Source organism: Hypanus sabinus, unplaced genomic scaffold, assembly GCF_030144855.1.
Source record: "Hypanus sabinus isolate sHypSab1 unplaced genomic scaffold, sHypSab1.hap1 scaffold_722, whole genome shotgun sequence".
NCBI lineage: Eukaryota > Metazoa > Chordata > Chondrichthyes > Myliobatiformes > Dasyatidae > Hypanus > Hypanus sabinus.
Genome location: NW_026781573.1, coordinates 1 through 144179, shown reverse-complemented (window position 1 = coordinate 144179; position 144179 = coordinate 1). Strand labels below are relative to the sequence as shown.

Below are 144179 nucleotides of genomic sequence, written 5' to 3'. Positions count from 1 at the left end.
GCAGAGACGATTTACTAGGATGTTACCTGGATTTCAGCAATTAAGTTACAGAGAAAGGTTGAACAAGTTAGGTCTTTATTCATTGGAGCGTAGAAGGTTGAGGGGGGATTTGATCGAGGTATTTAAAATTTTGAGAGGGATAGATAGAGTTGACGTGAACAGGCTGTTTCCATTGAGAGTAGGGGAGATTTAAACTAGAGGACATGATTTGAGAGTTAGGGGGCAGAAGTTTAAGGGAAACACGAGGGGGTATTTCTTTACTCAAAGAGTGATAGCTCTGTGGAATGAGCTTCCTGTAGAAGTAGTAGAGGCCAGTTCAGTTGTGTCATTTAAGGTAAAATTGGATAGGTATATGGACAGGAAAGGAGTGGAGGGTTATGGGCTGAGTGCGGGTAGGTGGGACTAGGTGAGATTAAGAGTTCGGCACGGGCTAGGAGGGTCAAGATGGCCTGTTTCCGTGTTGTGATTGTTATATGGTTATATGGAGAGAGAGTGCGCCACTGGTCGAGGAAAGCGAGGAAACGCGCTGAAGGAACCGTGTTTCGAGGTGAGTTGTTCACCTCACTCGGAGGGAAGGGGTTGAATCACAGCCATGAGCGGGGACAGTGGGAACGGCCAATGCTCAAAACAGGAACTAGCTGGGGGTGCATCTGTTCCGGATTGAGACTCTGTATGTGTGACAAAATCCCTCCTTGTTCTCTCCTTCCTCATTCCTGCACTCCGTCTCAACTCGCATCGTTCAAATCATTTCCTTTCTCTGTCCCTGCTTCGTTTCCACATTTCCTTAGACCTCCCGGAATTCCTCCTCCATCACCGCCGCGATCTCCATCCTTCCTCTCCTCCTCTCCGCTGTCTTGTCCAATCCTGACCTCACTCACTTACCTCCGTTCACCGATCCTCTGTCTTCAATCACTTTCCAACTCTCGGCCTTCATTTCTCCGTCTCACCATCTCCGCGCTTTTTCCACCTCCATCACTCCTCCCTCCCTCCTCTCTCCCCATGCACCTTCTCTCCCTCCCTTCCCTCCAGTCTGACCATTGTCACCCACCTTTCTATCTCTCCCCGACCCCAAATCCTCCGCTCTTTTTCCCCACTATCATTATCTTCCCCCAACCAATCTCATTTCTCACGACCACCCTCTGCAACACCCCCAATCTCTCTGCTCCCCGCACGTCCTCCCCCTGCTCTCGGTTCCTCTATTCATCAGCTCTTCATCCGGCGTTGGTTGGAACCGGTCTAACCCACTTGTTAACACAGGCCTCCTCTGACAACGGATGCTTCCCCTATCTGAGCCCAAAGGCGCAGAGAATCCTCGGCAGGATGGACCGGAGCGAGAGTCACATGAATGTGAAGTTGGGCAAAACGGACTCACGGTCTCCTTCCCGAGGTGAGTGTGACAGAGAGACACGCGACAGGTCTATTCTGCAGCTTATCCCCGGTGTGTGTGATGGGACGCTGTGGAGGGAGATTCACACTGTGTCTGACCCCGGGAGTGTGTGATGGGACGGTGTGGAGGGAGATTCACTCTGTGTCTGACACCGGGTGTGTGTGAGGGGACGGAGTGGAGGGAGATTCACTCTTTGTCTGAATCCGGGGGTGTGTGATGGGACGGTGTGGAGGGAGATTCACTCTGTGTCTGAGCCCGGGAGTGTGTGATTGGACTGTGTGGAGGGAACCTCACTCTGTCTCTAACCCTCGCTGTTTTGTTCTCAGCTGAACCTGTTGTATCGTACGCGGAACTTAATTTCAAGACCCTCTCCGCGCCCCGGGTCCGGACAGATAGAGGTTAGTTTCATCTTTGTTGGTTTGACCCTGTTGAGCTGACGTGTCCAATCCTGTCGAGAGATCTCAGGGCAAACGTACAGTCATTCTAATGATTCCTTGTTTGAGCATAAGACGGAGGGAACGCGTGGGAGAGACGATGGGTGGGTGGACATTATGGAAGGGACGGTGGGGTTGGTGCCGTGAGGTGTCAGCGCCCCAGGAGCTGCGGTATAGAAGGAGAGCCGTTGGATGTTTTGAGGAGGGTGCTCTGTGGGTCGGTGAGGAGAGCGAGCATGGGATGTGCTGTAAGGAGGAAGGCGCGATGAGGAGTGAACTCTGAAGAATGGGTGTGTGGAGATGAGTGAACGCCGTGTCCGTGTGGTGAGGAGGGACACAGTGGGAGAAACGTTGAGGAGGAGGCGCTGTATAAATCCATAACTGCTCTCTCACTTTTCTTAACCCCACTCTCTTTCCCCTCTTTCCCCTTTTCTCCGCTCCCTCACCTCCTCACACCCTTTCCACTCTCCCATTCACCACTCCTCTCTCCCTGATTTCCCCACTCTCTCGCATTGTCCCCTTCTCTTCGCCCTGCCGCCTTGCCCCCTCCCTCCACTCATCCTCTATCACAGTCACCGTCTCTACGACTCTCGGTCTCCCCCTCGTGTCCTTTCCCTCTCTCCCCGCTCCCTCTCATCCTTCCCCGTCCGCCACTCCGGTTTTCCAAACTGGCTCTGTCCATAAATATGCCCCTGAAATCCCTTCATGCCCTCTCGTCCTGTCTATCCATGGCTCACGCCTTTCCCCAACGCTGTCTCCCCTCGATCTTCTCTCTTACTCAAAGTTTCTTCTCGCTTCTCCATCCGTCTCGCACTTTTCTCTTCCCCTCACTCTTTCTTCTGAATCCCCCTCTCTCGCACCTCTCCCTGCCCTCTCAGTGTTACCGACTCTCTCCCCGGTCCGTCCCACTCTCTTACCGCGAAACCCTGTTCTCCCTCCCCATTCTTTCTCTTACATCTTTCCGCCCATCGCCCCTGACGCTATATCCCCTTCTCTGTCCATCGATCTCCTCTGCTGCCCCCGAGAGCCTCTCGTCTCTCTACCCCTCTCCCTGACCCTCTCTCTCGAATTCTCACGCATTCTCTCTCCCTCACTTATCTCTCTCTCTCTCTCTCTTCTCTCACCCCTCTCCTCCCTTCCCGACACAATCCCCCATGCTCTACCGCTCTCACTCTTATCTTTTCTCTCTGTGTCTCTCAGACGGTCTGAACTCCACCTACTCAGATCTGAATTTTCGCAAAGAGAAACCCCGCATCGATCAGGTTGAAAATCGTCCCATTGCCTCGGAACCCGGCGGGTTTTCAAACACTGCACAAACAGGTCAATGTTTACTCTGATGACGTCAGACTTGAGGGATCACGTGTCATACTCGCAATTGTCCAAGTTTCTAATGCATCCGCCTCGGCCACTTTCTCTGTCCCCCACAGACTGACCACCATCTGGGTAATATAACGTTGTCACTCGGCTCCCCAATAATTACTGCCTGTGATGCATATACATGATCTGTATGAAATTGCAGTTGGAAGGGTTAGAAACATAGAAACATAGAAAACATGCGTCGCAATACAGGCACTTCGGCCCACCAAACTGACAGCACATATCCCTACCTTATAACAACCTAGGCTTTACCCATAGCCCCCTATTATTCTAAGATCCATTCAGCCATCGAGAAGACTCTTAAAATACCCTCTCGTTTCCAGCTCCACCACCGCCTCCGGCAGCCCATTGCACGAACTCACCACATGCTTCAAAAAAAAACTGAACCCTGACATCTCCTCTGTATTTACTTCCGAGCACCTTAAAACCTTGCCCTCTCTTGCTAGCCATTCCACGCAATCTCCACTCTCTGAGTAATAGACTTACTCCTAACATCTCGTCTGTACCTACTCCCCAACACCATAAAACTGTGTCCTCTTGAGGCAACCATTTCAGCCCTGGGTAAAAGACTCTTACTATCCACACGAACAATACCTGTACAAGATTTTGTACACATCTATCAGGTCACCTCTTATCCTCCGTCGCTGCAAAAAGAAAAGGCCGAGTTCACTGAACCTATTCTCATAAGGCATGTTCCCCAGCCCTGGCAACATCCTTGTAAATCTCTTCTGCACCCTTTCTATGGCTTCCAAATCCCTTCTGTAATGAGGCGTCCAGAACAGAGCACATTACTCCAACTGGGGTCTGACCAAGGTCCAGTATAGCTGCAACATTACCTCTGTGCTCTTAAACACAATTTCACGATTGATGAAGGCCAATAAACCATATGCCTTCTTAACCACAGAGTCAACCTGCGCAGCTGCCTTGAGCGTCCTATGGACTCGGACCCCAAGATTCCTCTGATCCTCCACACTGTCAAGAGTCTTATTATTAATACTATATTATCCCATCATATTTGACCTACCAAAATGAACCACCACACTAATGGGGTTGAACTCCATTTGCCACTTCTCAGCCCTGTTTTGCATCCTATCAATTTCCCGCTGCAACCTCTGACAACCCTCCACACTGTCCACAACATCTCCAAACTATTTGTCATCAGCAGACATACTAACCCATTCCTCCACTTCCTCATCCAGGGACACCAGGGACAGATCTGGCTTTACTCCATGAGGGTATGTCCCCACCAACAGAATCCAAAACGGAATACTTATTATTTGTGAGACCGGCCGCAGGGATGCTCTGCTCATTCTGTTTATCCCCCTTCCCTCCGCTCACAGTCACCCAGCTACCTGCCTCCTGACATTTCGGGGTAAATGTCTCCCTGTAACTCTTGTTTATTTCTGCCTCTGCCTCTCGAATGATCGGAAGTTTCCATGAAATTCCATCCAAATTCCATGAAAGTTACATCTTCTATCCGTGCTTGATCTCCCTTTCCCGGTCAAAACAGACCGACAACTCTCCCTGCGTTTCACGTCATCAGATACCTCCCTCCCCCTTCAATGTTCCACGCTCCCAATCTCCTCCTCTCTTTCCCTCTCTCACCACTACAGTTCATGTCCGTCTCTCCCAACCTTCCATCTCCTTGGGTTTCTACCATCCGATATATTCTTAATAGACATGTCTGTGTTTATTGCACATAACAACTGAAAAACTAGCTCCTACACAATCAAATCAGCCGGTCATCTCTCCCTGTGTCCCACATCATTATTCCCGAAGGATTTACCCAGTATTACAGAATTGGACTGTAAAAAAATTTATCCCGGGATTAAACAGAAATAAAGACGCAAACCTGGGTGTACGGTTTACCGCTCAATAGGTAATCCCGTTGACTTACGACTCCGCCAATGCCAAGTTATCTATTAAATGTATATAGTGAACTTTGGGCAACAGCCAACAGCCAAAAATATTCAGTGAGCGATTTCAAGAAGCACTTGTTACATATCAGCTGGTCTACGAATGCTGCCGGGAGGTGGACAAATTTAGAACTGCACGTCTACAGTCAGTTCCTCTTTTACCAAGACAGTGTGGGATTAAAGTGAACATTACCTCATTTTTGGTATGCAATGCTGCTAGGTTTTGTTAGCTCGCACAAGCAAGGCAGCGTCTGCAACTTATCCTGTGACCTTCGTGACCTCAGTCTTCAGCTAGTCCAGCTTGGTTAAAACATTTCTTTTTTCACATTCAGACAAATTAACTTACCATGAGAACGTAGGATTTAGGAGCAGAATTAGACCGTTTGTCTCATTTAGTCTGCTCCAGCATTTCATCGTGCCTTATCTAATTTACTTCTCAGCCTAAATCCCCTCCCCTCTTCCAGTATTCCTTCAAGCCCTGACCAATCAAGAACCTCGGCCATAAATATATACAAGAAGAGACCTTTGGCCTCCAAGGCCGCCTGCGGCAGAAATCCACAATTTCACCACAGTCTGGCTAAATAAATGTCTCCTTGTCCCCGTTCCAGAAGGACGCGCTGCTCTTCGAAGTCTTTGTCCTCTGGTCTTCAACTCCCCCGCCATAGAAAACATCCTCGCCACACCAACTCGATCAAGGCATTTATATTTTCAATAGATTTCAATGGGATCGCTCTTCTTCCTTCTAAATTCCAGTGTGTGCAGGCCTAGAGATTTCCAGCACTTCTAATATGACGCCATTTAATCATGGAATCATTTCTGTGAACCTCGTTTGAACCATCTCCACTTTGAGCACCATCTTTCTAAAATAAGAGGCCCAAAACTGTTCACAATACTCCACGTGAGGCCTCAGCAGTGCTTTATAAATACACAGCATCTCTCCTTTCCTTTTATATTCGGGTCGAAATGCTGACATGCATTTGCCCTGCTCACCACAGACTCAATCTAAGAAGGTTACATCATCGGCACAACATTGTGGGCTGAGGGGCCGGGAATGTGCTGTAGAATTTTATGTTCACCCTGTAAATTAAACGTCTGGAAACCGCGCTCAAGGACCTTAAAGTCCCCTGAAATTTATGTTTTGTTTGTGTTTTCTCTCCATTTATAAAATATTCAACCTTTTAATTTCTCACAAAGCATGCATCCTTCAACACTTCGGTACATCTGCCATTACTTTGCCCTGTCTAAGCCTTTCTGTAGCCTGTCTAATTCCTCAAAACTACCTGCCCCTCCACTTAACCTCATGTCATCTACAAACTGTGGAGCCACATTCATGGAGCTGCACACACGGACGTAAGATCCCTCTGCTCGTTGACACTGTCTTGTCTTTAATTCTGTGCTATATCTTCCTATTTGTCCGGGTTGAACTCATCTGCCATTTCTCCAACCATATCTGCAAGGGATTTCAGCAGAGCAGCAACTGATTTCGTTTCCAGGAAAAGATGAGGAAGATGCAGGTCATGTGTATTCCAAAAATGAAGAAGTTCACAATACTCAAAAAGTATTCGATTTTGGCCGAAAAGGGAACTCAAAGGTCTTGCAAAAGCTAAAGAAAGGGCTTACAAGAAAATAAAAAAAAATAGTGGGAATGTAATCATCTGTTCGGCTCGCTGCTTCATCCGGGTGATGGTCGCCCCCGGACCGAGAAAATTACGAAATCTCCTTTGAGTGGATGCTGTACTATGTTTAAAAATAGTACACAATATGAGAGTCAATGACTGAGCTATAAATTTCTATTTTGACTATATGGTTAGTAAAACAACATAAAAATAAGAAAGGGGCACGTTCTTATGAAACAGTCTAATATTCCAACGTTGGAGATCACAGTGTCGTCCATTTGTTCCCGTCGACCTCTCCCAAGCGTAGCCGACCCTCGGATCCACTCTCCTCAGACCGCTCCGTCCAGCGGTCATAGAAACATAGAAACACAGAATGCCTAGATCACAGTCCAGGCCCTTCGGCCGACAAACTGTGAGAACATGTCCTTTCCTCCGAACCATCCAGCTCTTTTCCAGAATGGACTTCTAAATTACCTCGGTTTACCAATAGCTCTCTATTTTCCTGATCTCCATGTACCTGTCCAGGAGACTGTTAAAACTGCCTGTTGTATCGGGCTGCACCATCCTGTCCGGCAGCGCATTACACGAACTCACCACTCTCTTCGAACAAAAATAAAACTACCCCTGGCAATCCGCTCTGTACTGACTTCTATGCAGCTTAAAACTGTGCCCTCTCGTGCTGTCGATTTCACCCCTGCGAAATAAAGGCTTCTGACTATTCACACGATCAATGCCTCTCATCATCTCATACACCTTATCAGGTCCTCTCTCATCCTCCGCCTCTCCAAGGAAAAATGGACGAGTTCACCAAACCCATTCTGATACGCCATGCACCCCAATCAAGTCAACATCTTTGTAAATCTCCTCTGCATCCTTTCTATCGTTTCCACATTCTTCCTGTAGTGAGACAACTAGAACTGAGCAACGTATTCCAAGTGGGGTCTTATCATTTGTAATATTGCCTTACTGCTCCAAAACCCAGCTTCACGGTTGATGAAGGCCAATGAACCGGACGCTTTCTTAAGGACAGAGACAACCTGCGCAGCAGCTTTGAGTGTCCTGTGGACTCGAACTCCAAGATGTCTCCGAGCCAACAAACTGCTGAGAATCGTTCCATCATATCTGACCTACAAAAAAGGACAACTTCTCACTTATCCTGGTTGAACACCATCTGCCACTTTTCAGACCAGTTTTGTATCCTAGGACTTTCCCGCACTAAGCCCGGACAGACCTCATTATCTCAACAAACCCAACCATGTATAGTCCGCAAACTTACGAACCCACACCTCCACATCTTCATCCAGGTAATTTATAAAATCACGAAGAGTAAGGGTCCCAGAACAGATCCCTAAGGAACTCCACTGTTCACTGGCCTCCATGCAGAATATGACCCATCTAAATCCTTCTGTGGGCAAGCCAGTTCTGCATCCAGAAAGCAAAGGCCCCTTCTGTTACCCCTTCTGCACACATACTTTCCCAATAAGCCTTCCATGGGTACGTTATCAAATTCTCCTTGAAATCACTATAAACTAGATCTACTGTGCTACCTTCATCAACATGTTCAGAGACGTCCTCAAAAAAGGACATGCCAGTTTATATTAATCATATCATGCCTCTACAAATGTTCACAAATCTTGCCTCTCAGGATCTTCTCCCTCATCGTAGCAACCACTGAAGTAAGACTCATTGTTCTATAATTTCCTGGACTATCTCTACTCTCTTTCGTGAATAAAGGAACGACATCCACAACACTCCAGTCCTGCGGAAACTCTCCCGTCCCCATTGATGATACAAACATCATCACTGGAGGCTTAGGTGTCTCCTCGCTCGGCTCGCACAGTAGCCTGGTCCTCCATTCCCCGTGACTTTTGCAACTTGATGCTTTCCAAAATCTCTTGCATTTTGCCTTTATTAATTTGTACATACTCAAGGTTTTCAGTCCGCTCTAAGTCACCCGTACAAACGCCAGAATCCTTTGCCCTAGTGAATTCTGAAGCAAAATATTCATTATGTACCTCTGCTGTCTACTCCGGTTCCATTCACACTTTTCCACTGTCATACTTGATTCGTCCTAATCTCTCACATCTTCTCCACGTGTTCTTCAAGTGCTTATCGAGTGCGCTGCGTTGCACCTGAATCCTAACCTAAAGGGGCTTCTTATGGCCCCTTCAGGCGCTCCTAATTTCTGTCTGAAGCTTCTTCCTGCTAGCTTTATAATCTTCCAAACCTCTGTCATTTACTAGTCTTTTGAACTTTTCGTAAGGCCTTCATTTTTTCTAGACATCATTTCCAACAGTCTTTGTTGACCACGGTTTCTGTAGCCTACCATCCTTTTCCCTTCTCATTGGAACATACCTATGCATAACTCCATGCAGATATCCCGTAAACACGTGCAAAATATCTCTTACAGTACACCTGATCAGAACACCTTTCAGAACACCTGAACCCAATTGGAGTAAGGTCAATTATGAGGCAGTCAGGCAGGAACGTGGAAGCTTAATTTGGAAACATATGTTCTCAGGGAAAAGTCCGGAAGAAATTTGGCAAGTGTTCAGGGGTTGTTTTTGAGGAGACAGGAAAGTTATGGAAGGGTACAGCCAACAGCCAAATAAACTCAGTGAGCGATTTCAAGAAGCACTTGTAAGATATCAGCCAGTCTACGAATGCTTCTGGTCGGTGCACAAAATTAGATCTGCACGTCTACAGTCAGGTCTTCCATTACCATGACAGAGTAACTTTGTTAACTTTCGTTAGCTCGCACAAACAGAGCAGAGTCTGCATCTTATCCTGTGGCCTTCGGGGCCCCAGTTTTCAGATAGTCAAGCTCAGCAACAGCATTTAATTTTTCCACAACAAAACAAAATAAACTAATCATAAGAACGTAAGCTGTAGGGGCAGAATTAGACCATGTAGAACATTAGAACATTGCCATATAGAAACAGGCCTTTGGGCCCTTCTTGACTATGCCGAACCATTTATTTGCCTAGCCCACGGTCCGGCACCTGGCCCGTATCCCTCCTTGCACCTCTCATCCATGTAACTGTCCAAGTTTTCAATGTTAAAAGTGAACCCGCATTTACCACATCATCTGTCCGCTCTTTCCACATTCTCACCACTCTCTGCCCCTCCCCAATATTCCCTTTAAACTTTTCCCCCTTCACCCTTAGCCCATGACCTCTTTTGTTTTTCCTCTCCTGGCCTCAGTGGAAAAAGCCTGCTTGCATTCACTTTATCAATACCCATCATAATTTTATATACCTTTATCAAATCACCCCTCATTCTCCTACGCTCCAGGGAATAAAGTCCTAACCTATTAAACCTTACACTGTAACTCAGTTTCTCAAGCCCCGGCAACATCCTTTTAAATCTTATCTGACTCTTTCAGTCTTATTGAGATCCTTCATGTAATTAGGTGACCAAAACTGCACACAATACTCCAAATTCGATCTCACCAATGTCTTATACAGGCTCACCATTACATTCCAACTCTCAACACTTTGATTTATGAAGGACAATGTAGCAAAAGCTTTCTTTACAACCCTATCTACTTGTGAAGCCAGTTTTAGTGAGTTATGTATCTGTACTTCTAGATCTCTGTAATCTACTGCACTCCTCAGTGTCCTACCATTTACCTTGTATGTTCTACCTTGGTTTGATCTTCCGAAGTGCAATACATCACACTTTTCCGCATTAATCTCCATCTGCAATTTTGAAGCCCATTCCTTCAACTGGTCCAAATCCTTCTGCAAGCGTTGAAAACATTCCTCACTGTCCACTACACCTCAAGTTTTTGTATCGTCAGCAAATTTGCTGATCCAATTTGCCACATTATCAACCAGATCATTGATATAGATAACAAAAAACAATGGACCCAGCAATAATCCCTCTGGCACACCACTAGTCACAGGCCTCCACTCGGAGCAACTATCCTCCACTACCACTCTCTGGCTTCTTCCATTGAGCCAATGTCTAATCCAATTTACTACCCCTCTTGTATACCTAGCGACTGAATCTTCCTAACTTATTTCCCATGCAGGACATTGTCAAAGGCCTTACTGAAGTCTATATACATCCACTCTCTTCCCTTCATCCACTTTCCTGGTAACGTCCTCGAAAAACTCTAATACATTGGTTAAACATGACGGAACACGCACAAAGCCATGCTGTCTTTTTTCTAATAGGTGTCTGTCTTTTCAAATACTTGAAAATCCGATCCTTATTGTTATTCAAGTTCTCCAAGGGAAGGGCACCAGGACACAAGCAGTTTGGCACCGGTGTCGTCGCAGAGCAAAGAGTTGTTAAATACCTTGCTGAAGGACACAACACGCTGCCTCAGCTGAGGCTTGAACCAGTGACCATCAGATCACTAGACCAATGGCTTATCCGCTAGGCCACGCGCCAATACTTCCACTCTTAACCCATAACCTCTGTTTTTTTTTCTCCCCTCCCCTCAGCGTAAAAAATCCTGGTTGCATGCTCTCTATCTCTACATATCATTATTTTATATATCTCTATAAAATCTCCTCTCATTCTTCTACGCTCCAGGGAATAAAGTCCAACCCTATTCAACCATTCTCGGTAACTCAGTTTCTCGAGTCCCTGCAATGTCCTTGCGAACTTTCTCTGCACCCTTTCAACCTTATAAATATATTTCCTGTAATTAGGTGACCAAAACTGCACACAATGCTCCAAATTCGGTTTCACCAATGTCTTATCCAACCTCACCATTTCGTTCCAACTCTCATACTCATTACTTCGATTTATAAAGGCCAATGTACTAAAAGGTCTCTTTACAACCCTATCCACGTGTGACGCCACTTTCAGGAAATTACTCCCAGATTTGTACTCCCAGATCCCTCTGCTCTATTGCACTCCCCAGTGTCCTACCATTTACCTTGTATGATCTAACCTTGATTTGACCTTCCGAAGTTCAATACCTCACACTTGTCCGCGGTAAATTTCATCTGCCATTCTTCAGCCCATTCCTACAACTGGTCCAAATCCCTATGCTTTGAAAACATACTTTACTGTCCACTGCATCTGTATTTGGATCATCAGCAAATCTGCTGACCCAATTTACCTCATTATCATCCAGATTATTGATAAAGATGACAAACAACAGTGGACACAGCACCGATCCGTGTGGCACACCACTAGTCACAGACCTCCACTCGGGGAAGAAATCATCCACTACCACTCTCTGGTTTCTCCCATTGAGACAATGTCGAATCCAGTTTACTACTTTACCATCGATACCTAGCAACTGAATCTTCTGAACTAACCTCCCATGTGGGACCTTGTCAAAGGCCTTATTGAAGACCATCTCTGCGGGCCATTCTCTCGCACTCTCAATCCCTCTCCACAGTACCTCTCCCACGCCCAGCTCTCGCTTCCTCTCTTTTTCAGCTGTTAACCTTGGGTTTTTGGTGTCGCTCTGTCTCACTTGTCAAAACGGGCTTACTCTGGCAACGGTTACTTCTCCTTCCTGAGCTCAGACACGCAGAGTATCCTCGACAGGATAGACGGCCGCGAAGCTTCCATGAATAAGAAATGCACAAACACAGGCTCAGGGGCACCTTCCCGAGGTGAGTGGGGCAGAAAGACGGAGGGAAGGAGTTTCCATTTGAGTCTGAGTCCGAGAGCGTGTGTTGGATTGTGCGGATGGAAACCCCCTCTGCGTTTGTCCCTGGCGGCTGGTGATAGCACAGTGGGGAGGGAGCGTCACTCTGTGTCTAAGCCCTGGACTTGTGAGACGCTGCACAGGGAGATTCACTCTGTGTTTGACTGGGTCGATGATGAGGGAGCCTCAGCCAATATCTGAACCTGATGTATCGTACGTGGAGCCTAAAGCGTAGACCCTCTCTGAGTCCCAGATCCGTAGAGATGGAGGTCAGTTTCATCGTTGTTGCCTTGACTGTGTTCATGTAATTTGTCCATTCCTGTCGAGAAACCTCAGGGCAAACTTACAGCTGACCCTAATGATTCGCTATTTGAGAATATGTTAGAGGGAACGCGCAGGACAGGCGACTTGGAGGGAGCAATATGAGTGGGTGGGGACGTCAGTGACGATGGCGTGCTTTGGGAAGGGTGGCGTGGAGCGACCGGCATAGGAGGGCATTACCGAGGCAGCATTGTGGAGTGGGATGTAGAGAGTGTAATGTGGGAGGACGGAATGTCATGGTGGGGTGGAAGGTTTACTGAGGGGGGAGAGCTGAGATGGCGAAAGGAGGGAGCGCTCTGGGATGGCAGGTGAATATGGAGTACCGTGGGAAGGGTGATGTTTAGAGAGGGCAATGAGAGATGTGGTGATGACGGAAACCCCTAAAATTTATTTTAATCCCCTGTCGTATTTTCCATCTCCTCCCCACACACTCTGCACAAACCTTATCTCTTCCCCCCTTCTCTCTCCCTTTCCCCTCACACTCATTCTTCTGTTTCCCCTCTCTTCCCCCCTCCATCCCTCTTTTCCCATCTCATCCACTCTCCCCTCCCGTCCTCATCACCCCCTCTCTTTACGCTCTATTGCCCCCATTCTGCTCTCTCTCATTCGCTCCCCTCTATCACCCACTCCCCTCTCTATCCCTCCTTGAACCTCTGTCTCTTCCCTACCCTCTCTCTCCCTGCCCTGTCTTTCACGCTATCAGTCCCACTATTCCCTGTCTCCCAGTCCCTCCCTCTTCCCCCCTCCTCTTTTTCCTCCCTCTCCCGTGATTATTCTGTCCACTCTCTAACTATCTCCCAACATCTCTCTACCTCTTTTTACCCATTCACTCTTCATTCTCTCATTGCTCTCTTTCTTAATCCTCTCTCCTCTGACACCCTCCCCCGGACTCCTACTCTGGCTCTCCCTCTGCACTCTTTACCTCACTCTTTCTCTTCTTTTAACTCTTCCATCCTCTCTGCCGCACATATCCACCCTTCTCTTTTTATTCTCTCACCCCTCTGCCTCGTTTTTCAGTCCTACTCTCTGCACTGACTACCTCACACCCCTCAACACACCACCCTCCTTCTCTGCTATGTCTCCTCGTTCTCATTCCCCAATTCTGCTCCATTTTCCCACCCATCGCCACGCTTCAGTCACCCCCTCTTAACAACTCAATCCTTCCATTTCACTCTCTCTGTCGTTGTACTCCCTGTCTCGCTTCCCTCTCTTGCCTCTCCCCCTTCATCACATTCGCTGTCCCCAACAGCCCCCTCCCCCACGTCTCTGTGATTTCTTCGCTTCCCTCTACACCTCACTGTCACCGATTCTCTATCGCGCTATCTCATACTTGTCTATCTCTCTCTCGCAGACGATGTGACCTCCACCTACACCGAGCTGAACATTCGGAAAGTCGAACCAGCAGGTCAGTGATGCAACAACGATGTCATTCTGGAGGGCTCACATGTCATAATCCCAAATGGCCAAGAGTGTAATGTATTTGTCTCCACCAATTCTCTGGCAGCTCGATCCACAGACTGGCCACCATCTTGGTAACAAACGGTTGTCAATCGTCTCACCAGTTGTATTATTTCCCCTTTCTCCTTATACCTGTGCGCTCTCGATTTTCCAAGTCTAGGGGAAATAATTATACCCATTCACTCTGTCTGTGTTCCACTCTTTATATACCCCTGAGAGGTCACCCCTGCACTACGAGGAATAAAGTCGCAATCAACTCAACCTCTTTTCCTAACTCAGTCCCTGGAGTCCCGGCAACGTCGTCGTAAGTCTCGCCAAGCACTTATTTCCAATTCTATGGCATCTTTCCAGGAACAGGACGACCAAAACTGAGCACCGTACTCCTTGTGTATCGGCGTCAGCGACGTCCTGTACAAATGCGACATGGTCACACGACTCCTGTCCGCAATAGACAATAGACAATAAACAATAGGTGCAGGAGAAGCCCTTCAGTTCTTCGAGCCAGCATCGCCATTCATTGGGATCATGGCTGATCATCCAAGTCAGTACCCCGTTCCTGCCTTCTCCTCATATCCCTTGACTCCACTATCTAACTCTTTCTTGAAAGCATGCAGAAAATTTTCCTCCAGTGCCTTCTGAGGCAGAGCATTCCATAGATCCACATCTCTATGGGTGAAGAAACTTTTTCTCAACTCATTTCTAAATGGCCTAGCCCTTAGTCTTAAACTGGACTCCACCAGCATCGGGAACATGTTTACTGCCTGTCGCGAGTCCAATCCCTTAATAATCTTATATGTTTTAATTAGATCCACTCTCATCCTTCTAAATTCCAGTGTACACAAGCCCAGTTGCTCCAATCTTTCAACATATGACAGTCCCACCTTCCAGGGAATAAGCCTCGTGAACCTACGCTGCATTCCCTCAAAAGCAAGAATGCCCTTCCTCAAATTTGGAGATCAAAACTAAACACAATACTCCAGGTGTGGTCTCACCAGGGCCCTATACAACTGCAGAAGGACCTCTTTGTCCCTGTACTCAACTCCCCTTGTTATGAAGGCCAGCATGCCATTAGCTTTCTTCACTGCCTGCTGTACCTGCATGCTTGCTGTCAGTGACTGATGTACAAGAACACCTAGATCTCGTTGTATTTCCCCTTTTCCTAACTTGGCGCCATTCAGATAGTAATCTGCCTTCTTGTTGTTGCCAGCGAAGTGGATAACCTCACATTTATCCACATTAAACTTCTTCTGCCATGTATCTGCCCATTCACCCAACCAATCTAAATCACACTGCATTCTCCTAAAATCCTCCTCATATTTCACACTGTAACCCTACTTTGTGTCATCTGCAAATTTGCGAATGTTACTTTTAATCCTTTCATCTAAATCATTAATGTATATTGCATATAGCTGCACCGAGCCTTCAGGAAACCCACTAATCACTACCTGTCGTTCTGAAAAGCACCCGTTAATCGCTACTCTTTGTTTCCTGTCTGCCATCCGATTTTCTATCCGCTTTAAAACCTACTCCCAATACCATGTGCTCTAATTTTGCCCACTATTCCCCTATGTGGGACCTCATCAAAGGCTTTCTGAAAGTCCAGCTGCACTACATCCACTGGCTGTCCTGTCCATTTTCATAGTTACATCATCAAAAAATTCCAGAAACTAATCAAGCGTGATTTCCCCTTCGTAACTCCACGGTGACTCGAATCGATACTGTGACTGCTATCCAATGAGCCGCTATTTCATATTTTATAATTGACTCCAGCACTTCCCCGCCACGGATATCAGGCTAATTTCTTGTTTACTCTCTCCCTTCTTTCTTAAAAAGTGGGATAACATTAGCTACCCTCCAATCCTCAGGATCTGATCCTGACTCTATAGAACATTGGAAAATGATTACCAATGTGTCGACAGTTTCTAAAGCCACTTCTTTAAGTACCCTGGCAGGCAGACCATCAGGCTTTCTGGATTTATCAGACTTCAGTCCCAACAGTCCACCCAAAACCATTTTCTGCCTAATGTGGATTTCCGTCAGTTACTCCGTTGCCCTTGGTCCTCTGACCACTATTACATCTGATATATTGTCTGTGTCTTTCCTAGTGAAGACAGATCCAAAGTACCTGTTCAGCTCGTCTGCCATTTCCTTATTCCCCATAATAAATTCACACGTTTCTGCCTCAAAGGGCCCAACTTTGGTCTTAAATAGTTTTTTTCTTCTTCACATGCCTAACGAAGTTTTTACTGTCCTCCTCGGTATTCTTGGCTAGCTTACCTTCCTACCTCATCTTTGCTCCCCGTATTGCCTTTTTAGTTAACTTCTGTTGCTCCTTAAAAAAGTTTCCCAATCCTCTGGCTTTCCCCTCATTTTTGCTATGTTATATTTCTTCTCTTTTATTTTTATACTGTCCTTGACTTCCCTTGTTAGACACGGTCGCCCCTCCTCCTTTAGAATATTTCTTCCTCTTTGGAATGAACTGATCCTGCACCTTCTGTATTATTTCCAGAAATACCTGCCACTGTTGTTCCACTGTCACCCCTGCTCGGGTATCCTTCCAGTCAACTTTGGCTGGTTCCTTCCTCATGGCTCCATGGTCCCCTATGTTCAACTGTAGTACTGACTACTCCCTCTCAAATTGTAGATCAGTTCTTATCATATTATGGTCACTACCTCCTAATGGCTCCTTTAACTCGAGTTCCCTTCTCAAATCCGGTTCATTACACAACACGAGATCCACAATTGCATTCTGCCTAGTAGGCTCCAGTACAATCTGCTCTAAGGGTCAATCTCGGACGCACTACACAAACTCCATGTCTTGGAGTCCAGTGCCAACCTTATTTTCCCAGTCTGCCTGCATTTTGCATTAACTTTGCGACATGCTAATTTTAGCTCTTGATTCAACTTGCAGACTATATCCCAGCTACTATTTGTGGTCGTGTTGATAACTCACATTAGGGTCTTTTTGCCCTTACAATTTCTCAGTTCTATCCATACTGACTCTACATCTCTTGATTCTATGTTACCGCTCGCAAGGGATTGAATTTCATTCCTCACCAGCAGAGCCTCTGCCCACCTGATCTGTCCTTTTGATTGGACGTATACGCTTGAATATTCATATTCCAGCCCTGGCCCTCTTGCAGCCATGTCTATGTTATTCCTACAACATCATATAATTTCCAACTGAGCTCAAGCTCAATCACTTTATTTCTTATACTTCGTGCATTCATATATAATTCTTTCCATCCATCACTTCCCTCGCTTCACACATCGATCCATATTGCAGTTGGCCATACGCTCCGAATCCTTCCTGAGCTTTCTTCCCCTTTAATTCTGTTGTTTATCTTAAGTTTTCAGTTTCACACTTTCCCTTTAACTGTATCCTTATATTTCGAGTTAGTACCCTCCACTCACCCCACTTACTAGTTTAAACGCACCCGTGTTGCAGCGGCAAACCGGCCTGCCAGAATGCTTGATACCGCCTGTTAAGCTGCAAGCCGTCCCTTTCATTCTTCTCCGTCCGCACTACCTGTTGAATTCCTCTCCTCGTTCTCTCTCCCCATTCTCTCCTATTTTCCCGTACATCGGCTTTATCTCTCACCCTATTTCCTCTCTCTGTCCATCCATCTGCTGCTCAGTCTCCACGTCTTTCTCTACTCACTTCCTCATCTTCCTCAAATGTTCTCCCTGTCAATCAATCCGCCTCACCATTCTCTACCTGTCACTTGCCCTTCTATTCGTCGCTCTCTCACATTCTCTTCCATTCCCTTGCAGATGGTCTGGACCCCACCTACTCTCAGCTGAACTTCCGCCAAAATGAACTTCACATCGCTGAGGATGATGATCCTTCTGTTGCCTCGGGACCAGGAAAAATGCCATTGACTGCTCAGGCAGGTCAGAGTTCACATTGAAGACGCCAATCTGAAGGGGTCACGTGACATACGCTCACCTGTGTTAATGCATCAGCATCGACCATTTCCTCTTGCAGTTCGTTCTGCAGACGAAGCACCGTCTGCTTAAAAAAAGAACGTGACTCTGGACCGTAGTTAAATCTCTTTCTGCTGTCACCTCAGAACTGTGCGCTCTGATCCTCGATTCTCCAAGTCTATAGAAAATGTCTGCGCATTCTCATTGCCTTGCACCACGTGATTTTATAAACCTCTGTAAAGTCACCCATGAACTCCAAGGTATAAAATCCTAACCTACCTGACTTATCTCCATAACTCAGTCCCTGGAGTCTCGGCGATATACGCATAAAGCTCCCTCTGCAATCTTTGCTGCTCAGCGGCATTTCATCTGCAGCAGGTGGACAAAAATTGAACACTATTCTCCAAGGTCAGCCTACCCTACATCCTGTACAACTGCAAAGTGACCTCTCGACTCCAAGATTTAGTGCCTTGATTGATAAAGATGCAATCTTTACTGCCCTATCTGTCATTGACCTCAATTTCTGGGAAACGTTTTCCCGTAGCCCTGGGACAATCTATTCTATAACACTCCCCAGGGTTCCTCCTCTTCACTGTAAATGTCCCATCCTGGCTTGTCTTCCTCAAATACTACAACTCTCTCACCTCTCTTTTCTTTCTCCGTCTCTTCCTCCCTTTTTCTCTTCAATCTCCGAAAGTGATATACCATCTGGGATCTTGTGACTTGACTTGTAAAAGCATTTGTAGATATTATCTGGTAATCAGTACAAACAGGTCATCCGCAATCAAATCGGTCAGTATAATCTCCCTGAGCCCCACCCCATTATACAGAGCAGCCCGACAATTTCCTTATTGAAGTTCCTATATATCATTGTCTACTACACTGCCCTCATCGTCCGTCTTGCTGCCTCTCTCCAAAGATGGAAAGCTGACAAGTTCTCTCCCTGTTCGCTTGCCTACATTCCCTAATGTCTCGGTGCAGCAGCCAGATTAATCATAGACCCCCGCCCAACCCGGTCTCCCTCCCATCGGGGGGGGGGGGAAATATCAGATCATTGAACGCCCCCCTGGGACTATCAGATGGACTCCTGACATCACGATCTACCTCGTCGTGGCCATTGCACCTTATCGTCTGCCCGCACTGCCTCTCTCTGTAACTGTGACACTTTATTCTGCATTCGGTGATTTTTTACGCTGTTCTACTCCTTTAAACAGATTTGTATCTATGGACGTAACTGGGACCTCGCCTGTCTGTGATGTTTTCCAAATGATCTGTATGAAATTGTAGAGGGGTGGGTTAGAAACATTGATACATTGAAAAAATATAGCACAATACAGGACCTTCGACCCACAAAGCTGTGTTGGACATGTTCTTACCTTAGAACTACCAAGGCTTTCCCCACAAACCTCAATTCTTCTAAGCTTCATTACCTATCTAAAAGTATCTTAAAAGACCCTATCGTGTCCGCCTCCAGCAATATTGCCGGAAGCCCATTCCACGCACTCACCACTCTCGGAGTGAAAAAACTTACCCCGACATCTCCTGTGTACCTACTCCCTGCACCTTAAAACTGTGTCCTCTCGTGGCAAGCATTTCACCCCTGGGAAAAAGACTCTGACTAATCCACACGATCAATGCCTCTCATCGTCTTATACACCTCTACCTGACCAACTCTCATCCTCCGTCGTTCCTAAGTGAAATGGCCGAGTTTACTCAACCTATGGTCATAAGGCATGCTCCCCAAACAAGGAAACATCCCAGTACATTTCCTTTGCAATCTTTCAATGACTTCCACTTTCTTCCTGTAGTGAGGTGATCAGAACTGAGCGCAGTACTCCATGTGGGGTTGGAACAATATACAGTTGAAGCATTACCTCTTGGCTGCTAATTTCAATTCCAGAGTCAACATCCGTTGCAGCTCTGAGTGTCCTATTGACTAGGACCTCAAGATATGTCTGATATGTCCGATCCTCAGCAAACTTACCAACCCATCCCTCCACTTCAAGATCCAGGTTATTTATAAAAATCACGAAGAGTAGGTGTAAAAGAACGGATCTCTGAGGCACGCCACTGGTCACCGACCTCCATGCAGTATTTGACCCGTCTACAGCCACGCATTGCCTTCAGTGAGCAAGCCAGTTCTGGATCCACAAAGCCATATCCCCTTGGATCCCATTCCTCCTTTCTTTCTCAATAAGCCTTGCATGTGGTACCTTATCAAATTCCTCGCTAAACTCAATGTATGCTACATCTCCGGCTCCACCTTCATCAATATGCTTAGTCACTTCCTCAGAAAATTCTATCAGGCTCGTAAGACACGACCAACCTTTGACAAAGTCATGCTGACTATTTCTAATCGTGTCATGCCTCTCCAAATGTACATAAATCCTGCCTCCCAGGATCTTCTGCATCAACATAGTAACCAACGTAGTAAGACTCACTGGCCTATAATTCCCTGGGCATTCCCTCCTCCATTTCCCGAATGAGGGAACTACGTCCGCAACCCTCCAATCCTCCGGAACTTCTCCGGTCCTCATGGATGATGTAACGGCCATTACCAGAGGGTCAGCAATCTCCTGCCTCGCTTCCCACAGTAGCCTGGCGTAAATTACGTTCGGTCCCGGTGACATCCAACTCCATGCTTTCCAGAGGCGTGACCACTGTTGCTTCCTCCAGGTAGGCCGTCTCTACCCAAATCCGGCAGGAATAATTATTGTTAGAAGGCACAGCGACTCGGGTAGGTCAAATGAAGAGATTGCACCCTATCAAAGAAACGATTCTAAACAGTGTTGATGAGCAGAGAATCCTGGGGTCCATGTTCACAGCTCCCTGAACGGGGCTGCACAGTTTGGTGGGAAGGTTAAGAAGTCCGATGTCATTCTTCCCTTTATTCGTCGGGGCATTGAGTACAAATGTTGCAACTTTATAAAAATCACAAGCTGGGCTGAATCAGTCGTATTGTATACAGTTCTGATCACCCATTATCGGAAGGATGTCAGGGCGTTGGGGAACCTCCGGAGAGGTTTAACAGGACTCTGCCGGGAATCGGTGGCATTTATTACAACGAGAGGTCGGACACCTGGGTCGCTTCCTCTGGAGCGGAGGAGGCTCAGGGGAGATCTGACTGATCTCTGGAATCCGTCAGACACCTGTCCGCCTTTGCCAAGTCAAGGAATTAGGACTCGGCGATGACGGCTGAATGTAGATGACATTGAGAGACGGAGGGGTGATCGTGGTAGATGAAGACAGCGCGGATTGTGGTGGGTGGGATCAACACTGGGGATCTCCGCTGAATTCACGCAGACGCTGAATGTTCTCTGTACAGGTCCACATACAGAGCAGCCGAAAGATAAAATCAGAAATAAACTGGACCGGAAGATCTGCCTTCTCTGCCTAGTTACATCCGCCCTCATCGCGATAGTGGCCGGGCTCTCGATCTATGGTGAGTCGAACGGGCTCCGGATGGAACCAGAGCGTAAACTAACAGAGTGGAATGAAGAGTTAGCGTAAAACCTCACAGAAATGCCGACACGATCCTCAACGAGACACCGACACACCCCTTAACCGTGACAATAACACGGCCTGTACCGTAACACATTCCAGTCTCATAGTGAAACGACATGCCATTCACAATAACGCCAACAATACCTTCACCGTCGCGCCGACACGCCTCTGTACGCGACACCGACACACTCCTAACCGCGACACGAACACAACCCTCACTGTCACACAGACATGACACTCAATGTAACATCGACATGCCCCTGAACCTGTTACAGATACACTCCTCAAGGCGACACCGGAATACACCTCACAGTGACACCGACACGCCCTTGAGAGTGACACTGTGTCACCACTCTCAACATGACATGATTATCAACATGAACCGTACCGCACCGTGACAATGACACAACAGTTACCGTGACCGCGTGGCACCGTGACAATGTCTCACACGTTACTGTTAAAGCTAAACGTCGTTCACATGCTCTCTCACTCTCAGTATTACAGATTCGTCAGTCTCAAATCAGCAGCGACAAAAACTACACGTTATTTTGCCAATTCCTCACCAGTAAAAGAGGTGAGGCAACAAATTACACCTACCCGTCTCGGCATCACAGGGTGGGTGTGGAGTGAGATTCATTCTGTGTCTGACCCCGGAGAGTGTGATGGGTCGGTGTGGAGGGAGATGCACTCTTTGTCTGACCTCGGGAGAGTGTGATCGGACGGTGTGGAGGGAGATTCACTCTGTCTGACACCGGGAATGTGTGATGGGACGGTGTGGAGGGAGATTCACTCTGTCTGACCCCGGGAGAGTGTCAAGGGACGGTGTGGAGCAAGATTCACTCTGTGTCTGACCCCGGGAGATTGTCTTGGGACGGTGTGGAGGGAGATTCACTCTGTGTCTGACCCAGGGAGAGAGTGATGCGACGGTGTGGAGGGAGATTATCTCTGTGTCTGTCCCGGGAGAGTGTGATCGGACGGTGTGGAGGGAGATTCACTCTGTGTCTGACCCCGGGAGAGTGTGATGGGACGGTGTGGAGTGAGATTCATTCTGTGTCTGACCCCGGAGAGTGTGATGGGTCGGTGTGGAGGGAGATGCACTCTTTGTCTGACCTCGGGAGAGTGTGATCAGACGGTGTGGAGGGAGATTCACTCTGTGTCTGACCCCGGGAGAGTGTCAAGGGACGGTGTGGAGCAAGATTCACTCTGTGTCTGACCCCGGGAGATTGTCTTGGGACGGTGTGGAGGGAGATTCACTCTGTGTCTGACCCCGGGAGAGTTTGATCGGACGGTGTGGAGGGAGATTCACTCTGTGTCTGACCCCGGGAGTGTGTGATGGGACGGTGTGGAGGGAGATTCACCCTGTGTCTGAACCCGGGAGTATGTGCTGGGACAGTGTGGAGGGAGATTCACTCTGTGTCTGACCCCGGGAGAGTGTGATGAGATAGTGTGGAGTGAGATTCACTCTGTCTGACCCCGGGAGTATGTGAAGGGGTGGTGGGGAGGGAGATGCACTCTGTGTCTGACCCCGGGAGATTGTCTTGGGACGGTGTGGAGGGAGGTTCACTCCGTGTCTGACCCCGGGAGAGTGTGATGGGACGGTTTGCAGGGAGATTCATTCTGTGTCTGACCCCCGGTGAGTGTGATGGGACAGAATGGAGGGAGATTCACTCTGTGTCTGACCCCGGGATTGTGCGAAGGAATGGTGTGGTGGGAGATTCACTGTGTCTGACCCCGGGAGTGTGTGAAGGGACGGTGTGGAGGGATATTCGTTCTGTGTCTGACCCCGGGAGTTGGTGTAGTGATGGTGCGTAGGGAGATTCACTCTGTGTCCGACCCCGGGAGAGTGTGATGGGACGGTTTGGAGTGAACGACACCTAGTGTCTGAACCCGGGTGAGCGGCGAGCTAACTTGACTGTGAGTCTGAGACTGACTGAGCGAATAGATGGCGAATCGAGAGCTTCCCTCTGAGAGTGAGATCGGGTCGTTGTGATCCCACTGACAAAGCGAGCAGCGCTCTCTGATTTCCTCCTTGTATGAGTAACCTGAGATTGCAAAGTGTGCTTCTTACACTGATTGACCATCGGTGTTTGTGATGTAATGGTGTGCAGTCTGGATTGGGTGATGGGACGATGTGCTGGTGATTCACTTTACTTGTTCCTGATTCCCAGAGCAAGCGTGTTCCCAGCACTGGATCAAAAACGAAGACCGATGCTATTTCATATCCACGTTGGAAAAATCTTACGACGAAGCAAAGAAATATTGTTCGAACATTGATGCAATGCTGCTGGAAATAAATTCAGAAGAAGAGAAGGTACGTGTCACACTGCGAGAGACGATATCCGCAACAAACACAAACTCCCGGTATCAAGCGCAGAGTGAATCTCCCTCCACCCCGGCCCATCACACACTCCCGGGGTCAGACACAGAGTGAATCTCCCTCCACCCCGTCCCATCACACACACCCGCGGTCAGACAGAGAGTGAATCTCCCTCCACCCCGTCCCATCACACACTCCCGCGGTCAGACAGAGAGTGAATCTCCCTCCACACCGTCCCATCACACACTCCCGGCGTCTGACACAGAATTAATCTCCCTCCACACGGTCCCACTACGCACTCCTTGGGTCAGACACAGTGTGAATTTCCCTCCACACCGTCCCAGCAGACACTCCCGGGGTCAGACACAGAGTGAATCTCCCTCCACACCGTCCCAGCACACGCTCCCGGTGTCAGACACAGAGTGAATCTCAATCCTCACCGTCCCATCACACACTCCCGGGGTCAGACACAGAGTGAATCTCAATCCTCACCGTCCCATCACACACTCCCGGGGTCAGACACAGAGTGATTATTCCTCTACACGGTCCCATCAAACACTCCCGGGGTCAGACACAGAGTGAATCTCCCTCCACACCGTCGCATCACACACTCCCGGGGTCAGACACAGACTGAATCTCCCTCCACACCGTCCCAGCACACACTCCCGGGGTCAGACACAGAGTGAATCTCCCTCCACACCGTCCCATCACACGCTCCCGGTGTCAGACACAGAGTGAATCTCCCTCCACACCGCCCCAGCACACGCTCCCGGTGTCAGACACAGAGTGAATCTCCCTCCACACCGTCCCATCACACACTCCCGGGGTCAGACAGAGAGTGAATCTCCCTCCACACCGTCCCAGCAGACACTCCCGGGGTCAGACAGAGAGTGAATCTCCCTCCACACCGTCCCAGCAGACACTCCGGGGTCAGACAGAGAGTGAATCTCCCTCCACACCGTCCCATCACACGCTCCCGGTGTCAGACACAGAGTGAATCTCCCTCCACACCGCCCTAGCACACGCTCCCGGTGTCAGACACAGAGTGAATCTCCCTCCACACCGTCCCATCACACACTCCCGGGGTCAGACAGAGAGTGAATCTCCCTCCACACCGTCCCAGCAGACACTCCCGGGGTCAGACAGAGAGTGAATCTCCCTCCACACCGTCCCAGCAGACACTCCCGGGGTCAGACAGAGAGTGAATCTCCCTCCACACCGTCCCATCACACACTCCCGGGGTCAGACACAGAGTCACTCTTGCTCCATACCGTCGCATCACACTCTCCCGGGGTGAGACACAGAGTGAAGTTTTCTGCATACCGTCGCTTCACATATTCCTTGTTTCAGCCACAGAGTGTACCTCCAATGCCCTATGACACGCCTACTGCATCAGACACAAATTAAATTCAACACCACAACGTCCCATCAACAAAATCCCCGCGAAGAGACATTGTGTCAATCCCCCTCCACGTCGGCCCATGACGCCCTGCCAGTGTCAGGCAGAGAGTGAAGCGCCCTCTGCTTAATACAGTCAAACAGTCCCTGGGACACATGCAGAGTGCAGCTTCCTCTGCACCTTCCCATCACACATCATCACATCTCACACTCACGGGATCTGTCACAGAGTGAATATCCCACCACACCGTCCCATCACACTCTCCCGGAGTGTGACACCGAGTGAAGGTCCCGTACAAACACGCTAGAGGAACGCAGCGGGTCGGGCAGCATCCTGGAAAGGAGCAGTCAACGTTCCGGGCCGGGAACATTCGTCAGGACTGAAGAAGGTGGGGCAGGGGACCCGTCATGAAGGTTGCGGGGGGAGGGAGGGAAATTGCCAGGTGAATAACCAATCAGAGGTAAGATCAAGTGGTAGGGGAGGGGAAGCAGGTAGGGGATAGGCAGGAGAGGTGAAGAAGTAATGTAAGGGGAAAGCACAATGGGTAGTAGAAGAAGACAGACTCATCAGGGAGGTGATTGGCAGCTGGAAGAGGAGGCAGAGTGAAAGTGCGATGGTGGAAGGGAGAGGGAGGGAATTACCAGAAGATGGAGAATTCGATGTTCATACCAAAGGGCTGGAGATTACCCAGACTGCATACCAGGTGTTGCTCCTCCATCCTGAGATTGGCCTCATCATGGCAATCAAGGAGGGCATCTATGGACACTACCGAATGGGAATGTGAAGGGGAGTTGAAGTCGGTGACAAGTGGGAGATCTTGTCTGTTGTGGCGGACGGAGCCGAGGTGCTCGACAAAGCGGTCCGCCAGTCTGTGTCGGGTCTCGCCAATGTAGGGAATGCCACACCAGGAACACCGGATGCAACAGGTGACCGGAGCAGACTCACAATTGAAGTGTTGCCTCACCTGGAAAGCCTGTTTTGGGCCTTGAATGGTGTTACGAGAGGAGGTGCTGTGACAGGTGTAGAAGCTGCGCTTGCAGGGATAAGTACCAGGTGGGAGACCTAAGGGGAGGGATGTGTGGGACAGGCAATTGCGGAGGGAGCGATCCCTCCGAAAAGCGGAAAGGGGTAAAAAGGGAAAAAATGCTTAGTGGTGGGGTCCTGTTGAAGGTGGTGGAAGTTGCGGAGGATAACATGTTGGATCCGGTGGCTGGTGGGCTGGTATGTGAGGGCAAGGGGAACATGTTTCCTGTTGTGGTGACGGGAGAATGGGGTGAGGGCCGAAGTGAGGGAAATGGAAGATATGCGGGTGAGGCCATCATTGATGACGGCAGAACGGAAACCACGGTTGTTAAAGAAAGAGGATATTTGTGATTTTCTGGAACGGAAAACTCCCTCTAGGGAGCAGTGCGGTGGAGACGGAGGAACTGGGAATGGGGAATATCATTTTTACATTTGGCAGGGTGGGAAGTGGTATAATCAAGTTAGTTATGGGAAGCGGTGGGTATATAGAAGATGCCAGTGGAGAGTCTGTATCTAGAGATTGAGACCGAAAGATTGAGAAAGGAGAGAGAGGTGTCCGAGATGGATGAAGTGAATCTGAGGCAGGGTGAAAGTTAAAGTCTAAGTCGATTAAACTGACGAGCTCTGCATGGGTGCAGGAAGCAGCACCAATGTAGTCGTCAAAGTACCGAATGAAAATTTGGGTAGCAGTACCGGTAGAGATTTGGAGCACCACATAACCCACGAAGAGCGGGCATAGCTGGGGCCCATGCGAGTGCCCATAGTTAAACCATTGGTCTGAGTAAAGTGGGAAGAGCCAACATAGAAGTGATTAAGTGTGGCAAATGTTCCGCCAACCGGAGGATTGTGGTAGAGTTGGGGAATTGGTGAGGTCTGTTGTGAAGCTCCCGTCCCTCTATCCGCTCGCATACTTCTGGTTGCTGACAGTCCGTGAAACTCCTGTTATTGAGTTCCGTCACGAAGTCCCTGGAGTATACCCTGAGCAAAACTCTCTCCACACCGTTCGATCACACGCTCCCGGGTTCATGCAGCGTGATTCCTTCACTGCAACTTCGCGTTACACACTCCCGAGGTCAGACAGAGATTGAACCTGCCGCTGCACCGTCCCATTCCAACATCAGGGATCATTCACAGAGTGAATCTTACTCCACACCGAACCCTCACACACTCGATGTATCAGACACAGACTGAAGCTTCCTCGCTTCCTCAACATCCTCCCATCACACTCTCAGTGTCAGACACTGAGTGAATCTCCCTCCACACCGTCCCATCACACACTCTCGGGGTCAGACACAGAGTGAATCTCCCTCCACACCGTCCCATCACACACTCACGGGGTCAGACACAGTGCGAATCTCCCTCCACACCGTCCCATTACACACTCCCGGGGTCAGACACAGAGTTAATCTCTCTCCACACCGTCCCATCACACACTCCCGGCCGCAGTCACAGAGTGAATCTCCCTCCACACTCCCTGTCTCTGCCAATGTGAAGCTCCTTCTCTCTGAAGACAAACATACATCTCACTCAGGTTCTGGCATTAAGAGAGGATCCTGCTTACCATTAATTAAATAATTTAATTTCGCAGAATGTTGTTTCCAAATCTCTCGTCCATCCATTCATTGCATACTGGATTGGAAAATGCGAAGCTGGGTGAGATTCGGATTCTTACTGGATTGTGGCTTGGGACCGGGTGAGGGGGATTAGTTTGGAGACAGACCGTGGCTGTGAGAAGTTTGGGGGTCAGGATCGTAGATTAGTTTCTGAAACAGGGCGGTGGGGTAGAGAGAGGGGCAGTGATACGATCTGCAGTGAGAATGTGGGTCAATGGGTTTTGTTTGGGGACCGACACGGGACTGTTTTGACGCTGTTTAAATTATTCAACCTTTTTTGATAGGGAAGCGGCTTCTAGTCTTATGTACAGGGATAGCCCTGGAAGGTCCACTTGCCGTAACTGCGACTCGGACGAATGGAAGAAACTTTGCAAAAGTCAACACAGTTTTATCTGTGAGAAGCGTTCACATTTGTTCACCGATATTCCTGAAAAGATCCGGGATCTCTGTCAACAGTCCCAAGGACCAAATTGAATCACATTACAATCCTTTTCCCTGCCCGGTCTATCTTCCCCTCTCTTAACCAGCTCATCGGCACATTCCCTCTTCATCCACTCAGCCTCCTCATCCTCACCCTGAACTCTCGTGATCCCTTCCCGCAACACTCTCCGACGTTGGTCTTCCCCATCGATCTCCTTATTTCCTGGCATCTTTTGCACTCTTCTCCCTGCACCGTTCTCCACCCGTCCGTCTCTGGTGTCTCTCTCCCTCCTCTCCACCCACTCTGTCCTCACTCCTGTGCACTCTGGTTCACAGATTACCAATCCTGGGGTAAAAGACTATGCGCATTCACCCTATCTATGCCTCTCGGTGTTTTAAACACACCTCTATAATGTCACCCTTGCTCCCCAAAGAATAAACACCTCACGCCAGCCCGGTCTCCAAAACTCAGCCACTTGAGTCCCTGCAACATCCTCGTAAATCTCCCTCTGCACTTTTTCCAGCTGATCTTTCCGACAGCAGGGCGACCAGAACCGAACACAGTATTCCACGTGTAGCCTCACCAATATCTTGTACAACTGCACTGTGACCTCCTGATTCCTGTACACAGTGATGACCAGCGTGCCACACGTCCTGTCTATCTGCATCGCGTGTTTGCCACCGGAATCACCATACATTTATTGTCTGTGATTTATGCCACCTGACAGTTGATCATTTGTACTATCAGTAATGCGCAAAGATGTAAATTTAATGTTAGTTCCAAAAATTAATAAATACAGAACATAGGGGATATTCGATGGTGCTCACGGATATGGGAAGCGTTAAATAATCTGATGGTGGAAGGAAAGTAACTGGTTTCAAATGGTTGACTGCGGGTCGCCAGGCTCTTCTACCTCCAGCCCGATGGTTCGAATGTTGACAGGGCATGTTCCGGGTGGTGGGGGTCTTCAGTAAAAGATTTTCTTTAAATAGATCTTAAAAAAAAAGAATTAATACCTTTATTGTTTTCCAGATTAAATAAAGATTCACTCAAAGAAGGCTTAAAAATAATTTCGATAAATTAAACTACGACGCTTATTTTTTAAGATTAAGAAATTACGGAACTGGAGCCAAATATTTAATCACAGGGTATAATTCTGAATTAGCAACTTTAGCTAATTGTATAGGTATCATAGCTCCCAATAACGATGTTAAATAAAACTGTTCCACAGTTTTCAATTCCAAATCTACTCAAATTGGCCGCTCGTTCTTATCAACGCAATGTAACCAAAAGGACATATATCGCACATTAATATCACAGTAATACATTCCTAAATTATGCAAAGCACGATCATCCTTTTTTCCATTTTTGTGAGAGACATTTAGTAACTCTTGGTCTTTTATCAGAAATATTTAATTAATTTTCCTTTCAGATTAGATGCCGACATTTTAGATACTATGACGAGCATAAACCCTTTGATGAACGGTTCCATTGGAAGAATTTTTGATTTATTATTACAATAGGATAAAGGTCGATTAGGAAAATTAAACAAGATCGGGGAAAGGTACTTAATTTGACTTTTAGCACAGAGGACAGGGTGCGGATTCTGAAGTTGGATAATTCTTCTTCGATTTCTGCTGTTCATTCGCTGATTCCGTTTAAAATTGTCCATTGTCATATCTGAGCCTTTCTTGTCTATGAATTGTTGAGGAGCTGTGGTTGTTACTTTATATCAACTCAATATGATACAATACATGATTTTGACAGTGTATATTTTTATCTTTGTACATTTATTGAAATATGCATTTGAGATAACGTCTCCTCTGACTCGTATCGTTCTTTCTTCTTAATCAAGAAAAATAAATTGAAAATGAAAATCTTTCCTAATGTTGATAATTATTGTGAGCGATGTAAAACTGAGACAGCTGCACTGACACACACGTTTTTGTCGTTCTGTGCTGGAACAGTGTTGGATGTCAGTTTTTTTCTTCAATTTTGAAGCACTTAAAATTAATTTACAACCTAACAAATTAACCGTACTCTTTGGAATAATTCCTCAAAATATCCGCGGCATGTCTTTGTCTGCCCAACATGTTATTGCGTTTGTTATGTTAATAGCTGGGAGGGCCATTCTGTTGAAGTGGAAGGACGCGTCGGTTCCCACTCTGTCATAATATCTCTCTCAAGCGATGTTATGTCTTAGTTTGGAGAACCTACGTACCTGTCTTTGATTTTGAGAAAAGCTGGGGTTCATTTGCTCGTTACTACCATTTGAGGTAATTGATTAATTACGTTCTTTACGATGTAATTATAAATTTTATTTTAAATGTTTCCTTTTGCTGGCTGTTTGATGTTTATCTTTAGAAGCTTTTTGTACGACGCATGACTCCGGGGTTGAGCAACTAATGTTTTTTTTTTCCTTTCTCATTTTTCTTTGCTTTAGTAGTGTTTTTCTTCGTCATTTTTGTGGTACCATACTTTTCAATCTATAAAACATTTCATTTTAATTTTTTGGGACATTGTAAGTGTTACCTAATTCGATGTACTCTGATGAATTTGCTTAATAACAATAATAATAAAAATTATTATTATTATTATTATTATTATTATTATTATTATTATTATTATTATTATTATTATTATTATTATTATTATTATTATTATTATTATTATTATTATTATTATTATTATTATTGTTGTTGTTGTTGTTGTTGTTGTTGTTGTTGTTGTTGTTGTTGTTGTTGTTGTTGTTGTTGTTGTTGTTGTTGTTGTTGTTGTTGTTATGAAAATACAGGTTTCAACGCGCGCAACACTAAGCTGTATGAATTCTAATGAGTAGAGGCACAGATCCAGGCCTTTCCCGACACTGTATTCCAACAGCCACTTTTTTGTCCATTTTCCTCTCTGTCCAAGTGCCTGCTTTCTCAACACAATCTGTTGATCTAAAATGTTAAGACCGATCTACACGGACTGTGGTTTCCCGATGAGGAAGTCTAACTTTCCGTTGCAGGGGGAGACACAACGGCCCAGGATTTGGATCCTGTTGATTATAACTGAGGATATGATTGTGTCGAACGCTGAGCTGTTGTCAATAAACCGCAGCCTGACGTAGGTATTGCTGTTGTCCAGAAGGTCCAAACTCCAGTGGCGAGGAAGTGAATTTCCATCCGCAGTAGACCTATTGTGGGGAGATACAAGATGCAGCGGGTCAGAGTACATACGCTGCGATGCAAACATCCAGGAAATTTCAGATAATTCGAAAGGCTTACAAGATGATAGATTGGAAATATAGAGACGTAGAGGCATAGGTACATAGAAAATCTACAGCAGCACAATACATGCCCTTTGGCCCAGAAAGTTGTGCTGAACCTGTCCCTACCCAAGAAATTATGAGGCTTACATACAGCCCTCTATTTGACTAAGCTCCATGTACCTATAAAAACATCTCTTAAAAGAGCCTACCGTGTCCGACTCCACCACTTTTGCCGGCAGCTATTTCCACGCACTCACCACTCTCAGAGTCAAAACCCTGACATCTCCTCTGTTTCCTACTCCCCAGCTCCCTAAACCTGCGTCTTCTTCTGTCAACCATTTCAGCCGTGGGAAAAAAAAGACTCTGACTATCCACACGATCAACGCCTGTCAACACCTAAAACACCTCTATCACGTCACCTCTCGTCCTCCGTCGCTCCAAGGAGGGAAGGCCGAGTTCACTCACACTATCCTCATAAGACATTCTCCGCAATCCAGGCATCATCCTTGAAAATCACCTTTGCACCATTTTTATGGTTTCCACATCCTTCCTGTTGTGGGGCGACCAGAACTGAGCACAGTAATCCGTGGGGTCCGATATGGCTGCAACTTTTCCACTCGGCGTCAGAATTCAACGATTGATGAAGGTCAATACGCCATACGCCTTTTTTAACCTCTGAGTCAACCTGCGTCGCAACTTTGAGCGTCCTATGGAATCGGACTCCAAGATCCCTCTGATCCTCCAGGCTGCAAAGTGTCTCACCAGTAGTACATTATTTTGCCATCATATTTCACCTATTAAAATGAACGGCCTCACAACTATTTGGGTTGAACTCCATCTGCCACTTCTCAGCCCAGTTTAGTATCATATCAATGTCCCGAAATAACCTCTGACAGCCCTCCACATCAACGCCAACCTTAGTGTCATCAGCAAATGTGCTAACCTATTAACCACATAACAATTACAGCCCGGAAACAGACCGTGCCGAACGCTTACTCTCACCTTGTCCCACCGACCCGCACTCAGTCCATAACCCTCCATTTCTTTCTTGACCATTTAGCAATCCATTTCTTTCTTCTAAATGACAATGTAGAAACTGATTCTACCACTTCTACTGGAAGCCTATTACACATAGCTACCACTTTCTGAGTAAAGAGTTTCCCCCTCGTGTTACCCCTAAACTTTTTCCCCTTAACTCTCAACTTGTCCTCTTTTTTGAATCTCCCCGATTCTGAATGTGTGATGGGAGTATGTGCTGGGTCGGTGTGGAAGGAGCTTCACTACTTCACTGACCCCGGGTGTTTGTGATGGGACGCTCTGTTGGGAGTTCCTGTCTCTGTCAGATCTCGATAGACCGTGATCCGGCAGTGTGGAGGGAGATTCATTCAGCGTCTGCCTGCCGAAATACATTCTTCACTCCTCGGAATCTTGTTCTGTGGGATGGGAGCGCCGAGGGAGCTTCACTGCTCTTCTGACCCCGACGCTGTGTGATGTATCTCTGCTGAGGGAGCATCACTCAGTGTCTGACTTCAGGACTTCAGGCATGCCTGGTCGGAGAGTTAAATGCTCCTCTTGCAGGACGCGGGACGGCAGGGAGACCTTAAGAGTCTCTGGCAACTTCACTTGTAAGAAGGTAAATCAGCTGCAGCTTCTAACATTAAGGGGTTGGAAGTGGAACTGGATCATTTGGGAAGCCTAGGGGTGAAAGGGAGGAAATATTGTGAGGACGTTAGACGGAATGTGCAGTTCACAAGAAACAGGGAAACAGTCAGGCCGATGAAAAAGGTTGAACAGCCAGGCGCAGTGTATGATGCTCCCTGTGGCCAACCCTCACAATAATAGGTCTACCAGTTTGTATGCAATTGGATAGGAGGAGAGGGGTCAAATGTCCAAGCAAAGGGAAGTATCTCAGGTCATGTTCCTGACACTGATTTTGGCTCTGTGGTTCAGAAGGGAAGAGGAACGGCGAGATGAGGTGAGCTGTGGGGAGAGGTGATTTTTTTTCGGGGATTAGAAAAGAGGTTCTGTGCGTGACAGAGAGATTTCTGACTGGTATTTGCCCACCCGAGTGTCGGGGAAACTACCACTCTGAGCGGGTCCTCAGCAATCTTAAGTGGGAGGAGGAGCAGGCGAAGTTCGGTACGTGCAGGTGTGGCTAATACGAAGGAACACCGATTAACACGTGATTAAGGAATCGTGGTATGAATGAGGGCTTCTGATAGCTGGATCATTGTGTTATCTCCACTGGAAGGTGCGACCAGTGTATAAGGCCTAGTCCAATACAGTCAAGTTTAATTTTCATCCAACCTTACATGAATAGCCATTAATACAGCTGGACGAAACTGCGTTACTGCAGGACCAAGGTGCAAAAACACCTATAATATCTGACGCATAAAATAGGCCACAACGCAGCTTGAGTCCCGGGGTCCACAGATTGCGACCGAAATCTGGATTCGACACCAATAGAGGTCTTCTGCAGAGCGAACACTAGGGGGAGGTACCTGCACCCGCCTGGAGGCTGCGCCGCAACGCCCCCACGTGGTGCAGTCCCTTAATTTCTCTCCACTGAGCAAACCTCACCGTTTCCACCTGGTCTGGTCTGGAACTGATATCCCAGGGGGAAGTTCTGCCGTTAAGGAGGAGGAGGGGTGGAGATTGAATCAGAGGGATGAAAAACAGAATGCGAAAACAAATAGCGGAGTGTTTGTTCCGACAGTAGCAGTTACGACCACAGACAAACTGTGGAATGCAAAGATTGAGCCTGCACGGAGTCATGTTCTGAGCTGCCTCCATTTCAATGCAGCATCTATTGTACTAAAGACCGATGAGCTCAGGGCAGGGGTCAACGGCTAGAATTGTGATCTTGTAGACATCAGAGGGACACAGTTGCAGGGCGGGCAGGAGCGGCAGCTCAACATTCCCGGTCTCGGTTGTATTAGTCGTGATAAAGCGGGAAGTATTCAAAGTTGAGGGGCGGCTTTACTAGTTACATGCGATTCATTAACAAATTCAGGGAGAGAGTGGTTCATGTGCCTCTTTGACAGGGACGTTAATATGCAGGGAATGCAGGGAGATGGTTGTTTTGCAATCTGAAGTGATTTCCTCAATTGGTATATCACAACATTGTAGGACGAAGGTTCTGTTCTGTTTGGTTATTTTCAATTACTGCTCTGCAAGAGGGGTAAAAGACAGATTTCAACTCATCGACTGGGCAGACATCGGGTGGGGTATATCACTTTATTTGACGATAGATTGTTAAACCCGGAGTACTAGAACTTCACAAACAGCACAGGCAGTGAGCGAGCCCCACAGCTGTCACTGTGACACATACACAACCCTCAGCATGATATGGACACAACCCTAACCGGACGCTAAGCGACTCCAAACCGTGACACCCACACGTATCTCACCTTGACGATCTGCATTACAGGATTGGAATTGGAACTGAATGAACTCGGGAATCATTCGGGAAGTTGAGGGTGTGATAGGGAGTACCTACCCCACAGTGAAGGATACAGGCAACTGGGTGACAGACAGGAAGGTGTAAGGGGTTAAACAGCCAGAAGCAGTACAGAGACACGATGTGGCCAACCCGCACAATAACAGACAACCCCCTTGAATATATCTGGATGGGAGGGGAGAGGTGCAGAAAGCAGCGGAAAGTCTCACTGGTCAGATCACTTACACTGACTGTGGCTCTGTGGCTCAGCAGAGAGTAAGGGGTGAAACTTGGCAAGCTGTATCGATGCGGTTCTCTTTGTTAGGGGAACGGAAAAAAGATACTATGGATGAGAACGAGATTTCTTGATGGTATGTCACCACTGTATTGGAGGCAAAAGGGACGTTATTCTCCAAACTTATGTACACGCACATACATAGACACACACACACACACACACACACACACACACACACACACACACACACACACACACACACACACACACACACACACCCCCTGGGGATGTTTAAAGTCACTGCATTCTGCAGATGTTCACAGAGCAGATTGCATTCTGCCGAGCGAACACTGGGCGGCAGCACAGACCCCTGCCTGGAGGCCGCGCAAGACCGCCCCCACCTTGCTCAGCTCATCATTTCCTCTCCCATGAACAACTTTCTCAGTTTGCACTTGAACTGGACTCGAACTAATATCCCAGCGGTAAGGTTTGTCATTAGAAAGGAAAAGTGGTGGTATAAACGAGAGTTGCAGGGACATGTAAACAAGAAAGCCATTACAGATAGTTGAGTGGTTGTTCGGAAATATGTTGCTAAGACTTCTAAAAAAGTCAAGAAGCAAAACGTTGAGCCTGCTGGGACTCATGTTCTGAGCGGCGTACGTTTCCATGTAGGAAGTATTGTTGGAGGGATGTTGTGCTTAGGTCAGGGGTCAACGCCTCTAAGCTTGACACGGCAGATATTAGTGAGACTTGATTGCAGGCGGGACAGTACCGTTTGCATAAGCTATGAACGAGGCACATAACCCACACTGTGACACGGAGATGTTCTTCAATGGGACACTGAAAGTGTTTCGGTGTCACTGCCGCAACCCACATCTGACATGAACACGCCCCTCATCGTGACACTGACACACTGACAGGCTCTGCACCACAGCAGGATCTCACCACTCAACGATACCAACACAGAGTCAGGCCCTGCACTGTAACTCGAATACAGTCCTCCCCGTATGCCTAACACCCTCCCTCTCCTAAACCCCACCCCAACTCCGTCACCCGACTCCTACACTACTCCCTGTCATCGTCACACAGACTGCAGTACACCACCCGACTCCGAACTACAAACCACGCCTACAAGCAGCCCTGTCTCCGTGAACCACACCCTCTCCTTCAAACTTAACCGTTCCCATCATCGCGCACGTACCCATACGCCAACGACCCCTCCCTGATACACCCCACCCGCAAAACGTCCCCATTTACGTCTTCCCTCCACTCTCCCCCCACTCTGTGACATGCAATTGTGGGGAGTGTGAGAGAGAGCTGATGGCTGTTGTTTCACCTCCCCCCGTACCATGGCTATCGATCGGCAGGATCTGAATCTCTCCACAACTCTGCATGCACAGGCCGGTCACGTGTGCCACACCACTTGCATCAGTGTTTGCATTCTCACTACCCTTTCCCAGGCCTCCTCTCTCCTCCCCTTCCTTCCTCTAACGGCAACAGACACACGCACCATCTCCGAGAGACACACACGATTCAAGACTACTGGAAAGCCGAAAGACTGGGTATCGGTGAGTGGGGAGAACGGAGGAGGGAAAGGGTTTCATGTTTTTGCTGACTCCGGTAGGGTGCGCTGCGCTAGCGGAAGGTTTTCAAACGTCCCACACCGGGAGTGTGATGGATAATATTTAGGGAGCTTCGCTGGTTATCAGACACTGGAACTGTGCGTGTCGAGTGTGTGGACGGATCCTCACACTGTGTGTGACCCCGGAGTGTGTGTTGAAACAATATGGAGGGTGTTGCACTCTGTGTATGACCCCGGGCGTGTGAGATGGATCGTTGCGGAGGGAGCGTTACTCAGTGTACGTTTCCAGGACTGTGTGATGGGATTGTATGGAGGGAATGTCGCTCTGTCTGTGATTCCTGGCCATGGGTCAGTGGATTTCGGCGTTTCAACAGACTCCAAACAAAGACAAGGAACAAGCAAATCGTGCTTCACATGTTCCGCTCCAACGGCTGAATCTGAACAACTTTTCTGTGGCCCGACTCTCCTCCCCTTCCTTCCTCTTTTCACAGCACACCATTCCTTCTCTATGATTCATTTTTAATAATATATTTTACTGAAGGAACGCACAATATAGAATACATAATGGATTACATTTTCCTCCATTTTGCTTTTGTATAAATAAACTTCCCCTCACCCACCATCCCGGAACATACAATGGCAGCTAATGTATTTACAATACAACACTTCACAAATACACGTACGGACATTTCACAGCCGTATCCCCACACTACTTCAAGACGAAGTCCCACACACATCTACAACATCTCAGATGATCCGGAATAGACTCATGTTACAATTCATCAACCACCCTGTGAGGTAAAAGGAAGCAACTTCCCAAGTACAATCAAATACCCACAACTAGTAGGTAATTCTTTACGACTCCCAGAATATGACAAGAGAGGCCCCCATTTCGAATAGAATTTTCTCACAGACGCCCTCAGAGTGAATTTAATCTTTTGTAATTTCAGAAAAAAAAACATTACGTCCTCTAACCAAGCAGCAGCAGATGGATGACTGGCAGATTTCCAGACCAGCAAGATTCTCCTACGGGTCAAAAGCGAAGTAAGTGAAATGATATCCGACTGGTTTGCATTTAAACCCAAAACATCATCAGCCACACCAAATACAGATATAATCGTGCAAGGACTCAGTGACAGCCCCAAAACCTCACTGATAATTTTAAGAACCAGTGCCCAGTAGCCATCAAGCCGAAGGCAAGTCAAAAATGTATGAACTAAACCAGCCGGAGAGAAGGAACACCTTTCACAGCCAGAGTCTGTCCCAGGATATATGTCAGCACGCCTGGCTTTACTTAAGTGTATCGTATAATACATTATGAGCCCGAGTCTAGCACAGGATGACGGGGAATGAACCCTGTTCTGTGCTTTTGCCCTATATTCCTCAGCCAGATCCACACCAAGGTCATCCTCCCAGCTAGTCGTAGTTTTGTTTGGATCTTGAACTCCCAAAGACATCAGCTGACTGTATAGTACAGAGATCAGCATGTTATTATGAAAGTTAAAAGTGAGTTTGTCCCACAACATAGCAGGTAGTAGATGAGGAAAATAAGGAAATCTTTCCTTGACAAAGTGGTGAATCTGCAAGTATTGAAAAATATGATTGTGCGGAAGGCCATATGCACTGCACAGTGTATATGTTATTAGCTATTAAATATGTTATCAGTGTACAAACCTTCATGCGCATACGACCGTTCCAACCCCTTTGTCTAAAAACTGAATCGAGTGTGGAGGGAAGAAATAGATGGTTTCTATGAATGGGACCCAAAACTGAACTGATGTGAATGTATAGTGGCAGCGAAATTGATTAAACATTTTGAGGGTGGATTTTGTATTTTTTGTTATTTTCTTCAGAAGCTTCCCAGACCTCCGGCTTCCCGCTCATTTTTGCTGTTATATTTCTTTAAAAAAATTATACTGCCTTTAATTTCCTCGTCATCCACGGACGTCTCTTACTCCCCTCAGGATCTGTCTTCCTCTTTGGAGTGAACCGATCGTGCACCTTCTGCATTATTCTCAGAAATAACTGCCATTGTTGTTCCACCGTCTTCCCTGCTAGGGTATTGTTCCATTGACCTTTGGCCAGCTCCTCCCTCACAGCGCCATCGTTCCCTTCGTTCAACTGTAATACTGACCCATCCGATTTTCCCTTCTCCTTCTCAAATTGTAGGTTAAAACATATCATATTATGGTCACTACCTCCTAAAGGCTCCTTTTACCTCGAGGTCCCTGATCAAATCCGGCTCGTTGCACAACACCAAATCTAGAATTGCCTTCTCCCTGGTAGGCTCCAGAACAAGCTGCTCTAAGAATCCATCTCGGAGGCACTCTGCAAACCTCCTTTCTTGGGGCCCAGTACCATCTTGATTTTCCCAGTATACCTGCATGTTGCAATCCCTCATGACATCTGTATCATTATCTTTGCGACATGCCAATTTTAACTATTCATTCAACTTACACCCGACATCAAGACTGTTTTTTGGGGGCCTGTAGATAACTCCCATTAGGGTCTTTCTACCCTCAGTTTTATCCATACTGACTCTACATCCCCTGATACTATGTCCCCCCTCGCGAGAGACTGAATATCATTCATCACAAACAGAGCCACCCTAGCCCCTCTGCCAGTCAGCCTGTCCTTTCGATAAGATGAATATCCTGGAATATTCATTTCCCAGGCCCTGTCCGCTTGAAGCCATGTCTCTGTTATTCCCACAACATCGTACTTGCCAATTTGCAGCTGAGCCTCAAGCTCATTTACTTTATTCCTTATATTTCGTGCAGTCATATAATAATTTTAATTCGTTACTCATCTCACCTTTCAAATCATGTCCTATTTCAATTGTCCATACTGCATGATCTCTTCTTGAGCTTTCTGCTCCATTGATTCTGTTGTCCTTTCAACGTTTCTTATTTTCACTTTCCCTTTAACTCCATCGTTATATTTCCAGTTCTTCCCCTCCCCCTAACTACTGATGTTAAACACATCCGTGTAGCAGTGGCGAACCTGTCTGCCAGAACACTGCTCCCCCGCCTATTCAGGTGCAACCCGTCCCTTTTGTACAATTTGTCCTTACCCCAAAACATATCCCACTGGTCCAAGAATGTAAATTCTTGCTTCCTGCACCGGTTCCTCAGCCACATATTCACACATAAACTGGAGGGGAACTGATATCCCAGCGGGTCGGGTTGTCAGTACTGCGCATGAGCGTTTCTGGGAGAGTAGTTGAACTGGGGGCGCAGGGGGATGGGACTCAGTGCAGCTCAGGGCATCAATCAACACAGCGAAGGTGTTTTTACAGCCATTATTGACAACTGGGTGTAGGAGGAGCAAGCAGGACAGCATGATCTCTCGGGTTCCCTATTTTTAGACGTAAACGGAAGAATTACAGGAGGAGGGGTGACATTACAGGGCTGAGGAAATGTCACCGCAAAACACAGTCAGAACAGAAAAGACAACTTGTCTTTGTGAGGTTTTATGTGTGGGAAAAATAAAAACAGAGAACTTACAGCACAGCACAGGCCCTTCGGCCCACAAAGCTGCACCTAACATGTCCCTACATTACAAATTACTAGGCCTACACATAGTCCTCTACTTTACTAAGCTCCATGTGCCTATACAAAGTTCTCTTAAAAGAGACTATTTTATACCACCGTTGCCGGCAGCCCATTCCACACACTCACCAATCTCCGCGTACAACACGTATCCCTGACAGCTTATGTGTACCTAGTCCCCAGCATCTTAAACCTGTGTCCCTTGTGGGAACAATTTCAGCCCTTGAAAAAAAGCCTGTGACTATCCACACTATCAATGTCTCTCATCATCTTATACACATCTATCAGGTCACCTCTCATTCTCCGTCGTTCCAAGGAGAAAAGGCCGATTTCCCTCAATCTGTTTTCATTAGACATGTTCTCCAGTCCAGGAAACTTTCTATATACTTCCTAAAGAAAGGCGACCAGAACTGAGCACAGTCCTCCAAGTGGAGTCAGGCCAGGGTCCCATGAGGCTGCAACATTACCTCTCTGCTCCTAAATTCAATTTCACGATTGATGAAGGACAATACATTGTATAGCTTCTTAACCACAGAGTCAACCTGCGCAGCTGCTTCCTATGGACCCGGACCCCAAAATCCCTCTCATTCTCCATAGAACCAGGAGCTTTACCATTAAGACTTCATTCTATCATCATATTTGACCTACCAAAATGAACCACTTCACACTTATCTGGGTTGAACTCCATCTGCCACTTCTCAGCCCGGTTTTGCATCATATGAATGTCCCGTTGTAACCTCCGACAGCCCGCCCTACCATCCACAACACAACCAACCTTTGTGTCAACAGCAAACAGCATCCCTCCACCTCCTCATCTAGGTCATTTATAAAAATCACAAAGAGTAGGCGCCCGAGAACAGATCCCTGAATGACACCACTTGGTCACCGACCTGCATGCAGAATATGAGCCGTCCACACCCACTCATTGCCGACTGTTGGCAAGCCAGTTCTGCAACCACAAAGCAATGTCCCCTTGGATCCCATGCCTCCTTACTTTCTCAATAATCCTTCCATGAAGTACTTTAACAAATGACTTGTTGAAATCCATATACTCTACATCTACTGTTCTTCCGTCATCAATGGGAATGAGGAAATGAGGAATAGGAAATGCTTCACTATGACATTGGAGCTACCTTGTAGATTAGCCAACAGTCCGCTGGATTAGGAGGAGCACCCATTAGAGAGATCGCAGCCTGTTGCAGGAAACATAAGATTATGATAGCAGGTTATCTCAGCTTTCCACCTATTGACTGAGTCGTATACTGCAAAAGGATCATTGGGATAGAGTTTGTGAAATATGTTCAGAGAAGAGTGAACATTGAAAGCATTGAAGTAAATTGGCCTCCACTGCCTTCCGAGGCAGAGCATTCCATAGATCCAAAATTCTCTGGGTGAAAAAGTTTTTCCTCAACTCTGTTCGAAATGGCCTACACCTCATTCTTTAATTATTACGTATAGGTCCCAATGAGAAAGAGAGAGAGAGAGAGAGAGAGAGAGAGAGAGAGAGAGGAGAGAGAGAGAGAGAGAGAGAGAGAGAGAGAGAGAGAGAGAGAGAGAGAGAGAGAGAGAGAGAGAGAGAGAGAGAGAGAGAGAGAGAGAGAGAGAGAAGAGAGAGAGAGAGAGAGAGAGAGAGAGAGAGAAAGCAATACTTGATCAGCTACTGTGGCATGAGATAAGGCAAGTGTCAGAATTTTGTTCAGGGCCACACTTTGTATCTAGTGATGAGAAAATCATTAGATCCAAGTAATTATCGGAAACGATAGGACAGGTCCTCAGGTTTCGATTCTAAATTGGAACAAGGCGGTTTACCTTGAGTCAGAAAGGATCCGAAATGTGTGGATTTGAACAAGATATTTTCTCCCAAAGATGATTTTGAAAGGTGGAACCCAAGCGCTGTTTACTTCGTTGTAGCGACCTGTACTGTAACTCGGGGGAAGTGTTGAAGGACAGAAGGAATTTGTTTTACCAGGCTGGGGAATACAGATGCCCGTCCCCTTCACTATTCCATCCCTTAAAAATCTCCATGTCGCCGTACCCAATTCCCTCCCCCATACTCGTCTTCGTTTGCCTCACCACGCCCTCCCCTACAGCCCTCACAATTTCCGTAATCGCATTTCCATATTCACCTAAGTATATCTGTACCTCACTCCGCTACACCCCTCCTTTTCTTTGTTCAGAGGGATGTGTGATGAGGAAGGGGAATATTGATGTCTGTTGTCACACCTCCCATTTTCCACCGGATACTGCTTTTTTGGTGTGTGTGTGTGTGTGTGTGTGTGTGTGTGTGTGTGTGTGTGTGTGTGTGTGTGTGTGTGTGTGTGTGTGTGCGTGTGTGTGTGTGTCTGGCGGTTATTGACAATTGTTTGGTGAACCTGAGTATTGTCCTGTATCTCAGAACGTCATGTTAGTGAGAGCAGCGGCGAGATGTCGTGACAGGGGATTCGTCAATTAGGGTAACAAAAGGAGGCTCTGTTGAGATTACGAGAGTCCCAGATGGGATGTTGAAGGACTCATATTCTGAGTAGCGTATTTATCACGAACACTTAGAAAACCTACATCACAATACAGACCTTTCGGCCCACAAAGTTGTGCCGAACATGTCCCGCTTTTAGAAATTACTGGGCCTACCAACAGACTTCAATAAACTCCATGTACGTTTCTAAAAATCTCTTAAAAGACCCTATCGCATCCATATCCACCATCGTTGCCGGCAGCCATTTCCACGCGTTATCCATCACGTATTAAGATCACGCGATCTTAATAGGATACCAAGTCTCAGCCGGCGACAAATGCTCCGAGCCTTCGGAAATGGTGGCTAACGTACTAAATTCGTTTGTTCCAGTGCGGCCAGTGCCCTTGGACAAGTTGTAATACTACAGCCACCGAACTGGCATGCACACGGGCAGGTGGAACATCACCCATGTACATTCTGTCATTACCCACCCAATCTATTTCAGATCAACAGTAACGCGATGGATGGGAAACAACCTCCTACAATTGAATGTCTGTGCTCCCACAATACCACACAGCTCCATTCGGAATTGCAGTCCTATACCAGATGGCGTACCTGGTCATCGGACATCAGCAAGAACATAATCAAAAACATGCAGGTTTCATGGAACAAACGAAAGTACTAGTGGTTTGAGTGGTTGTTATGCGACACCGCGACACAACATTGCAAACTCAAAGCGCCGGAGGAATTCAGAGAGGTAGCATGAAAAACAATCACTTTGACGTTTCTAGCCGACACCCTCCCTGTGGACACCTGCTCACATACATAGTACTTCGAATATCCTGACCCTGTAATGCAATTTTCTAAATCCGGAAGTGCCATGTTAGAAGTCAAACAAGACAGCTCTGGACAAGGATTAAATTACATTTAACGGGTGAGTCTAACTGGCAAAATCAGTAAATACTCTGCGCAGTGTTCACCTGCTTGAAGCTAACTTTTTCCAATGCATGAATTGCCACATCGTGTACCTCAATCTCAGCCGTTGGGGAAACCGCGTGGAGGTGGGGCTGTTGTGTGGGGGGAGATGGATTTGAACTAATCCTTGACGCTAGATGATGCTGAGGTTCCAGTTCCAGTCAATTTTTGGGGAAATTAGACTGGACTGATCAAATAAAACATAGTAACATTTCCATAATCTGTCCACATACCTTTTCCTTCATCTCTCACCAGCTGTTGGGAGTTTTGCTCGATGATCCATTCTGGGTGCTCGCATATTCCTGATGTCAGCGCTCTGCCCAAGTTGACACAGTGGACCGTCCCTCCCGGAAGCATCTGTAACATTCTGTCCGGTTTGCTCTCCTACTCTACCTCCTGTGTTTCTCCTCCCTTCTCTCACCAGATCTAGAAAAAAGAACTGCAGATGTCCTGCGGGATCGGGGGGGGGGGGTTTGCAAATTTCAATAAGACTTTGTAGACTGGATGCATTCAGTCAGAAATAGACCTTGTGTGGAACGACATGCAAGCGGAATGGGTAGATGCAGATTTGACACGATTACATAAGTGCATTAATGGAGCAGGTATGTAGCTCTAGGAACCAAGTGCAGATCAATGGTAATTGACAGGATACTCGCCCGGCAGATGAAAATGACCCTGGTTTTGTGCTGTAACATTCTGTGATTCCTATTCTGTATGAACAGTGTTACTGGGTAAAGGCATCTTGTGGTCCAAGTCCATAGATCTATGAACGCGTCTCCACTGTCCCACAGGGGGATTAAAAAGTCTCATGTTTTCTTTTTTTTCAGGCGAAGGATCAAGTTGAAACGTCAGGAGGTGGTGTTTCAACTGTGGGTAGGCATCATCTGGAGTATTCCATAATTTTCTGGTTATCCCACTGTAGGAAGGATGCAAAGGCTTTGAATCAAGTGTTGAAGAGCTTTACCAGGAAACGGGGCAATGTCTGGCTATTTTTTTATTTTGAGTGGCGGAGGCTGTGAGGAGATCTGATATTAGATTACAAAATTAAGAGTGGAAAGGAAAGACGAGAGAGGCAGTATTTTGCCAGGATAGAAATGTCTAACAACCGTGGGCATGCATTCAAGGTGAGAGATTGCAGGTTCAAAGAGGATGCGAGGGTTAATTCCATTACTCAGACGGTGGTAAAACCGTGAATGCTCTGCCCAGTATGGTGGCATAGACAAATATACATTAAAGCGCTTGAAGAGACGTTTATATAGACACACGGATGTGTAGGTAGGAGAAATTACCATTGTGGGGAACTTCGACCTGAATTTTAACTAGTCCTGTGCTGATACTGTTCTATGTTATTTATTCTATATTTGCTATACTCCTAGACTTCTTTTCACAGGACCGCACGAAGCAGTTGTTGTACATACAACAAATAAAAATCCCCTTTGCATCTCACACTTGCCCCGTTTAAGTTGTGCCTTGAGGCGAACCTGTCAACCCTTCTTCCCGATTCTGACAGAACAGCTTGATATGGAGTATACTTCCCTCGATATTAATCACTCCTGCTCCCATCATTACCCGTCCTTTACTTCACGCCGATTATCTCCTCTGTCCCTACCTGTAGCTTTTCCTTCTGTTTTCCGATTTGAACTGAATTCCAGTAACAGGATGTTTGCTCTCAAAGGTTAGGTGGAGGGGGAGGGGTGTTGAGTGGACGAGGCGATGCTGTGAACCCAAAAACAAAAGACACAGCGAAGCAAAATGGGAACTGATATGAACTAATCCGAAACAACGTGCTGGCGACAGTCTTCAGCTCAGGCAGCAGCATTTGAGAGAGAGGAAAGGAAATGCAATTCTGATGTAAGGTCTCTGCCCAAAACGTCCACAGTTTACCCTTGTCCACAGATGCTGACTGGCCTGCAGAGCTCCTCCAGCATTTCGGAATTCTAGAGTGTGCAGATTGTCTCCTGCGTCTGACCGCTCTAATCTTAGTCAGTGTCAACGAGATATTCGACTATGCCAACGCAGAACTGACCCTTGACAAAGAACAAGCAAAGAATGGTTGAAAAGGACAGTGTGATAGAAACAGAAACTTGATAACTAATGGAACAAAGTTTCAGCTAATTCTGAATTGACGCAACTGGGAAACTGGAGGGTCTCTCTAAACACACACGATCGGGCATAAACTATTTATACAATTAGAAAGATGTTGGGAGTACGGGCAATTTGTATTCAGATATTACGTTCTCCAGAGAAAGCTGAATTGAGGTATCAGTCTGAGTCCTTCAGTGGTTGGTCCATGATGTTTAATAATTTTAATCGTGAGCGGGTAAGATGGAATGATAAACTCTAGATATAAGCTTCGTTAAGACGGGTAATAAGTAGTAAGGATAATCCTGGGAATCGTAAAACAGTGACTACTGCCCTTCATGGAGGTTAAACGTTTGAAGGGGATTCTTCACGAAAGGTTTGACAAACAGTCGGAGAAGCAGAATCACAGGCGATCAAATGGCTTTGTGATGGGAAGGTCATACCTTACGCATTCTGAGAGAGTGAGAAAACAAATTAAGGAGATGGATGATCTGTGTATGGAATTGTGTGAGGCGTTTGACAAGAGCCGTACAATAGTTCGATCCAGAACGTCGAGAGGCATGGTGAGCATGGGGCTGGCAGTAGATGGGACGCTTCCAAAAGATCTGTTCTGTAACCGTGCTTTCTCTGATATTTGTAAATGACTTGAGAGAAGAAGTGGATGTGTGGGTTGGAAACTTGCAGTTTGGGGCGCCACGTAGCACAGCGGTTAGAATCTGACGATGGAAATCGGAGTTCATTCAGGTGTTTTTTTTTTTATTCCGTAAGGAATTTGTACATTCTCTCCGTGATATGTATGGGTATTCTCACAAGGTAAACGAAAAAAAAAGAAAACAACTTAGCGATTAGGCTGGGGTAAAATTCTTCGCTTCATCTCTGCATGAATCAATGACACCTATGTGGTATTGTGGATAGCGTAGAATTCCAACGCAATGAAAAGTTCATACACAATAAAACTTTAAACTAGGTTACAGAGCATATATGGTAGATTTGATCGCAGTGTGGAGGAAGACGTATTATGCAATCCTATAGATTCCCCCAATATATCCAAATAAGTTAATTTAGTGGTTATGAAGGCTCATGGCTTCAGAAATAGCAACTCCGGATTAGTGTTCTAATGAGGGAAGAGATCCTAAGGAAGTACAGGTAAATATGTGGCTAACGATTTTTACAGGAGGTAATCGTATACACGCATTATTGGACTGTCTTCCAGGATTGGTGCGACAGGTGTAAGGAGTACGGGTTTTACACCTGTACCAAAAGGGGTTTAATATTCTAACTGCAACACACACAGAATGCTGGCAGAACACAGCAGGCTAGGCAGCATCTAAAGGGAGAAGCACTCTCGAAGATTCGTGCCGAGACCCTACGTCAGGACTAACCGAAAGGAAAGATAGTAAGAGATTTGAAAGTAGTGGGGGGAGGGGGAAATGCGAAATGATAGGAGAAGACCGGAGGGGGTGGGATGAAGCTATGAGCTGGAAAGGTGATTGGCGAAAGTGATACAGAGCTGGAGAAGGGAAAGGATCACGTGACGGGAGGCCTCGGGAGAAAGAAAGGAGAGGGGTGGAGCACCAGTAGGAGATGGAGAACAGGCAAACAAATAAATATGTCAGTGATGGGGTAAGAAGAGGAGAAGTGGCATTAACGGAAGTTAGAGAAGTAAATGTTCATGCCATCAGTTTGGAGGCTACCCAGCCGGTATATAAGGTGAAGTTCCTCCAACCTAAGTTTGGATTCATTTTGACAGCAGAGGAGGCCATGGATAGACATATCCGACTGGGAATGGAACGTGGAATTAAAATGTGTGGCTACTGGGAGATCTTGCTTTTTCAGGCAGACTGAGTGCAAGTGTTCAGCGAAGCTGTCTCCCAGTCGTTTGCTCTTTAATATTCTAGCTGCAGTGTCTGATGCAGCTGCCCTGGCAATAACATGTAATATGCGCATACGTGCTGTTGGGGTTGGGGCATGGAGTAGGAACTAATACTACAGGTGAGCAAGTAGCATTGAATAAAAGGCAGAGACGAGGTCAAGGAACGCCAAAAAGAAGGAAGACTGGACCCAGTCAATGATCCCGGTGGCTCCGAGGCCTTGGTCAGTTTATGTCAGACGAGGTGTGTAAAACGTAAGACAGTCGTACTTTGAATTAATAAGTAACGTACTGAGCCAGCTATTACAGAGATCTGGTGCAGGGCAGAAAATGGCTGTCCCGACATTAAAAGCCCTCACGCGCCACAAACTCCATTTGCAGATCGGCCAATACACCCAAATCCGTGTGCACCCCCATGTTCAATAGTAAATCCCTAAGGATGTGTACGTCACTAACATCAGCGTGCACTCCCAAATCTGAGCATATCCCCATATGCATATTAAAATATCCAGACGAAGATTCACTCCAAACGCAAAATGGAGTCCTGGACATTAAAATATCCGCACGCATCCCAGGGTCCGGCACAGCCAGGTCCGTCTAATCATCATCATATACACCCACAAAAATTTTGCAACTCCTATATTCGTCAACACATCCCTAAATCTGCTTAATCCCCAAATAGATCCGCAGCCCCATATTGGAGCACATACCCCTAAATCAGTGCACGTGTGCAAACCTATTTTACAGAACTCAGCAAAATCCGTGCGCATCCCCGGGTTTATGTCCTCCCCAAGACCGTGTGCTCTCCCGTATTCGCCGACATAAACTAAATATGCGCAATCCGCTTTTAGTGCGCAGCCTAAAGCTGCTGAAACTCCCAAATGCACATCAGATTTTCCCTGAGCATCCTCGTCATTAATAATCTGCACGCAGGCAAATATTCGTACGCAAACCTTGATCCGCCAAACACAACCATATATATATATATATATATATATATATATATATATATATATGTATTCCAAATGCATGAGCAGGCCCATCTTTGAAAATAATCTGTGCGTATCAGCAAATCAGTGAGCTCTCCAAACACGCTGTCACACCACATATATTACATTTTTCCAGAGCAGGAATCTTTTCAAAACTTTCAGCAAATGGCTGTTTCGCATTAAAATTACAATGTACCCCAAAATACGATTTGAACTGTAGATCAGCTGGGAGTCACAACCCTCAGTTTAACAATAAATATGTGTGCACCCCCATATTCGACAAGGGACGCCGAAATATGCGCACATCGTAACATACGTGTGGACCCTAAATTCGAGAGTAGATCCCTAAATCTGCCACATCCCCGGATTCATGTGCTTTCCCAAAACCGTGTGAACATCATATTCGGAAAGGTGGCTCTGTCTGCACAGTCCCCAAAACAGTGTGAACCACAAACCCACTGGCATCTCCACATGCACATTAGATTACCGCAATGCAAAGACCATTTCAACCAGTTCACAAAATGGCAGCCTAGTCACTAAATCTCCACATGTGAACCAAAATTTATTCGTCTGCAGATCCTGATCCGCCGACACAGCCATAACGCATCCCCAGGTCTGTGCACATCACCTAATCAGTGCGTACCCAAAGACGGTGACACCCCACATACAAAATAGATTATTCCAGAGCAAGAATAATTTCAAATCAGTTCGGAAAATATCTGTTTCGACAATTAAAATTCCCAAGCACACCGAAATGCGATTTCAACTGGAGACAGGCTGATAGACAGAACTCTAATCCACAGCCCCAAATCTGTGTGCACACTCATATTGGACAAAACACCTGTAAATCTGCGCACACCGACAAATCTGTGCCCAACCCCATATTCAGGTAAACACTTTTAAATCTGCGCGACTCCCCAAATCCAGGTACACTCCAGAAAACTGTTTTTCGACTCGTATTTGCCACCACATTCCTGTATCTGCGTATTTCCCGAGTCAGTGCGCACCCCAATAAAACACAACTGTGTCTGTGCGCATCTCCAACTCCATGGGCACCCCAAAGCAGTATGCACCTCCATATTCGCTGCCCTAAATCTGCGCAATTCCTAATTGAGTGTGCACCCACGCCCGCTGACACATCCACATGATCACGAGGTTATCATGTCAAACTGTTCAGACTATAACCGCCTTTTTTTTCATTAAGTGTGATAGTGAACACACGATCAGAAATGCTGATCAATTCAAATAGTTCCCAAAGTGGACTCTGCAAGGCCAATCAGATGGTTCACTGCTGCTCGGCGAGAAAACATAATAAAATAGCAGGTTGCAACATAAAGTAACAAGATCACTGTTGAAAGTTCAAAGTGCTTTTATATTAAAAGTATCTATAAATGAAACAACCTTGAGATGCGTCGCAACTCCAAATCGATAAAAAATTACAAATCTGTGAAAAGCCCGAGATCGGTAAGCATCCCCGTATTGGCTTATACACCCCTAAATATATGCGCATCCCCTGTATTCGGCAATACACCGCTGAACCTGTACACATCGACAAATAAGTGTACATCTCTGTGTTGGACGATGCACCGCTGAATCCAGACACATCACCAAATGCGCTGGTACCTTCAGATCTGCGCAAGTCACTAAATAAGAGCGCAACCCCAAATTCCATGTGCACTCAACCCGCTGACAAGCGCATATACGTATTAGATTATCGCAGATTAAGAATAATTTTAAACAGATAATCCCAAATCCGTGTGCTGCCCGATATCAGAAAACACAGCCTAAATCTACGCACATCACCATTTCCGTGTACGTCTCATACTCGAGAACACACCCCTAAATCTACTCAATCGAAAGATAAATTTGCATCCACATATTCGAGAAGGCAACCTTAAATATGCGCAATGTCTAATTCAGTGTGCATCCCAAACCCGCTTACACCTCTCACATTCACACCAGATATTCCGAGAGCAGGAATCATTTCAAACAGTTCAGAACTGTTGGACATTAAAATCGGCACATAGCCAAAAATTCGTGATCAACTTCAAAACCTCTGACACAACAAATCTGACAAACCCGAAATCCATGTGGATCCCCATATTCGACAACGTCTGTACGCAATCCCAAATCCGTGTGCACCCCAAAATATACGCGCATCCTCAAATATGAGCGCAACCCAATCCACGTACGCGCGCGCTTGTGTGTGTGTATGAGTGTATCAACCCGCTGAGAAACCCAAATGCAAATTTGAATATTTCAAAATCTGACGCAACAGCTGCCTAAACAAGAGAAAAAACACACCGACAGATTTTGAAGTTCAAATGAGATTTTATTTTGTTTATGTATCTATAAATAGAACAACTTTGGGTTTCCCACACCTTCAAGTCCGCAGCTCCGCCAAATCCGTGCGCACCTCGAAATCCTGGTGTACCCTTATGTCTATATACAGTTTGAAAGCCGAGGACACATCGACTTGAAAACAGGATTAACCCAAAACCATTTCACGAAATGACAAAATATGGGTACACCCGCAAAACCTGCACGCTGCCCACAAAACAAATTAGTATGCACCTCAAATCCAGCGACAACCCCAAATCTGTGTGCACCCCAAAACTTATCGAAAAACATTCTAAGGAACAGGATATAATATGATAGTTGTAATATGTAACAACTTGTAATATTGTAACATATTGTAAAACTTGTAAAAACTTGTAATATGTAACAGTTGTTATATGATAAACTGGATTTGCAGATGACACCTGGATTAAGAGCACGAGTAGACAGCGAAATAGTTTATGAAAACTTTCAGCGTCAGTGGAACAGCTGGAAAAAACGGGCTGGACATTTAGAAGATAGAATCTAATGTGACATTCCATCCAGATGGGACCAAGAGCCGTTGCATTTTGGCCGGACCTACCTGGCTAGACTTATACAATAATTGCTAGGGAATTGAGGAATGAGGGATAGCAGAAGGATGTGAGAATACAGTTTTATAATTCCGATTTAAGCTCATAGGATAGACGGACACCACGAAATCCGTGTGCACCCCTAAACCAGCCGAGGCGCACAAATCCCCGATCCAAGTGCACCAAAATATTAAAGACAAACATGAAATATGTGCAAATTTATTTGGCATACCTATCCTTAAATCTTTGTGCTTCTCCAAATTATGGTGCTATCCACGTTGGCAGACAAATTGCTAACTCTTTGTGCATCCCCTAACCAATGTGCATGGAAACCAAGTTCCTCCCACAAGTCTGTGCGCAGCAACAAACCTGTAAGCAACCCCCACATGAGTTGCAAACAGAAATCCACAGACTGTTCAATTCGTGTGCTGCCCCGAATCCCCATGGAACCACAAATTCGTTCTCCCCAAACTCTGTGACACTTTCCAATGCAGATTGGATTATCCTTGAGCAAGGATCATTTCAGAGAGCGCACAATATTGCTGCCACAAGGCAATAGCCTCGAAATTCGCCATGCCTCCAAATCAGTAGATACGCCAGTGTACAACTGACAGAACCGTGATATTTGTCATTTCCTCAATGCGCACGTACACCAAATTTATTAGAGAACGCTCCTAAATCCATGCACAACCAAATGAACCACAGGACCGTGTGCGACCCATATAATAGGACAGAAAGTAAAATTGCGCAATTACAAGTATACTGGTGAAAACGTCAAGGAGCATTGGTTTTGAAATTATCTATGAGTGAAACAACCTTCAGATATCTAACAACTTCAAATCACTGAATCTGTTCGCATCCCCAGACTGGTGTGTGTGAACATATTTCCCGAAACCTGTAGACATTCACATACTGGCCTGCATGCTCCTCGCTCATCAATGAGCGTTACAAATAAGTGTGAATCTCTATTTTGTCGGACACATCACTGAATCTGTTCGAATCCGCAGACTGGTGTATGAGGACATATTTGCTGACACCGCCCTAAATCTGCGTAATCCCAAAAATCGGTGCTCACTCCATACACGCTGTCTCCACAACATGCATAATAGATTATCTCAGAGCGGGAATAATTTCAAATCGATCAGAAAATGACTGCTTCGACAATAAAATCAGCACGCATCCCGAAATGCATCTGCAATTCCAGATCGTTTGACACACACAGATCTGGGTGTAACCTGTGCACCTCCATATTAGACAACAGACGCCTAAATCTGCGCACATTGCCAAGTCCGTATTCAACCATAAATCTGTGCGCATGACCGAGTAAGAGCTCGCCCTAAATCCATATGCACCCCAATTCTGACGACAAACCCACATGCACGCTGGATTATCCGAAATCACGAGTCAGGTCAAACAGTTCACAAAATAGCTTCGCGTTCAAAAGTCTAAAACAAACTTCCAAGTTCTATTATTAAATAATCTACAAGTGAAACAACCTTGTGAGTCGTCACATCCCCCAAACTACCGACACACCCAAATCCGTGTGAACCCAAACTCGCCGCACATGTCAAAATCTCTGAGAACCCCCAAATCCGAGTCCGCCCGACATGTACAATTGTTTATCCTAGAGCGAGTAATATTTCAAACATTTCACAAGATAGCTTAATCCACTTTAAAAAATAGCACGAACAATGCTCAACGTTAAAGTGTATTATTCATCCGAGTATCTGTAAAAGAAACAATTTGAATTTTTAGCATAATACCCAATTCCATCGACATCCAAAATCCACGTGCGCACTCCAAATGGGTGCGGACTCCGAACCTGTCAACACCTCCCACATACAGATTAGATTATCCGAGAGGAGAAATAATTTCAAATAGTTCAGAAAGTAGCAACTTCCAACTTAAAAATCACAGCAAGAGCAGAGTGGAAAGCCGGAAGTGTATTTATTAATAAAGTTCCTATCAATGAAACAACCGTTTGGGGTCAGGACCCCAAATCCACAGACACCCCAAAATCCGGGAGCATCTAAGATCGTGTACATCACCAAACCTGCTGATACTCACGTATGAGAGCGACAGCGTTCACCTTAAAGTAATCGCGAGAACCAAATCCATACTGACGTATTGGTTTACGCATTCCTAATCTAGTGCAATCAGAAAGCACCATCAGATTCCAAATTCACCCGTCACCAACTCGATATGCACTCACAAAAACGTGGAGATTCTACCCTAAATTTGCTATCCCTAAAAGGGTGCGCACCCTTATATCAGAGCACCCCTAAATCAGTTGTCAACCCTTTATTAGAGAACGCTCCTAATCCAGGCACAACCCCAGATCCTTATGAACCAGAAGACCGTGAGCAACCCATAATCGACGACAAGAAATAAAATTGCGCAATCGCCAGTTCAGTGCGCACCCTGAACCCGCGGACTCCGCCACTTGTACATCAGATTTTCCCGGAGTAAAAATACACTGGAGAAAATGGCAGCCTCGACATTAATAACCCGGACGCAAATTTTGATCCGTCAACTCACAAAATCTATGTGTGTCCCATGATTGAAAAGGCAACCGAAATCAGCGCACATCACCAAATCCATGTGCATCGTCAAATTGCTGCGCGTCACCAAAACCATGTGCATCGTCAAATTGGTGCGCATCACCAAATCCATGTGCATCGTCAAACTGGTTCTCATCACCAAATCCAAGTGCATCGTCAAATTGGTGCGCATCACCAGATCCATGTGCATCGTCAAATTGGTACGCATCACCAAATCCATGTGCATCGTCAAACTGGTTCTCATCACCAAATCCAAGTGCATCGTCAAATTGGTGCGCATCACCAGATCCATGTGCATCGTCAAATTGGTGCGCATCACCAGATCCATGTGCATCGTCAAATTGGTTCTCATCACCAAATCCAAGTGCATCGTCAAATTGGTGCGCATCACCAGATCCATGTGCATCGTCAAATTGGTGCGCATCACCAGATCCATGTGCATCGTCAAATTGGTGCGTGTCACCAAATCCATGTGCAGCGTCAAATTGGTGCGCGTCACAATGCGCAGCCCAATCACGCTGAAACCTCCACATTCATTTGTGGGGCTCGTTGTACACAGATTTTGTCTGATTTTTTTTTCTTTTGAGATAATCTAATTAGCGGGTGTGCGTCCACGGTTTTGAAGTTGTGGGGATGCATTTGCATTTGGGGATGCGCACGGATTTCTCACGCCTGCGGTTTGGAGGTGTGCCGAATCTCAAAGTTGTTTCATTTCGTTCACGTGAATAATGAATTTAATTTGAAATTTGACGTGAAGTATTTTAAATGATACTTCCTCTGGGATAATCTAATGTTCAAGTGGGTTTCTCCGCGGGTATGATATTCACATGAATTTAGGGTGCGCTCCGAGTTGATGTGGTGCCCATATTTGAGGTGTATATGGATTTGAGACTGTGTACATGTCAACACGGATTTGGGGTGAGATAAAGATTTGGGCGTGTTGTCGGATCTGAAGTTGCACATTAATTTTGGGCTGTGTGCGGATTTTAATGTCGAGGAAGGAATTCTAATACTGAATCTGTACACATCGTCAAATCAGTGTTCAGCTCATGTGTATACGTGAGTATCTGCAGGTTTGGTGATGTACACGATCTTAGATGCTCCCGGATTTGGGTGTGTCTGTGGATTTGACAAAACTCACGGTTTTTTCATTGATAGGTAATAAATACACTTCCTGTTTTCTACTCTGCTCTTGCTGTGATTTTTAAGTTGGAAGTTGCTACTTTCTGAACTATTTGAAATTATTTCTCCTCTCGGATAACCTAATCTGTAAGTGGGAAGTGTCGACAGGTTCGGATTGCGCACCCATTTGGGTGTGCATACGGATTTGGGAATGCAAGTGGATTTTGGTTGTCGGAGGAATTGAGAATAATGCCAAAATTCAAACTGCTTCTTTTACACATACTCGGATAAATAATGCAATTTAATGTTGAGCTTTGTTTTTTGTTAAAGTGGATTAAGCTATCTTGTGAAATGTTTGAAATGTTACTCGCTCTCGGATAAACAATTGTACATATAGGGGCGGACTCGGATTTGGGGGTTCTCAGAGATTTTGACATGTGCGCGGCGAGTTTGGGTTCACACGGATTTGGGTGTGTCGGTAGTTTGGAGGATGTGACGACTCACAAGGTTGTTTCACTTGTAGATACTTTAATAATAGAACTTGGAAGTTTGTTTTAGACTTTTGAACGCGAAGCTATTTTGTGAACTGTTTGACCTGACTCGTGATTTCGGATAATCCAGCGTGCATGTGGGTTTGTCGTCAGGATTGGGGTGCGTGTGGATTTAGGGCGAGCTCTTACTCGGTCATGCGCACTGATTTATGGTTGAATACGGACTTGGCAATGTGCGCAGATTTAGGCATCTGTTGTCTAGTATGGAGGTGAACAGGTTACACCCAGATCTGTGTGTGTCAAACGATCTGGAATTGCAGATGCCTTTCGGGATGCGTGCTGATTTTATTGTCGAAGCAGTCATTTTCTGATCGATTTGAAATGATTCCTACTCTGAGATCATCTATTATGCATGTTGGGGAGACAGCGTGTATGGAGAGAGCACTGCTTTTTCGGAATACGCAGATTGAGGGTGGTGTCGGCAAATATGCCCTCGCACACCAGTCTGGGGATGTGAACAGATGTGGTGATTTGGAGTTGTTAGATATCTGAAGGTTGCTTCATTCATAGATAATTTCAGAACCAATGCTCCCTGAACATTTCACCAGTATTCTTGTACGTTTATGCTGGAGGCAGGCATTTTGTGAACTGTCCGATATTATTCTTGCCCTGTGACACCGTGTGAGGCGTGCAGGGGTGTCAGCGGGTTTGCGATGCCCATTGAATTGAACAGTACACCGAGTTAAGGCAAAATAGTCAAACATGTAATGCCTTTGATGGCTGGATCTCAGACGGATGTTGTTTTCGGAAATGATCGAATGTTTAAAGGCATCGATAAAGTAGATGTGGAGAGAAGGTTCCCCGTGGCGGGACAGTCAATATCAGCTGTCCTGCATCGGAATGGATGTCCGTCCTTTCAGAACGGAGATTGGGAGTGTTAAGTACACGTAAATGTATGTGATAAAACCATCATCAGCAATAGAAAAGACCTGGAGTCTGGTTTTGCTGATATCAAATATTATTCAATTAGCAACCACTTAATATATCATCTTAAAACAGGTAAATCGAAAGTTAGCAGAGTTATGCTGATGTAGGCGAATAAAATAAAATAAAGTTCCGAAACTCATTCAAGTTCGGCTGGCAAGAGTTACAGTCTGACGATGGTCTGTAAGAAAGTTCAGTTGAATCCACAGAACTGAGGTGAGAGAGAGGTATTTGTAATCTGAATAAACAGGGGTCGTCGGTCTTGCCGTTCTCCTCTGAATTCTTCAAGTTAGTCAAATGTAAAGGTACCGTCTTCAAGTGGAAAATCTACTCACCCAGGCCAGGGTTAAACACAACGGTAGTTTGCACAGGGTCACCCTTGCACTCACTGTGACGGCCTGTGATCAATCTCACTTTATCGATCCTCAACCCACCGTTCATCCAGTTACTCCTTCGTCACCGGCCTCTGTGAGTCTCTGCTGTTTGTCTACCTTACACACTCTGAACCTCAGCTGTCCATCATGTAACTCCTCCTTTCTCTCTCCATAGCATCTCGGGCAGCAGTAGAAGACTCTCTCTCTCTCTCCTTTAAGGCATAGTCCATAGGGAATGAAACATAAGATCCCATAAGATCCCATCACAGGAGGAATGTATTTCCACACAGTGTGGTAAATCTGTGGAATGTGCTACACAGGCGTCTGTGGAGTCTGACTTTAGATATACTGAAGTCAGAAGTGGACAGATTGTCGATTACTCAGGGTACGAAGGAATACGGTGAAAAGGCAGGAGATTGGGGCTGAGGGGGACCTGGTTCAGACATGGTGAAATGGCGCAGCAGACTCAATGGCCTAATTCTGCTCCGATATCTCATGGTCTGATTTTAGGTTCCTGAGTTGCCGGGTATCAGCGTCTCAGTCGATCTGTCCTGGTGGGACCAACACATTCATGCAGACACATGTTCCCTCTGAACAGCGCCAGGATTCCAGATGTCGGCACGTCCATTCCCGGGAGTGTGATGAGATGTCACTTTCCCTTTAAGGGTCAGACTGACAATTATCGCTCGTCAACGTTGCTTCATGGGAAGCACTTGTGAGGCCTCATTTAGACATACTGTGAGCGGTTCCGGGTCCATTATCTCTACCGGCCAGATGAGCTTGGCATTGAGAAGGGTTGAAAGGAAGTTCACGGGAATGATTCCAGGATAGAAACGCTTATCAGATCTGGAGCGTTTGATGGCTGGAACTGAGAAGAATGAGGGGGCGGCGGGGAGAGGGTTGTTGTTGAAATCGATCGAATGTTCAAAGTCTTCGACAAAGTTGATGTGGTGAGAAGGATCCCCGTGGCGAGACCGGTGGACCCACATCGGAATGGAGATCCGTCCTTTTAGAACTGAGACTGGGAGGAATGTATTCATCCAGAGTATGGCAAATATGCAGAACAGTTTACACAGGCGGCTGTGGAATCCGACATTGGGTGTATTGAAGTCAGAGGTTGATCGATTCTTGATTATTCAGACCATGAAGGAATACGGTGAAAAGGCAGGAGATTGGGGCTGAGGGAGACCTGGATCAGACATGGTGAAATGGCGCAGCAGACTCGATGGCCTAATGCTGCTCCGATATCTCATGGTCTGATTTTAGGTTCCTGTGTTGCCGGGTGTCAGCGTCTCAGTCGATCTGTCCTGGTGGGACCAACCGAGAGTCAGGGTCTCTCCCTGACTGACAGAGACTGACAGAAACGGAGGAGAGGAATAGTAGGAGAAGAAGCAACAACTGAAATGGGTATTGGTGCTCAGTAAGGGGGAGTCAGGGAGTCGGGGTAGGTTTTAGCGGGGTATCGTAAAACGGTTCGGATGTTGGAGAGGGAGGAGATAACGGAGTCGTAGAAGGATGTAGTTCAGCATGTACACGAGTTGGAAAGTCACGTTGCAGTTGAAAAAGACGTTCGAGAGGGGCACCAGGTTCGGTTTTGCTCGCCCCATTCTCTTCTGTGACCTCTGAGCCGAAGGCCGATGTGAGAATCATCAGTCAGATGACTGAACACTCGCCGGTCCCCGGGTTCCGAATGTCTACCTGCTGGGCCACTGTAAACCTTTGCCACCACCAGGCTGGACTGTTCAAGGGCTCGGTGGAGAGGAAGCTCATAAAAGGTTCGCATTCATCTCCCGGGCAAGGATTTAATTTTAAGGCTCTGGTGTGGCCTCATTTGGAGTGTGCTTCCCTGTCACTTTCACTTTAAAACTCGGACTGACAGTTTCTGCCTCACAATCCTTCCCGGAATGTTTGTAATTCAAGCGCTCGTGCTGAGCACTCAGTTCTCAACCGTAGGAAATCCATTTCCAGCACTGTTGGTTGTGATCCGACACCTCCCAGTATTCTTATGAAACAGCGCCTGGGCTCCAACTTCGCAGCTACATCTTTGCCAGAAAACAGCCTGGCCGAATCCACACTTGCCAGATCACTCCTGCCGCCAAGAAAGTCAGCCTTCATTCAATTTAAAACTAAACCCCAGGTTATAAATACCCCTTTCCATAATCACCTTGAATCTAATGGCAATATCATCCCTTTAAGACTCGGACTGCCACGAGAAGCAAAGTGGTCGCCTGCACAAACTTTTGTCCCCTGCCTTGTTCCATTCCGCAGGAGGAGATCCAGTATTGCCCTCTCTGGTTGGAAATATCCACCTAATGATTAAGGAAACTTTCTTGAAACCATTTGAGAAACTACCCCACTGGTCCTTTCACGGAACTGGGCTCACAGTGAATATCTGTTAAAATATCACAAACTTATGTTTCTCTACAGATTTGTTCCTCTGAATCCCCTGCACTATTAGGTGATTGATAATATGGCACCATGATCGAGTTCATTCCTTTCTTATTCCTCAGTTCCGTCCAAAGATACTCACCTAGACGTGTTCCCCGGTCTGTCCTGACCGAACACCGCCGTGACATTTTCCCTGACTGCAAAGCTGCCCCTCATGTTTACATTGTTTGCTCATTAGCTCGACTCAAACAGCCGAATCCCAGAATATTAAGCTAACTTTCCTCCCTGCAACTAAGTCTCACTACTGGCTACAATGACATGCTTCCAGACTTTGACTCCCGCCCTGAGCTCATCTGCCTTTCGTACAATACCTGCTGCATTGAAATCTAGGCAGCTCAGAACGTGAGTCACAACTGGCTCAACATTTTGCTTACTGACTTCGTCGGAGGCCTTAACGACATCTGTTACAACAAGTTTTCTTCTATCTGTGATGGCATTACGGTTTTCATCCCCCTGTATCTCTAGTTTAATGCCCACCCCACCAATGTTTTATGGCAAAAATTCCCGCTGATATATTATTTCAACTCAACTTGATGTGTAAACTGAGAGAGTTTCTCGCTGGCAGAGGAAGTGAAGGAGCTGTGCACGGCGGGGTGGAGTGGCTTGACCTCCGGGCAGGAGTCTGTGCTGCCCCCAGTGTCCGCTTTGCAGAAGACAGGCTCTGTTGTGGTCGACGGCAGATATCAGTGTTATTCAGTTGACCGAAGGCCTCAATCTGCATTGGTATTTTTCTGTTTTATACATATTTTTGTGCCTTCTGCCGTGTTTAAATGCTGATATCGGGATTTGCACCATGTTTCTGGAGTAACGCTGTCACGTTTGGCTGTATTCATGGATGTTCATGTGTCGTCCTGACCTGTGAGACATACCTTGACATGGTCATTTTAACCCGTCTCTCCCGCCCAGAGGCATACAATCTGGTGTGACTGGCACAATCTCTTGTGCCATTTGGACACAGGAGGACGCTGTACTGGGACTGGTGTTTAACCCCTTTGAATCTCCGGTCTGTCACCCAGTTTCCAACGAACTGAACATTCGGTTCATTTTCATCCCAATATGACCCGATAGAGAGTCATCGTATAACGACCATCTAATGAGAGGCATTGATGGTGTGATTAGTCAGAGGCTTTGATCGTGTGGTTAGTCTGAGGGTTTTTTCCCGGGGCTGAAATGGTTGCCACGAGAGGACACAGGTTTAAAGTGCTGGGGAGTAGGTACAGAGTAGATGTCAAGGGTAAGTTTTTCAGAGAGTGGTGAGTGAGTGGAATAGGCTGCCGGCAACGGTGGTGGAGGCGGATAAGATAGGGCCTTTTAAGGGACTTTTGGATAGGTACATGGAGCTTAGAAAAATAGAGGGCTATTGGTAAGCCTAGTAATATTTTTAAAGTTAGGGACGTGTTCGGCATCACTGTGTGGTCCGAAGGGCCTGCATTGTGCTGTAAGTTTTCTATGTTCCTATGTTTCTATCTTTATTTTATCTTGCTAATAAACCCGACTTGCTGATTGGTTGCTGTTCAAACAAACGCGAGGCGCTGATTTATAATGTACACATTTCCCGCTCTCGAACACTGATTGGAGGCTGTCCCAAGCGGAAAATATATATATGAGTCTCTGACACCGTCAGTCAGACCCTGAGCGAGACATCTCCATACCATCCCATCATACACAACCTGGAGTCAGATGCTGAGTGAAGCTCCCTCACCAACATTACATCACACAAGTTGGTTCAGAGAAGGATTGAAGCTCCCTCCGCGCTGTCCGAAATTTTCGGAAAAAGAGTGAAGCTCCTACTCACAGTCGTATAACGTATTTCCGGAGTCAGAGAGAGACTGAATTTCCTTCAAAACTGTCCCATCACACACTGCTGGGGTCAGACACAGAGTGCGTCTCCCTCCACGCCGAGCTAAAACACACTCTCGGGATCAGACACAGTGTGAAGATCTCTCCACACCGTCCCATCACACACTTTCCGGAGCAGACACAGAGTGCTGCTCCCTCCACACCGCCCCATGGCAGATCCCCGACATCAAACACGTGACGCTCCCTGGACACTGTCCATCGCAGACACAGAGTGAATTCCCTTTTCCCCATCCCTTCACACCAGCACGATTCAGATATTGTTTAGTTCAACTACAACTCTCCAGCTCAAAACCAGCACAATCACTTCACACACTACCCAGGTCAATAGGAGAGCTAAATCCCCTCCGTCCTCCACTCTCCCCTCTCAGCAATCCCCAGCGCACCGCCATCCCAGTCGTCTGGAATTCTGTCTCGGATACTGTGAGTGCGCGTGACAGGATGTGGAATATTCAGCGCGCACGTGCTCCCAGTTTTAATCAGCGTCTCCACATCCCGGGCGGGTGTCCGTCCCTCTGCAACGGGATGATATACACCCCCATCGGGAAACCACAGTCGGCAGCAACGGTACCGAGCCACAGGTTGTGTTGAGAAAACAAGGGGCTGGTGAAAGACTCAGGCAGAATCGGAGAATGAGAACCGATGGGGCAGATAGAATACAGTGCCGGGAATCGTATGGTCCTGCAATTTGAAAATAAGATAAATAAAAACATCGACTATTTTCTAGATGGAGATGATTTATTTTTTAACGCAGGCAAACTGTTATATTTTCTATTCCTTAACAGAATAGTCCGGGACAATTTCAACGCGGCCCAATAATCCCCTCATAACAGGTGTCTACACAAAATTCTGAACCACAGATCTGCTTAGAATGTATAAATTGCCTGTCTGACATTAATAAATGGAATGATATACCCTTAATTATTGTTTCAGAGATCAAAAATCCATTTCAATAGATATGGATCTAATCTGACCCGGAGCAGCTTCAATGTACAAATATTTGTTGCACCTGTACAAAAGTTAGAAATTTTTAGGTATTTCCATGTTTGAGCATTTTGGGTCACTTTAGGAAAAGTCATCAAATTTCGGCTGAGAATGGCATTTGGGTGTTTTTACTGCTGTCACATGTCAAAACGGGTCAAACATGACCGGTACGGTATGTAAGGGTTAAAAACAATCTGCGGTGCAGAGGGATTTGGGAGACTTCGTGCAGCTTTCCCAGAAGTTTAACCTGCAGCTTGAGCCGGTGGTGATGATGGCAAATGCGAGGACTGCATTCATTTCGAGAGGACTGGGACGTAAACGCAAGGACGTCAGTCTCAGGCTCAATACGTCATTGGTGAGGCCACATTTCGAGTTTTGTGAGCAGGTCTCGATCTCTTATCTCACAGGGGATGTGAGACATTGGAGACGGTTCCCGGGAATGATAACGGGATTGAACGTGGTGTTGTAGGAGGTGTATTTGACAGCTCCGCGAGACAGAACACCCACACACAGAGATTCAGGAACAGCTTCTTCCCCTGCGCCATCACATCTTTCAATGCATCAGCAAAAACTCGACATATTTGCGGTGTTTATTAATATTTGCAGTTTACATTAATTGTACATCTTTGTGCAGTACTGATCCTTCAAAAGAACAAATTCCAGGCGTTATAAGTTTCAGATAATAAATGAAATAGCGATTCTTGAGGAAAACATCCGATAAGAGTGGACAGGACACTTGGCCCGCTGGTCTTCACCAGTCACACTGAGTACAGGAGTCGGGAGGTCACGTTGCCGTGATACAAGAGGGGCACAGACAGAGGGCATGCGGACAGACTTTCACCCAGGGTTGGGTTATCGAGCACCAGACGGGACAAGATTGAGGTTAGAGTGAATTGAAAGCAGAAAGAGAGAGGGAGAGAGATATCAGGGAGACGGAGGGTTCAGAGAGAACGGGGAGGGTAGACAGAGAGTGTCTGGGGGAGCGAAGGAGAGAGAGATGTAAGAGGTGTGCAGAGGGAGAAGAGAAAGAGTGGGCGGAGAAAGTTTGAGGAAATAAGGGGAGGCGAGGGGGTAGAGAGAAAGGTAGAGGGAGCGCGGAAGAGCGGGACGGGGGAATGGCGAGAGAGAAGGGGATAGACGGCGAGAGGGAATTGTCGGGGTCTGGTGGGGAGAATATGATTGCAACAAGAGGAGATGGAGTAGGAGGGAGGGACAGAGAGTGTGGGGAGGGAATTTGAAAGGATTTAGGAGTGAGAGAGAAGGTGGAGAAAATGGGGGCAGTCGCTTGATTCATATCGACTCCACTGGCTGTTGGCAGAGACCCTGGACCTTTTCAGGAACATCCGGGAACAAAGGTGCCGACTTCTCGCAGATGAACCGCCGATCGGGAACATCACAAGTGTCACCACTTCCGCACCGTCTGCAGACGGTCGTTCCAGAGGGCTTGTACAGGAGACTCTGGCCCACAGTCCTATACAGGAGGGTTAAACAATTTCAACAGAGACAAAACAGCTTCAGTAGAGGACCCGAGCGGAGTCCGTCCCCAAGCCAATCCCATGAATTCGATCTCTAATTGCCTGTATGAGTTCTCAAACGTCCCACACAACCACTCTCCCCCACGTCCCCGTGCCGGTACTCAGAAAAATACCACGGTCCGAATGTCTCCCCACAACCCTGTGTTAGTTCCCTAACTAATCTTACTGACCCAATGATTCCCCACAGCCCCGTATCCCCCAAACTAATCCCACCGAACCGCTTCCTCACCACAGACCACTTTCAGTCCCCATACGAATCGAACAGGCCCACCCTCCCCCCTCTGATCTGTTTCAGTCCCCGAACAAACCCCACTGTCCCACCGTCTCCCCACAGACCTATGTCTGTCCGAAATGAATCCCACTGTTCCACACTCAGCCCTGTGTGGTTCCAGGTTCATCTCGTTGTCTCTTCCTTTACCCAGAGCTTCGTGTCTGTCTCCTGACATATCCCACTACACCGCGCTATCCCCATACCCTCTGGTCCGCCTCCAGACTTATACCACTGGCACCCTCTCTCCCACCTCCTTGCCTCAGTTCGCAAACTAATTCCGTTATCCCATTGTGTACCACCGCCCTGTATCTGTCTCCAAACTAATCCAAACTACTCTCTCCACTCAGATACATGTCATTCACCAAACTCATCCCACTGTTGCTCCCTTTGCTCACAGCCAGGCGAAAATCTCCAAAATAATCCCACTGCACGTCGCTTACCAATCCCACATGCGTCAGCACGAAAATAATCTCTGTCACTGATCTCTCCCCACTGCCCTCTGTCAGTTTCCAAAATATTCCCACTGCAGTGTCCTCCCCGACAGACACTTTCAGCCCGAAAATGTTCCCATTGTACAGCACGCTCCCGACAAACTCGGACTGTCTACAAACAAATCACAATGCCCCTCCCTTTCCCCACGAAACTAATTCAGACCGTAATCCCAATTGCTCCCGTCAGGACTATGTCAATAACCAATCTTCACCCCACAGATTAGTGATAATCTCACCCGTTTTCGCATTTGACAATCCAGTAAGCAGGTTTGTTGTCCAGAAGATTGTGGGATACAAAGCGCTGGGAAGTTAAATTAACTTGATTAATGCGTAGAATCGAAAAATATGTACTTCTCTCAGCTGATTACAACAGAAATCTGGGATGGGTCTGTCTGGAAGGAGCTTCATTCCGTGTCTGACCCCGGGAGTGTGGGATGGGACGGTGTGGGGGGAGATTCACTCTGTGTCTGACCCCGGGAGTGTGTGATGGGACGGTGCGGACGGAGATTCACTCTGTGTCTGACCCCGGGAGTGTGTGATGAGACGGTATGTAGGGTGAATCACTCTGTGTCTGATCCCGGGAGAGTGTGATGGGACGCTGTGGAGGAAGCTTCACTCTGTGTCTGACCCCGGGAGTGTGGAATGGGACAGTGTGGAGGGAGATTCACTCTGTGACTGACCCCGGGAGTGTGTGATGGGAAAGTGTGGAGGGAGATTCACTTTGTATCTGACCCCGGGAGTGTGTGATGGGACGGTGAGGAGGGAGCTAAACTCATTGTCTGACCCGGAGATTTTGTGATGAGACGGTGTGGAGGGAGATTCACTCTGTGTCTGACGCCAGGAGTGTGTGATGGGACGGTGTGGAGGGAGATTCACTCTGTGTCTGACCCGGGGAGTGTGTGATGGGACGGTGTGGAGGAAGATTCACTCTGTGTCTGATCCCGGGAGTGTGAGATGGGACAGCGTGGAGGGAGATTCACTTTGTATCTGACCCCGGGAGTGTGTGATGGGACGGTGAGGAGGGAGCTTAACTCATTGTCTGACCCGGAGATTTTGTGATGAGACGGTGTGGAGGGAGATTCACTCTGTGTCTGACGCCAGGAGTGTGTGATGGGACGGTGTGGAGTGAGATTCACTCTGTGTCTGACCCGGGGAGTGTGTGATGGGACGGTGTGGAGGAAGATTCACTCTGTGTCTGATCCCGGGATTGTGAGATGGGACAGCGTGGAGGGAGATTCACTTTGTATCTGACCCCGGGAGTGTGTGATGGGACTGTGAGGAGGGAGCTTAACTCATTGTCTGTCCCTGGGATTTTGTGATGGGACGGTGTGGAGGGAGATTCACTCTGTGTCTGAACCCGGGAGTGTGTGATCGGACGGATTGGAGAGAGATTCACTCTGTTTCTGACCCCGGGAGTGTGTGATGGGACGGTGTGGTGGAAGATTCACTCTGTTTCTGACCCCGGGAGTGTGTGATGAGACTGTGTGGATGGAGATTCACTCTATGTCTGACCCCGGGAAGGTGTGATAAGACGGTGTGGAGGGAGATTCACTCTGTTTCTGACCCCGGAGGTTTGCGATGATTCCTGTGTTACTGTGTGATCTTTTCGAGCTGTGACACATACCGCTTCATCACTTGTATTGATTTCCAGCAGCCTTGAGTCACGGTTTGAACATTCTTGCTCCGCTTTTTGGAAAGTGGTATCAAACGTGGATACGTAATAACACCGATCTTTATTTGTGACCCAGTCCTTGGAATACGTTTGCTCTGGAAATCAGGAATAAGAAACAGTGAGACACAGAGTGAATCTCCCTTCAGACTTTCCTGTCACACGCACCCGGGGTGACACACAGAGTGAAATTCTCTCCACGGGGTAGAATCACGCACACCTGAGGTCAAGCACAGAGTGAATATCCCATACACAACGTCTCATTGTAAATTTACAAAGATCAGACAGAGTGAATTTCTCTCCACACCATCCATCACACACTCCCGGGATCAAGACACAGGGTGAATAGAACATGGAACATAGAATAATACAGCACAGTACAGGCCATGTGGCCCAAAATGTTGTGCCTATACTTAAACCCTTCCTCCCATATATCCCCCTACATTAATTTCCTCTATATGCCTGTCTAGTAGTCTCTTAAATTTCACCAGTACATCTGTCTCCACCACTGACTCAGGCAGTGCATTCCACAAACCAACCACTCTCTGAGTAAAAAGCCTTCCTCTAATATCCCCCTTGAAATTTCCACCCCTTACATTAAAGCCATGTCTTCTTGTATTCAGCAGTGGCGCCCTGGAGAAGACGCGCTGGCTGTGCACTCTATCTATTCGTCTTAATATTTTGTATACCTTTATCATGTCTCCTCTCATCCTCATTCTTTCCAAAGAGTAAAGCCTTAACTCTTTCAATCTCTCTTCATAATGTATACTCACTAAACCAGGCAGCATCATGGTAAATCTCCTCTGTACCCTTCCCAATGCTTCCACATCCTTCCTCTAGTGAGGGGACCTAAACTGGACACAATACTCCGAGTGTGGCCTAACCGGAGTTTTGTGGAGCTGCATCATTACCTCGTGAATCTTAAACTCTATCCCTTGACGAATGAAAAGTAACAGTCCTTAAGCTTTCGTAACTACCCTCTCTACCTGTGAGGCAACGTTTAAGGATCTGCAGACATACACCCGCAGATCCCTCGGCTCCTCCACACTACCAAGTATCCTGCCATTTACATTGTACTCTGCCTTAGAGTTTGTCTTTCCAAAGAGTAGCACCTCACACTTCTCCGAGAGGAACTGCATCTGCCGCTTCTCAGCCCATTTCTGCATCTTGTCAATGTCTCCCTGCAGTCTTTGACAATCCTCCACACGATCCACAACACCACAAACCTTCGGGTCGTTTGAAAACCTGCCAACCCAGATGTCTACCCCCACATCCAGGTCGTTAATAATATTCACGAAAAGTAGGAGTCCCAGAACCGACATTGTGGGAAACCACTAGACACAGCCCTCCAATCCGAATGTACTCCCTCCACCACGACCCCCAGTTTTCTGCAGGCAAGCCAACTCTGAATCCACCTGGCCAAACTTCCCTGGAGCCCGTGTCTTCTGCCTTTCAGAATAAGCCTACCGTGTGGAACCTTATCAAATGTAGGTTCCGGTGAGTTTTGTTTCGTTAGTTTAGAGTTATAGAACATGTCAGGCAGGATGTTGGAATGTACTCCTTGAAGGGTGAGGGTAGTCAGGGAGACCTTCTCTGTCGCTAACAACGACACCTGCAGGAAGTGCATCCAGCTGCAGCTCCTAACCTCCGGATCAATCCCGAGAATGATGAGTTTATAGATAGTGGTTTCAGGGAGGTAGTTACGGCAAAGCAGCAGCGCACCGGTAATTGGGTTATCGTCACGCGAGGGAAGGGGGAAAGGGCAGACAGAGCAGGGATCCCCCGTGGCCTTTCCCCTCAACAACATGTATACCGATTTGGATGATGTTGGGAGGGATGACTTACCTGCGACAAGCTGCGGCTGCTGGATCTCTGGCACTGAGTCTGGTTCTGCGGTGCAGAAGGGAGGGGTTAGAGGAGGAGAGCGGTAGTGATAGAAGACTCGATAGTTAGAGGTATAGAGTTAAAAAAAAGCTTCCTTTAATATCCCCCTTGAACATCCCACCCGTTAACTTAATGTCATGTCCTCTTGTACTGATCAGTGGTGCCCTTCAGAAGAAGTGCTGGCTATCCACTCTATACATTCTTCTTAATATCTTATACACCTCCGACATGTCTCCTCACATCCTCTTTCTCTCTTTGTAAAACCCTCGCTCCCTTAATATCTGATCATCATCTATACTCTCCAAACCAGGTAAATCTCCTCTGTACCCTTTCCAATGCTTCCACATCCTTTCAATAGTGAGACGTCCAGAACTGGACACAGTACTCCAAGTGTGGCCGAACCAGACTTTTCCAGATCTACACCATTACCTCGTGACTCTTAAACATAGAACATCGAATAGTACAGAACGTTACAGGTCCTTCAGCCCACAATTCCTCCATATACTTATCTCGTAGTTTATTAAACGTCACTGGTGTATCTGTCTCCCCCACTGACTCACGCAGTGCATTCCACGCACCAACCACTCTCTAAGTGAAATACCTTTCTCTAATATCCCCGGTGAACTTTCCTCCCCTTATCTTAAAGCCATATCCTCTTGTATTGAGCAGTGGTGCCCTGGGAAAGAGGCGCTGGCTGTCCACTATATCTATTCCACTTAATATCATGTATACCTCTATCATGCCTCCTCTCCAGGCATGCGTTAACGTTCCGTGTGTCAGACACACGCATGAACGCAAACCCAAAACCTCTCACCCAACCCCCATTCCCGCCATAGCTACTCATCACACGCGCATAGTGTCAAACACAGAGTCCCATCGTACATACACGGGGTGAGACACAGTGTTAAGTTCCCTGCACCGTCCGATCACACACTAACACGGTCAGACGCAGATTGAATCTCCCTCCCCGCGGACCCATCACATACTCCAGGCGTCAGACGTGGAGTGAAGCTCCGTGCTCACGGCCTTTTATAAACGCCCGGGCTCAGACGTGGAGTGAAGCTCCGTGTTCACTGCCTTTTATAAACTCACGGGCTCAGACGTGGAGTGAAGCTTCCATCCATATTGTTCCATCAAACACTCTCGGAGACAGACACAGACACTCATTCCAGCGGTCAGACGTGATGTGAAGTTTCTTGCACACCATCCTGTCACACTTTTCCCAAGTCAGATTCTGAGTGTTCCTCCTAGTTCACCGCCCCTCACACACTCCCGGGGTTAGGCACAGAGTCCGGCTCCCTCAACACCGCCCCTCACACACTCCCTGGATCAGAGAACAGAATTTAGATCCTCTACAAAGTCTAATCACACACAGCTTGATTAGACACAGCGTGAGACTCTCTCTCCACGGCCCCATCAGCCTCTCCAGCGGTTAGAGACAGAAGGAAACTCCCTCAGCGCACACGACGAATATCGGAGTGAGAGTGATTATCCATCGTCAGTTTCTCAACGCAGCAAATTTCAGACACAGAGTGAAGCTGCCTCCACACGCCCCCATCTCACACTCCCGAGTATACAACAGTGTGAATCTCCGTCTTTACGTCCCATCACGCAATTCCTGGAGGGTCACAGAGTGAGGCTCTCTCTGAACCATTCCATCACAACCACCTGTGTTTTCACACAAAGCGAAGCTTCGCCCAAACCCTCCCATGGCACGCTCATGGGGTCAGACTCCCTCCAATCACACAATCCGGTGTCACATAGAATAAACATCCATCTGTACTGTCCCATCACCACTCCTGGAATCAAACACAAACTCTCACTCTCGGCGATCCCTTCATACACTCCCGGATTCAGACACAGATTGAATCTCCCTCCACACAATCCCGTCAAACACTCCCGGAGTCAGACACAGAGTGAATCTCCCTCCACACCGTCCCATCACACAATCCCAGGGTCAGACACAGAGTGATTATTCCTCTACACGATCCCATCACACACTCCCAGGGTCAGACACAGAGTGAATCTCCCTCCACACCGTCCCATCACAGACTCCCGGGATCAGACACAGAGTGAATCTCCCTCCACACCGTCCCATCACACACTCCCGGGGTCAGAGTGAAAAGCTCTTTCCACACAATCCCGTCAAACATTGCCGGGTTCAGAGTGAAAAGCTCTCTCCACGGTGCCATAACACACTTCACGGATCAGACATGGGGTGTATCTCTCTGGGCAGTGTTCCGTCAGACAATCCCGCTGTCACACACAGAATAAATTTGGATCCATTAGACACTCCCAGAGTGAGACATGGAGTGAAGCAGCAATGTTACGTCTCACAATCCCGTGTTCAAAAACAGAGTGAATCCACCTCCACAACCTCCCATCACACTGTCCTAGATTCAGTGACAGAGGGAAACACCCTTCATGTAGTCCCATCATGCTCGCCGGGTCAAAGACAGTGTGATTCACCCTCCATCCCATCTCTTCACACACTTCTGATGCTAAGCACAGAGTACCGCTTCCTCTCTCCATGCCTACCGTGTGATGAGGAGCGGGTGAAAGAGGGGGATGATGCATCACCTCTTCTGCTGATCAGCAATTCACAGATTTGAGCTTTGGCTTCTTTGACAGATCTGTACTTCGTTTCCATCTCAGTGAACTGGAGACGGAGATCGCTGTTCATTCGTTTAAGATCGGACAGATTAGATTTTCCGTGACATGTTTCGTAAGACTGACGAATCTGTGACACTGAGAGAGATGGTGAGGGATGTTTAGAGTTTACAGTGATACATGAGTCAGCGTCACGCTACCGAACGGGTCACAGAGAGTGTTTTGTCAGTGTCACGGTGAAGAGTGTCACAGTGAAGGATGTGCTGTTGGCACAGTGAGAAGCGTCGGCGCCACATTGTCGGGCGTGTATGTTTCACACTGAGGGGTATATCAATGTCCCGGTGAAGGTGCTGTTATTTCCATGGGCGAGGAAAATGTGTGGGTGAGGGGACTTGTGGTGTCACGGTGGGTGGAGTATCTGTGTCATGGTGTGAGGTTCGCTGGTTTCACAGAGAGGGGTATGTCTGTGTCACGGAGAGAGACATGTCATGGCCACGGTGTGAGTGAGAGGGTCACACTGAGCTGTGTGTCGGTGTCACGGAGAGCACTATGTCGGTGTTATTGTGAACTTAGGTGTCTGTATCCCGGTGAGGGTTTTGCCTGTGTCAGGGTGAGGTGTGGGTTATTGTCTCAGTGATCTGTGCATCGGCGTTATGTTAAGGAGCGATACTGTCACAGTAAGGGGTGTCACATAGACGTCTGAGTCTTTTTCAAGATGCGGTGCGGAGCGGATCACATTGAGGAGCGTGAAGATGCCACGGTGTACGCAACCTCAGCGTCACGGTGAAGAACGTGTCAGTGTCACTGTGAGGTGTGTTTGTTTGGTGCCTTGAGGAGTTTATCAGTAACACCGTCAGGGACATGTCGTTGTTACTGAAGGGTAACATATGGTCAGTGTGACAGACTTGTGCGTGTCACTGCGATGGTCTTGTCGGTTTCGCGGTTAAGTGTGTATCTATGTCTCTTTGAAGGTCGTGACCGTAATACGGTAAGAGCATTGTCAATGTAATGGTGAATGGCGTGTCGGAGTCAGCATGAGTCTTGATCGTGTTACGGTAAAGACCGTGTTCTTATCACGGTCAGGTAAGTGTCCGTGTTGTAGGAGATAGAGCATAGAATTGTACAGCACAGTACACGCATTTCGGCCCACAATGTTATGCCGACCCGTAAACCTTGCCTCGCATATAACTCCCCACATACCTGTCCAGCAGCCTCTTAAATTTCTCTGATGAATCTGCCTCTGCTATTGACTCAGGAAGTGCATTCCACGCACGAACCACACTCTGAATATTTTTTTAAAAAAGAATTTCCTCTAATATCCCCCTTCAACTTCCTAACACTTACCTTAAAGCCACGTCCTGTTGTATTGAGCAGTGGTCCCTTGGGGAAGAGAAGCTAGCTGTCCACTGTACATATTCCTCTTAATATCTTGTATACCCCTATCTTGTCTCCGCTCATCCTCCTTCTCGCCAAAGAGAAAAGCCTTAGCTCCCTTAATCTCTGATCGTAATGCACACTCTCTAAACCAGGCAGCATCCTGGTAAATCTCCTCTGTTCCCTTTCCAATGCTTCCACATCCTTCCTATGGTGTGGCGATCAGAACCGTGGACAGTACTCCAAGTGTGGCCTAACTTGAGTTTTATAGAGCTACACCATTACCTCACTTAATTATGCTGTTGGCGAGGAAAACCGACCAAAGTGCCTCTGGCACTGAGTCTGACCCTGTGGTGCAGAAGGATGGGACGGGGAAGAGGAGAGCTGTCGTCATTGGGGACTCTATATTCAGGGGTGCAGACAGGAGATTTTGTGGATGTGAGAAGGAAACCCGCATGGTTTGCTGCCTCCCGGGTTCCAGAGTCCGGGATGTCTCTGACCGAGTGTTGACATCCTGGCACGAGACGGAAAGCAACCAGAAGTCGTGATCCATGTTGGTACCAACAACATAGGCTGAAAGAGTGATGAGGGTCAGAAGAGTGAGTTACGGGAACTAGGCAGAAGGCTGAAGAACAGGACCTCAAGGGTTCTGTTCTCAGGATTACTGCCAGGGCTACGTGATAGTGACGGTAAGAATTGGAGGAGATGGCAAATGAATGCGTGGCTGAGGAGCTGGTACATGGTGCAGGGTTTGAGATTTTTGGATCATTGGGATCTATTCTGGGGATGTTAGGACGTGTGCAGATTGTACGGGTTGAACCTAAACTCAAGGGGGAGCACTATCCTTGCGTGTATGTTTTCTACTATGGTTCTGGAGGGTTGCAAGGTGCAAGGTGATGGGACCCGGAGCGATAGGAAAGTGCAAGAAGTGCATGGAGTAAAGCCAGATCTAACATATAGGGAGGCATTGAGGAAAGAGAAGCCGAATAAAGGGTTTAAAGATAGTAAAGTAGAAGGGCTAAATTGTGTGTACTTCAATGCAAGAAGAATCAGGAACAAAGGTGATGAATTGAGAGCTTGGGTACATACATGGAATTATGATGTAGTGGCCATGACAGAGACATGTTTGGCACCAGGGTAGGAATGGATTCTCAATATTCCTGGTTTTCAGTACTTTAAAAGGAACAAAGAGGTGGGAGAGGGGCGGAGGGGTGGCATTACTGGTCAGGCATACTATTACATCTACAGAAAGGGTTTGTAATGTTGCAGGATCCTCTTTTGAGTATGGGTGGAAGCCATGAAAAGAAAGGGAGCTGTTACTGTACTGGGATGATTCTACTGGTAGCAGCAGAGGTACAGCGGAACAGATTGGAAGGCAGTTATGAAAGGTGCAAAAATAACAGGGTTGTTATCATAGGTGGCATTAACTTCCCTAATATTGATCGGCACGTGTTTAGTTCCAAGGGCTTAGATGGGGCAGATTTTATTTACTGTGTCCAGGACGAATTACTATCACAGTATGCTAACATGCCGACTAGGGGGAATGCCATACTAGATCTAGTATTAGGTAACGAAACCGAGAGGGTCACGGATCTCTCAGTGGGTGAGCATCTGGGGGACTATGATCACCGCTCCCTGGCATTTAGCATTATAATGGAAAAGGATAGAATCAGAGAGGACAGGAAAATTTTTAATTGGGGAAGGGGAAATTATGAGGCTATAAGGCTAGAACATACGGGTGTGAATAGGGATGATGTATTTGCAGTGAAATGTACTATGAATATCTTGCAGGACTTTAGGGATAAATTTGTCCCGGTGCAGAAGAGAAAGAATTGTAGGGTGAAGGAACCATGGGTTTCAAGTGAAGTGGAAAATCAAGTCAGGTGAAAGAAGGCAGCATACATGAGGATTAGGAAGCAAGGATCAGATGGTTCTATTGAGGAATAAAGTGTAGAAAGAAAGAAGCTTAAGAAGGGGTTGAGTCGCGCAAGAAGGCGTCATGAGAAAGCCTTGGCGTGTAGGGTAAAGGAAAGCCCCAGGGTTTCTTCAATTATGTGAAGAACAAAAGGATGACAACAGTAATGGTAGGACCAATCAGAGATAGAAGTGGGAAGATGTGCCTAAAGGCTTTGGAGGTGAGCGTGGTCCACAATGAATACTTCTCTTCGGTATTTATCAATGAGCGTGAATTTGATGACGGTAAGGACAATATGAGTGAGGTTGATGTTCTAGAACATTTATATTAAGGGAGAGGAGGTGTTGGGGTTGTTAAAATGCATTAGGACGGAAAAGTCCCCGGGGCCTGACGGAATATTCCCCCAGGCCGCTCCACGAGGCGAAGGAAGAGATTATCGAGCATCTGGCTAGGATCTTTCTGTCCTCGTTGTCCATGGGAATGGTAGCAGAGGACTGGAGGTAGGCGAATGTTGTCCCCTTGTTCAAAAATGTTAGTAGGGATAGGGATAGGGTAGTAGGGATATAAAACTCTGCTTAGGCCAAACTTGGAGAACTCTGTCCAGTTCTGGTCACCTCACTATAGGAAGGATGTGGATTACTGGAAAGGATACAGAGATTTACCAGGACGCTGCTTGGTATATAGAGTATGGATTATTATCAGAGATTAAGGGCGCTAGGGCTTTACTCTTTCGAGAGAAGGAGGATGAGAGGAGACATGATAGAGGTGTACAAGATATTAACAGGAATCGATACTGTGGACAGCTAAAATTATATTAATTATAGAAAGTGAGCCTTACGTCTGTGGCGGGAAAGCTTTTGGAAACGATTCTTAAAGATAGGATCTATGGGAATTTAGAGAATCATGGTCTGATCAGGGACAGTCAGCATGGCTTTGTGAAGGGCAGATCGTGTCTAACAAGCCTGATAGAACATTTGAGGTGGTGACCAGGCATAAAGATGAGTATAGTGCTGTGGATGTGATCTACATGGATTTTAGTAAGGGATTTGATAAGGATCCACACGGTAGGCGTATTCAGATAGTCAGAAGGCTTGGGATCCAGGGAGGTTTGGCCAAGTGGATTCAGAATAGACTTGCTTGCAGAAGTCAGAGGGTCGTGGTGGAGGCAGTACATTCAGAATGGAGAGCTTTAACTAGTGGTGTCCCACAAGTATTTTTTCTGGGACCATTAATTTCCGTGATTTTTATTAACGACCTGGATATGGTGGTAGAAGTGTGGGTTAGCAAGTTTACGGACGACACAATGGTTGGTCGTGTCGTAGATAGTGTAGGGGATTGTCGAAGTTAAGGAGACGGAAGTTCAAGGGGATATTAGAGGAAGGATTTTCACTCAGAAAGTGTTTGGTGCGTGGAATGCACTGCCTGAGTCAGTGGTGGAGGCAGATCTAAGAGAGAAGTTTAAGAGGCTACTAGACAGGTATATGGAGAAATTTAAGTAGGGGGGTATAGCGGATGCAGTATTAGATTTTTGGCACAGCATTGTGGGTTGAAGGGCCTGTAATGTGCTGTACTATTCCATGTTCTATGTTCTCACAAATCATAAACTCTACCTCTCGAAATTTGATTGCTAATACCCCATACGCTGTCTTAAGTACCCTATCTACCTGTGAGGCACACTTTAGGGATCGGTGGACATGTACACCCAGATCCCTCTGCTCCTCCACACTGCCATGTGTCCTGCCATTTACGTTTTACACTGCCTTGGAGGTTGTTCTTACAAGGTGTACCACCTAACACTTCTCGGGGTTGAACACCAACTGCTTCTTCTCAGCCAACTGCTGCATCCAAACAATGCCTCTCTGCAATCTTCGACAATCTTCTACACTATCTAAAACACCACCAAACTTTTTGTCGTCTGCAAACTTGCCAGCCCACCCATCTACCCTCACATCCAGGTCGATAATGAAAATCGCAAAAGGTAGAGGTCCCAGAAAGGATCCTTGATGGACAGCATTGGTCACAACCTTCCAATCCGAATGTACTTCTCCCCTCCCCCCACAAACCTCTGTTTCCTGCAGAAAAAATAAATACCGCATTCACCTGGCCAAATGTCCCGGTATCCCATGCCTTCTGATTTTATGAATTAGCCTACAGTGTGGAACCTTGTCAATCGCCTTACTAACCGCCATCTATACCATATCTACTGCAATACTCTCATCTGTAAGTTTGGTTAACTCCTCAAAGAAATCTATCAGGCCTGTTAGACACGATCTGTCTTTCATAAAGCCATGCTGACGGTCCCTGACCAGACCATTATTCTCTAAATTCCCATAGATCATCTGTCTAAGAATCTTTTCCAACCGGTTTCCCACGCCCGACGAGAGGCTCACTGGTCTATAATTACCCGGACTATCCCTACTACCTTTGTCGAGCAAGAGGACAACTTTCGCCTCCCCCCAATTCGGCGGTACCATTCCGGTGGAGAACGAGGACATAACGATCCTAAACAGAGGCTCAGCAATCATTATCCCCACATCGTGGAGCAGCCTGGGGAACATTCCGTCAGGCCCCTTTACTTACCCGTTCTCATAAATTTGAACAACAACACGTCATCTCCACTACAATCAACATGCTCCAGAACATCAACGTCCATCATATTGTCCTCACCGTCATCAGGTTCTCTCTCATTGGTGAATACCGAAGATAACTATTCATTGAAGACCTCGCTCTCTTCCGCAGTCTCCAGGCCCAACTTTATCCCACCTTTCTCTCTAATTGGTCCTTCCTTCACTCCTGTCTTCCTTTTATTCTTCTGATAACGGAGGAATGCCTCACCCTACTCGCAAAGGCCTTCTCATGTCCGCTTCTGGCTCTTCTGAGACCCTCTTAAGCTCCTTTCTTGCTATCCTTTATTCTTCAATAGACACATCTGTCCTTTGCTTCCTAAACAGCAGGTATGCTGCCTTCTTCCAACTGACGAGATTTTCCACCTCATTAGTTACCCATGGTTGCTTCACACTACCGTTCTTTATCTTAGTCTCAAGACAATTTTATCCCTAACATCCTGTCAGAGATCCCTAAACTTCGACCATATATCCTGCCACAATTTGTGTGGTTGGGACTAGTGGGATCAGTGCTGGGTCCATTTTTATTTGTCATCTATATCAATGATCTGGAATGTAAAGTAATAAATTTGATCAGCAAATGTGCTGATGATACCAAGATTGGAGGCGCAGTGGACAGTGAGGAAGATTTTTAAACTTGCAGAGGTATTTGTACCAGCTGGTAAAATAGGCTGAATAATGGCAGAGTTTAATACAGACAAGAGTGTAGTATTGCAATTTGGAAGGACAAACCAAGGAGAAAATACAAGGTAAATGGTAGGGCACTGAGGAATGCAGTAGAACAGATGGATCTGGGAATACAGATACAAAATTTCCTAAAAGTGCCGTCACGGTTAGATAGGGTAGTAACGAGAGCTCTTGGTACATTGGTCTTTATATACCAAAGTATTGTATATAAGAATTGGAACGTTATGATGAGGTTGTATAAGGCATTGGTGAGGAAGAATTTGGAGAATTGCGTGACGCTTTGGTCAACGAATTACAGGAAAGTTATTAATAAGGTAAGAATGCTGAGAAGGTTTACATGGATGTTGCCGGGATTTAAGAAACTGAGTTACAAAGAAAGGTTGAATAGATTTGACAAGGTTCGACATGGAAGGTTAGTTAGGAAGTTTCAATCGTTAGGTATTAACATTGAAGTAGTAAAATGTATTCAACAGTGGCTGGTTGGGCGATGCCAGAGAGTAGTAATCGATACATCGTTGTCAGGTTGTAGGCCGATGACCAGTGGTGTGCCTCAATTGTATTTATCATATACATAAATAATCTGTATGATGGAGTAGTAAATTTGATTAGTAAGTATGCAGATGATAATAAGATAGGTGACGTTGTGGACAATGAAGTAGGTTTTCAAAGCCTGCAGAGTGATTTCAGAGAGGTTTAGTCTAGTTAGAGGAGTGGGCTGAGCGATGGCAGATGAATTTTAATGCTGATGTGTGAGGTGTTACATTTTGGTAGGACTAATCAAAATAGGACATACGTGGTAAGTGGTAGGCCATTGAAGAATGAAGTAGAACAGAGTGTTCTAGGAATAATGGAGCCTAGTTCCTTGAAGATGGAAACTGAAGTGGATAGAGTCGTAAAGAAAACTGTTGGTATGCAGTCCTTTATAAATCAACGCATTGAGTATCGGAGTTGGTATGTATGGTTAAGAATGTACAAGGCATAGAAAGGCAATATTTGGAGTATTGTGTACAGTTCTGGTCAACGAATTATAGGAAAAATGTCAACAAAATAGAGAGAGTACAGAGGAAATTTACTAGAATGTTACCTGGGTTTCAGCACCTAACTTACAGAGAATGGTTGACCAAGTCAGGCCTTTATTATTTGGAGCGTAGAAGGTTGAGGGGGTCTTTGATAGAGGTATTTAAAATTAAGAGGGGGATAGATAGAGTTGACGTGGATAGGCTGTTTCCATTGAGAGTAGGGGAGATTCAAACAAGAGTACATTAGTTGAGATTTAAGGGGTAAAATTTAGGGGAAACACCAGGGGAGACTTCTTTACTCAGAGAGTAGTAGCTGTGTGTAACAAGCTTCCAGTCTTAGTGGTAGAGGCGGGTTTGATATTGTCATTGAAAGTAAAATTACAGAGGTATATCGACAGCAAAGAAATGGAGGGTTATGGGCTGAATGCAGGTCGGTGGGTCCAGGTGAGAGTAAGCGTTCGGCACGGATTAGAATGACCGAGCTGGCCTGTTTCCTTGCTGTAATTGCTTAATGGTTATTGAGTTTAGATTAAGACTTTATTCCCTGGAGCGTAGAAGAATGAGGGGATATTTGATAGAGTTATATTCAATTGTAATGGGTATAGATAGAGTGAATGCAAGTGGGCTTTTTTCCACTGAGGCCAGGGAAGGAAAAAAGAGAGGACATGGGTTAAGGGTGAAGGGGGAAACGTTCACTTTTAACATTTAAGAAAATGCTGGAAATGTACATGGATGAGAGGTGTATGGCCAGTGTGACTGGCCAGAAAAATGTTTAGGCACACCCAATAGGGGACAAAAGACCAGTTTCTCTGCCGCAATGTTCTGCGGTTCTATGTCCATAGTTTATTTCCCTGCAAATTATCATCGCAATTAACACCCGCAAATTCTAGTCTGATAGCTTCACATTTTCCCTTCCCCAACTAAATTATTTACTGTCCTCTCTGAATCTAGCCTTTTCGATGATAAATCTAAAGGCCAGGTAGCGGTCGTTACTGCCCCCCAGATGCTCCCCCACTGAGAGATCTGTGACCTGACCCAATTCGATTTCTAATACTAGATCTATTTGGGCATTACCCCAGTCGGCCTGTCAACACTCTGTGACAGGAATCCGTTCTGGACACACATATCTGACTCTGCCCCGTCTAAGCTGTTGGAACTAATCAATTCTCAATCAAAATTAGTGAGGTTAAAGTCATCCATGATAACAACCCTCTTAAATATGCACCTTTCCAAAATATGCTCCTTGCTATCTCTACTGCTACCAGAGGGCATATAGAATACTCCCAATAGAGTAGCTTCTCCCTTGTTGTTCCGGAATTCCGCCCATACTGACTCAAAAGAGAACAGTACTACATTACCCACCCTTTCTGCAGCTGACCAGTCATGCCACCCCTCCTCCCCTTCCAGAAATATTGAGAATCCATTCCTACCCTGGTGGCAGCCAAGTCTCCGTAATAACCTCTGCATTATAATTCCGTGTATGGATCCAAGCTCTCAATTCATCATATTTGTTCTTGATGCTTCTTGCATTAAAGCAGACGCACTTTCGCCCTTCTTTCTTATTACTTTTAGACCCTTTATTCTTCTACTCTTTCCTCAATGCCTCTCTGTATGTTAGATCTGGCTTTACTCCATGCACTTCTTTCACTGCTCTATCGCTCCGGGTTCCATCCCCCTTGCAAATTAGCTTAAATCCTCACGAATCATGCTATCACCCCTACCAGCATGGATATTGCTTCCCCTCGGGTTCAGGTGCCACCCATCAAATCTATACAGTTCCCACCTTCCCCAAAATGGATCCCAATGTTCCAAAAATCTATAAGCTTGCCCCCTGCACCAACCCCACAGCCGCACATTCAACGGCCATCTCCTCCAGTTCTTTCCTTCACTATCACGTAACAGAGGCAGCAATCCAGAGAACACCACCCTTAAGGTACTGTGCTTCAGCCTTCTGCCTATTTCCCCAAACTCACAATTCAGGACCTCATCCCACTTCCCTATGGTGAGCTGTTTTTAATCGGTGTTATGGTAAGGGGGGATGTTGGTTTCACTGTTGTGTTTTGCCATAACAATTTATTCCACTCTCTTTATTAATGGTCTGACTCCACTCGGAGCCCGTTCCACTCACCATGGATTGAGAGACCCACCACCACCACGATGAGGGCGGACGTAACTAGGCAGAGTAGGCAGATCAGACGGTACGGTCTATTTCCGATCTTCACTTTCGACTCCTGTTCCTGCGCCGCTGCGGAGAGACCATACAACCATAAGACGATAATATATACTTTATAAATCCACAGGAGCAACTTAGTGATTACTTCACTTCAGTAACTTAGTGACTGTAGTGATATTTGCTGCAGACTGTGGATATTTAGAAAGAGAATATGCTGGAGTTTTAGGAGAACTTCAAGTTGGATAAGTCACGGAACGGACGAAATGTAAAGGAGGCTACTGTGGGAGGCGAGGGAGGAGATTGCTGAGCCTCTGGCGATGATCTCTGCATCATCAATAGGGACGGGAGAGGTTCCGTAGTATTTGAGAGTTGCGAATTATTACACCAAGTGAGTAGAGATAGCGCAGGAAATTATAGACCAGTGAGTCTTACCTCAGTGGTTGGTAAGTTGCTGGAGAAGACCCTGAGAGGCAAGACTTATGAACGTTTGGAGAGGTATATAATATTTAGGAGTAGTCTGCATGGCTTTGCCAAGGGCAGGTCGGGCTATACGTCCGTGATTAAATTTCCGTGAGGATGCGGCTGAACACTTTGATGAAGGAAGAACAGTATATCTAGTATATATAAATTTCAGCAAGGCTTTTGATAAGGTACCCCATGCAAGGCTAATTGAGAAAATAAGGAGGCACGGGATGAAATGGGATATTGCTTAGTGGATCCAGAACAGGCTTGCATGCTGAAGACAAATAGTGGTTGTAGACGCATCACATTGTACATGGAGGTCTTCAGTGGAGTACCCCAGGGATCTGCTCTGTGATCCTTATTCTTCGTGATTTTTATAAATGACATGGATGAAGAAGTGGAGGGATGGGTTAGTATGTTTGCTGATGACACATAGTTTCGAGACGTTCTGGGTAGTGTGGAGGGTTGCAAGAAGTTGCAGCGTGATATTGATAGGATACAAAACGTGGCTGAGATGTGGCAGATGAAGTTCAACCCGATAGGTGTGAAGAGGTTCATGTTGGTAGTTCAAATATCATGGCAAATTATAGCATTAATGATAAGACTGTTGGCAGTGTGGAGGATCAGAGGGATCTTGGGGTACGAGACCATATGAAGCTCAAAGCAGCTCCACAGATTGACTCTATGGGTAAGAAGGCATATGGTGTATTGGCCTTCATCAATCGTGAAATTGAATTTAGGAGCAAAGAGGTAATGTTGCAACTTTATAGGACCTTGGACAGACCCTGCTTGGGTACTGTGCTCAGTTCTGGTCGCTCACTGCAGGAATGACGTGGCAGCCATCTAACTGGTGCAGAGGAGATTTACGAGGATGTCTCCTAGAATGGGGAGCATGCCTTTTAAGAATAGGCTAAGTGAACTCGGCCTTTTCTCCTTGGAACGACGGAGGATGAAAGGTGACTTGATAGAGGTGTATAAGGTGATGAGAGGCATTGATCGTGTGGATATTCAGAGGCGTTTAGCCCAGGGCTGAAATGATTGCCACAAGAGGACACAGGTTGAAGGTGCTGGGAATTAGGTACAGTGGAGACGTCAGGGGTATTTCTTTTTACTCAGAGAGTGGTCAGTTCGTGGAATTGGCGGCCAGCAACTGTGATGAAGCCGGATAAGATAGGGTATTTTAAGAGATTAGTATTGCGCTGTAGGTTTTCTATGTTTCATAAGATATAGTAGCCGAAGTAGTACTTTCGGACCATCGAGACTGTTCCACTATTCAATCGTGGGCTGATCTAATTTTTTCAGTCATCCCCACTCCATTGTTTTTGCCCAGACCCTCTGAAACGCTGGCTAATCAAGAACCTATCTCTCTCTGCCTTAAATGCACTTGATGACTTGGCTCCCACAGCTGCTCGTGGCAAAAAATTCCATACATTTACCTCCCCCTGACTGATGTAATTTCTCCTCAGTTCTAACAGGACGTCCTTCAATCCTGAAGATTTGCTGTCTTGTCCTAGAATTCCTTACCAACGGAAGGAACTTTTCCATATCTAGACTGTTCGTAAATGTTCAGCATTCGGAAAATTTCTGTGAGATCTTCGCGTATTCTGCTGAACGCCAAGGAATACAGACCAAGAGCTGCCGGATGTCCCTAACACAGCAAACCTCTCATTCCTGGAATCATTCTAGTCAATCTTCTCTGAACCCTCTCTGATGTCAGTATATATGATGAACCCAAACTGAACACAATACTCTAAGTTTCTTCTCACCAGTGCCTTTTGGTACCTCAACAAATTTCAAATTCCTTGACTTGGTAATGGCTGACAGGTGCCTGACGGAGTCCAGAGATCTGTCAGATCTTCCCTGTACCTCCTCCGCTCCAGAGAAAGCAGCCCAGGTGTCCGACCTCTCATTGTAAGAAATGCCATCTTATCCCGGCAGAGTCCTGCTAAACGTCTCCGGAGGCTCCCCAACTCCCTGACATCCTTCCGATAATGGGGAGACCAGAACTGTATTCAATGCGCCTGATTCAGCCTAACTAGTGATTTATAAAGTTGCAACGTAACTCCTTGACATTTGTACTCAATATCCCGACTAATAAAGACAAGAATGCCATAGGACTTCTTAACCATCCCATCAAACTGCGTAGCCGCGTAACAGGAGCTATGAACATGGAGCCCAAGATCCTCTGCCCATCTAAAGTAAGGAAACGTTCGGCACAGCATTGTATCCGAATGGCCGGTTCTCTATGTTTCTATGTTACAGCACTGTTTATGGTTTTGGCTTTGACAGTGTGACATTTCTTTCATTAGAGTTACCAAGGTGCAACATTTCAGGTTTTTCCCTGTTAAACTCCACGCAGCTCCTGGTTTCCAAACCATGTCTGTAACTGATCTGCATCCCACTGAATATTTTGCCGGTCTTCTCCGCTCTCGACAGCGCCACTTCTCGCCGTATCATCAGCAAAGCGACTGACCCACCCATCTGTAATTTCATGCATAGTATTTATATACATTTATGAGCCGAGTGGTAATTTTGCAGTTCTATTCGATCCTGTTCAGAGCCCACTTGGAGTACTATGCTCAGTTCGGCTCGCCTTGGAAAGACGTCGAAACCATAGAAAGGGTTCAGAGGACATTTAGAAGAATATTTCCTGGATTGCACAGAATGCCTGATGAGAATAGTTTGAGTGAATTAAAAAAAAACAAATTGCTGCAGAACTCAGCAGGCCAGACAGCATCTATGGGAGGAGGTAGAGACGAAGTTTTGGGGCGAAACCCTTCATCAGGAGGGTTGAGTGAACTCAGTCTTTACTCTTTGGAGCGACGGAGGATGAGAGGTGACCTGATAGAGATATATAATGTTATGAGAGGCATTGATTGTGTGGATAGTCAGAGGCTTTTCCACAGGGCTGAATTGGATCGCAAAGGTAGGCACGGTTTTAAGGTGCTTGGAAGTTAACGCAGAGGAGATGTCAGGGGTAAGATTTTACGCAGCGAGTGGTGAGTGCGTGGAATGGGCTGACGGAGGCGGTGGTGGAGGTGGAAATGAGAGGATCTTTTAAGAGACTTCTTAATGGCTGCATGGAACTTAGAATAATAGAGAGCTATGGGTAAAGCCTAGGTTGTTCTAAGGTAGGGACATGTGCGGCCAGTTTTGTGGGCCGAAGGGCCTGTATAGTGACGTATGTATTCTACGTTTCTATGTTTCTAAAACACCCATCTACAATTTCATCCAGATCATTTATATACATCACAGACAGAGAATTAACTAGGGAGTCGAGTGACAACTTTTTATTACCCAGATGTTGTTAGTCTATGGGAGACAGAGGCAGATGCATTAGAAACTTGGAAAATTGCGAGTATGACACGTGATCCCTCCAGACGACGTCATCACTGTGAATACTAACCTGTTTGTGTAGTGGTTGACAAACCGTTAGGTCCCGAGGCAATGGGAGGATCTTCATCCTGATCGATGCCGGGTTTCTCTTTCCGAAAGTTCAGATCTGAATAGGTGGAGTTCAGATCGCCTGGGAGAAAGAGAGAGAGCAGATCAAGAGAGTGAGAGCGGTAGAGAATGGGGTAGGGTGTCAGGAAGAGAGAGGAGGGGTTGAGAGAAGAGAGAGAGGCAAATGAGGGAGAATGAGTGAGAATTCGAGTGAGAGGGTCAGGGAAAGTGGTAGAGACTCAAGAGGCTCTCGGGGGCAGCAGAGGAGAGCGATGGACAGAGAGAGGGTTGTAGCGACAGTGGTGCTGGGAGGGAAGATGAAAGAGAAAGTATCAGAAGGGAGTACGGGGTGAGAGAGGTGGAAACAGCGGGAGGGGTGGGGAGAGAGTCGGGAACAGTGAGAGGGCAGGGAGAGGTGTGAAAGACGGCGAAAGAGAGGGGGATTGAGAAGAGGGAGTGAGGGGAGAAGAAAAGTGAGAGGGTGATGGAGAAGAGTGAAGAAGACAATTTGCGAGAGAGGGCGATGAGCGAGTGGACACAGTGTAGGGGAAAGGGCATGACCCATGGATCGTCAGGAGGAGAGGGCGTGAGGGGAGTTCAGGGGCAAAATTAGGGACAGAGCCAGGTTGTAAGACCGGAGGGGCGGACAGGGAAGGATGAGAGGGAGCGGAGAGAGATGGACAGAACGCAAGGGGGAGACCGAGAATGGTAGAGACGGTGACTGTGATAGAGGAGTGACTGGAGGAAGGGGGGCAATGAGAGAGGGCGAAGAGAAGGGGACAGTGGGGGAGAGTAGGGAAAACGGGGAGAGAGGGGGAGAAACGGAGAGCGGAGAGGGTGTGAGGAGGTGAGGGAGCGGAGAGGAGGGGAAAGAGTGTGGGGTTAAGAACATTGAGAGAGCAGTTATGGATTTATACAGCGCCTCATCCTCACCGTTTCTCCCACTGCGTCCCTCCTCACCCTCCTCCCTCCTCACGGTGCTCACTCATCACCACAAACCCACCCTACAGCGCTCACTCCTCAGCGCCCCTTCCTCCACAAGGCACATACCATGCTAGCTCTCCTCACCGACCCTCAGCACACACTCATCAAACCACCCTACGGCGCTCCCTGTATACTGTCCCTACCAGGGCGCTCACACCTAACGGCACCCTCCCCACCGTTCCTCCCACAAAGTCCACCCACCCATCGTCTTTCCCATGCGTTCCCTCCGTCTTATGCTCAAACAAGCAATCCTTAGGGTGACTGTACGTTTGCCCTGAGATCTCTGGACAGGATTGAACACGTCAGCTAAACAGTGTCAAACCAACAAAGATAAAACTAACCTCGATCTTTCCGCACCCGGGGCGCAGAGCGGGTCTTGAAATTCAGTTCAGCATACGATACATCAGGTTCAGCTGGGGACAGGAAAGCGAGGGTCAGAGACAGACTGAAGTTCCCTCCACACAGTCGAATCACACACTCCCGGGGTCAGACACAGAGTGTAGCACCCTCCACCGCGTCCCATCACACACACCAGGATAAGCTACAGAATAGATCAGTCCCCTGTCTTTCTGCCCCACTCACCTCGGGAAGGGGACCGTGCGTCCGTATTTCCCAACTTCACATTCATGTGACTCTCGTTCCGGTCCATCCTGCCGAGTATTCTCTGCGTCTCTGAGCTCAGGTAGCTGAAACAACCGTTGTCAGAGGAAGCCTGTGTAAACAAGTGGGTTAGACCGGTAACAACCAACGCCGGATAAAGAGCTGATGAGAGTGGGGAGAAAGAAGAGAAGACTGGGGTCGGGGATAGAGAGGTTGTGACAATGGAAAGACTAGGGAGAAGGAAGCGAGTGAATGGGTGTGTCCAGAGAACAGGGAGGAAGAAGTGATGGAGATGGGGGATAATGAGCGGAGAGGGTGAGACTTGGAGAAATTAAGGCAGGAGAGTTGGGGAGTGATTGGAGAGACAGGGTCGGTGAACGGAGGTAAGGGTGAGAGATCAGGATGGAACAAGACAGCGGGGAGGAGGAGAGGAGGAATGGAGATCGCCGTTCAGATGGAGGAGGAATTCCGGGAGGTCTGAAGAAATGTGGAAACGAAGAAGGGACAGAGAAAGGAAAGGATTTGGAGGAGATGAGTTGAGAGAGGAATGAGCTGAGAGTGCAGGAATGAGAAAGGAGGGAACGACCGAGGGATTTTGTCACTCGTACAGAGTCTCAATTATCAAGGACAGATGCACCTCCAGCTGGTTTCTGCTTTGAGCATTGGACTTTCCCTCCCTCCGAGTGAGGTGAACAATTCACCTCGAAACACTGTCCATTCAGAGCGTTTCCTCGCTTTCCTCGTCCAGTGGCGCACTCTCTCATTCTCCCTCCTTATTCCGTGGCATTCCCTGTCTCTTCCTCTCGTTCTCCTTCGACAAGCTTCCCCCACTCTCCACTTTTCATTCTACTTTTCCCTCCCACAATTCTTTCTCACTTTCTATCCCATCTCCCTCCCCTCCTCAAACCTTGCTCTTTTCTCTACCTCCTCTCTCCCATATTTGCCCCACTGTCTCCCCTTCCCCATTGTCTTAATCCACACTGTCACCCGTCTGCCACTCCCTTTTGCTTCTCTCCAAGACCAACACTTCTGTCACCTTGACAGGCAGATGTGCTTACACGCTCACAGATCCTTTCAGTATTCCCCGTCCCTTCCGACTGTCTACCTTCATTTCCTTCGTCCCATCTCCACCCCTACTCCCATCCGAGATCCCCGTTCTCTCCCAGCACACCTTCCTCCTTCCCGCCCCCACTCTTTCTCTGCCTTTCGTTTTCCTCAGTCCCTCGCATCCTTCTCCCACCCTCGCCTGGCACTGGCTCCTTCTGTCCCACACAACTCAGCCCCTTCCACGGCTTCCCTATTACGCACCTTCCCTCTCCCCTTCCTCTACACTATCCTCTTTTAACGATTTTAACGGCTTTCTTTCCTCCTCTCCTCTTCCCTCATATTTCCACTCCCACTTCAGTTATGCCTTCACTCGCCCTCTTGGATGCCGTGTTTCCCTACTTTCTCAATAATCCTCCTATTGGATACCTTATCAAATGCCTTGCTGAAATCCATATACACTACATGTAATGCCCTTCCTTCATCAATGTGTTTAGTCACATTCTCAAGGAATTCAAGCAGGCTTGTAAGGCACGACCTGCCTTTGGTAAAGCGATGCTGACTATCCCTAATCATATTATACCTCTCCAAATGTTCATAAACCCTGCTTCTCAGGATCTTGTGCATCCACTGGTCAATAATTCCCTGGGCTATGCCCAACCCTTTCTTGAATAAAGGGTCAACATCCGCAACCCTCCAATACTCCGGAACATTTCCCCTCCCCGTTGATGATGTAAAGATCTTCGCCAGAGCCTCAGCAATCTCCTTCCTCGCCTTCCATTGTAGCCTAGGGCACATCTCATCCGTTCCAGGCGACGTACCGACCTGATGCTCTCCAAAAGTTCAAGCTCATCCCCTTTCTTAAAATCCACACGCTGAAGCTTTTCAGTCAGCTGCAAGTGATCGCTACAATCACCAAGATCCTTTTCCATAGTGAATACTGGAGCATAAAACTTCATTAAGGATCTCTGCTATATCCTCCGGTTCCATACACACTTCTGCTCTGTCACACTTGATAGGTCCTATTCTTTCGCGTCTTATCCTCTGAATCTCCACACACTTGAGGAAAGCCTTGGGGTTTTCCTTAATCCTGCCCGCCAAGAATTTCTCATGGCCCCTTCTGCCCCACCTATTTTCCTTCCTAACCTCATTCCAGTTAGCCTTATAATCTTCTAGATCTCTAACGTTAGCCATTTCTCTCAATCTTTTTGCAAGATGTTCATTTTCGTCTTGACTAGATTTAGTACAGCCTTTGTACACATGGTTCCTGTGCCCGACCATAACTTCCTTGGAACGTACCTTTGCCGAACTCCACACAAATATCCCCTGAACATTTGCCTCATTTATGCCGTGTTTTTCACTGAGAACATCTGCATCCAGTTTAAGCTTGCAGTTTCCTGACTGATAGCCTGATGATTCCCCTTACTCCTACTAAATGCGTTTCTAACTTTTCTGTTCCTATCTCTCTCCAACGCTATTGTAAGGAAGATAAAATAATGTTCGCTATCTCTAAAAAGGTCTCGCACTGAGTGTTGTGCTACCTGACGAAGTTCATTTTCCAATGCCATAAGAAGTGCATCGTCTCCTCTTATAGGCTTATCTACATATTATGTCAAAAAAATTTCATGAACAAACCTAAGAAACTCGATTTATCTAAATTCCTTGCTCCAGGGAGATACCAAATGATATTTTGGAAATACAAATCTCTCATCACGACCTCTTTATTATTATTACACCTTTCTACGACTTTCTTCCCAATCTAGTCCTCGATATCCCTGTTGCTATTGGGCGGCCTAAAAAAAAAACACCTGGTAAAGTTATTGACTGCTTCCTGTACGTAACCTCCACCCACAGAGATTCCGTAGATAATTCCTCTATGCTATCCAACTTTCCTGGAGCTTGGTCACTATCTCTGATAAACAGTACCCGCCTCTATCTCTTTTGCCTCCCTCCCAGTACTTTTTGACTGTCTCTAAATATCCAAGTATTTGTAATGGCCAACATATCATATCTCCAAAGGAGATAGTGATCACACACTACATCCCTAACCATAGCATTGGAGAGGGATAGGAGGAGATAAGTTAGCAAAGCGTTTAGTTGGAATCGGGGTAAAATATGAGGCTATTACTTGTTTACTCTCATATTGTGTACTGTTTGCAAACATCGCCGAATGTCCATCCAAACGAGATTCGTAAGTTTCTCCGTCCGGGGGCTACCATCACCCAGATGAATCCGGGAGCCGAACCGATGATCGCATTCCAGCTATCTTTTTTTTATTTTCTTGTAAACCCTTTCTTTAGCTTTCACAAGAGCTTTGAGTTCCCTTTTCGGTTTGAATAGGATACTTCTTGAGAAATGAGAACTTATTTATTTTTGGAATACATTTTTCACAGAAACGAAAGCAATTGCTGTTGTGCTGACAACCCTTGCAGATGTGGTTGGAGAAATGGCAGAAGAGTTCAACCCGGACAAATAGAAAGATAAAGCACAGTGTTAAGGACAAGACCGTGTCGATGAGCAGAGGGATCTTCCGGTCCGTGTCTGTAGCTCCATGAACGTGGCTCCGCAGTTTGCAGACGATATGAGGATAAGTGGAGGGGAAGACAGTTTTGAGGAAGTAGAGAGGCTACAGAGGGGCTTAGACAGCGCAAAGTAATGGCAAATTTACTGTTGTGTTGAAATATGTATGGTCAGGCACTTTGGCAGAAAATAAAGGTTTGACTATTTTCTAAATGGAAAGGAAACACAAAAATCACAGAGAATCAAGGGGACTTTAAAGTCCCTGTGCGAGATTCCCTAACGTTTTTTAGGGAAGTCTAGAAATCTACAACACATTCCCGGCCCCTCAGCCCATAATGTTGTGTCGATGATGTAAACTTCTCAGGTAGAGTCTGTGATGAAGAGGGCAAATGCAAGTCAGCATTTCGACGCTGAAACTTTATAAAGCACTGCCGAGGCCTCACGTAGAGTATTGTGAACAGTTTTGGGCCTCTTATCTTAGAAAGATGGTGCTCAGAGTGGAGAGATTTCAAACGAGGTTCACAAAACTGATTCCTAGATTGAAGGGCGGCATATGGGAAGTGCTGGATATCTCTAGGCCTGTACTCACTGGAATTTAGAAGGAAGAAAGGTGATCCCATCGAAATCTATTGAATATTTAAATTCCTTGATCGACTGGGTATGGAGAGGATAGTTTCTATAGTGGAGGGGTCGAAGACCAGAGGACAGAGACTTAGAAGAGAGGCGCGTCACAAGGAGAACTTACTACAGCCAGTGAGTGGTGAATCAGTGTATTTCTTTGCCACAGGTGGCCGTGGAGGGCAAGGCACATTTTTATGGCAGTAGTTCTTGATTGGTCAGGGCGTGAAGGAATACAGGGAGAAGGCAGGGGATTGAGGCTGAGAAGTAAAATGGATCAACCACAATGAAATTGTGGAGCAGTCTCCATGTGTCGATTAGTCCAATTCTGCTCCTAAATCTTACGTTCTTATGATGTTACTTCTGTTTTATTGTGGAAAGGCTAAATGCTATTGCTCGGTTTGACTGTCAGAAGACTGAGGTCACGAAAGTCACAGGATAAGATGCAGAAGCTGCCTTGCTTGTGTGAGCTAACAAAAGCTAGCAGCATTTCATACTAAGAATGAGCTAATGTTCACTTTTACCCAACTCTGCCTTGGTAATGGAGGAACTGACTGCAGACGTGCAGTTCTAATTTTGTGCACTGCCCGGTCGCATCCGTAGACTGGCTGAAACTGAACAAGTGCTTCTTGAAATCGCTCACTGACTATATTTGGCTGTTGGCTCGTGTCCAAAATACACTGTACAATTGTAAGAGATAACCTGATATTGGCGGAGTGGAAAGGCTACGGGATCACATATTCGAGGGATAACCGTACACCAATGTCTGTGTATTTACTTCTGTTTGATCCCAGGATAAATGCTTTTAAAGTCCAATTTGGTAAAACAGGGTAAATTATATCGAGAGGAATGATGTGGGACCCAGGGAGAGATGACCGACTGATTTGATTGTGCATGACCTATTTTTCCATTGGTCTATGTAACATACATAGACATGTCCATTAAGAATATCCCAGATGGTAGACACCCTGGGAGATGGAAGTTTCGGAGAGACGGACATGAACTGGAGTGGTGAGAGAGGGAAAGAGAGGAGGAGATTTGGAGCGTGGAACATCGAAGGGGAGGGAGATATCAGATGGCGTGAGACCCAGGGACAGTTGTCGGTTTGATTTGACCGGGGAAGGTAGATCACGCACGGATAGTAGATGTAATTTTCATGGAATTTAACAAGGCATTTGACAGGGTCCAGTTTGCAGACTTCATTGGAGGATGATGTGGAACCCGCGACGCCTCTCTGAGCAGTTTGATTGCGTTCAGCAATATGGCGGTTTCCCCGAGAATGTACACTGTGCAGTTAATAACCTTGCCGAAGAGAGTAATGTTGGTAGCGTTGTCAACAGAGAGGACAGTTATCATTGACAGGAGGATCCTAATCAGCTGAGGAAGATTGCCGAGCGCAGCCGCATGCAGGTTAACTCGTTAAGGGCGAGCAGTCATATTTCAGGACGACAAACCACTGCCAGACTTTCAGAGTGAACGGGAGGGACTCTGGAAATTATAGTAGTGCAAATGGACCTGTGCATCCAGGTACACGTTTCCCTGAAAGTGTAGTCACATGGACCCTGGGGAGTGTTGTAGAGGAAACCAGGCATACAGAGAAATATAAATCAAAACATTGAGCGCAATGCAGGCCCTCGGTTGACAATGTTATGTTGAACGTGTACTGACTTTAGAAATTAATTAGGGTTTCCCATAATCCTCTAATATTGACGGCTCCATCGAGGAGTCTATAACAAGTTCCAATTGTATCCGCCTGCAGCAGAGTCGGATGTAGCACATTCCTGCCCACACCACTCTATGCGCAAAAAAAAAACTGCTCCTAACATCCCCTCTGTCCTACTGCAAGCACCTTAAAACTGTTCCCTCTCCGGTTAGTCATCTCAGCCCTGGGAAAAAAGCCTCTAACGATCCACACGATCAATGCCTCTCATCACTTATACACCGCTATCAGGTCACCTCATATCGTCCGTCGCTGCAAGGACAGAACTCCGAGTTCACTGAAACTATTACCAGAAGCCATGATTCCTAATCCAGGCAACAAACTTTTTAATCTCCTCTGTGCCATTCCTATAGGTTCTACATCATCCCTGTTGTCGGGTGACCAGAACTGAGCACAGTTCCCCAAGTGGGGGTGGGGTGGGTGACCGCTGTGCATCATGGCTGTAACATTACCTCTCGCTGTTGAACTCAGTTCCACGGTTGATGATTACTAATGCATTGTATTCGTAAACACAGAGTTAAACTGCGCAGCAGCTACGAGTGTCTGATGGAATCGGACTCTAGGATCCCTCTGATCGTCCACACTGCAAGGTTTACCATTAGTAATATATTCTGCCATTATATTAAACCTACACAAATGAACAACCTCCCACTTACCTGGGTTGAACACAATCTGCCACTTCTCAGACCAGTTTTGCATTTATAAGACCATAAGACAAAATAGCGGAAGTCGACAATTCGGCCCATCGAGTATGCTCCGCCATTTCATCATGAGCTAATTCATTCTGCCATTTAATGCCACTCCCACGCCTTCTCACCTTATCCTTTGATGCCCTGGCAACTTAAATAACTATCAATTCTCCCACCCAATTACTTGAAATCCACTTCCGCCCGTGGCAACGAATTCCACAGATTCACCACCCTCTAGATAAAAAAATAAATCTTCTCATCTCTGTTCTGAATGGGCGCCCTTCAATCCCTAACTCGTCTCCTCTCGTACTGGACACCCCCACCATGGGAAACAACTTTGCCAAAACCACTCTGCGTATGCCTATTAACATTAGAAATGCTTCTATCAGTTCCCGCTCATTCTGTTAAACTCCGAGGAGGGCAGTTCAAGAACCGACAAATGCACCGCATATATTAACCCTCTCATTCCCGAAATCATTGTAGTGAAGCTTCTCTGAACCCACTCCAAAGTCAGCTCAGCCTTTTTTTAAATAAGGTGCCCAAAACTGTACACAGTACTCCAAGTGAGGTCTTACCAGTTCTTATAGAGCCTCAAAATCACATCCTTGCTCCTGTACTCTATTCCTCTGGAAATAAATGCCAACATTGCATTCGCATTCTTCACCACCGACTCAAGCTGGAGGTTAACATTAAGGGTATCCTGCACGAGGACTCCCATGTCCCGTTGCATCAGAGAATTTTGAATGCTCTCCTTAGTTAAATAATATTCTGCCCGTTTATTTCTTACCAAAGTGCATGAACGTACACTTTCCAACATTGCATTTCATTTGCCACTTCTCTTCCCATTCTCCGAATCTATCCATGTGTCCCTGCAGACTCTGTTTCCTCAGCACTACTGGCCTCTCCACCTATCTTTGTATGATCAGCAAACTTAGCCTCAAAGCTATCTATACCATAATCCAAATCGTTGACATCCAGAGTGAAAAACGCAGCCACAACACGGACCCGTGTGGAACATCATTACTAACAGGCAGCCAAGCAGAATGGGATCCGTTTATTCCCACTCTATTTCCTGCCAATCACACAATGCTCTGTCCACGTATGTAACTTTCCCGCAATTCTATAAGCTTTTATATTTTTTAGCAGCCTTATGTGCGGCACCTTGTTAAAGGCCTTCTAAAATTATGAGCCTTCTACAACAACTCTTTGCCTTCTGTGGGCAAGCCAGTTCAGGATCTCTAAAGCAATGTCCCCTTGGATCCCCTGCATCCTTTCTTTCTTAATAAGCCTTGCCTGGGGTACCTTATCAAATGACTGTGCGAAATCCATTTCCATTAAATCTACTGTTCATCCTTCATCAATGTGAATAGTTACATCCTCAGAAGTTTCAATCAGGCTCGTAAGGCACAACCTGCCCTTTACAAAGTTATGTTGTCTATTGCTGACATATTAAACCTCCCCACATGAGCATTAATTCTGCCTCTTACGATCTTCTCCATCAACCTAACACTCACTGGTCTAGAATTTCCTGGGCGGATCTACTCACTTTCTGGAATAAAGGAAAAATATCCGCAACCCACCAATCTTCCGGAACCGCGCACGTCCCCATTGATGATGCAAAGATCATCGCCAAACTCTCAGTAACCTCCTACCTTACTTCGCCGAGTAGCCTTGGGTACATCTCATCCGGTCTCGGTGACTTATCCAAAAGATGCTTTCCTAAATATCCAGCACATCCTCTTTTTAATTGTCTACTTATTCAAGCTTTTCAGGATGCTGCAAGTCATCACTACAATCATGAAGGTCATTCTCCACTGTGAGATCTCACTAAAATCTAGCAACTCCCCAAGTTAATGTTCCAATAACAAATCAAGAACAATTTCCCGTCTTGCAGGCTTATCTACATAATTGTAACAATAAAGCTTCCTAAAAACACCTAACAGACACCAACCCATCCAAACCTCTTGCGCTATGGAGATGCCAATCGATATTTGGGAAATTAATATCTCCCATCGCGGCAACTCTGTTATAATCATAGCTTTCCATGAACTGTTTCCCTATCTGCTCCTCGATATTCCTGCTACCATTGGGCGGCCTATGAAAAAAACAACCAGTAAAGTTATTGGATTTATCCGTAGGTAACTCCTCCATGGCGTCTGCCTTTCCTGCAGCTGTGTCACAATCTCTGATCAACGGTGCCACGCCCTCAGCTCTTTTTCCCACCCGCGCCCGTTCTGAAACATCTCAGAGTTGGCACATGACGTACCCATTCCTGTCTCTGACCCATCCAAGTCTCTGCAATGGCCACCAAATCATATCTCCAGAAGATTACTCTGGAAGATTGAACGGGGCACGACGCGCAAGCGCGTGAACGTCGGCCCGTGAGGCAGCAGGAGAGTTTAAAAAGCGAGCAGATTAACAGAGCGGGGGACGAAGTGGAGGGAGACAGGGTAGGAATGCTTTGGCTCCAGAGGCTTCGGCGAGCTGATGTTGAGGATTAGCTTCCTTGCAGTGAGATAAGGCCAGGTAATCTCCCTCAATTAATCTAATTAATTTAGGAATAGGTAATGGAGGCAGCAGTTAGGGCAGTCGAGTGTTCCGTTAACAATATGTCGAAAGTCCAGGCGAGCACAAACGTGCCTGATGACCACACCTGCAAAAGGTTCATCCAGATGCAGCTCCTCACAAACCGTGTTAGGGAGCTGGATAAATTTCAGATCATTCGGGAGGCAGAAGGAGAAATAAACAGGAGTTACATGGAGACACTCACCCCTAAATGCCAGGAGGCATGTAGCTGGGTGACTGTGAGCGGAGGGAAGGGGAATAGACAGAATGAGCAGAGTACCCCTGCGGCGGTTCCCACCAATAATAAGTATACCGTTTTAGATACTGTTGGTGGGGACGACCTACCAGGGACAATTTGTAGTGGTCACGTCTCTGGCAGTGAGACTGGATCCTCAGCTCAGAGGGGATGGAGTGAAAAGAGGAGAGCAGTAGTGGTAGGGGATTCGATGGTTGGGGAGAAAGATAGGAGGTTCTGTGGGAGAGATCGAGAATCGCGGATGGTCTGTTGGCTTCCTGGTGCTAGGGTCTGTGATATCTCGGATCGAGTTCTCAGTATTCTCAAGTGGGGGTGTGAGCAGCTGGATGTCGTGGTCCATGGATGGACAAATGACGTGGATAGGAAGTAGGAGGAGGTCCTGCAAAGAGTGTTTAGGGAGTTAAGTGCAAAGTTGGAGGAAGGGACCTCCAGGGTTGCCATCTCAGGATCGCTACCCGTGCCACGTGCTACTGAGGCCAGCAATAGGAAAACCATGTAGCTAAATACGTGGCTTAGGACTTTGTGCAGGAAGGATAGATTCATGTTTCAGTACAATTCGGCCTTGTTCCAGGGAAGGTGGGGCTTGTACCGACGGGACGGGTTGCAACTGAACTGGTGGGGGACTAACATCCTTGCGGGAAGGTTTGCTAGTGCTGCACCGGGGGATTTAAACTAGATTTGCAGGTGGAGGGGAACCAGAGTGTTAGAGCAGATTGTGAGGTGGAGCAGTATAAAGGTCATGCGCGAGCTGCAAGTACAGTACATGGAGTAAAGGCAGATCCAGCATTTGAGGAAAGAGAAACAGAATAAAGTCTGTAAAGATAGTTAGGCAGAAGGGCTAAAGTGCGTGTACGACAATGCAAGAAACATCAGGAACAAAGGTAATGACATATTGCCCTTACTATATCTCAGTTCTATCCATACTGACTCTACATCTCCTGATTCTATGTCACACCTCGCAAGGGACTGAATTTCATTCCTCACCAGCAGAGCCACCCCATCCCTTCTGCCCACCTGTCTGTCCTTTCGATGGAACGTATACGCTTGATTGTACATTTCCCAGTGAAAAGTGGCAGATACGATCACCTCGGAGAAATGTGAGGTGGTATACTTTGGAAGGACAAACTCCAAGGCAGAGTCCAAAGTAAATGACAGGACACGTGGTAGTGGGGAGGAGTAGAGTGATCTGGGGGGGTGGGTACATGTCTACAGTTCCATGAAAGTTGCCTCACAGGTTGATAAGTTAGGTAAGAAAGCCTATGGGGTGTAGGCTTTCATAAGTCGAGAGATAGAATTTTAGAGTCGCGATGCAAAGATTCAGCAGTATAAAATCCTGCTTAGGTCACACGTGGAGAACTGGTCGCCTCACTATAGAAAGGGTGTGGAAGCACTGGAGACGGTGCAGAGGAGATTGACCAGAATGTTGCCTGGTTTAGAGAGTGTGCATTATGATCAGAGATTCAGGGAACTAAGGCTTTACTCTTTGGAGTGAAGGAGGATGAGAGGAGACATGATAGAGGTGTACCAGATATTAGGAGGAGTAGATAGAGTGGATAGCCAGCGCCTCTTCCCCAGGGCACCACTGCTCAGTACAAGAGGACGTGGCTTTAAGGTAAGGGGTTGGAAGTTCAAGGGGGATATTAGAGGAAGGTGTTTCTACTCAGAGAGTGGTTGGTGCGTGCAATTCACTGCCTAAGTCAGTGGCGGAGGCAGATAACTAATGAAATTTAAGAGACTACTAGACAGAGAAATGGAAGAATTTAAGGTGGGGGGGGGTTATATGGGGGGCATGGTTTAAGGGTCGGCAGGGCATCGTGGGCCGAAATGACTGTAAAGTGCTGTATTATTCTATGTTCAATGTTGTAACATTGCCAGTTTTTTCTTATTCGTCACTTCCGCCTATGAAGCCTCACTTAGACGAATTGTCTTGCCTGTCCTGACTGTTCACTACAGTGACATTTTCTCAGCCTAGTGATGGCACCCCTCCTCCTTTAATTCCTTCCACTTTCTCACGGCTAAAAATAGGGAAACCCGAAATATCTTGCTCTCCTGCTTGCTCCTCCTACACCCAATTCACAGTAATGGCTACAATGTCATAATTCACCCATTGATTCATTCCCTGAGCTCAAGCGCCTTTTTTAAAGCGTCCTGAAGTGAAATATACGGAGCTCAGGGCACCAGTCGCATTATGTCTAAACTCTTGACATCTGACTTTTTCTGCGATCTTACCATCATCTGTCTCCATAGCGACTCCGCTATTTATTCTGGAGCTCTGCATCCCATCCCCCTGCAACTCGAGTTCACCAACTCTCCCAAAAACTCTCACGCACAGCACTGACAAACGTTCCCGCTAGGATAACAGTTCCCCTCCAGTTCAGGTGTAAACAGTATTACATCTCTTCTATCTAGACTCATCTTCCTCCGAAAAAAATACAATGATTCCATGTTTTAGAGCCCAAACACTTATACTACGTGCTAATCTGTATGGCCTTCCTCTGTCTGAATACACTGGGGCGGGTAGTGGTCCTGTCCTTTAATTTAATAGCTATATCCCTGCCCTCACTTTGCAAAACCACCTTCCCATACATACCGATTTTATTTGTACATATATGCTGCTCACTCACTTAAGAATCATAGAGAAGGAATGGTGTGCTGAGAAAAGAGGAAGGAAGTGTACGAGAGTGGGGCCACAGAAAGGGTGTTCAGTTTGCAGCCCTTGGTTCAGAACGTGTGAGATACCATTTTCTTGCTCCCTATCTTTGCTTGGAGCCAGCTTAAAATCCGAAATCCACTGACCCATGACTCGGAGTCAGAGACAGAGCGAGAATCCCTCCGTACAATCCCATCACACACACCCTGGGTGTGACACAGACAGAATCTCCCTCCGCAACGATCCTTCACACACGCCCGGGGTCAGGCGCAGAGTGCAGCTCCCTCCACTCTGTCCCAACACACACACCCTAGGGCATACACGAAGCGAAACTCCGTCCACACCGTCCCAGCATACTCTTCCAGGGTCAGTTAACCAGCGAAGCTCCCTAAATATTATCCCATCACACTCCCGGAGTCGGACATGTGAAGTACCTCCCGCACCGTCGCAGCACACCCTACCGGAGTCAGCAAAAGTACGAAACCCTCTCCCTCCTCCGTTTCCCCCACTCACCAATACCCAGATTTTCGGCTTTCCAGTAGTCTTGAATGGTGTGTGTGTCTCGGAGATGGCGTGTGTGTGAGCGGATTGTGTGCTGCCGTTAGAGGAAGGAAGGGGAGGAGAGAGGAGACCAGGGAAAGGGTGCTGAGAATGCAAACACTGATGCAAGTGGTGTAGAACACGTGACCGGACTGAGATGCAGAGTTGTGGTGAGTTTCAGATCCTGGTGATCGATATCCGGTGCAACAGGTGGGGAGGTGAAACACCACCCATCATCTCTCCCTCTTACTACTCATAATTTCCTGTGACACAGAGTGGGAGGAGAGTGGTGGGACGACTTAGATGGGGAGCGTTTTGCACATGGAGTGTATCACCGAGATGGGGAAGGGACGTATGGTTACGTAAGGGATGATGGAGACGGCGAAGTGTGCAGAAGGGGGTTTGGGTCACGGAGACGGGGTTGCTTGGAACTGAGGGATGGGTGACGGAGACGAGAGTGGTGTATTGCAGACAGTGTGTGATGGTGACGGGAATGAGTGCAGAGTTGAACGTTTGACGGAGTTTAGAAGGATTTTGCAGAGGGAGGGTGTTATGCATACGGAGTGGTGTTTTCAATTGTTTTGGAATTACATTGCAGGTAAACTTTTTCCCAATTTGTGCTCCCTATCACACTCTCGGCATCCCCAATGACCCTGAGTCCATCCAGTTCCATTTCCAGCTCCTCAAAGCGGAATGTTAGAATATGCAGCTGGATGCTCTTAAGAACATAAGACTCAGGAGCAGAGGTCGGCCATTCGACCCATCGAGTCTGCTCCGCTATTTTATCATGAGCTGATCCATTCACCGATTTAGTTGCACTTCCCCCGCCTTCTCACCATAACCTTTGATGCCCTGGCTACTCAGATACCTACCAATCTCTGCCTTAAATACATCCAATGACTTGGCACCAACTGCCGCTCGTGACATCAAATTCCAGAGATTCAAAACCCTCTGGCTGAAACAAAAAAAATCTTCGCATCTCTGTTCTGAATGGGCGCCCTTCAATCCTTAAATCATGCCCTCCCGTGGTAGACTCCCCCATCGTGGGAAATAACTTTGCCAAATCCACTCTGTCCATGCCTTTCAACATTCGAAATGTTTCTACGAATGTTTCTATTCGAAATTCTTCTAAAATCCAAGAAGTACTGTGCTAGAGCGGTCAATCTTTCGACATATGTTACCGTCTCATTCCCGGACTCATTCTACTGAAATTTCTCTGAACCCTTTCCAACGTCAGCACATCCTTTCTTAAATAATGTGCCTAAAACTGCACACAGCATTCTAACTGAGTTCTTACCAGTGCCTTATAGAGCTTCAACATCACACCCCTGCTCCTATAATCTATTCCACTAGAAGTAGACAATAGGTGCAGGAGTGGGCCGTTGGTCTTTTCGAGCCAGCACCGCCATTCAATGGGATCAGGGCTGAACATCCACAATCAATACCCTCTTTCTGCCTTCTCCCAATATCCCGTGACGGCGCTATTTTTACGAGTTCTATCTAACCCTTTCTTGAAAGCATAGAGAGACCTGTCCTCCACTGCCTTCTGAGGCAGAGCATTCTATACATCCACAACTCACTGGGTTATATATTTTCCTGAACTCCGTTCTGAATTGGTTACTCCTTAAACTGTGCCCTTTGGTTCTGCACTCCCCCATCATCGGGAAAATGTTTCCTGCCTCTAGCGTGTCCAATCCCTGAATAATCATATATGTTTCAATCAGGTCCCCTCTCATCCTTCAAAATTCCAATGTATACAAGCCCAGTCGCTCCAATCTTTCAACACCCGACAGTCCCGCAATCGCGGGAATCAACCTCGTGAACCTTTGCTGCACTCCCTCAATAGCAAGAATGTCCTTCCTCAAATTTGGAGAACAAAACTGAACACAATACTCTAGAAGTCGTCTCACGAGGGCCCTGTGCAACTGCAGAAGGAACTCTTTGCTCCGATACTCAACTCCCCTTGTTATGAAGGTCATCATGCCATTAGCTTTCTTCACTGTCTGCTGTACCTGCATGCTTACCTTCAGTGTCTGATAAACAAGGACACCTGGATATCATTATAGTTCATTTTTTCCTAACTTGACACCAATCAGTTAGTAATTTGCCTTCCTGTACTTGTCACCAATGTGGTTAACATCAAATTTATCCACTTTAAACTGCATCTGCCATGCATCTGCCCCCTCAGCCAACCTGTCCAAATCACTCTGCATTCTCCTAAAATCCTCCTCATATTTCACACTGCCACTCAGCTTTGTGTCATCTGCAAATTTGCTTATGTTATTTTTAATCCCTTCATCTGAATCATTAATGTAGACAATAAATAGCTGCGGTCCCAACACTGAGCCTTCAGGTACCCCACTAGCCACTGTCTGCCGTTCTGAAAATGACCCGTTAAACCCTACTCTTTGCTTCCTCACGGCCAACCAATTTTCTATCCATGTCTGTACTCTACTCCCAATACCATGTGCTCTAACCTTGCCCACTATCCGCCTGTGTGGGACGTTATCAAAGGTTTTTTGAAAGTCCAAGTACACGACATCCACTGACTCCCCTTGTCCATTCTCATAGATAGATTCTCATAAACTTCCAGAAGATTAGTCTTGAGGAGTCAGACAATAGATGTGATACCCACCACACCGACCCAACACACCAACACACAGAGCCTAGATCACAGACTGTAATCCTCTCTCTCTCTCTCTCTCTCTCTCTCTCTCTCTCTCTCTCTCTCTCTCTTTCTCTCTCTCTCTCTCTCTCTCTCTCTCTTTCTCTTTCCTTGAGAGTAGGAGCGAGGGAATGGGGGATTTTTCCTCACCTTTCCTGCTGGTCAACGTTGAAAGAATAATTTGCTTTCGGGGATAGAGCAATGTGGTTGAGGACGCACATATTCCTGAGACAGGCGGTCTGGCAGAAGTCCCGAAGTGAATTCGCGATTGTTTTGGATTCAAGGGCCGAATACAACTCAAGGGATTTTAGTCGATATTGGCTCCGGGTCCTGTTCATCTCCTCATATTGTTCCACAAGTCTCAGCTGGTCTCGTTCGGAAGAGATCAGGAAGGTGCGAAACTCTGTCAAGAAGAAAAGAGAAATTTGCGAAAGTTTCGGAAGGCTAGGTATTTTTTAAAATATTATAAGGCTAGCAGGAAGGATCTTAAGAGGGAAATTAGGAGAGCCAGAATGGGCCATCTGAAGTCCTTGGAGGCAGGATTAAGGAATAATTATTCGGGACTGGATGAGATGTACCCCAGCTACAATGACAGGCGAGAGAGGAGATTGCTGAGCCTCTGGCGATGATCTTTGCATCATCAATGGAGACGGGATAGGTTCGGGAGGATTGGAGTGTTGCGAATATTGTTCCTTTATTCAAGAAAGGGAGCCCAGGAATTTATAAACTAGTGAGTCGTAACTCAGTGGTTAGTAAATTGATGGAGAAAATACTGAGCGGGAATATTTATGAACATTTGGATACGCATGATATGATTAGGAATAGTCAGCATGGCTTTGCCTAGGACAGGTTGTGCCGTACGAGCCTGATTGAATTTTTTGAGGATGTGACTAAACACATTGATGAAGGAAGAGTAGTAGATGCAGTGTATATGGATTTCAGCAAGGCATTTGATACGTTACTCCAGGTAATGATTATTGAGAAAGTAAGGAGGCACGGGATCCAAGGGGACATTGATTTGTGCAACCAAAACTGGCTCAGAGAAGGTAATGAGTGGTTTTAGACGTGTCATATTCTGCATGCCAGTGGTGTGCCTCAGGGACCTGTTCTGGGACCCTAACTTCTCGTGATTTTTAGTGACCTGGATGAGGAGGTGGAGGGTTGGGTTAGTACGTTTGCTGCTGACACAAAGGTTAAGGGTGTTATGTACACTGTGGAGGACTGTCAGAGTTTACAGCGGGAACTTAATAGGATGCAAAACTGGGCTGAGAAGTGGCAGATGAATATCAACCCAGAGAAGTGTAAAGCGGTTCATTTTGGTAGGTCAAATATGTTGGCAGAATATGGCATTAATGGTAAGGCTCTTGGCAGTGTGGAGGATCAGAGGAATCTTGGTGACCGAGTCCATAGGACGCTGAAAGCAGCTGCGCCGGTTGGCTCTGTGGTTAAGAAGGCGCATGGTGTATTAGGTTTCATCAATCGTGGACCTAAATTTAGAAGCCCAGAGGTAATCTTGCAGCTATATAGGTCCCTGGTCAAACCATTGGAGTACTGTGCTCTGTTGTTTTCGCCTCACTGAAGAACGGATGAGGAAGCCATAAAAAGATTGAGAGGAGATTTACAATGATGTTGCCTGGAATGGGGAGCATGCCATATGTGAATAGGTTGAGTAAACTCGGCTTTATCTCGTAGGAGCGACGGAGGATAAGAGGTGACCTGACAGAGATGTATAACATGATGAGAGGCACTGATCGTGTGGACAGTCAGAGACTTTTTCCTACGGTTGAAATGTCTATCAGGAGTTGGCACAGTTTTAAGGTGCTTGGAAGTAGTTACAGAGGAGATGTTAGCGGTAAGCTCTTTACTGAGAGACTGATGGGCTGCCGGCAACGGTGGTGGATGCGAATACGAAAGGGTGTTTTAAAAGACTTTTGGATAGGTACATGGAGCAGAGTAAAATAGAGGGTTAGTGGTAAGCCAAGTAATTTCTAACGTAGGTACATGTTCGGCACAACTTTGGTGGCAGAAGGACCTTATTGTGCTGTAGGTTTTCTGTTTTCAGGAAAACTACACAACTCAGAACATGGGTCCCAGCAACATATCATCCAGGACTCTCATTTTCTCCACAGAGCATCCTTTTGTTACCCTTGTTAACGAATCCCGACAGCTCGCCTCTGCTCTCCTTCAAATTCCCTTCTGAGCCACAGAACATTAAACAGAGCCGCCAAATTGCTGTCAGCAACTACCACACACACACACACACACACACACACACACACACACACACAAACACACACACACACACACACACACACACACACACACACACACAAACCTGCATTCGAAGTGGGTGGTGATCTAGTGGGTCCTACAGGGAGTGGTGTCCACGCAGACATGGGTTCACTGATGCAAAGCTCCTCCGGCACCATCGCAGCACACTCTAATGGAGTCTAAAAAACTGCGCAACTCTCTCCCTCCTCCGCGCTACCCACTCACCAACACCCAGCCTATAGGCGTACGAGTGTCCAATTGAGTGTGCCTCTCCAAGATGGTATGTCTCTGTGTGTGTGTGTGTGTGTGTGTGTGTGTGTGTGTGTGTGTGTGTGTTTGTGTGTGTTTGTGTGCGTGTGTGTGTGTGTGTGTGTGTGTGTGTGTGTGTGTGTGTGTGTGTGTGTGTGTGTGTGTGCGTGCTGCGAGAAGACCAAGGAAGGGGAGGAGAGAAATGGCCAGGGAAAGGGAGTTAAGATTCCAGATACTGAAGCAAGTGGTGTGGAACCACACGACCGGTCTGTGCATACAGAGCTGCTGAGAAGCTCAGATCCTGTTGGTAGATATCCAGTGGAAGGGCGATGTGTGATACTAGGCGTCATCTCTCCCTTATACTCACCAGAATTGCCTGTCACACATAGAGGGAGGGGGGAGTGAGCGGAGTCGACGTAGATGGGGATCGTTTAGCAAACGGAATGTATCTCGGATACGGAGATGGGCGTAGGGACCGTACAGTATGTGAGAGCGGGTAGAGAGAGTGTGTCAAATAGAGAGAGAAGAGAGTCAGCGCAGAAAGAGAGACAGGCAGAGGGAAGTAGAGACATAGAGATTTGGGTGTGGGCAGAGAGTGTGTGTGTGGGCGTAGAGTGAAGCAGGAAGAGAGAGAGGGAGGGAGAGAGAGATAGAGAGAGAGATAGATCTATAACCCATGGAATGTCCGTACAGACAGGACCGGGGTCAGACAGAGTGAAGCACCCACAATTCCGTCCATTCAATCATACCCGGAGTTAGACACAGAGTGATGATCACTCCACACCGTCTCATCACAGTAGTCTTGCGTCAGACACCGACCCTTTCGTTCCCTGGCTATCTGTAGCTATCTGTTTTTCTGTCTGTCTGTCTGTCTGTCTGTCTGTCTGTCTGTCTGTCTGTCTGTCTCTCTCTCTCTCTCTCTCTCTCTCTCTCTCTCTCTCTCTCTCTCTCTCTCTCTCTCTCTCTCACTCTCTCCCACATACTCAAGGATAGATACTCAAAGACATCCTTAAGGATAGTTAGGGGCGTGGGAGGGGTGTTTTACCTCACCTATCCTGCTGGTCAACAGTTGGCAGAATTTGCTTTCGGGTACAGAGAGATTCTTGTTGAATGTGTAACCACGCTTGAGACAGTTGGTCTGGCCGAGGACCAGAAGTTAATTCGGGGTTATCCTCGATTCAACGTGTGAATGCAACTCATGGACATTTAGACGATATCGGCACCGGTTTCTGTTCCACTTGTCCCCAAAGGTCTTCTTGTCTCGGTCGGAAGTGATCGGAGAGAGACGAATATCTGTCAAAAAGAAAAGTAAAGCTTACAAAAGGGGTTTGTAAAGTTTGGTAATTTTAGAGATCTCGAAGATTATAAGGCTAATAGGAAGGTGCTTAAGAAGGAAATTCGGAGAGCTGGAAGGGGCCATGTGAAGGTGTTGGCGGGCAGGATGAAGGAAGACCCCAAGACATTCTACAAGTGTGTGAAGAGCAAGATGGTAAGTCGTGAAGGAATTGGACCCATCAGGTGTGACAGTGGGAAAGTGTGTACGGAACCAGAGGAAATAAGAAAGGTACTTAATGTATACTTTGCTTCTTATTCCCTATGGAAGAGGATCTTGGTGATAGTAGTGATAACTTGCAACAGACTTAAAAGCTTGAGCATGTGGAAAAGTCACTCGGACAGGGTGAGATGTAAACTAGTCTACCATGAAAGGCGAGGGAGGAGATTACTGAGCCTCTGGCGATGATATTTGAATCATCAGTGGGGACGGGAGAGTTCCTGGAGGATTAGAAGGTTGCGGATGTTGTTCCTTTATTCAAGGAAGGGAGAAGAGATAGCCCAGGAACTTATAGACTAGTGAGTCTTACACCACAGGTTGGTAAGTTGATGGAGAAGATCCTGAGAGGCAGTGTTTATCAACTTTTTGTGTTGTTTGATATGATTAGGAATAGTCAGAATGGCTTTGTCAAGGGCAAGTTGTGCAGATTTCAGCAAATCATTTGTTAAGTTTCCCCATGCATGGCTTATTGAGGAAGGAAAGAGGCATGGGATACAAGGCGACATTGCATTTTGGATCCAGAACTGGCTTGTCCACAGAAGACAAAGTGTGGGTGTGGACGGTTCATTTTGGGCTTGTAGGTCGGTGACCAGTGGAGTACCTCAGGGATCTGTTCTGGGACCCTTACTGTCCGTGTTTTTTTTTTTAATCACCTGGATTAGGAAGTGGAGCGATGGGCTAGTAAGTGGAATTGATAATGCAGTGGTGGTTGGGAGTGTGGAGGTGTGGTGACATCTTGGGGTCCGAGTCCATAGAACGCTCAAAGCAGCTGCGCAGGTTGACGCTGTGGTTGTGACGGCGTCCGGTGTATTTTCCTTCATCAATCGTGGAATTCGATTTAGAGCCGAGAGGTAATGTTGCAGCTATATATGACCCTGCCCAGATCCCACTTGGAGTACTTTGTTCAGTTCTCGTGGCCACAATACAGAAGTAATTTGGAAGCCATAGAAAGGGTGCAAAGAAGATTTACAAGGATGTTCCTTCTATTGGGGAGCTTGCCTTCTGATAATTGGTTGAGGTATTCTCCTTGGAACGACGGAGGATGAGAGGTGACCTGACAGACATGGACAATATGATGAGAGGCTTTAATCGTATGGCTAGTCAAAGATTTATTTTTTTCCCTAGGGCTGAAGTGGTTGCCACAAGAAGGCACAGTTTAAGTAGCTGTGGTGTAAGTACACGGACATGTCAGGGGTATATACCCATCACAGGACGCTGAAAGCAGCTGCGCAGGTTGACCCTGTGGTTAAGCAGGCGTACGCTGTATTTGCCCTCATCAATCGTGGAATTCAAATTAGAGCCGAGAGGTAATGTTACAGCTACGTAGGACCCTGGTCAGTCCCCCCTTGGAGGGTTGTGCTCACTTGCCGTCTCCACACTACGGAAAGGATTTGGAAGCCTAGAAAGGGTGCAGAGAAGATTTACAGGGATGTTTCCTCGAGTGGGGATCATGCCTTATGATAATACGTTGAGCTTTTCTCCTTGGAGCCAAGGAGAATTAGAAATGAGACAAGCAGGTAGAAAATATGATGAGAGGCATTAATCGTATGGATAGACAAAGGCATTTTTCCCCATGGTTGGAATGGTTGCCACAAGAGGACACTTTTTAAGTAGCTGGGGTGCAACTACAGAGGAGATGTCAGAGGTATATTTTAATTCAGAGAGTGGTGAGTGTGTGGAATGGGCTGCCGGCAACGTTGGTGGAGGCAGATACAATAGGGTCTTTTAAGAGACTTTCAGATGGGTACATGGAGCTTAGTGAAGGGCTATAGGTAATGTCTAAAACTACCAAGTAATTTCTAAAAGAGGGACATGTTCGTCACGACTTTGTGGGCCGGAGAGCCTGTATTGTGCTGTAGGTTTTCTATGTTTCTATGAAAACTGCGCAACTCAGAACATGGGTCCCAGCAAGATACCTTCCAGGACTCGCGCTCACTTATGGCAGCCTCCGTTTGTTACCCATATGAACGAATCCCCTGTCACGACAGCTCGCCTCTGCTGCCCCTCATATTCCCTTCTGAGCCACAGAACTTTAAACAGAGCCGCCAAACTGCTGTCAGTAATTACCACACACACGCACAAACACACCAGTATCCGAGGTGTGTGGTTGTGTATGTTCGTAGGGGGCGGTGTGGGGAGCTTGAGGCCGGATTGGGAATATATGGGTGGTAATATATTGGATCCTACAGGTAGTGGTGTCCACACAGACATGTAAATCTGCTCCGGCACCATTGCAGCACACTCTAATGGAATCAGAAAATCTGCGCAACGCTCTCCCTCCTCCGTTCTCCCCACTCACCAATATCCAGCCTTTATGCTTTCGAGTGTCAAATTGAGTGTGCCTCGCTAAGATGGAATGTGTGTGTTTGACTGGATAATGTGCGCCGAGAAGACCAAGGAAGGGGCGGAGTGAAGAGGCCAGGGAAAGGGTGTTAAGTTTGCAGAAACTGAAGCAAGTGGTGTGGAACCACACGACCGGCCTGTGCATACAGAGCTGCTGAGAAGCTCAGATCCTGTTGGTAGATATCCAGTGGAAGGGCGATGTGTGATACTGGGCGTCATCTCTCCCTTATACTGACCAGAATTGAATGGGGGAGTGAGCGGAGTCGACGTAGATGGGGATCGTTTAGCAAACGGAATGTATCTCGGATAAGGAGATGGGCGTAGGGACCGTACAGTATGTGAGAGGGGGTGGACAGCGTGTGTCAAATAAAGGCAGTACAGCAAAAGAGAAGAGAGTCAGCGCAGAAAAAGAGAGAGGGAGAGGGAAGCAGAGACATAAAGATTTGGGTCTGGACAGTGAGTGTGTGTTGGCGTAGAATGAAGCAGGAAGTGAGAGATGGAGGGAGAGAGACAGAGAGAGAGAAAGAGAGAGAGACAGAGAGTGTCAGAGAGACAGAGAGAGAGAGTGAGATAGAGAGAGAGATACAGAACAATAACCCATGCAATGACCGAACCAACATGACCGGGCTCAGACACAGAGTGAAGCTCCTGTGAACCGTCCCATCAATCACACCCGGAGTTATACACAGCGAAGATCCGTTCACACCGTCCCATCACAGTATCCGTGGGTCAGACACCGACTCTTTCGCTCTCTAGTTCTCTGATTCTCTCTCTCTCTCTCTCTCTCTCTCTCTCTCTCTCTCTCTCTCTCTCTCTCTCTCTCTCTCTCTCTCTCTCTCTCTCTCTCTCTCTCTCTCTCTCACTCTGTCCTTAAGGTTAGCGGCGGGGGAGGGGTGTTTTACCTCACTTATCCTGCTGGTCAACAGTTGGCAGAATTTGCTTTCGGGTACAGAGAAATTCTTGTTGAGGGTGTACCCACGCTTGAGACAGTTGGTCTAGCCGAGGGCCAGAAGTTAATTCGCGGTTATCCTGGATTCAACGTGTGAATGCAACTCATTGACACTTAGACGATATCGGCACCGGTTCCTGTTCCATTTGTTCCCAAAGGTCTTCTAGTCTCGGTCGGAAGTGATCGGAGAGAGACGAATATCTGTCAGAAAGAAAAGAAATACTCACAAAAGGAGTTCATAGAGTTTGTTAATGTTAGAGATCTCGAAGATTCTAAAGCTAATAGGAAGGAGCTTACGAAAGAAATTAGGAGAACCAGAAGGGGCCATGTGAAGGCCTTGGCGTGCAGGATTAAGGAAGACCCCTATGTGAAGAGCAAGAGGGGAAGACGGAAAAGAATTGGACCCATTAAGTGTGAGTGGGAAAGTGTGTATGGAACCTGATGAAATAGCAGAGATACTCAATGTATACTTTGCTTCAGTATTCACTATGAAAGAGGATCTTGGTGATAGTGGTGATAACTTGCAACAGACTGAAAAGATTGAGCATGTGGAAAAGTCACTGGGACCGGATGAGATGTAACCCAGGCTACCATGAGCGGCGAGGGAGGATATTACTGACCCTCTGGCGATGATCTTTGAATCATCAGTGGGGACGGGAGAGTTCCTAGAGGATTGGAGGGTTGTGGATATTGTTCCTTTATTCAAGAAATGGAGAAGAGTTAGCCCAGTAAATTATAGACCAGTGAGTCCTACACCACAGGTTGGTAAGTTGATGGAGAAGATCCTGAGAGGCGGTAGTTATGAACTATTTGAGAGGTCTGATATGATTAGGAATAGTCAGAATGGCTTCGTCAAGGGCAATTTGTGCCGTGCGAGACTGATTGATTCTTCTGAGCATGTGACTGAACACGTTGATGAAGGAAGAGCAATAGATGTAAACATATAACCATATAACATATAACAATCACAGCACGGAAACAGGCCATCTCGGTCCTCCTAGTCCGTGCCGAACTCTTAATCTCACTTAGTCCCAGCTACCCGCACTCAGCCCATAAACCCCCACTCCTTTCCTATCAATATACCTATCCAATTTTACCTTAAAGGACACCACTGAACTGGTCTCTACTACTTCTGCAGGAAGCTCATTCCACACAGAAATGTAGAGCATATGGATTTCAGCAAATCATTTGTTAAGGTTCTCCATGGCTTATTGAGGAAGAAAAGAGGCATGGGATACAAGGCGACATTGCATTTTGGATCCAGAACTGGCTTGCCCACAGAAGAAAAAGTGTGGGTGTGAACGTTTCATTTTGTGCTTGTATGTCGGTGACCAGTGGTGTACCTCAGGGATCTGTTCTGGGACCCTTACTGTCCGTGTTTTTTTTTAATCACCTGGATTAGGAAGTGGAGCGATGGGCTAGTAAGTGGAATTGATAATGCAGTGGTGGTTGGGAGTGTGGAGGTGTGGTGACATCTTGGGGTCCGAGTCCATAGAACGCTCAAAGCAGCTGCGCATGTTGACGCTGTGGTTGTGAAGGCGTCCGGTGTATTTTCATTCATCAATCGTGGAATTCGATTTAGAGCCGAGAGGTAATGTTGCAGCTGTATATGACCCTGGCCAGACCCCACTTGGAGTACTCTGCTCACTTCTCGTTGCCGTACTACGGAAAGGATTTGGAAGCCATAGAAAGGGTGCAGAGATTTACAGGGATATTTCCTCGATTGGGGATTATGACTTATGATAATACGTTGCGATTTTCTCCTTGCAGTCAAGGAGGATTAGAAATGAGCCAAGGTGGTGGAAAATATGATGAGAGGTATTAATCGTGTTGATAGTCAAAGGGATTTTTTCCCCATAGCTGGAATGGTTGCCACAAGAGGACACACTTTAAGTAGCTGGGGTGCAACTGCAGAGGAGATGTCAGGGGTATATTTTTACTCAGAGAAAGGATCTGCGTTGAAATAGCAGCCGGCAACGTTGGTTGAGGCAGATACTATAGGGTCTTTTAAAAGAATTCGAGATAGGTACATGGAGCCTAGTGAAGGGCGACAGGTAAGCCAAGTAATTTCTAAAGCTGGGACATGTTCGGCCCAACTTTGCGGGCCGATGAGCCTGGATTGTGCTGTAGGTTTTCTATGTTTCTATGAAAACTGCGCCACTCAGAACATGGGTCCCAGCAACATACCATCCAGGACTCTCGCTCTCTAAATAGAGTTTCCGTTTGTTACCCATATTAACGAATCTCCTGATACGACAGATCGCCTCTGCTCTCCCTCACATCCCCTTCTGAGCCACAGAACATTAAAAAGAGCTACCAATCTGCTGTCAGCAACTGCCCCGCACACACAAACACACACACACACACACACACACACACACACACACACACACACACACACACACACACACACACCTGTATCCGTAGTCTCCAATTAAGTGTGCCTCTCCAAGTTGATATGTGTGTGTGAGCGTGTGTGCTGCGAGAAGACCAAGGAGGGGGAGGGCAGAAGAGGCGATGGAAAGGGTGTTAAGATTGCAGATACTGAAGCAAGTGGTGTGGAACCAAACGACCGGCCTGTGCATACAGAGCTGCTGAGAAGCTCAGATCCTGTTGATAGATATCAAGTGGAAGGGCGAGGTGTGATACAAGGCGTCATCTCTCCCTTATACTCACCACAATTGCCTGTCACACAGGGAGGGAGGAAGGAGAGAGCGGAGTCGACGTAGATGGGGAGCGTTTAGCAAATGGAATGGATCTCGAATACGGAGATGGGCGTAGGGAGCGGACAGTATGTGAGAAGGGGTAGGGAGAGTCTGTCAAATAGAGGCGGTACAGCAAAAGAAAGAGTCAGCGCAGAAAGAGAGACAGGGAGAGGGAGGTAGAAACAGAGATTTGTGTCTGGACAGAGAGTGTGTGTGGGCGTAGAGTGAAATAGGAACTGAGAGATGGTGGGAGGGAGAGAGGGAGAGGGGGAGAGAGAGAGAGAGAGAGAGATACAGAAAAATTACCCATGGAATGCCCGAAACAACACGACCAGGGTCATACACAGAGTGAAACTCCCACGACTCCATCCCTTCAATCACACCCAGAGTTGGACACAGAGTGATGATCACACCGTCCCATCACAGAATTCCTGCATCAGACACCGACTCTTTCGCTCTATAGCTCTCTGTCTGTCTGTATCTCTCTCTCTCTCTCTCTCTCCATAGGTTTAGGGGCGGGGGAGGGTTTTTTTTAACTCGCCTATACTGCGGGTTAACAGTTGGTAGAATTTGCTTTCGGGTATAGAGATGTTCTTCTTGAGGGTGTAAGTATTCTTGAGACAGTTGGTCTGGCCAAGGACCAGAAGTCAGTTCGCGGTTATCCTCGATTCGACGTGTGAATAAAACTCATGGATATTTAGACGAAATCAGCACCGACTCTGTTCCTCTTCCTCCCAAAGGTCTTCTAGTCTCGGTCGGAATTGATCGGAGACGAATATCTGTCAGAAAGAAAAGAAAAGCTTACAAAAGAGGTTCATACAGTTTGTTAATGTTAGAGATCTCTAAGATTATAAGGCTAATAGGAAGGTGCTTAAGAAGGAAATTAGGAGAACCGGAAGCGGCCATGTAAAGTTGTTGGCGGGCAGGATTAAGGAAGAAATCAAGACGTTCTACAAGTGTGTGAAGAGCAAGAGGGGAAGACCGGAAATAATTTGACACATCAAGTGTGACAGTCGGAAAGTGAGTATGGAACCAGATGAAATAGCAGAGGCACTCAGTGTATACTTTGCTTCAGTATTCACTATGGAAAAGGATCTTGGTGATAGTGGTGCTAACTTGCAGCAGACTGAAAAGATTGAACATGTGGAAAAGTCACTGGGACCGGATGAGATGTAACCCAGGCTACCATGAGTGGCGAGGGAGGATATTACTGAGCCTCTGGCGATGATCTTTGTATCATCAGTGGGGGCGGGAGAGTTCCTGGAGGATTGGCGGATGTCGTTCCTTTACTCAAGAAAGGGAGAAGAGATAGCCCAGGAAATTATAGCCCAGGAGTCTTACACCACAGGTTGGCAATTTGATGGAGAAGATACTGGGAGGCACTATTTATGAACTTTTAGAGCGGTATGATATGATTAGGAATAGTCGGAATGGCTTTGTCAATGGCAAGTTGTGCCCTACGAGACTGATTGATTTTCCTGAGGATGTGAGGGAACACGTTGAAAAAGGAAGAGCAGTAGATGTAGTGCACATTGATTTCAGAAAAAAAACAATTGTTAAGGTACCCTATGCATGGCTTATTGAGGAAGTAAAGAGGCATGGAATACAAGGCTACAATAGCCTTGTGGATCCAGAAATGGTTTGCCCACAGAAGACAAAGTGTGGGTGTGGTCGTGTCATTTTCTGCATGTAGGTCGGTGACCAGTGTGGTGCCTCAGGGATCTGATCTGGGAACCTTGTTGTTCGTGTTTTTACTTTTTATTTTTAATTGACCTGGATAAGGAAGTGGACGGATGGCTTAGTATTTGTGATGATGGCACAAAGGTTCGATTATTTGTGGGTAGTGTAGAGGGCTGTCACACGTTACAGCGGGACATTGATTGGCTGCAGAACTGGTCTGAGAAGAAGGAGAAAGAGTTTATCCCAGCTCCATGAAAAGTGGTCTATTTTGGTAGGTCGGTGACATGGCAGAATATAGTATTAATGGTAAGAAGCTTGGTACTGTGGAGGATCAGTGACATCTTGGGGACCGAGTCCAGGGGACGCTCATAGCATCTGCGCATGTTGACTCTCTGGTTGTGAAGGCGTCCGGTGTATTGGTGCCTTCATCAATTCTGAGATTCGATTTAGAGCGGAGAGGTAATGTTACAGCTATATATGCCCCTGACCAGATCCCACTTGGAGCACTGTACACTCTTCCCGTCTCCACACAACGGAAAGGATACGGAAGCCGTAGAAAGAGTGCAGAGAAGATTTACAGGGATGTTTCCTCGAGTGAGGAGCATGCCTTATGATAATACGTTAAGTTTTTCACTTTGGATCTAAGGAGGATGAGAGGTGACCTGACCGAGGTGGAAAATATGATGAGAGGCATTAATCGTATGGCTAGTCAAAGGCTTTTTCCCCCAAGGCTGAAATGGTTGCCACAAGAGGAGACAGTTTAAGTAACTGGGGTGTAGGTACAGAGGAGATGTCAGGGGTATAATTTTTACTCAGAGAGTGGCGAGTGCGTGGAAATGGCTGCCGGCAACGGTGGTGCAGGCGGATACGATAGAGTATTTTAAGAGTCTTTTGGATAGGTACATGGAGCTTACTGAAGGGCAAGAGGTATGCCAAGTAAATTCTAAAAGAGGGACATGTTCGGCAGAACTTTGTGGACCGAAGAGCCTGCATCGTGCTGTAGGTTTTCTATGTTTCTTTGTAAACTACGCAACACGGAACATGGGACCCTTCAAAATACCTTCCAGGACTCTCGTTCATTCCACAGAGCCTCCGTTTGATAACCATAGCAACGAATCTCCTGTCAGGACAGCTCGCCTCTGCTCTCTCTCACATTCCCTTCTGAGCCACAGAACATTAAGCAGAGCCAGCAAATTGCTGTCAGCAACTAGCACACAACACACACACACACACACACACACACACACACACACACACACACACACACACACACACACACACACACACTTCTATACGAGGCTATGCGCCCAGAGATGTAAAGTACCTCCGGCACCATCGCAACACAATCTAATAGAGTCAGAAACACTGCGCAACCCTCTCCCTCCTCCATTCACCCCTCTCACCAATAACCAGCCTTTCAGCTTTCCAGTCTCGAATGGAATGCACCTCTCGGAGATAGTATGTGTGTGTGTGAGCGGATAGTAGAAACATAGAATGATTAAAAATAGGTGCAGGAGTAGGCCATTCGGCCCTTCGAGCCTGCACTGCCATTCAGTATGATCATGGCTGATCATCCAACTCAGAAACCTGTGCCTGCTTTCCCTCCATACCCCTGATCCCTTTAGCCACAAGGGCCATACCCAACTTCCTCTTAAATATAGCCAATGAACCGGCCTCAGTTGTTTTCTGTGGCAGAGTATTCCACAGATTCTCAGTGAAGAAGTCTCAATTGACAGTGAAGAAGTCTCAATTCAAAGTGAAGAAGTTTTTCCTCATCTCGGTCCTAAAAGTCTTCCCCTTTATCCTTAAACTGTGATCCCTGGTTCTGGTCTTCCCCGGCATCCGAAACAATTTTACTGCATCTAGCCAGTCCAATCCCTTTAGAATTTTATTGTTTTCAATAAGCTGCCCCCCCCCCCAGTTGTTTACAATATATATTAATGATTTAGATGAAGGAATTAAATGCAGCATCTCCAAGTTTGCGGATGACACGAAGCTGGGCGGCCGTGTTAGCTGTGAGGAGGATGCTAAGAGGATGCAGTGTGATTTGGATAGGTTAGGTGAGTTGGTAAATTCATGGCAGATGCAATTTAATGTGGATAAATGCGAGGTTAACAACTTTGGTTGCAAGAACAGGAAAACAGATTATTATCTGAACGATGGCCGATTAGGAAAAGGGGAGGTGCAACGAGACCAGGGTGTCATTGTACACCAATCATTGAAGTTGGGCATGTAGGTACAGCAGGCGGTGAAAAAGGAAAATGGTATGTTGGCATTCATAGCAAAAGAATTTGAGTACAGGAGCAGGATGGTTCTACTGCAGTTGTACAAGGCCTTGGTGAGACCGCAACTAGAATATTGTGTTGAGCATTGGTTCCATAATCTGACGAAGGATATTTTTACCATAGAGGGAGTACAGAGATGGTTCACAAGATTGATTCCTGGTATGGCAGGACTTTTATACGAAGAAAGACTGGATCGACTAGGCTTATACTCACTGGAATTGAGAAGATTGTGGGGGAATCTTATTGAAACGTATAAAATTCTAACGGGATTGGACAGGCCAGATGCAGGAAGATTGTTTCTGATGTTGGGGAAGTCCAGAACGAGGGATCACAGCTTAAGGATAAAGGACAGAGATGAGGAAAAACCTCTTCACACAGAGAGTGGTGCATCTGTGGATGTCCCTGCCCCTGGACACAGTTGAGGCCGGTTATGGCGGTGCCGGCTCGAATGGCCGAATGGCCTACTCCTGCACCTATTTTCTATGTTTCTATGTTTACTTCTGGGTTCAGAAACAGAGTGAATCACCCTCCACACCGTCGCATCACACACTCCCGGTGTCAGACACAGTTTTCCGCTCTATCTGTCTCTCTCTCTTTCTCCCTCTCCCTCTCTCTCTCTCTCTCTCTCTCTCTCTCTCTCTCTCTCTCTATTTCTTAAGATTAGGAGCGGGGGATGGAGAATTTTACCTCACGATTCCTGCTGGTCAACAGTTGGCAGAAGAATTTGATTTTGTAAATAGAGAGGATTTAGTTGAGGGTGTCAGCATTCTCGAGACAGTTTGTCTGGCAGAGGAACAGAATGGAATTCGCAGTTATCCCGTATTGAATGTTCGAATGCATCTCATAGACATTTAGACGGCATTTGCACCGGTTGCTGTTCATCTGCTGATATTGTTCCCAAAGAGCATTCTGGGTTCGGTCGGAAGAGATCGGAGAGTGACGAATCTCTGTTAAGAAGAAAAGAATAGCTTACTAAAGGTTATTAGAGCTAGGTAATATTAGAGATCTAGAAGATTATAAGGCGAATAGGAAGGAGTTTAACAGGGACATTAGGAGAGCCAGAAGTGGCCATGCGAATGCCGTGGCGGGCAAGGTTAAGGAAAGCCCCACGGCATTCTACAAGCATGTGAAGAACAAGAGGATAAGAGGTGAAAGCATTGGACACATCACGAGTGACAGTGGGAAAGTGTGTACGGATCCGGATGAAATAGCTGAGATACTTAATGAACACTTTTCCTCAGTGTTCACAGCGGAAAAGGATCTTGGTGATAGTAGTGATAACTTCAGCTGACTGAAGAGATTGAGCATGTAGATATTAACAAAGAGGTTGTGCTGGAGCTTTTGAGAAGTTCCAGTTGGATAAGTCCCCGGGACCGGATGAGATGCACCCCAGCTACAATGGGAGGCGAAAGAGGAGACTGCTGTGCCTCTGACGATGATATTTGAATCATCCGTTGGGACGGGAGAGGATCTGCAGTATTGCGGGGTAGTGTATGTTGTTTCTATATTCAAGAAAGGGAGTAGAGATAGCCCAGGAATTTATAGACCAGTGAGTCTTACCTCACTGTTTAGTAAGTTGATGGAGAAACTCCTGAGAGGCAGAATTTATGAACTTTTTGAGAAGTATGATATGATTAGGAACAGTCAAAATTGGTTTGTCAAGGGCATGTTGTGCCGTACGAGCCTGATTGAATTTTATGAGGGTATGACAAAACAAGTTGCTGAAGGAAGAGCAGTAGGTGTAGTGCATGTGGATTTCAGCAAGGCATTTGATTAGGTACCCATGCATGGCCTGTTGAGGAGGTCAAGAGGCATGGGATACAAGGGGAGATTCCCATATTGATACAGAACTGACTTGCCCACAAAAGGCAATGAGTGGGTGTGTACGGGTCATATTCTGCATGGGGTTCGTTGACCAGTGCGGTGCCTGAGGGATCTGTTCTGGGACCCTTACTGTTCGTGATCTTTATAAATGACCTGGATAAGGAAGTGGACGAATGGGTTCATAGGTTTGATGATGACACAAAGGTTGGTGGTGTGTGGATAGTGTAGAGGGCTATCACACGTTGCAGCGGGACATCGATTGGATGTAAAACTGGTCTGAGAAGTAGCAGATGGTGTTCAACCCAGACACTTGTGAAGTGGTTCTGTTTGGTAGCTCAATAATCTGTCAGTACTACTGGTAATACTGTTGGCACTGTGCTGGATCAGAGAGACTTTGGGGTCCGAGTCCAGAGGACGCTCAAATGAGCTGCGCAGATTGACTCTGTGGTTAATAAGGCGTATGGTGTATTAACCTTCACCAATCGTGGAATACAAATTAGAGCCAAGAGGTAATGTGGCAGCTATATATGACCCTGACCAGGCCCCACCTGGAGTACTGTTCTCAGGTACGGTCGCCTCACTACGGGAAGGATGTGGAAGCCATAGAAAGGGTGCAGAGAAGATTTACAGGGATGTTGCCTGGATTGGGGAGCATGCCTTATGATAATATGTCAAGTGAACTCGGTTTTTTCTCCTTGGAGTGACAGAGGGTGAGAGGTGACATGACAGAGGTGGAAAACATGCTGAGAGGCATTAATCTTGTGGATAGTCATGGGCTTTTCTCCCCCAGGGCTGGAATGGCTGCCACAAGAGGACACAGGTTGACGGAGCTGGAAAGTAGGTAAAGATGAGATGTCAGGGTTTGCTTTTTACTCAGAGAGTGCTGAGTGCGTGGAAGTGGCGACTGGCAGCCGTGGTGGAGGCGGATACAACAGGTTATTTTAAGAGACTTTTAGATGGGCACATGGACCTTATTGGAGGGCTATATGTAAGCCTAGTAATTTCTGAGGCAGGGACATGTTCGGCTGACACCTGTGGGCCAAACAGCCTGTATTGTGCTGTAAGTATTCTATGATTCTATGAAAACTACGCAACACAGAACATGGGTCCCAGGAACATACCATCCAGGACTCTCGTTCTCTCCACAGAGCCTCCGTTTGTTAACCTAATTACCGATTCTCCTGTCAGGACGGTTCGTCTCTGCTCTCCCGCACATTCCCTTCTGAGCCACAGAACATTAAACAGAGCCACCAAACTGCTGTCAGCAACTACCACCACACACACACACACACACACACACACACACACACACACACACACACACACACACACACACTAAGGGGGGTGGGGGTGGGCAGAGGCCGGAATGGGAATATATTGCTGGTGATATAGCGGACACTAGTGGGAGTGGTATCCAAGCAGAGCTGTGGAAATATTCAGAACCCAGAGGTCAATATCCGGTGGAATGGAGGAGGTGTGACAACTGGCACCAATATTCCCCTTCCTCATCACACATCCCTCTGATCACAGAGAGAGTGTGGTGTTGCGTAGTGAGGTGCAGATATACTGGGGGGCGTAGTGGAGGTATGGGAAGACGGAAATGGGGAGGTGTATAGGGGAGGACGGGGTGACGCATGCGAATAATTGTATTGGGGAGGGAATTCGGTTCGGAGACATGGAGGTTTTTAAGGGAGGGAAGAGTGAAGGGGACGGGAGGGGTCCCTCTCTTCACATTGTGTATTCCCCAGCCTTGTACCGCAAAATCCATCTCTCCATCAACACACCTCACTATTCTTCTTCTCCCAGGGAGCTGTAGGGGTCTGGAATGCAGTGCCTCAGCAGGTAGTGGAGGCCAATACTCTGGATGCTTTCAAGAAAGAGCTAGATCAGGATCTTATGGATAGGGGAATCAAGGGATATGGGGACAAGGCTGGAACCGGGTATTGATAGGAATTGATCAGCCATGATCTCAAAATGGCGGTGCAGGTTCGAAGGGCCTAATGGTCTACTTCTGCACATATTGTCTATTCACAGTATAGGTCTTTCCCGGCTACAACGAAGTAAGCACCGCTTGTGCTCTAAGTTACCAAGAGCCTATTTGCCAGAAAACATCTTCTCCAAATCCACACATTCCAGATACTTTCTGATCCAAGGTAAACTTCTCCTTGTTCCAATTTAGAATCTAAACCATAGGAACGTCCTATGGTTTCCGATAATTATTTGAAACTAATGACTTTCTGATCACTAGATACAATGTGTACCCTGACATAAAACTCTGCCACCTGCCTTGTCTCATGCCGCAGTAGCAGATCAGGTATTTCTCAGGTATGTGTTGGGGATAGTGTGGCGGGCTGTCAGACGTTACAGCGGGACATTCATACGATGCCAAACTGGGCTGAGAAGTGACAAATTGTGTTCATCCGAGATAAGTGTAAAGTGAGTCATTTTGGTCGGTCAAATATGATGATAGAATAAAGTCTTAATGGTCAGACTCTTGTCAGTATGGGGGATGGGAGTGATCTTGGGGTCCGAGTCCATAAGAAGCTCAAAGCAACTACGCTGGTTGACTCTGTGATTAAGAAGGCATACGATGTATTGGCCTTCATCAATCCTGGCATTGAATCTAGGAGAAGAGAGGTAATGATGCAGCCTTATGGGACCCTGGACAGACCCCACTTGGAGGACTGTGCTCAGTTCTGGTCGCACCACTTTAGGAAGTATATAGGAGGTTTCCTGAATTGGGGAACTTGTCTTATGAAAACAGATTGAGGGATCTTGTCCTTTTCTCCTTGGACCGACGTATGATCAGATGTCACCTGCTAGGGGTGTATAAGATTATGAGAGGCATTGATAGTGTGGATAATCATAGACTTTTTTTTTTCCCAGGGTTGAAATGGTTACCACGAGAGGACACAGGGTTAAGGTGCTGGGGACTAAGTACCCAGAAGATGTCAGGGGTAAGTGTTATACGCAGAGAGTGGTGAGTGTGTGGAATGGGCTGCCGGCAACGGTAGTGGAGACGGATACATTTGGCTCTTTTACGAGACTTCTGTACAGGTAATTGGAGCTTAGAAAAATTGAGGGCTATGAGTAATCCTAGTAATTTCTAAGGTTGAGCGCAACTTTGTGACCGATGGACCTGCATTGTGCTGTAAGTGCCTCCGAGATGGGTACTTAGAGCAGCTTGTACTGGAGCCTATCAAGGATGTAGTGTTGTGCAATGAACCGGATTTGATCAGAGGTAAAGGATCCATTAGGAGGTAGAGACCATAATACGACGTGTTTTAACCTACAATTTGAGAAGGAGAAGGGAGAATCGGATATGTCAGTATTATTGATGAACAAAGTGAACTATGCAGCAATGAGGGATGACCTGGCCAAAGTTCAATGGAACAATACCCCAGCAGGGAAAACAGTGGAACAACAATGGCCGGTATTTCTGGGAATAATGCTGAAGGTGCAGGATCGGTTCATTCCAAAGAGGAAGAAATATCCTAAGCGTAGTAAGGGGCGGCCGTGGTTGACGAGGGAAGTAAAGGGCAGTGTAAAGATAAGAAGAGAAGAAGTATAACATAGCAATGATGAGCGGGAAGCCGCAGGATTGGGAAGCTTTTAAAGAGCCACAGGAAATAACAAGACAGACAATGGGCGGAGACAAAAACAAATGAAGTACGAAGACGAACTAGCCCAGAATATAAAGGGAGATAGTAAAAGCTTCTTTAGGTATGTAAAAAAAAAAATAAAGTTAAGAACAAAATTGGTCCATTGAAGACAGAAACGGCTGAATTTATTATGGGGAACAAGAAAATGGCAGATGAGTTGAAGAGGTACTTTGGATCTGTCTTCACTAGGGAAGACACAAACAATCTCCCAGATATAATAGTGACCAAAGAAACTACGGTAATGGATGAACTGAAGGAAATATATATTAGGCAAGAAACGGTGTTGGATAGACTGTTGGTTCTGAAGGCTGATAAGTCCCCGAGTCCTAATGGACTTCATCCCAGGGTACTTCAGGAGGTGGCTTTAGAAATCGTGGACGCATTGGTAATCATTTTCCAATTTTCTATAGATTCAGTATCATTTCCTGCGGATTGGTGGCTAAAGTTGCCCCACTTTTCAAGAAAGGAGGGAGAGAGAAAATAGGGAATTACAGACAGGTTAGCCTGACGTCAGCGGTGGGAAAGATGCTGCAGTCAAGTATAAAAGAGGAAATTACGACACATTTGGATAGCAGTAGAAGGATGAATGGATGGATTTGCGAAGGGAAAATCATGCTTGACTAATCTTCTGGAGTTTTTTGAGGATGCAACAATGAAAATGGACAAGGGAGAGCCAGTGGATGTAATGTACCTGGACATTCAGAAAACCTTTGATAAACTCCCACATAGGAGGTAATTTGGCAAAATTAAAGCACATGGTATTGGGGGCAGATTACTGACATGGATTGAAATTTGGCTGGCTGACAGGAAACAAAGAGTAGCGATTAATGGGTCCCTTTCGGAATTGAAGGCTGTGACCAGTGGGATTCCGCAATGTTCGGTGCTCTTTACAATATACATTAATAATTTAGATGAAGGGATTGAAAGTAACATTAGCAAATTTGCCGATGACACAAAGCTGGGTGGTAGTGTGAAATGCCAGCACGATGTTATGAGAATGCAGGATGACTTGGACAGGCTAGGTGAGTGGGCGAATGTATGGCAGATGCAGATTAATGTCGATCAATGTGAGGTTATCCACTAAGGTGGCCAGAACAGGAAGGCTGATTGCTACCTAAATGGAGTCAAGTTTGGAAACGGGTAAGTACAACGAGATCTAGGTGTTCTTGTGCATCAGACAGTGAAAGCAAGCATGCAGGTACAGCAAACTGTGAAGAAAGTTAATGACATGCTGACCTTTATAACAAGATAAGTTGTGTATTGGAGTAAAGACGTCCTTTTGCAGATGTACAGAGCCCTGGTGAGACCCCAACTGGAGTATTTCATGCAGTTTTGGTCTCCAAATTTGAGGAAGGACATTCTTGCAATTAAGGGAGTGCAGCGTAGGTACACAAGGTTAATTCCCGGAATGGCGGGACTGTCGTATGTTAAAAGATTTGTGCGACTGGGCTTGTATACACTGGAATTTAGAATGATGAGAGGGGATCTGATTGAAACATATAAGATTTTTTAGGGATTGGACAGGCTGGAGGCAGGAAGCATGTTCCCGTTGATGGGTGAGTTCAAGACTAGAGGCCACAGTTTAAGAATAGGGGTAGGCCATTTAGAACAGAGATGCGGAAAAACTGTTTTCACACAGACAGTGGTAGATTTGTGGAATGCTCTGCCCCAAAAGGCAGTGGAGGCTTTCAAGAGAAGTTAGATAGAGCTCTTACAGATAGCTGGGTCAAGTATATGGGGAGAGGGCATTAACGGGGTCCTGATTGTGTATGATCAGTCATGATAATAGTATATGGCGGTGCTGGCTAGAGGGCCGAATGGCCTAGTCTTGCACCTGCTATCTATTGTCTATATGTGTAAACTGCCTTCCATCTCTTCAGTAGACATCCCACGTTCCTTGCAATAAACACAATGAATTCTGAAGCCCTCCCATCTCCACCGCAGCTTGAGCCACGTGCTAAACTGTATGGTCTACCTGTGTCTGGGTACACTGGGATGGGTGGCGGTCCTGTCCTTTAAGTTAACTGCTAAATCTCTGACATCAATTTGCGGAAACACCTTCCCATTGATACCGATTTCATTGGTACATATATGGACCAAGACGTCGAACTGCTCACTCACTCACTTAAGAATCATAGAATCGTTTTGCAATTGTAGTGGAGCCACTTTCTATTGCGCTTAAGTCAACTACGTTATTTCAAGGGGTTAGCAGAGGGGTCATAGAACATTCCCATTGAAATCCTGTCAATTCACATCCGACGCTGTCGGGTTATCCACCCTCAAAATGTTTTATCAGTTTCGCTGCCGCTGTACGTTCACATCAGTTCAGTTTTGGGTCCCATTCATAGAAACCATCTATTTCTTCCCTCCACACTCGATTCAGTTTTTAGACAATGGGGTTTGAACGGTCCTATGCACATTAAGGATTTGTGCACTGGAAATATATTCAATAGTTTTGATAACCTGTGCAGTAAAAATGGCCATTTTTCAATACCTGCATATTCTCCACTTTGTCAGTGAAAAAATTCCCTCTTTTCCTGATCTACCACCTGCTATGTTGTGCGACAAACTCACTCTTAGCTTTAATTGTAAAGGGCTGATCTGTGTACTATATTCTCAGCTAATGCCTTTGGGAGTTCAAAAGCTAAACAATACTACGACTAGCTGGGAGGATGACCTTGGTGTGGATCCGGCTGAGGAATATTGGACAAAAACAGTGAATAGGGTTCATTGCTCGTCATCATGTGCGAGACTCGGGCTCATACAATTTAAAGTTTTACATAGTACATTTAAGTAAAGCCAGGCGTGATTCCATATATCCTGGGACAGACGCTGGCTGTGACAGGTGTTCCTTCTCTCCGGCTGGTTTTGTGCATGCATTTTGATCTTGCCCACGGCTTGATGGCTACTGGGCACATATTTTTAAAATTATCAGTGAGGTTTTGGGGGTGACACTGAGACCATGCCCGCTTATAGCTGTATTTGGTGTAGCAGATGGTGTTTTGGGTTTAAATGCAAGCAATTTGAATATCATTTGACTTACTTCCCTTTTGGCCCGTAGGAGAATCTTGCTGGTCTGGAAATCTGCCACTCCCCCATCTGCTGCTGCTTGGTTAGAGGACGTAATGTTTTTTTTTCTGAAATTAGAAAAGATTAAATTCATTCTGAGGGCGTCTGCGAGAAAGTTCTATTCGAAATGGGGGCGTTTCTTGTCATATTTCGGGTGTCTTAAGGAATTACCTACTAGCTGAGGGCATTTGATTGTACTTGGGAAGTTGCTTCCCTTTTAACACGCATATTGTTTACCTCACAGGGTGGTTGATGAATTGTAATATGAGTGTATTCTGGATCATCTGAGATGTTGTCGATGTGTGTGGGTCTTCGTCTTGAAGTAGTGTGGGGGTATGGCTGTGAAATGTCCGTACTTGTATTTATGAAAGGTTGTATTGTAAATGCATTAGCTGCCATTGTATGTTCGGGAGGACGGGAAAGGAGAGGTTTCTTTAGGGGTAAGATACAAAAGCTAAATGGAGGAAAATGTAATCCATTATTATTCTGTAGAGAAACCTTTCTTCAATAAAAAATATATTACAAATAAAAGAGAATCATAGAGAAGGAATGGTGTGCTGTGAAACGAGGAAGAAAGGGGCGGAGAGTGGGGCCACAGAAAGGGTGTTCAGTTTGCAGCCGTTGGAGCTGAACGTGTCAGGCACCATTTTCTTACTCCCTCTCTCTGAATGGAGTCGGTTCAAACGCAGAAATCCACTGACCCATGGCCAGGAGACACAGACAGAGTGAAAATCCTTCCATAAAATCCGATCATACTCTCCTGGAAATATGCACTGAGTAACGCTCCCTCCGCAACGATCCATCACACAGCCCCGGGATCATACACAGACTGCAACTCCCTCCATATTGTTTCAACACACACACACTGGGGTCACACACAGACTGAAACTCCGTCCAAAACGCCCAAACACGCAGTCCATTCATCGGATAACCAGCGAAGGTCTCTAAATATTATCCCATCACACTCCCGGGGTCAGACTTGTACCTCCCGCACCGTCGCAGCACACCCTACCGGAGTCAGCGAAAGTGCGCAGCCCTCTCCCTCCTCCGTTCTCCCCACTCACCAATACCCAGACTTTCGGCTTTCCAACAGAACTGAATTGTGTGTGTCTCTCGGAGATGGTGTGTGTCTGTGTGAGCGGACTGTGTGCTGCCGTTAGAGGAAGGAAGGGGAGGAGAGCGGAGGCCAGGGAAAGGGTGGTGAGTTTGCACACACTGATGCAAGTGGTGTGGAATCACATGACCGTCCTGCGCATGCAGAGTTTTTGAAACATTCAGATCCTGGGGATAGATATCCGGATGAACGGGGGGAGGTGTAATACAGAGAGAGAGAAAAACAACTAAATGTATAAGGGATGGGGTAAGAAGTGGAGGGGCATTAGCGGAAGATAGAGAAGTTTGGAAGCCGGTGTATACCGGCTGAGTCGCCTCCAAACTGATGGCATGTACATTGAATTCTCTCACTTCCGTTAATGCCCCATCCTCCCCTTCTTATCCCATCCCTGACATATTTAATTGTTTCTGTTTTTCTCTCTCTCTGCCCATAACTTGTTGCCTGTTCTCCATCTTCCTCTGGTGCTCGCCTCCCTCTTTCTTTCTCCCTAGGCTTCCCGTCTCCTGATCCTTTCACTTCTCCAGCTCTGCATCTCTTTCGCCAATCACCTTTCTAGCTCTTAGCTGCGTCCCACCCCCTCTTGTATTCTCCTATCATTTCGCATTTCTCCATCCCCCCCTTTACTTTCAATTATTTTCCTATCTTTCCTTTCAGTTAGTCCTGACGAAGTTTCTCGGTCCGAAACGTTGACAGTCCTTCTCCTTATAGACGCTGCCTGGACTGCTGTGTTCCACCAGCACTTCGTGTGTGTTGTGCAGGAGAGGATGTGGGTCACGAAACGAGGTTGCTTGTCGGCGAGGGATGGGTGACGGAGACGGGAGTGGTGTAATGCAATCTGTGTGACGGTGAATGGGAATCGTCTAGGAGGAGGGAGACGGAGTTAGGGTGTGGTTTTGGAGAGGGACGGTGTTATGCATACGTGGAGGACTGTATTCGAGTTACAGTACAGGGCCTGACTCTGTGTTCGTATCGTTGAGTGGTCAAATCCTGCTGTGCTGCAGAGCCTGTCTGTGTCACTGTCACGATGAGGGGCGTCTTCATATTTGATGTGGGTTATGGCTGTGACACCGAAACACTTTCAGTGTCCCATTGAAGAACATCTCCGTGTCGCAGTGAGGGTTGTGTGTTTGGTTCATAGCTTATACAAACGGTACTGTCCCACTTGCAATCAAGTCTCACTAATATCTGTCGTGTTAGGCTTAGACGCGTTGACCCCCGACCTGACAGCATCTGCTCTTCAAACAATACTTCCTGCATTGAAACGTACGCAGCTCAGAACATGAGTCCCAGCAGGCTCAAACTTTTGCTTCTTGACTTTTTCAGAAATCTTAGCAACATCTGTCCCAACAACCACTCATCTATCTGTAATGGCGTTCTTATTTACATGTCCCTGCAACTCTAGTTTATACTACAACCATCCCCTTTTAATGGCAAACCCTACCGCTGGGATGTTAGCTCGATTCCAGTCCAGGTGTAAATTCAGAGAGTTGCTCATGGGAGAGGAAATGAACGAGCTGAACAAGGAGAAGGCGGTGTGGCGCGTCCTCCAGGCAGGAGTCTGTGCTGCCCCCCAGTGTTGGGCAGAAGACACTCTCTGCTCTGAACAATTGTAGATTACCGTGGCAATCAAAATGCCCAGGGGCCTCAAGCTGCATAAATGTATTTGTGTGTGTGTGTGTGTGTGTGTGTGTGTGTGTGTGTGTGTACATAATGAGTGAATATATTGACTGATATCCTGCATATGCTTGCTATCTTGATATGTTATACATATTATATCCGCTCCAACCATAATTCTTTAGCCACAGTTTAAACTGAATGTATTTTTTTTTCTAATTTTGTCCACACCTGCACATCGGCTCCCTTTTTCTACGTATATAGTGGTGACGGTAACGACCGCACACCATCGAGGAATCTCGGTATCGTCCAGAGTACCGCTTTTCAGTTCCCCTAACAAAGACAATCCCATCGATAGAGCTCGTCAAATTTCACCCGCCTCCCTGCTGAGGCACAGAATCATAGTCACTCCCAGAGACCTGACGGGTGAGACTTTCCCCTGCTTGATCATTTGCACCTCTCTCCACCCATCCAGAAGCATCCAAACTGGTCTACCTGTTATTGGCCTCAAGGGGACTCTGCACTGGTTCTGTCTGTTTAACCCGTTCCTGTCCGTCACCCAGTTTCCTGTAACCTACACGAGGGGTGTAAATGCCTTTCTATATGCCCTCCCTATCACTCCGGCAGCTTCCCGAATCATCCCGGGTTCATCCAGTTCCAGTTCCAACTCTGTTCCGCAGAGTGTCACAGCAGGATGCGTGTGTGTGCCACGGTATGGGGTCGCTTAGCGTCCGGTCGGGGTTGTGTCCATGTCATGGTGAGGGGTGTGTAGGTGTCACAGTGACAGCTGTGTGTCTCGCTCACTGCCTATGCTGTCTGTGAAGTAGTTGTTCTCTGTGTTTCTCAATCTATCGTCAAAGTCCTTGATCTACCCCATCCTCTTATCTGCCCACGCGATGAGTTTAAATCTGTCTTTTTGCCCCTCTTGCAGAGCAGTGAACGAAAATCACGGAACAGAATGGACCCTTCGGCCCACAATGTTGAGCTAAATCACGTCTGACTGCACAACAACCATCTCCCTGTACACTAATGTCCCTGTCAAAAAGCCACATGAACCACCCTCAACCCCCGAGTTTGTCAATGAATCTCTTGTGACCAATAAAACCTCGCCTCAACTTTCAATACTTCCCGCTTCTTCACGACTAATACAACCGAAACCGGGAATGTTGAGCTGACGCTCCTACCCGTTTTGCAATGGCGTCTCACTAATGTGTACAGTATCATAATTCCAGCCGTTCACTCCAGCCATGAGCTCATCGGCCTTTAGTACAGTACTTCCAGCATTGAAACGTTGCGCAGCTCAGAACATGAGTCTCAGCAGGCTTAACGCTTTGCTTCTTGACTTTGTCGGAGGCCTTCACAACATCTGTCCCAACAACCGCTCAGCTATCTGCAATGGCGTTCTTGTTTACATGTCCCTGCAACTCTATTATGTTTCACCACTCTCCCATTCTTAATGGCAAACCTTATCGATGGCTTATTAGTTCCAATAAAGTTCGGGTGTAAAGTGAGAGGGTTGCTCATGGGAGACTAAATGAAGGAGCTGCGCAAGATGGAGGCGGCAAGGCGCTGTAACCAGGCAGGAGTCCGTGCTGCCCCCCCCCCCCCCCAGTGTTCGCTCGGCAGAAGAAAATCTCTTTCTGAACAATGTAAATTACCGTGTATTCCATGTGCCCAGGAGCTTCAAGATGCATAAATGTGTGTGTGTGTGTGTGTGTGTCTGTGTGTGTGTGTGTGTGTGTGTGTGTGTGTGTGTGTGTGTGTGTGTGTGTGTGTGTGTGTGTGTGTGTGTGTGTGTGTGTGAGTGTGTGTGTGTGTGTGTGTGTGTGTGCGTGAGTGTGTGTGTGCGCGCCTGCGTGCACATAATGCGTGAATGTGTTTTACTGATATCCTACATAAGCTTGCGATCTCTCCATTTTATACATATTGTGTGTGCTTTGTCCCATGTGGGACTGTTGGTACTTCAATTAGCAGACAGGTCCTGGCTGTATTCATGGGCAGTTCTGTGTGATGACTTTACAATGAAACTTAAATTGAAATTAATTGAAATGAAATGAAACCGTTGCGTCTGGAGAGTTCGCACCTTCAGTGGAAGAGAATCTACTGATACACATATCTGAAGTTCTCATTCCAACCCTAGTGTTAAACTGAAAGTTCTTTTTAATTTCGGCCACACCTGCACATACATAAGTTTGCAGAAACGAGACCCTCTTCGTTCCTATATACTGGTGTCTATAACATAGGCAACATAGAAACATAGAAAAATTTACAGCACAATACAGGCCCTCAGGCACACAAATCGGTGCCGAACATGTCCCTAACTTAGAACGACCTCGGGTTTACCTATACCCTCTATTCATCCAAGATCCATGCAGCCAACCTGGAGTCTCTCAAAATACCCTACCGTATCCGCCTCCACCACCGCAGCCGGCAGCCCATTCCACGCACTCACAACTCTATGTAAAAAAATCTTACCCTGACAACTCCTCTGTACATACTTCCTAGCACCATGAATCAATGCGCTTTTGTGCCAGCCATTTCAGCCGTGGCTAAAGGGGTCTGACTGTCCACAAGATAAATGCCTCTCATTATCTCGTACACATCTGTCTGTTCACCGCTCATCCTCCGTCGCTCCAAGGAAGAAAGATCGAGTTTATTCAACCTTATAAGGCATGCTCCCCAATTACAGCAACAACCTTGTATTTTGGGGACCGCATACCATCGAGGAATCTGGATCTCGTCCACAGCACCTCTTCTCCGTTCCCCTATCAAACACAGTCCTATCGGTACACCTCGTCAGATTTCACCCGCCTCGCTGCTGAGCCACAGAACTATACTCAGTGCCAGAGACCTGCTTGGCCAGTCCAGCTCTCTCCTCCATTCCAGAAGTATCTTAAGTGGTGTAACTGTTATTGTGCATGTTGACCACAAGGGGTCTCTGCACCGTTTCTGGCAGTTTATTCCCTTTCACCGTCCTGTCTGTCACCCAGATTCCTGGATCCTACACCTTGAGTGTAAATACATCTCTACATATCTTCCTTATCACCCGCTCAGCTTCCCGAGTGATCCCGAGTACACACAGTTCCAGTTTCAACTCCGTAACGCACAGTGATAGAAGGCGCAGCTGGATGAACTACTTACAGATGAAGTTGTAAGAAGGCTCTGGAGGTTCCATGCCCTGCCACATCCCATAAGGCAAGCAGCCAACTCTCCTGCAGGAATGCTCACTGCTCTTTCCAACTGTAATTATTAACGAAACAATCAATAAAATGAAAACAAATCGACCGATAGTTTTGCGCCTTCGATCACCCGAGTTTCTCCTCCTTACGGCATCGAATTGGATAAGCCCTCTAACTCGAACAGTGTCCGCTGCGATTGCCCACACATTTACTCCCTGGTAAGCCCCCACTGATCCGGTTCATTACACCAATACAGAAATTCAAACAATGAATGAAATTCACCCCACACCGCCCCATCACCCAGACCAGGTGTCAGACACAGATTGAAGCTCCCTCCCCCCGGTCCCATCACACACTCCGGAGTTCAGAAGCTGCTTTCCTCTCCCCAACCCCAGCAATCCAGTAGTCCATTAGTCCTTCATTGTGTGTCTGTCTCGGAGAATGTGCATGTTATGTACGCTCCAACCATAACTCTTTAGCCACATTTTGAACTGTATGTATTTTTTTTCTAATTTTGTCCACACCTGCACACCGGCTCCCTTGTTATACATATATAGTGGTGACGGTAACGACTGCATACTATCGAGGAATTTCGATCTCGTCCACAGTACCTCTTTTCCGTTCCCCTAACAAAGACAACACTATCGATACAGCTCGCCATATTTAACCCCTGATGAGCCACAGAACCATAGTCAGTGTCAGAGACCTGACCGGTGTGACTTTCCCCTGCTTGGTCATTTCCACCTCTCTTCTCCCATCCGGAAGAATCCAAACTGGTCTACCTGTTATTCCGCGGGTTGGCCTCAAGGGGTCTCTGCACTGTGTCTGTCTGTTTAACCCGTTCCCGTTAGTCACCCAGTTTCCTGGACCCTGCACTGTGCGTGTAAATGCCTTTCTATATGCCCTTCCTATCACACAGGCAGCTTCCCGAATGATCCCGAGTTCATCCAGTTCCAGTTCCAACGCTGTTCCGCAGAGTGTCACGGCGAGATCTACCCCACCACCCTTCTCTGCCCACTCGATGTTTAAATCTGTCTTTTTGTCCCTCTTGCAGAACAGTGAACGTAAATCACCGAACAGAACGGACACTGGAGCCCACAAAGTTGTGACATGCCAATTGAGCTAAATCACTTCTTACTGCACAACAACCATCTCCCTGTATTCCCGGCACGTTAACTTCCCTGTCAAAGAGGCACATGAACCCCCCCCCCTCCCTGAGTTTGTCAATGAATCTCGTGACTAGTAAAGCCTTTCCCCAACTTTGAATACATCCCATTTGTTCACGACTAATACAACCGAAAGCGAGAATGTTGAGCTGACGCTCCTGCCCGCCCTGCAGCGGCGTCTCTCTGATGTCTACAATATCATAATTCCAGCCGTTGACCCCGGAACTCTCATCTGCCTTTCGTACAATACTTCCTGCATGGAAACGTACGCAGCTCAGAATTTGAGTCCCAGCAGGCTCAGCTTTTTGCTACTTGACTTTGTCGGAGAACTTAACAACATCTGTCCCAACAACCACTCAGCTATCTGCAATGGCGTTCTTGTTTACATGTATCTGCAACTCTATTCTATTTCACCACTCTCCGTTTTTAATGGCAAACTTTACCGATGGTATATTAGTTCCAATAAAGTTCGGTGTAAAGTGAGAGGGTTGCACATCGGAGAGTAAATGAAGCAGCTGCGCAAGATGGAGGCGGTGCATCTGGCAGGAGTCTGTGCTGCCCCCCAGTGTTCGCTGGGCAGAAGACAATCTATTTGTGAACAATAGCAGATCAGCGTGTATTCAAGTTGTCCAGGGGCTTCAAGCTGCATAAATGTGTGTGTGTGTGTGTGTGTGTGTGTGTGTGTGTGTGTGTGTGCGCGCGCGCGCGCGCGCGTACATAATGCGTCAATGTGTTTTCTTGATATCCTAAATATGCTTGCTATCTTTCCATTTTATCCATATTGTGTTTGCTTTCTGCCATGTGGGTCTGTTGGTATTGCAATTAGCTGCCAGGTCCTGGCTGTATTCATGGGCAGTTCTGTGTGATGAAATTACAATGAAACTTAAATTGAAATTAATTGAAATGAAATGAAACCGTTCCGTCTGTGGAGTTCGCACCTTCAGTGGAAGAGAATCTAGTGATACACATATCTGAAGATCTCATTCCAAACCTAATGTTAAACTCAAAGTTCTTTTTAATTTTGGCCACACCTGCACGTACATAAGTTTGCAGAAACGGCTCCCTCCTCGTTCCTCTATACTGGTGTCTTTAACTTAGGCAACATAGAAACATAGAAAAATATACAGCACAATAGAGGCCCACATATCAGTGCCGAACATGTCCCTAAGTTAGAACGACCTAGGGTTTACCTATACTCCTCTATTTATCTAATCTCCATGCAGCCAGCCTGGAGTCTCTCAAAAGACCCTATCGTATCCGCCTCCACCACCGCCGCCGGCAGCCCATTCCACGCACTCACCACTCTACGTAAAAAAAAACTTACCCTGACAACTCCTCTGTACATACTCCAAACACCATAAATCAGTGCGCTTTTGTGCTAGTCATTTCAGCCTTGGCAAAAGGGGTCTGACTGTCGACACGGTAAATGCCTCTCATTATCTTGTACACATCTATCTGTTCACCTCTCATCCTCCGTCGCTCCAAGGAGAAAAGATCGAGTTCATTGAAACTCATAAGGCATGCTTCCCAATCGTGTATTTTGGGGACAACATGCCATCCAGGAATCTGGTTCTTGTCCACAGTACCGCTCTTCCGTTCCCCTAACAAAGACAACCCGATCGATACAGACCGTCAGATTTCACCCCCTATTCCCTGCTGATCCACAGAACCATAGTCACTGCCAGACACCTGACCGGTGAGACTTTCCTCTGCTTGATCATTTGCAGCACTCTCCTCCATTCCAAAAGTATCTAAAGTGGGTTATCGGTTATTGAGCAGGTTGGCCACAAGGGGTCTCTGCACTGGCTCTGGCTGTTTAACCACTTTCACCGTCCTGTCTGTCAGCCAGATTCCTGAATCCTACACCTTGAGTGTAAATAAAACTCAATTTGTCCTCCCTATCATCCGCTCAGCTTCCTGAATGATCCCGAGTTCATCCAGTTCCAGTTCCAAAGTTGTTACGCACAGTGATAGACGGTGCAGCTGGATGACCTTCTTACAGGGGAAGTTGTCAGGGACTCTGGAGATCCCCATCCCCTCCCACAAACCGCAAGGAGAGCAGTCAACTCTCTTGTCAGGCATGCTTACTGCTCTTTCTAACTACAATTATAAACTAAACAGTAAATAAATTGAAAAACACATTTGCCTACAGTTTTGCGCCTTCACTCACGCGAGACTCTCCTCCTTATCGCATTAAATTGATAACCCACCTTTCACTCAAATACTGTTTACTCTAACAATGGCTGCTGCGAGATAAGCCCCCTCTGCTCCGGTACATCACACGGATACAGATTCAAACAATGAACGAAAGTCACCCCACACCGTCCCATCACCCAGACACGGGGACAGGCACAGATTGAAGCTCCTCCCCCCGGTCCCTACACACACTCCGGGGTTCAGAAGCTGCTTTCCTCTCCCCACCCCCAGCACTCCGCCGTTCCAGTAGTCCTTCATTGTGTGTCTGTCTCGGAGACTGTGCGCGTGTTCGTGTTCAGATGGTGAGCAGTGAATAGCGGAGAAGTGGAAGAGTTTGAGCGGGAGGGAGTAGGGACGTGGTGTTGAGATAGTGGTCACTGGGAGAGAGTGGTGTGGAACCGCAAGAGCAGCTTCTCCACACAGAGCAGTGAAAAGGAGGAGGGAGTTTTGGTGTGGGGGGTTTTGTAACACCAGACTTCACCTCTCCCCCTTCCTTCCCAGAATTCCAGATGAACCGAGGAGTGTAGAGGAGTGAGAGGGTTGATGGAACCGTGGAGAGTGTTGGCGACGGAGCGGGTCAGGGAGAAGGGAAGAGGAGATGGGGAAGGAGGAGATGACGGAGACTGCAAGGAGTGCGGGATACGGAGGGTTGATGGAGTCGGGGTTGTGTAAAAGAAAATTGCAGTGATGGAAATGAAGGTAGGGGAAATCGGCATCGGGTGGAGGGTGTTGTGGGGTGGTGGTGCAACACCAGAAGTCACCTCAACCTATTCCCCACAATTCCACACTAACACAGAAAGGGAGAGGGGTAGAGGAGGGAGCGGGACGTGGAAGGCTGTACGGGACGCAGCGTTTCAGAGAGACGGGGAGAGGTGTTGGGGCAGGGGGGATAACAGTGACGGCGTGAAGTGTAGGGGAGAAGGCAGTAATGGAGACGAGGTGTGTAGATGGGAAGCTATGGCGAAAACGGTGGAGGGTGGTGATGTGGAGGATGTTCTGTCTGACTGTGGAGAGGTTGGTCGACGGGGAACAAGGGGTTGACGACGAGGGGAGTCGTAGGTGAGGAAGGGGCCGACGGAGACAGGGTAGGGTGCTGGCACCGCTGGTGATGACAGAGTCTGGCGGTGTCTACAAGAGCGAGGGGGTCATGGAGATGGGCAAGGGTGATTAGAAGGGACAGAGTGACTGGAACCGAGAGTGAGGAAGAGGGAGGGACTGACAGAGACGGGCGCGGGGGTGAGGAGGAGAAGCAGGAACAACTGACATGTGTAGCGGTGCACAGGAGGGACGGAGCCATGGAGTCGGGTAGGATTTTAGTGGACGGGAACGGTTCTGTTGGCGAGGAGGGAAGAGATGACGGAGATGAAGGGGGTAGCAGTTGAGTAACTACACGAGTTGGAAAGTCACGTTGCAGTTGAAAAAGACATTAGAGAGGGGCACCAGGTTCGGCTCTGCTCGCCCCCTGCTCTTCTGTGACCTCTGACCCGAAGGCCGATGTGAGAATCATCACTCAGATGATTGAACACTCGCCGGTCCCCGGGTTCCGAATGTCTACCTGGTGGGCCACTGGAAACCTTTGCCACCACCAGGCTGGACTGTTCAAGGACTCGGTGGTGAGGAAGCTCATAAAAGGTTCGCATTCATCTCCCGGGCAAGGATTTAATTTTAAGGCTCTGCTGTGGCCTCATTTGGAGTGTGCTTCCATGTCACTTTCACTTTAAGACTCGGACTGCCAATTTCTGCCTGCCACAATCCTTCCTTGAATGTCTGTAATTAAATGGATTGTACTGAGCACTCAGTGCTCAACCGTAGGAGATCTATTACTCGCACTGTGGGTTGTGATTGACACTTCGGATGTAGTTACTGCCGTCGTTTATTTTGAGTCTACGTCTGAGATAATTCCAGACCTTACTCTGCACTTGCGTTGACACCATCCATAACTCCCTGGCCAGAGAAGTTATTGTGACGTTATTAGTTTGTGACGATTTGATTTATCATTGAACACGTATAAATGTCTATGGATATCCGCTGGGGGGCGCTCTGTCTGGTCGCATCACCGCCTGGTGTGGAGTCGACGAAGCCCAGGCTGGTCAGAGACTGGAGAGGGATGTATACTCATCCAGTCCCGTCAAGAGCAACACCGCTCTCTCCGTCTCGTAGTTGAATCGGTGTTTATCACGATTGCAAGACGAACTCTTCCTGGACGTTTTGCATTCGGTGCATTCGAACTTTCCAGAGTTCATCTTGTAGACAACATTACAGGCCACTTTCATAACAAACAGGGTTAGACAATCTGAACAGAAGCAACAGATGTCCACTTGGCAACCAAGAGGGTTTTCTGGAAATATTCCCACTGCTCCATTCTCATCACAGACCGTGACTGTCTCAAAACTAATCTCACTACACTGCGATCTCCACGCAACCCCAATCAGTCTCAAAACAATTCCGATCATTACACCGATCACTCTCCATGACCCCTGGTCATTATCCAGACTAATCTCACTGCACCTTTACGGGATCCAGCGGGGCACTGAGTCGGGTTGTGGCGGTGGGAAGACAGGAGATAACGGAGAGTGTGCAGAAAGGGAGTGTGTCACGAAGACGGGGCAGCTTGTCAGGGAGAGACGTGACGAGGAAGATAGTGGTGGAAAGGATAGAGTTTGTGACGGAGAGAGGGAGTATTGCAGGAGAGCGAAGGTAGACGAAGCGGAGGAGGACTCATGGAGAGCGCGCGGATTATGCATACTTAATGCGAGAGGACAGTGTCCTTGCTGCGGTGAAGTGCGTGACAGTATGTCGGTATCGTTGGGCGGTGTGTTCATGTTATGCTGTCTGTACGCCGGTGTCACGATGAGGGAGGTGTCTGTGTACTAGTGAGAGCTGTGTCGCTGTCACGGTGAGGTGTATGTCTGTATAGTAGTGAGGGATGTGTCAGTGTCACGGTGAGGGGAGTGTCTGTGTAGTAGTGAGGGCTGTATGGCTCGTTCTCTGCCTATGTCGAGAGGTCGTTCCCTGAGTTTCTCAATGCAGCGTCATATTCCTTCATCTACCCCGCCCCCTGCGTTTCCCATCCCATGAGTTCAAAGCACTCACTGACCCTCCTGTAGAGCAGTGAACGTCAATCACCGAACAGAGGAGACCCTTCGGCCCGCAATGTTGTGATATACCAATTAATCTAAATCCCTTCTGCCGACACACGCCCATCTCTATCAATTCGCTGCAAATCCACGTGACTGTCAAAGAGCCAATGAAACGCCTCTATCGATCTGCCCGCACCACCGCCTCTGGTAGCACAGAACAATCACCCACCAGTTTCACTACATCATCTCCTCTGAACTTTCACCTCTCACCTCAATGCATGACCTCTTGTACTGGACATTTTTATCCTGGTGGTAATAACACGCGCTCTCTGGACCATCTGTGTCTGTTCTGGTGAGATAAATCTCTGCCTGTTGCCCCCTCCGCCTTCGCCGCTCCAGAGAAAAGAAACCGAAAGTTCTGACCACTGCCTACAGATATTGCTCTCTATACCGGGTAGCATCCCAGTGAATCCCCAGTGTATCCACCCCAAAGACACTCACACTTCCTTTCACGGAGCGTTCAGGAATTAATCAGGAATCTCCGAAACGTCAAACCCAGTCATAACTCTTATCTGCTCCACCCCTTGGTTACCCGGCACTCTTCCTCATTCACAGTGTGTGGTCCCCAATCCTCGACACTGAAGTTCCTCTCTCCTTCCAAACCTCCCACAGTTCTTATGAAACAGCGCCTGGGCTCCAACTTAGCAAGTACATCTTTGCCAGAAAGCAAGCTGGCCGGATCCGCACTTGCCAGATCATTCCTGACGCCAAACAAATTGGCCTTCTTTCAGTTTATAAACTAAACTGGAGGAGTAGTCAGCATGGGTTTTTAAAGGGCAGGTCGCGCCTTACAATCCTGATTGACTTTTGTGAGGATTTGACTAAACACTTTGATGAAGGAAGCGCAGGAGGTGTAGAGTATATGCATTTCAGCAAGGTATTTGATAAGTTTCCCCGTGCAAGGCTTGCTTAGAAAGTAAGCAGGCATAGGATTGAAGAGGACATTATCCACAGAATGCAAAGTTTGCTGCATGGCGTTCGGTCACCAGTGGAGTGCCTCGGGGATACCCTCTGGGAAACTTACTCTTTGTGATTTTTATAAATGACCTGGATGAGAAAGGGGAAGGCCGGGTTAACATTTTTGCTGATGTCAGAAAGATTGGAGGTGTTGTGGATAGTGTGAAGGGCTGTCACAGGTAACAGCGGGACATTGGTAAGATGCAAAACTGAGGAAGAAAGTTGCAGATATTCAACCCAGGTAAGTGTGCACTGGTTTATTTTTGTTGATCTTCTTCATCAATTGACCAACCTGCTTTTCCTCTTTTCGCAACTCCTTTCTCCCCACCACGCATGGAAAACCCCTTCTTTCTCGCCATCCCTCACCATCCCGCTCTTTCTCACTCCCTCTAACTCTCTCGACGACATCTCCTCACCCTATTTCCTCGACCTTTCTCCGTCTGCAGGATGCAGAAGGACAGATAGATTAGTAGAATTTGCAACAAATGAAACACAATGCTGGAAAATGCAAGGTCGTGCACACTGGTTGTAGAAATAAATATGCGGATAATTGTCTAAACGGGGAGAAATTCCAAAAAAAAGAAGCAATGGGACATCTCTCTGCACTGCGCCATCACATCTTTCAACGCACGAGAACGAACTCCACATTTTTGCGGTATTTATTAATATTTGTAATTTACATTAATATTACATCTTTGATCCATACTGATGCTTCAGAATAAGAAACTACAGGCCGTGTAAGTCTCAGATAAAGGGGTCTTTACTCCCTGAAGCTTAGCTGTAACTTTACAGAGTTGGATAAAGTCAAAAAGGGCACAGACAGAGGGAATAACGGAGACTTTTACCCAGAGCTGGGATATCGAGACCCAGACGACACAGTATTGAGGTGAGAGTGGCTGGAAAGGAGATAGGGAGAGTGAGATCAGAGTGACGCAAGTGTTTGAGGGAACGGAGAGGAGAGGTAGAGAGTGTGGTAGAGAGGGTGAAAAGAAGAGAAATATAAAGAATTTGGAAGAAGGAGCGGAGAAATAGCAGACGGAGAAAGGACGAGGAAATGGGGGAGGAGATGTGGTAGAGAGAGTTCGAGGGAGTGAGAAAGAGCGGGATGGTGAGGGATGGCGAGACAGAACCGGGTAGATGAAGACTGGGGTTTTCCATGCGTGGTTGGGAGAAAGGGGTTCCGAAATGAGGAGAATAGAAAAGCAGGTAGGGCAGAGAATGTAGGGAGAATTTTGAGAGGATGGGGTGTGTGACAGTGGAGGAGGGATAAGGAAGGGAAAGACGGGGCAATCATTTGATTCAAATCGGCTCTCCGGGCTGTTGACAGAAAACCTGGAACTTTTCAGGAATATCCGGGCAGCAGGGGGCAGACTTCTCGCAGATGAAACGGTGTTTATCATGAAGGCAATAGTCACTCCCTCCACTCCATTTGCATTCACTGCAGGAGGAACTTCCAAAATTCACCTTGTACAGCAGACCATAGGCATCATTCCTATCAATAAATGGTTAAAAAAGTTGTACAGAGACGAAACAGATACGGCGGAACACGACACCGTCGCCAAACTAATCCCATTAAACCCGGGCAATCACCACAGCCCTGTGTCATTCCCAAAATAATTCCATTGTCCCAATGTCTCCCCACTGCTCTGTGTCAGTCGCCTAATTAATCCAATTACACCACCTCCCCGACAGCCTCTGGCCTGTCGTCCCGCGGACTCCACAGTCCTGTTGCAGTCCCAATGCGAATGGAACACACCCACTTTGACCTGTCAGATCCATTTCAGTCCCCAGACAAATCTTATTCTCCCATCCTCCCCCCACAGACTTACGCGGTCCAGAAATTTATCCCGTCAGCAGAATCTGATCCTGTAACCCTCTGTCGGTCCCCAAATGCATTCCACGGCCCTTCCTCTCCCGACAGTTCATGTCCGTCCCCAGGTTAGTCTCACTACCCCTCACCGCTCCCTCAGCCCTGTGTCGGTCCCCAAATCCACCCCACGGTCCTTCCTCTCCTGACAGTTCATGCCCGTCCCCAGGTTAGTCTCATTGCCCCTCAGCGCTCCCACAGCCCTGCGACTGTCCGCAGTCTGGCCGACTAACCGACCCTGTGCACACATCCCGGATCATTTTGGATCGATCTCCAAACTAATCAACTTGTTCCACTCTCTCCCCTCATAACTGTGCCTGACCCCACACTAATCCTGCTTCACGGGTTTTTTTCTCACAGAGCAAGGCCTGTCGTGAAACTGATCTGTCTCCATCTCCCCGTCGATCTGTGTCCGTTACCAAAATAATTCCAAGTAAATAATCTCTCCACTGAGCGCCTGCCAGACCTCAATGAATTCTCAATGTCTATTCCCGGGACAGACACTTATATCTTTGAAGGGCACCGAATCGGAGTGGGACAGCTTTGGCTCAATCAGGTTTCGGCGAGAAACAGGCAGAGGCGAGGGTAGGTTCCGGTCAGTTTCCGTTTTTCTTCTGTTTTTGTTCAGACTAGAGAATATGCCAGGCAGGATGTTGGACTGCTCCTTTTGCAGGATGTGGGAAGACAGGGAGACCTGCAGGAAGTGCATCCAGTACAGCTCCTAACCGACCATGATAGGGAACTGGAGCAGGAGCTGGATGACTTCTGGATCATTGGGGAGACTGAGCAGTTTCTGTAGTAGCTTCTGGGAGGTAGTTAAACCTCAGAAACAGGGCACAGGTAATTGGGTTACCGTCAGGCGAGGGAAGAAGAAAGGGCAGGTAGTGCAGGGTTCCGCTGTTGTCATTCCCCTCCAAAACAGGTAAAACGGTACTGTTGGGGGGATGGCCTACCTGGGACAAGTTGCAGCAGCCGGATTTCTGGCACTGAGTCTGGTCCACAGTGCAGAAAGGAGGGAGGAAGAAGAGGAGAGCGGTAGTGATAGGGGACTCCACAGTCAGGGTACAGACGGTATATTCAGTGGTCGTGACGGAGACTCCCGGATGGTTTATTGCCTCCCGGGTGCCAGGGTCGGGGATATCTCTGATCGCCTGCACAACATTCTGAAGTGGGAGGGTGATCAGCCAGATGTCAGGATACACATCGGTACCAATGACATAAGTAGAAAAGACTCAGAAGTTCCTGAAGAGTGAATTCAGAGAGCTTGGTAGGAAGTTGAAAAACAGGACCGCGAAGATAGTAATCACTGGATTGTTGCCTGTGGCATGTGCCAGTTGAGGGTAAGAGTAGGATGCTCTGGCAGATGAACACGTGGCTGAAAAACTGGTGTAGGGAGCAGGGTTTCAGATTTCTAGATCATTCAAACCACTTCTGGTGCAGTTGGGACCTGTACAAGAGAGACGGGTTACAGGGGGATGGGAACCAGAGTGCTAGAGTAGATAGTGGAACGTGGGTAAGAATAAATGATGTTAGTAGTTCATGCAAAGTCACAAATAGTAAGGTTGTGTGTGGTGGTTATAATTTTCTGAGATGTGTCTGTTTCAATGCGAGGAGTATTGTGAGAAAGGCAGAAGAGCTGAGGGCGTGGATTGACATGTGGAATTATGACATTATAGCGATTACTATAACTTGGCTACAGGAGGGACAGGACTGGTAGCTTAATGTTCCAGGGTTCCGATATTTCAGACGCGATAGTGGCAGAGGGTTGAAGGGTGGGGGGATGGCTTAGCTAGTCAGGGAAAATATTACACCAGTGCCTCGGCAGGACAAATTACAGGGCTTGTCTACTGAGGCCATATGGGTGGAGCTGAGGAACAGGAAAGGTATAACCACATTAATAGGGTTGTAATTTAGACCACCCAATAGGCAACGAGAATTAGAGGAGCAAATCTGCATAGAGATAACAGACAACTGCAGGAGACAGAAAGTTGAGATTTTAGGGGATTTTAATTTTCAACACATTGATTGGGTCTCCCAAACAGTTAAAGGTCTAGATTGGTTAGAGTTCGTGAAATGCGTTCAGGAAAGTTTTCTAAATCAATGTATAGATGTACCAACTAGGAAGGATGCAATATTAGATCTCCTTTTAGGAAATGAGTTAGGGCAGGTGACGGAAGTGTGTGTCGGGGAACACTTTGGTTCCAGTGATCATAATGTCAGTAGTTTCAACTTGATCATGGATAAAGGTAGATCTGGTCCTCAGGTTGACGTTCTAAACAGGAAAAAGGCCAAATTTGAAGGAATGAGAAAGGATCTAAAAAGTATAGATTGGGACAGGTTGTTCTCTGGCAAGGATATGATTGGTAAAGAAATGGGAGATATTTTAGATTTTTTTTTTGCATCTACATTTTCTATGGAAACTGGAATGGAGTCTGTGGAAACGAGGCGAATAAGTAGAGAGGTCATGGAATTTACACAGATTAAAGAGGGGGAGGTTCCCAATATTTTGAGGCAAATCAGAGTAGATAAATCCCCAGGACCTGAGAGGGTATTCCCTCGGACCTGGAATGTGATTAGCGTTGAAGTTGCATTACCCTGGCAGAAATACTTAAAATATCGATATCCACGGGTCAGGTGCCGGAGGATTGGAGGATAACCCATGCAGTTCCGTTGTTTGAAAAAGGCTTAAAAAGTAAGCCAGGAAATTATAGGCCGGTAGGTTTGACATCGGTAGTAGGTAAATTATTGGAAGGAATACTAAAAGAAAGGATCTACAAGTATGTGGATAGACAGGGACTCATTAGGGAGGGTCAACATAGATTGTGCGTGGTAGGATGTTTAACCAATCTAATAGGGTTTTTTTGTGGAATTTAACAGGACAGTGGAAGAAGGGAAGGCAGTGGATGTTGTCTATATGGGCTTCAGTCAGGCCTTTGACAAGGTCCCTCACGGGAGGTGAGTTAGGAAGATTCAGCCGCTAGGTATACATACAGAGGTAGTAAATTGGATTAGACATTGGCTCAATGGACGAAGCCAGAGAGTGGTAATGGAGGGTAGCTCCTCTGAGTGGAGGCCTGTGACCAGTAGTGTGACGCAGGGATCAGTGCTGGCTCCATTGCTATTTCTCATCGATATCAAAGTTATGGATGATAATGTGGCAAATTGGATCACCCAATTTGCTGATGATACAAAGTTTGAAGGTGTAGTGGACAGTGAGGAACGTTTTCAAAATTTGCAGAGGGATTTAGACCAGTTGGAGAATGGGCTGAAAAATGGCAGATGGAGTTTAATGCGGACCAATGTGAGGTATTGCACTTCCGAAGTTCAAATGAAGGTAGAATATAAAAGGTAAATGGTAGGACACTGAGGAGTACAGTAGAATAGAGTGATCTGGGAGTACTGATACATAATTCTCTAAAAGTAGCTTCATAAGTAGATAGTGTCATAAAGAGAGCTTTTGGGACTTTGGACTTTATAAATCAAAGTATTGATTATAAGTGTTGGAATGTATTGGTGAGGTTGTATAAGATATTAGTGAGACGGAATTTGGAGTATTGAGTGCAGTTCTGGTCACCTAATTAAAAGAAGGACATTAATAAATTTGAAAGAGTGCAGAGAAGGTTACAAGGATGTTGCTGGGTCTTGGGAAACTGAGTTAAACAGAATGGTTCAATAGGTTAGGACTTTATTCCCTGAGGGATAGGAGAATGAGGGGTGATTTCATTGAGGTGTATAAAATTATGATGGGTATAGATAGAGTGAATGCAAGCAGGATTTTTCCGCTGAGGATAGGGGGGAGAGAAAAAACAGAGGACATGTGTTAAGGGTGGGGGGGAGTATAAATGGAAGATGAAAGGGAGTTTCTTCACGCAGAGAGTGGTGGGAGTGTGGAATGAGATGCCAGATGAAGTGAAGAATGCGGGCTCACTTTTGACATTTAAGATAAACTTGGACAGGTACATGGATGAGAAGTGTATGGACGGATGTGGCCCAGTTTCAGTTCAGTGAGACTAGGCAGAAAAAAATGTTTCGACACAGCCAAGAATGGCCAAAAGCCCTGTTAAAGTTCTGTAATGTTCTATCTAATGTTCTATTACAATTATAAAATTCCCTCTGGGCAAACTTACATCGTATACAGACAAATCACAATGCGCTTCCCTCTTCCCACAAGCCTACTTCGGCATAAAACTAAATAAAATGTCAATTATTCCAAATCTCACCCGTCATCACATTTTCGAATCCAATATGGCCCGTTGCGGAAGTACAACAGAGAGCGGGAAACAAGCCACTGTGAAATTAAGTTAATTTGGTTAACTATTTATAGGGCCTCTCTCGTTTTTTACCGCAGGAGTGTGCGATGCGACGGCGTGGATGGAGCTTCACTTTGTATCTGATCCCCGGAGTATGTGATGGGACGGTGTAGAGGGAGATTCACTCTGTGACTGACCCCGGGGTGTGTGATGGGACGGTGTAGAGGGAGATTCACTCTGTGTCTGACCCCGGGGTGTGTGATGGTACGGTGTAGAGGGAGTGTCACTCAATGCCTGCCCCTGAGAGTGTGTGATGAATCCTGTGTTACTGTGGGATCATTTCCTAGTGTGACACCTACCGCTTCATCAACTGAATCGATTTCGAGCAGACTTGAATCACGGTTTGAACATTCCTGCATAGCTCTGTAGAAAGATTTTTCAAATGTGGATTCGTAATAACACCGATCTTCATTTGTGATCCAGTCCTTGGAACAGGCTTGTTCTGAAACTCATAAATAAGTAGTTGTGAATCCACCTCCAGACCATCCATAACGACCCATTACACAGTGAAGTTCCTGTCGCACGGAGCTCTGTTCCATACAAG

General features: G+C 46.8%; 1 protein-coding gene and 1 long non-coding RNA gene across 2 annotated transcripts; both read right to left on the bottom strand.

Annotated features, from left to right (window-relative positions):
* Window positions 1-63068: 63068 nt before the first annotated feature.
* On the bottom strand, window positions 63069-98922 carry LOC132389964 (uncharacterized). The gene is made up of 10 exons (XM_059962542.1): window positions 98812-98922; window positions 86219-86348; window positions 85978-86049; window positions 84615-84734; window positions 80702-80818; window positions 70883-71092; window positions 68306-68350; window positions 66416-66558; window positions 65028-65092; window positions 63069-63965 (listed from the first exon to the last, which is right to left on the bottom strand). The coding sequence occupies exons 2-10, from the start codon at window positions 86283-86285 to the stop codon at window positions 63785-63787; spliced, it is 1020 nt and encodes a 339-aa protein (XP_059818525.1). The 5' UTR covers window positions 86286-86348; window positions 98812-98922; the 3' UTR covers window positions 63069-63784.
* Window positions 98923-112119: 13197 nt separating this feature from the next.
* Window positions 112120-125242, bottom strand: LOC132389965 (uncharacterized). Its single transcript, XR_009510741.1, has 4 exons — window positions 125157-125242; window positions 124067-124160; window positions 116225-116484; window positions 112120-112351 (listed from the first exon to the last, which is right to left on the bottom strand). It is a non-coding gene; the product is annotated as an uncharacterized LOC132389965 (long non-coding RNA).
* Between the last annotated feature and the right edge of the window lie 18937 nt (window positions 125243-144179).

Coding starts and splice junctions, on each gene's coding strand:
- LOC132389964 (XM_059962542.1), bottom strand. CDS start 86,285: ATGGACCGGAACGAGAGTCACATGAATGTGAAGTTGGGAAATACGGAC. Junction 86,050..86,218: donor CGCACGGTCCCCTTCCCGAG/GTGAGTGGGGCA, acceptor TCCTGTCCCCAG/CTGAACCTGATGTATCGTAT. Junction 71,093..80,701: donor GGTGGGTCTCTCAATCCATG/GTGAGTGGAACG, acceptor CATCTCTCTCAG/TGTCACAGATTCGTCAGTCT.